Raw genomic sequence first — 144,179 nt, 5'->3', positions numbered from 1 at the left:
CACACTGTGGGCATTTATCCAATTCGTAAATCAGCAATTATTAGCCTGTGTTTTTAATATCTAGGGACATGTTAATAGAAACGAAGGGCTTTCTTTGGTTCTCTAAAAGCTGACTCAAAGTAGCTTTCAATTTTAAGATGCCATTGAAAATAGAATGAATGATTGGACAATAACCTGATTTGTGAGATTTAATATACTATATGCTAGAAGTGCTCCTAGGCAGAGACACTGTTACCTGATTGAAGGAACTGGTTGCTAAGCAAACAACTGGATTGCCTCAATTATATAACTCAAGTTATAGCTGCTTCCATCTTTGGCTACCTATTCCCTTCTTCCAGAGCCATAATTTGCTATTATTGGTTAATAAAGAAACTAAATTCTGCTGTTTATATCTTACAACCAAAATGTTTAGACTCTGTGGATTCTTTTTTTAAAAAAAAAATTGACTTTATGCTGTCAAATAAAAGCATGGGTCTGGGATTTTAGAAATTCTTCATTTTATCTTAAGCACAAAGTAACAAAGAGCCATAAAATTTAAAAGGATTCTACGTGTTCTCTAGATTGTTAGCAACAGAGTGTTACCTAGAGCCAGACTTATTTCACCAGCGTTTTGTTTCCAGAGCATCTCTAAGACCTGACTCACATCTTAGAATGAAGTGTGGGAGAATGAAAGGAATGCTACTGAGGACTGGCCATTGGAGATAAGCTCTGTGGCACTCTTCCTCAACCTGTGAACTGCGGTGGCTTATGTTAACCATTGAGGTAGAGATTAAAGTCATGTCTGGTGTTATAAGTCTGTAATCCCAACACTAGACAAGTTGAGGCAAGAATATTATGAATTTAAACGTAGCCTTGGATATGTAGTGATGCCCCTCTTTTTAAAATAGTAGATTTTAGATCCCCTCCCCAGACTTAATAAATCTAGAACCTTAAGGATGGACACAGAAATGTGTATGGTAAACAGCTTTCTGGGTTGATTTTTACACACATTAAGGTTTATATCTATAGGCCAGTGATATGTTTTACTGGGATATTATTTACCTATCTTAAGATGGCATAAACATCATATAGCCACATTTGAGGAAGATCAAATGCTTTGCAATAGATTCTAAGGCATTCCTGAGGAGTCATGTGGCAAAACAGAACAACATCAGATCTGATTCACATACAGGCGCCACCACTTTTCTAGGTAGACCTAAGCAAGTTACAGAATACACTGGGGCTCCAGATTTTCTTTTGGAAAAGAGTAATAATGCTACTTGTGCAAAGTCGCTGAGAAACAATAGCTATACAATCCCTGGCAAGCATTGGGCCTGCGTTGTTGAAGGACACAGGGCTGTGAGTTACTGTCCTCGCTCACCTCACTGTGATACCCACATCTCCCCCTTCGCCTCCTCAAGTGGGAACATACTGAACTCTACGCTGCTTCAGACCTGGCTGCCCATTGTGACTTCTCTGTGTCCTTTGCTCTCCCTGCTTTCTGCTCTGACTTCCTGGCCATCCCACTGCTCATCAGTCTCCGTAATAGGAGGAGGACGAAAGGAAAAATATGAAATGCATTTCAAAACATCTCTTTTTCTCACATTTTACTTCTCGAAAAAGCTTAGTTTAAAGGAAAGCCTGAGTCACTGGCCAAAATATTTACTGAGTTTTCCAAGAGTTTCATCTACCCTTTAAAAGACAGTTTCTGTCCCAGCTCTGTGTAAGGACCACACAGTGGTAGCTCACTTGAAATAACCTCCTTTATTCATTTTTTTATTTTCTATATTCTTTCTTCACATTCCAAACGATCTCCCCTTTCCTGGTCCCCCCCTCCCCATAACTCCCATAAACCCTCTTCCCTCCCCCTGTTCCCCAATCAACCCCGTCCCACTTCTCTGTCCTGGTAATCCCCTACATTGCTGCATCAAACCTTTCCAGGACCAGGGCCCTCTCCTTCCTTCTTCTTGGGAATGATTTGATATGTGAATTGTATCTTGGGTATTCAGAGCTTCTGGGCTAATATCCACTTATCAGTGACTGCACTCCATGTGTGTTCTTTTGTGACTGGGTTACGTCACTCAGGGTGATATTTTCCAGTTCCAACCATTTGCTTAAGAATTTCATGAATTCATTGTTTTTAATTGCTGAGTAGTATTCCATTGTGTAAATATACCACATTTTCTGTATCCATTCCCCCATTGAGGGGCATCTGGGTTCTTTCCAGCTTCTGGCTATTATAAATAAGGCTGCTATGAACATAGTGGAGCATGTGTCCTTATTGCATGCTGGAATACCCTCACTTTAAAACAGAGCTTTTAATAAAATTGCATATGATTAAAAAGATATTTTAAATCTTGTTTCCTTCCCTGTATTTTAGGGAGACCAAGAAAATCTAGTTTAGAGGAACTCAAGATCTCAGGGAGAGCTGGGTCAGATTCATTCTGACCATGCCCTTCAGCAAGCTGACATGGATTTCTGCCTCGGGAAGAGCAGACTGTATGTGGACAGATTCCTAGAAGTCAGTATTCCTCTGTTTGGCCTCTAACCTAACGAGGAGATATCCACCCCGAGCTTGCACACGCACCCCAGTCTTGATGCTCGTTCGGAATGCCTCCACACTGGGTCTTTCTTTCCTAAAAGCTTTGTATGCGGGAGTTTGATCCTGGGTATCTGATGGTTGGGATTAAAGAGAACCTCACCACAGCTACAAGACAAGAAGCGTCAGGCGGAAACAAACCGCAACATCACACAAAGCTGAGTACAGCACGGGGGAAAGTGTATCCTAAGCACCTGGGTGTGTAGCACACACTGGCACATGCTGGTGGGCATGCAGGTTGGGGACTGGGCAGTCGTCTTTAATGGTTCATTGGTTCATTTCTTTTCCCCACTATGTTTTTCTTTTTCTTCTCTCTCTCTCTCTCTCTCTCTCTCTCTCTCTCTCTCTCTCTCCTTTGCCAGACCTGGCTCCTGTCCCTCAAGTGGCCTGGAGAGCTGGCTGTGGTTCCCGTGAGATCAATGGAATGGGGTGCTGGAATGGCGGCAAAGATTCATATTGAATAGTCATTCAATGCATACAGGTATGAATTAGAGATCAGGATTAAAGTATGTTTGTTGGAAGGAAGAGGAAAAGAGGGGAAAAATGAAGAGAAATCACAGGATAGTGGTTAGCCTGATTAAACAGGTCTGATGGAAAAAGGATGCTCTTTTCAGATCAAAGATGGATGGCCTGCTCTGTGTTGAATTGGGGGACTGAACCCAGAGCTATGTGTATTCTATGCACGTGCCCTAACACTGAGTTGTATCATCGTCCCTTTTCATTTTGAAATCAGGCACACTAAGATTTGTTTCTTTGTTTGTTTGTTTTGTTTTTGTTTTTGTTTTTGAGACAGGGTTTCTCTGTATAGCCTTAGCTGTCCTGGAACTCACTCTGTAGACCAGGCTGGCCTCAAACTCAGAAATCTGCCTGCCTCTGCCTCCCGAGTGCTGGGATTAAAGGAATATACCACCACTGCCTGACTAGATTTTTATTATTATTATTAATTAAAGGCATATAGGATTGCTGCTACTAGATCCTCCTGACCCGGTGTCAGATTTACACTTGACGATACCAGTACTGATAACTGACTGGATTGGGAAAATAATTATACAAATGATTACAAATAATAAGAATAATGAGGCTACCTGCTTATACAGTGCGTGTACCACGTGGGTTAGCTTTTCCAGTTTGTATAAGTTAGTGTGCATAGCATTGTGAAGCTTGGGAGAGCATGAGAAAACATATTGGGGTATTCAGCCACGGCGAGGAGATCTTGGGAAGAGGTCCTAAAGGCAGCAGAGTAGCCTGGTTCCTCTAAACAAGCATTGCCCATGCCCCTACACACACACACACACACACACACATACACACACACACACACACACACACACACTCACGCACGCATGAATCCCACTCAAATCATTTTGTGATGACCTTGTTCTTGGAGTTGGGTCACTGGATATAATTTCTACTTTACTGTCTTATGCAGACCATAGTTTCCTGAGTAGCTGCCAAAAGCACAAATACAAATGACACACATCTCTAGAAATTTCCCTTTGAGCAAGGAGCGTGGCACCACGCCAGCAAAGGTGAAATAGAAGGCATATTTTCCCAAGAAGCCCTGACCACGCCTACATTTTATGCATCTGCTTACTATATGACCTCTACTATATCATGTCTGCTTGTTGTTTTAACATTTGAGTTCTAGCTCTTGGCTTGCCTTCTTTAAGTGCAGGAAAGGCAAACTAGAGTGCATATAACCTGTAGCTTCCCCGTGTGTCCTCCTTGGAAAGTCATGGGCTGTGTGGGTCAGCAGATATGGACGGTTTAGACGCCAGCTCTGTTAGCAACCTTTTGCAGACCTTGGATAACTGTCTGAAAGATCAGTATTCTTCTCCTCCATAAACAAGAGAGAAGACTTCTCAGGATGTACTCAGTGTTGTGAACAGTACTACACATGAAATGTTTAGTGGGATAACATGGCTTATAAATGGTATGCACCCGTGTATCTTCCCCACTGCCTTGTTTTATTCACACTCTTAGCATCCTACACAATACAGCCAGCCGGAACAAACACCTGATCACCTCCAGACTGCAGTCTCAGGTTAGCTCCTTGGATCTCTCTCTTAGACTATAAAAACTATGTAGGCCAGTATGTTTTCTACATTGCAACAAACATGCATAATACACATACATGTGCACACACACACACATACACACACACACACACACACACACACACACACACACACCTTTTATCCTGCTCACTTCTTAGTTTTCTGTAGCCTATGGAATAATGCCTAAAGTCCTGGTTGAAGCATGCCAACCTTGCTCATTCAGTTGTAGGTTATTGATTTATTTTTCTTTAACCTTGCACGTCTTCTCATAGCTTCATGGCCTTGCAAGTATGTGTGTGTGTGTGTGTGTGTGTGTGTGTGTGTGCACGCGCGCGCGCGCCTAAAATACCCTTCCCCTCTTCCCCAAGTAAATATTCCTTATTTCTTCTTTCAAGCTAAATCCAAAATGTTATCTCCTTTGTAAAGCATCCCCGCACTGCCAGGAGCTAAGTGGGTCATCCACTTTTAGATCTTCCCAGCTTCCAGTTCTCTGCAATTCTAGCATAGCAGCAATATGTGCTCACTGAACTCCAAACATGTCCAGTAATGCAACTCTCTCAACTTGTGAGATTGAGTACTTTATGTGTACTAATCTTGTGTTCTTGTTCGGAGGATGAAGATGATATTCATACCTACCAGACACAGTAGTTTTAAATATTGGCTGAGACAATCTTTGTACAGAATATACGGCAGTACTATCGCTTGGTAACTATGGTCACAAGGCAGTAGTAACTCTGCTATCCGTCAGTAGCTACTTTGCAGTCTGTCATTGGTGGACTGTGTCTGTAGTGTCTATCCCCAAACCTAGAGCATAATAATTATTAATTTACATTTGTTGGAAGGAAAGACACATCAACTTCCATCTTTATTATCAAAAACAAGATGTTAAACTATACAATATATTTGGAAGTTTTATGAATTGTCCTTTCTGTTAACTTTTTGTTAGATCTTCAGTTTTGAAACCACAAAGTGCCAGTGTTGCCCAGCCCCACCCAGCTCCTAAGATCCTGAGTCCACTAGTTATAAGATCACAGTGCTGTCTTCTTATACCCAAATTTCAGAGTTCAGATTTTATGAACAGGCATCAGGTCTCACGGTGATGCCTTCCCCAGCTCCTTTCTTAAAAGGACCTTGCTTCCTAAAAGTGAGCTTTGGCAGTGTGTACCAAGATTTGGGATCCCATTCTAGAATAGGTAATAGCAAGTCAGTGTTTGGAGCCACGTTTATAATTCTAATCATTCTGCCGATTGTGTCTCGGGTGCCGTGGAATTCTTTCAGCACTTCACTGTGTCTTCCTGTTTCTAGCTTGAAACAGGTCAGAATTCCTACCATGGAAGGTGAAGGGTAAGTGTGAACCGTGTGGACGGTTACTCCAGCATTGCCTCCTGTGGCATCTGGTGTGTGGTAGATGTCCAACCAATGCCATTTCATTTCTCACCTGAATTTATTTACAACACTGTTTTATTCAGAGTCACCCGTTTACATACAAGTCTACCCTTCCGCAGTGCGCGCACACACAGGGCAGGCCTGAGTCACCTCAGCTTGGCCTCCTAACACTCTATAGCTTGACACAGAATGTAAACGCATTCAATTAGAATGTAAAAGCAGTCAGGCAGGAAAGACGAGAGATCGAAAAGAAAAAACAAATGGGAGGAAAGGAAGGAACCAAGGGCCAGGCAAGATTGCGCACCCAGGACCAAAATGCCTACAGTTCACAAGTCGATCTGGTTTAGTTACTTATGTCTTAGATATACTCTAATAGCTCTGAGAAATTACAGAATTAAACAAATAGATTTAATCCTTCTGAGTCGAGTGAAGAACTTAAATGTCCTTTTAGTTTTAAGTGAACAAGCACCGCTGAATAAAAATTGCTTGTCAAAAATTTGACAAAAGCAAGATAAGGCTGTGAATGTGATGGTCTGTGTCATTTATGTCTACAAAATGCAAGTCATGGCACAGTGTTTGGGACTCTACAGTACTGAAAAAAGTTTACAGTTTTCAATCTGATTATTCTGTGACCTCCTCAGTGATCCATCGCAGGTAAAATGCATGCATTTAATGCTTCTTAGTGATGTGCCTGACACGTAGGCCGAAACGATATGATCTCTGTAATATACAGTAGCAGTACTATGCATACCAATCAGAAGAACTGTGCTTTTGGACTACATAACCTGGAGTTTAAAAAAAATTGCTTTTTTGTATTAAGAAAAGAACAAGGAAGCTGCTGCTGTGGCCGTCTCAGCCTTCTTCAGGAGACCTCAGATAGCCGTTCTCCAGTGTCTGCTGCACGTCCTTTTGTTAAGTGTCTGCTTGAAGTTATTGTTCTTTTCTCTAATTAACAATTGATACATACTGGTTATATGTATTTAATTATTTTAAAAGCTTTCACTAATATTAAAGCAAAAGAATTACAAAATTCTTCTTCCTTCCCTGTGCCCCCAGATCCACCTACTTTTCTCTGTAGGCGTGTGTCTTCCAAGCCCTGGCCCACGTGCTACCTGCACAGGTACACAAGGATGCGAGAACAGATGCTTGCTCGTACGAATGTCTCCAGTGGTGTGCAATAGTAATCAGCATGGGGTTTTGGCACACATTCTTTGACTTAGAAGTCTCTCCAGGTCATTATGCAGAAGCAAAACTCATTCTTTTTTCTAGTTGAGTATCATTCCTTTATTTCTTGCATGACCCAACAGTTCCCCTTCCAGTAAGTTTGGTTTGCTGACAGTGAAGTGTGATGCTTGGTCTTGTGTTTTCATCCCTCCACAAGGTGATGCTCTCGTGGGACACTGAAGGGCAGAGGCATTCTGAGGGTCACCTGGAAGGGTCTGTCCCAACACTGAGTGACAGTCCTTTGTCATTCATCCTGTTTTCTGTAAGGTTGGGATTTACTCTGCCTTAACTGATCTTGGAGACATGGTGAGGTTCCTGTATAAAGAAACCTGAGTGTCTTAAACAGGAGAACACAGGCAACACTCTATCACTTCTGTCAACTCAATCACAAAGTTTGAATATATCCTCATTTGGGTGTTTTCCTCATAAAGAGATCTGCTGTAAAGACATGTTTAAGTTCTAGGTGCATTCATCTCAAATTACATGCCAGGAGAGTTCAGCTGGAGAAATTATTTACTTCAAAAATTATTCCATAGCATATATTTGAAGAGGCAAAATCATATGAAGTGAAGGAGACAGGAGTTATCCCTTTCTAGGGAAGCCTCGATGGGTGGGGCTAAATCTAAGATGCAATTTCTAATTATTTCTCTTTTTAATTTTTTGAGGGGAGGTGTCAGAGAACAAACATTATTTCCTCTGTATTTGAGAAAGGGAGGCATGTAAATTCTACATTTTTAAGTGTTGAAAATGAAAGATTTAGTAAAAGGTAACAGAGGATTTGGAGAATGGGAAAGCATCCCAGCCTCCCAACGAGGGAATTACAGGTAATGCTCACAGGTTTGAGGAAGCAAGGTGGTAGTTTGGGGACTGTTGGCTGATGGACCGTGTCGAGTGGCCTCTTGTGTTTCTCTCTGTCCCCAAGTGCTCCCTGTGCTCCAGTCACAAACAGGAGCTGACCTTCTTTCTAGCATCTATTGCTAAGCCTGTGCTGAAGCTTCAAAACTCAGAGAAGTTTAAAGTCCTTGGAGATCATTGACTCTCCTGTGCCCCAGAGCAATAAACCCATGAATTGCTGTCATGTGTAAACAGAGGCCATCTGTCTTTCCAAATGATTCCCAGTGAGAGTTGTTTTTCCTTTTACCTTTAGAAAAATTAGGGATTGCAGAAATTAGGCTCAGCAGTTAACGAATACTTAGTGTTTTTCCAAAGAACCAGAGTTTTGTAGAGAGAATCTCCTGTGTCCTGTGTAAAAACATTCACCTGTCTATAAAAAACAAAAAAACAAAACAAAAACTATGGCCAATGAGCAATGAAAGGAAATAGGAAGTGGGAGTTTCAGCAGAGAGACAAGGGGTGTGGTGTGTGGGTCAAGGTGTGTGTGTGTGTGTGTGTGTGTGTGTGTGTGTGTGTTTGGGGCAGGGCATGGGGTGGGGCATGGAGAAGGGGAGGTGTTCTAGGAAAGTCAGGTGGAGAGATTTGTCTGAACTCTGAGAAGACATGAAACCACACCTATTTCCTAGAATCAACCTCTCCCTCTCCCTCTCCCTCTCCCTCTCCCTCTCCCTCTCCCTCTCCCTCTCCCTCTCCCTCTCCCTCTCCCTCTCCCTCTCCCTCTCCCTCTCCCTCTCCCTCTCCCTCTCGATCCCTCTCCCTTCCCCTCCTCTTCTCCTCCTCTCCCTCCCTCTTCCTTCCTTTCCTCCTCCCCTTCTCCCCCCCTCCCCTTCTCCCTCCCTCTCCCTCCTTCTTCCTTCCCCTCCCCCTCCTCTTCTCCCCCTCTCCCTCCCTTCCCCTCCCTCTTCCTTCCCCTCCCTCTCCCCTTCCCCCCCTCTCCCTCCCTCTTTCTTCCCCTCCTCCTCCCCTTCTCCCCTTCTCCCTCCCTCTCCCTCCCTCTTCCTTCCCCTCCTCCTCCCCTTCTCCCCCTCTCCCTCCCTCTCCCTCCTTCCCCTCCCCCTTCTCCCCCTCTCCCTCCCTTCCCCTCCTTCTTCCTTCCCTTCCCCCTCCCCTTCCCCCCTCTCCCTCCCTCTTCCTTCCCCTCCCCCTCCCCTACTCCCCCTCTCCCTCCCTCTCCCTCCCTCTTCCTTCCCCTCCTCCTCCCCTTCTCCCCCTCTCCCTCCCTTCCCCTCTCTCTTCCTTCCCCTCCTTCTCCCCCTCTCCCTTTCCCTCCCTTCCCCTCCTTCTTCCTTCCCCTCCCTCTCCCCTTCTTCCCCTCTCCCTCCCTCTTCCTTCTCCTCCTCCTCCCCTTCTCCCCCTCTCCCTCCCTTCCCCTCCTTCTTCCTTCCCTTCCCCCTCCCCTTCCCCCCTCTCCCTCCCTCTTCCTTCCCCTCCTCCTCCCCTTCTCCCCCTCTCCCTCCCTTCCCCTCTCTCTTCCTTCCCCTCCTTCTCCCCCTCTCCCTTTCCCTCCCTTCCCCTCCTTCTTCCTTCCCCTCCCTCTCCCCTTCTTCCCCTCTCCCTCCCTCTTCCTTTCCCTCCCCCTCCCCTTCTCCCCCTCTCCCTCCTTCTTCCTTCTCCTCCCCCTCCCCTTCCCCTCCCTCTTCCCTTCTCCCCCCTCCCTCCCTCTTCCTTCCCCTCCCTCTCCCCCCCCTTCTCCCTGTCTCCCTCCCTCTCCGTCTCCCTTTCCCTCTCCCCTCCCCTCCTGTTCTCTCCTCTTCTTTTTTATCCCACCTTCTATTTCCTGTCTCAGCTCATTGGCCAAAGGCTGGTTTATTGACAGGTGAATGCTTTTACACACCCACACCGCACAAGAGATTCTCTCTACAGAGTTTGGGTTCTGGAACTCATGCTGGGAGGCTCAGGACTGCCTGCAACTCAGAGTCCAGGGTAGTCTGATGTTCCTGATGTACCTACACACATGTACCCACACACAGACACTTCAGACATATAAAAGCATAAGCCTATGAAATTTTTGAAGAAAATTATGGATAGTAAAAATGAAATTTAATCAAGCCAAAACAAATAAAACTTCCCTGTGTAAACATGCTCTGACATGTACCTGTTCTTTAGCCCCAGAGACACTTTTCCACGCCAGCCTTTTCTCCTCCCACCACAGCGCCTTTCCCAGTGGCCTGTGGACTGCTGTAGTAGCACTGCGAGGTGCCATGTTTGTTGCTTGCATTCAACAATGGCTGTCTGTCTGCGTCTATCTTCACATCTGAAATCCAGTTTAATGAATTGGTCACCTTTATTAAATACTGTAGGCATATTTTTATCTAAAGAAGAAAACCTGTTTAGTAGTTGCTACCTACTTTGAGTCTACATTCAAGCGTGGTCATTTACTTAACTGTCCTAAGATGGCTGCTGACACGTCTCACGCAGGCCCATTGTTGAAGGCTGCCAGCTCGTGGCCCTATTGAGAGGTCCTAGCACCTTTAGGGGGCCTTATGGAAGAAAATCCGATTTCAGGGGGCAACCCTTGGAGAAAATCCAGGAGCGGCTCCCTCCCGTCTTCCTCTTTGTACACCCCTGACCATCATGAGGCAGACAGATAGTTCTCTGCCATGTGCCACGGGCAGTGGACCACAAGCTTTGCCACAGTGTATTATTGGACCACCACTGGCCCCTCACCATGAGAGACTGTAACCTTAGTATCTCAGGTATTTTGTTACAGCAACCAAAAGCCTACTTAGAAGGGGAAAACAGTCCTTTTGGAAATGATCATGATATGATTCTGTGGCTATCGGTCACACCATGGAATCATGACAGTAGCTGTCCCTTCTCTCCCAATCAGTTGCTGGATTCTCACTTAGAGGCTAGGAGCAGTTGCAGAGGCTTGTTACCGAGCTCTCTCACCAGTTGGTCTGGGACGAACTGACAGCTACAATTTTAAGTTTTCTAGGGCATATACTAGCATGTGCGTGCTTGTGTGTGTGTGTGTGTGTGTGTGTGTGTGTAAGAGAGTGAGTGATCAAGAGACAGAAACCTAGAGACAGAGGGCTGGAGGGAGGGAGAGAGATTGTGGTTAGGTTTGAGTGCCCTTTCATTGGTTTAGAATGAGCATAATAATATAAGGCCTGTCTCAAGACTAACTGTGCTATGAAAACTATAAAACAGTGGCATTTAGAAAACAGTTAAGTGTGTGCAGTGATTAAACTCAAACAGGATTAGCAGCAATTTAGGGTTCAAGATTAGCATAGAAATTAATTTCTGAGTAAGCAGGTCATCTTGTTTCATTTAATTGTTTCCTATGTGATTATGTAACGTTGGAATTAATTGCTGAGCTTTTCTCTTCTAGCTTTAAGATGTGGTAGTGCTCCTCAGCCCCTGGTGTGTGTGTCTAGGTCCCACTTGGCCCCTCCTCATCAGGCGCTTCTCATCAAGGGCCTATTTATACCCTTCTGAGTTCCTGACGAGTTACTTCTGACCCTAATTATCTCGTGCGGCACTTTGCAGTTTATATCTCAGCCATTTCCTACTTGGCATATTTTTAGGAAGATCCTCCTGCTGACTCTGCCCAGCAGTCCTGGGAAAGCATCCTGAAGAGGCTGCTCAGAAGCCTCGAATCTGCAAGGCTCGATCCGGAGCAGCTCTGCAGAGTCGCTCTCTGCGAATGCATCAATCTCCGCCTGTCGGACGGACTGGGGAGGGGCTGACCCATCACAGGGACCAACAATATGGTTCAGGCCTCATCCTTCATCCAGAGATGACACGGAGGAAAAGGGGGAAAGGCAGGGTGACAGAAAGCTCTGTAGCACACTGCTGCCTGTATGGAACCTTTCTAGGTTTCTCGTGGTTAAAGCTGTTTTTCTGTTTTTGCACTGCCTGTTAAACCCCTGGACCTTCCTCCTGCCTTTCTCCTATGACTTCTTGCCTCTTTGTTCTAGGTGATATATATGTGATAACATCTCACTAGATAGCCAAGGCTAGCCTCTCATCTGATCCTCCTGTCTCAGTCTTCCCAGTGTTTCAGGCCTAGCTACCATGTCTAGCTTCAGCATGGTATTGTGCCTTGTTTTGTTTTTTAAGTCGAGGTGAAAACAAAGCACACACTTCTGTTTTAAAGCTGAGAGTGATCTGCTCTGGACAGCCGCTCTCTGGCTCCAAATGGAAAGCTACTCTTCCTGGCACATTTGTGGTAGTTCTCAAAGCACCAGCTAGCTGATTTAGAGAAGAAACCTTTACTCTTCTAACTTCCTGTTTTAAAACAAAATGTGTTTTTATAATTAAGATTCACCACGATGCTATAGTTAGGAATAAACATGATTCCTATGACCACCTAAAATATCACTGAGCATTCAAAATGATCAAGAAGAGGATATAGAGTCACCATAGTTTCATACATTATAGATAAATATGGCCAGAAAGGTAAAATAAATGCTATAAATAATTCTAGAATTCTATTCCTAAAGAAAACAAACATATCAACTAGGTCAATAGATACTAAGATTAAAATGTAACTTATTTTTTAATTAATAATTAATAAATTTTTGAAAATTTGTTAAAATAGCAGTTATTAGAATTTTGCTAGACCATTTAATATCAATTTTTCTCTGTAAATTCTACTTATATAAACAGTATTAATGTACAATTAATGTCTTAAGGTAACACTTAAAAACATAGACAAATCTGATATTTCAGCATGATTGTCTTAATCATTTATAATCAAGTACCATAAAATAGACAAAGTCTGAGGGTCGATTGCCATCAGTCATTAAGGAAGTGATTATTTAGGAAGAGAAAATCACCTGCAGTTGTTATTTTAATAACCTACCCATTGTTATGATGAGACTATAATAAGTAGATTCTCTTCACATGTTCCTTCGAAATCATTTCTAATGTCACATGGTTCTGAACGCCAATCCTGACTTAATATGTGATTCTTTATACAGACTCCAGTGTTTATGAAGTACTTCACTTATTCACTTATTGAGCCCGTTATTTCAGTCTAAGGACACAAAGACATTGGTTCAGTCAAATATAAAGCATTAGGAGTACACATGCTGGGGGCATGGAGAGAAGTCTCAGCTGGTCAAGTGCCTGCCCTGGGAGCAGGAGGACCTGGGTTTGATCCCCAGCACCCATACAGAATCCAGATGATTTAGTCCACAGCAGCAATCTCAGAACTGTGAAAGCAGAGACAGGAGGATCCCTGCGACTCCCCGGCCAGCCTGTCTAGCTAAGTTAGTGAGTTCTAGGTTCAGCAGTATACACTGTCTCAAAAAATAAAGTGGAGAATGATTGAGGACAACACTGGGTGTTAACCTCAGGTACACACACACACACACACACACACACACACACACACGCTGGAGCACCTCCCTCAACCCCCACACAAGAGTAAGCATGCTAAATATTTATAATGGATTCACTAAATACAAATGTATAGGAATGAAGGTAATTCCTTCTTGTCGTTTTTGTCTTGTTTTGAGGCAAAGTCTTACTCTGTAGATCAAGCTGGCCTTGGTCTACAGACCAAGTAGACAAATTCTTGATAAGAGCACCTTTCCTAATAGGGAAAGCAGATTAATACTGTCACACATTAGACGTTTCGGTTCAGCTGTGTATGGTTGCTAAATAAAGGACTCAACACTTTCAGAGATGCTCTCAGGGCTCGGAGAAAATGTGAGAAGCAGCAAGTCCAGTCCCCGACGTTTTTTGATGACAATATTGCTACAGAAGAATAGAAGTTAGTGCAGAGTCAGGACAATCACCCCCACTTGTTACTTCTAACACAGTTAAAGGGGTCCCAGCCCTTGGAGGACTGATTTTCACTAAGGCCCTGAACGTGCCTACCAATCAGTATCTGGCAGTAAACACAGAGTGTGACACAAGGAAGCTACTTGCACTTCTGAAGTGACTGTGACAATGTAGGGAGCTATGGCACTATTTATGAAAACACTGAATAATTCAAAATACTACGAATATTGGAAAGGGATTTCACCTCTCATGAATTCGCATTACATTATAATTAGTTATGGGAGCATAGACGGGTCATGTTGATGCAGAAAATGACTTGTCTGAAACAAGACATCCAAGAGAACCATGCACATCACTCTGGTGTTATATTTACACTGCACTGGAGTAAGAACACTGGCTCCCATGTAGGCCTACTGGGCAGAAGACAACCGTAGGTTAGAGGCACGTGAAGACACATAGACCACTTATAGGGACTTTTCCCTTGACAGAAATGTCAGAAACACTTAAGCTTTTATCTTGATTCAGTTAGCAATATACCTGACTTCTTAAATTTAGTTAATATATATAAAAATCTACATATCAGTAGAGTATTAGATGATGTTCTGATATAGTTGCCATCAAGAAAATTAATTTATCTCCTCAAATGTTTATCATTTCTTTATGATGAAACCATGGTCAAATGTATTCTTTTAACTTTTGAAGTACATTATTAAAAGTACATTATTGTATCTGCAGTCACTATGTGATAGAATGCCAGATTCCATTTCTCCTCTATGAATAACAACATTTGTTGACCAACATCTCTCTATCATCGTCTCCCCTGTGCTCTCCCAGACTCTGATAACTACTATTCTACCCTCAACTTTCTGTGCTCAACTTTTTTAGATCCAATGAATGATGAAGTTCACAGAGTTTTTGTCTTTCTGTGTCTAATTTCACTTTATATAACAATCTTCATTTCTATTCATGTTACAAAAATGAAACGGACCGCATCCATTTTAGTGGCTGAATAGTATTCTACAGTCTTCATTTTCTTTCCTTCACATTTTTTGCTTCATATTCTTTCTTTCAACTGATGCTTAGGCTGTCTCTATTTTTTGGCTAGTGTGAATAATGCTGCAGTTAACATAAATATAGGGATGTCTCCTCAATAGGTTTATTTAATTTCTTTTGGGTTTATAACTAGTAGTTGTGCTGTGTATTATATGATGGCTGTGTTTTTGAAGAAAAACCCACACTGTTCCCACATGGGTGCACTAATCCACTAATTCTCTAATTCACATCACAACCAGCAGTGTATCAGGACTCCCTTCCTCTGCATCCTTGACAATACTTGTGACTTTGGGGGAAGGCATCTCCCTAACAGGCATAGAGTGATGTCTCTTTGATTCACATGTCCTAGAGATCATGTGGAGGAGCAGCAACAAACCCCAAGCAGCCAGAGATATTCCGATCAAAAGAGCAAAGGGAAGCCAGGGTGCTACCTGGCCCCAGATACCCTGCAGAGCTGTCAGGACCACAGTAGCAGGGGACTAGCATAAAAACAGGCATCACAGATCGAAGGAACACACTAGAGCGCCTGGAGCGAAACCTACAAATGCAAACCGAGCTGGCCCACAATAAAGATCCAGCAACCACACACACACACACACACACAAACACACACACAGAAGAAAGGACAGTTTCCTCAATAAATGGTGCTGGCAAAATAGAGTGTCCATAAGCAGAAGAATGGAGCTAGACACACACACACACACACACACACACACACACACACACACACACACGCGCGCGCGCGCGCGCGCTTACAGACTGTATCAGACTAAAGTATTCTGTGTAAAAGAAAACAGCAGAGTGAGGATGGGAGAAAATAGTGGCAAAGTCCAGAAGGAGGAAGAGCCTCAACTCAATAGCAAAGTATCTATTTGATAAACTTGACCAAACTTTCGAAAGGGGATGCACGTCGTCAACAAGTGTGAAGAAGCTCAGTGTCACCAGTGCCCTGGCGTTTAAACGGCTCCACAGAGGCCATGGGACCCAGGGGATCTGGAGTCAGCACAGCCTTCTCTTCCGCCCTATGGCAGCGGAAGCTCATCCCTGTGGATCCCACACTGTGTCCTTCGAGGGCTTAAATAAACACTTTGCTTTTCCAGCAGAAGCCTTGTTTGTAGTTACCTCAGCTCGGTTTAGGGCACTCTCAGCCATTTCTATTAAATTACGCCCAGTGAGGAGACAGCATTACAAATCAGTCCACCTCAAGGAGTTAAGGATGTGTGCGACAGAGAACAGGTTGAAGAGACTCCCTTCTCCTCAGAAGCCCGAAGAAGGACCTCTGAACACAACCCTCGTCGCTTATCAACAAAGCAACTCACCGCCACAAGGTCTCATTTCCTCTGTAGGTTTGATATTCAACCAGGTTATGTTCCTTATCTCCAATCATAAGAGAGACCTTAGGGCTGGGTGTGGTGGCACAGGCCTTTAATCCCAGCCTGTGGGAGGCGGAGGCTGGTAAAACGAAACTAAAACTGGGTGAGTTACAGGCCAACCAAGACTACAGTGTGTGTATGTGTGTGTGTGTGTGTGTGTGTGTGTGTGTGTGAGAGAGAGAGAGAGAGAGAGAGAGAGAGAGAGAGAGAGCAGCAGACAGTCGGAGGGGAGACAGACAGACCCCCCCCCCCAGTGGAATATTTCTGTTTCACTGGGCCTGGACACTCAAGCATGCAATCCCAGCATTTGCCAAGTCCAGGCAGAAGATCAGAGCTCAGGATAATCCTAAATTCTAGCAAGTTGGAGCACGGCTTGGGCAACAGGAGATGCTGTTTCATGAAAAAAAAGCAAACAAACAAAACAAACAAACACAAACAACAAACAAAAACCTTATAGCGACAACTAAAGCATTTGGGTTCCAACTAAATTTTTGCTTTAAAAGAAAAAAAAAATAAAGATTTTTAGGCTAAAAATTTTGATCATGCACAAAACCTGGTTTCTATTTAAACAGTGTGAGAAGGTACATGTGGCTAAGGGAGTATGAAGCTTATTTGAATTAAGTCATTTGGTACATACATATAAATTCATTTTTTTAAAATCCTGGGATTTTGTGAATTCCTCTAATTGACCTGACATTTTAACTGTTCAAATGTATTTTGATTGTTATTTTTCTTACTGCTATGATTCTGCGGCTAATATTACTAACACACCCAGGAGGATGAACTGGGCAAGAATTCTGTGTTATGCTTATCTTAAGGCTCCTCCCTCCATCACTTTCCCTGGAATGTCTGCTAAAAGTTTAGTTACATTGAAGGAAATTGAAACAGTGTATAAAAGAGCCACTGGCTTTTATGAAATGGAATTTGTGGAATGCCCTTATTCTGGATGAGTTGCAGGCTTCCAAATTCCACAGAAACCCAAATAAAAACAGTTATATGCCAGTTAAAACAAGAGTTCACTCAGACTCAGAGTGGCCTCTATTCCACTTGGTGGCATGGCCCTAACCTGCAGCCTGCCAAAACTCAAAACCACGAGACTACACGTCTGACAATAGGAGAGGGAAACCACAGGGTTCATTCAGAGGGCCTTTAACATTCCTGCTGTGCGTCTTGAAAGCACCCTCAGCACGCAAGTTATTTGAGTAAACCAGCGGTCAGTTTGCTAGAGGAGAAATTATCATCCTTCACATTTTTTGATCTCCAAAAGACCTTACTGTGCCTGTTGTATTTAAAACGAGAAGCCACAAGAGATGAAGCCATTGCAGTGTGACAGAAATTGAAAGATCTATTTGTTCCTCACCAAAAGCCATAATCTATAGCCCCACATCTTAGTAGTTCTAAAACCAGAAAATGAACATGTCTCTGGCAGGATTCGTGCCTTTCCTTTCCTGTGATGGTGGAGTCACAGACCAGCCCACAGTGGGTTTGAATTGATGGCTAGTCAATGAGAAGATGACTCAGAATAGTGCTTCAAAGGAAAGTTGACCCCAAACTCAAAACTCGTGTTGATTATAATGTCCCAGTAAATACATTTTAAAGGATGTTTTAAGTAAGCAGATGTGATTAGCATGTACAGGGTTGCAAACTATCTCCTGTTTTTATCAAGACTAAGGAAGTTTAAGGATACGTAATGTGAATATATAGGACACATAACATGAGCACATAACTTTAGACCCAGACATGGCCACTGTTAATGTTTCTATTTCTTTTAGGTTATTTAATTATTCATATTTTTATAAAAATTAAAGTCAGAATTGAATTTTCAGAATATACAAAACTTTAAATAGAACGTTATTCTAGTAATTAAAGGTAAACTAGAAATTATTACCCTATGACCAGCTTATAAGCAATACACTCACCTTTAAATACTGCGAGCTGCCAACATGCTGGGCCTGTGATGCCCCTTACCGTTCCAACACTCAGGAGCCGGAAGAGAAGGCGCTTATGGTTCGGGTCACCCTCAGCTATGGAGAAATGCTGTCTCACAACAAATAAGCACACAACAAAAATAGAAATGTGAAAGCCCAGAATTCTCAACAAAATTAAGCAAAAACCAAACCCCCAGTGCCGGAGAAATGGCTCAGAGGTTAAAGCAGCTGACTGTCTTACAGAAAACCGTGTTCGACTCCCAACGCACATGTGATGGTTCACAATCATCCTTAACTCCAGTGCCAGGGTCTCTGATCCCCTTTTCTGACCTCCATATACATCAGGTACACACATGGTACACATACATGCAGACAAAAGACTCACATACACAGAACATGAACAACTCCAAACAAAACACTCCCTGCCCTGCCCTGCCCAGACACTTGAACAAAGTAAGATTTGAGGCAGTTTGGTAGAATTAAGGTAGAATTGGGAAGAGTTTCTGAATCGATAAATCAGTGGTTCTCAATCTGTGGCTTATGAATTTTAGGGTTCACATAGCAGATCTCCTGTATATCAAATATTTACATTACAAATCATAGCAATAGCAAAATCACAAGGAAAATAACTTTATCATTGCGAGTCACCACAACATGGGAAACTGTATTAAAGGGTTGTAGCATTAGGAAGGTTAAGAACTACTGGTCTAAAGTGGACCAGTGGAATAGAATTGAAGATCCAGAAATGAATCCACACACCTATGGTCACTTGATCTTCGACAAAGGAGCCAAAAACATCCAGTGGAAAAAAGATAGCCCTTTCAACAAATGGTGCTGCTTCATTTGGAGGTCAGCATGCAGAAGAATGCGCATTGATCCATTCTTATCTCCGTGTACTAAACTTCACTCCAAGTGGATCAAGGACCTCCATGTAAAACCAGACACACTGAAACTAATAGAAAAGAAACTGGGGAAGACCCTTGAGGACATGGGCACAGGGGAAAAGTTCCTGAACAGATCCACTTATGCTCTAAGATCAAGAATTGACAAATGGGACCTCATAAAATTACAAAGTTTCTGTAAGGCAAAGGACACTATTAAAAGGACAAAACGGCAACCATCAAATTGGGAAAGGATATTCACCAACCCCACATCTGATAGAGGGCTAATATCCAATATATACAAAGAACTCAAGAAGTTAGACCCCAGGGAACCAAATAACCCTATTAAAAATGGGGTACAGATCTAAACAAAGAATTTTCACCTGAAGAAATTCAGATGGTCGAGAGGCATCTTAAGAAGTGCTCAACATCATTAGTCATTAGGGAAATGCAAATCAAAACAACCCTGAGATTTCACCTTACACCAGTCAGAATGGCTAAGGTCAAAAACTCAGAAGACAGCAGGTGTTGGCGAGGATGTGGAGAAAGAGGAACACTCCTCCACTGCTGGTGGGGCTGTAAGATGGTACAACCACTTTGGAAATCAGTCTGGAGATTCCTCAGAAAACTGGACATGAGACTTCCAGAGGACCCTGCTATACCTCTCCTGGGCATATACCCAAAGGATTCCCCAGCATGCAATAAAGACACATGCTCCATTATGTTCATAGCAGCCTTATTTATAATAGCCAGAAGCTGGAAAGAACCCAGATGCCCCTCAAAGGAGGAATGGATACAGAAAATGTGGTATATTTACACAGTGGAATACTACTCAGCAATTAGAAACAATGAATTCACAAAATTTTTAGGCAAATGGTTTGATCTGGAAAATATCATCCTAAGTGAGGTAACCCAATCACAAAAGAATACACATGGAATGCAATCTCTGATAAGTGGATATTAATTAGCCCAGAACCTCTGAATACCCAAGTCACAAATTACATAACAAATGACTCCCATGAAGAAGTATGGAGAGGGTCCTGATCCTGGAAAGGATTGATCTAGCATTGGAAGGGAATATAAGGACAGAGAAAAAGGAGGGAGGTGATTGGAGAAGGGATGGAGACGAGAAGGTTTATGGGACATATGGGGAGGGGGGAATCCAGGAAAGGGGAAATCATTTGGAATGTAAACAAAGAATATAGGAAATAAAAATATTTAAAAAAAAAAAAGAACCACTGGTCTAGATCATCAATATTCATGAAGTAGCTGTATGCTGTATATTCTTTACATTTTCAAATAAGGACATTTCCCTTCTGTAAGTTGCAGTGTATTTCCATGGCAGTCTGATATTCTGAGTTAAGGCTTCGCGACCTTCTTTGATTTACAACCCCTTTTGCCAGGGAGAATGTTGCATAGCTAGGGTATATAGGTTTATAAAACATGTCTGTGAATCAAACATTTATTTTTAGTAACTCATTAAAAAATATTATATTGTTAGAGATTCTGTCTTATTCTCAAGCCAAAAATTAAGTTAATAATCTTTTCATGTAACTCAAATGACAATGTTAAAATTAAACATAACACAATATACTCTAAAGGTACACTAATTTGATCCTCACCTGCCGAGTGAGGAATGCTAGTTGGAAAATATTAAAAGTCTTTGGTTTTTGTGTCAATAAAAGCAGAAAACCTCATTGAATACAGTGAAAACACTGCAATTCATGACATGCTATAGTGTGAGTTTGAGTGAAGAGGTTTCAGACATTATATGGCACGAGAACATGCACCATGTGTTGTGTGCAAGTCATGGCTTAGGAGTAAAGCTACAGTGAGATCATGTAGTGGGACATGGGAGGGTTCTACATACAAACAAACTAGACGTTTGATTTTGAATTAATTATTTTGGTCATTGTATATTCAGAAACGTTGACACTATAGCTGCCAAATTTTCACAACTCTAACATTAAATTTTGTTACTTCATTTGGGGTTGGGACCCACAGTTAGGAAGCTGGGTTCTAAGCCACAGGCATCTGGTGAGAAAGCTTTCACAAATCCCTTTTATTGTGATGATTTTACTGAGAATGTTTATCTGAAGGGGGCTTGTGGCAGCATCCAGGGCTGCATCAAGAGCAGACTGAGGAGAAGGTGGGGAGAGAAGAGGGTTTGGGGCTTATGTAAGGTACAAGGATTATCAGCAGCCCATCGCTGTCCCTTCACGAGGCAGATACACAGAACACTGTCAAAACCAGAACCCTTTTATTAGAAACACTATGACACTTGTGATGCGTACCAAAATAACAGGACCCTGCAGGCCACACTGAAGATGCACACACAGTAAATCAGAAGTGAAGGGCCAAACTGCAGTAACCTCTTTTCATTTTCATTTCTAAATCACTGTGGCATGTGATTTCTTTGGAGCCAAGATGCTGCCTAGTCCGGTAAAACAACAACAACATAAACAACACACCAACAACAAAACAAAAAAAAAACAAAACAAAGAACAGCAAAACATATCAAGGTATGGCAATAGCAACTGGAAACCTCACTTTAAACCACTTTAAAGCCAGGCGGTGGTGGTGCACGCCTGTAATCCCAGCACTTGGGAGGCAGAGGCAGGCGGATTTCTGAGTTCGAGGCCAGCCTGGTCTATAAAGTGAGTTCCAGAACAGCCAAAGCTACACAGAGAAACCCTAAGGAGACTGCCTTGTCTTGGACTCACTATGCCTCAAAGTCCTGTTCAAGACTTATGCTATAGAGATGAGGATTCTAAAAGTTAGCACAGCTCACAGATGTTAGTCCTTAACCTAGATTTCCTGACAGGATGATTACACCATTTCTACAAACAGATAAATAAGAAGCCAGACTGACTAATGTGCAGCTCTTTCTATATGAGCAAGAAGAGTGAGGACAGAATGTCTCGCTGCTACCCACGTCCTATGGAAGAACCCTGGCTCGAAGTGTTCACTGGTGTCACGTCTTTTACAAATTTTGAATTTTGGGAAGAATCCAAGATGTGCAAACATATACATGGGAATGAACCATAGGAAGTATTACAGGGAAAGCAGGAACATAGTCACTGCATTAAGAAAAACCTTAAGGATTTGTAATGAAAATTCAGCATAAGAATTTAAGCTCCAAAGAAGTTGGTCTCAATGATAAGATAATCTAGTTTAACATGGGCAAGATGCTGAAGAAATCTGCTAAAGAGATACCAGTGAAAACACATTAAAAGATACTCTGAATCATTTATCACATAGAGACACACAGGTCCAAACAGTGATGAAATACTACTTTATACCAATTAAAATGTCTGCAATAAAAGCCAGACAATGACAAGTGCTGACCAGGCATGGGACAAATATGATGTTCATATGTGTGTTGGTAGAAATATAAAATGTTTGGGATTTTCATGTTGAGCATTAAGGCTTACCATAAAACCTATCAATTCTGCCCATTCAAGAGGAATTACAATATATAGCTGGACAAATATTTGTATTATTATTCATAGTAGCATTGCTCACAGAGGGCAAATGATGGGAATTAATTAAATGTTAGCTGGAAAATGGAGAGAAAACGTGGAGTTTGCTTGTTCAATGGAATGCTACTCAGTAGTGAAAAGGAACTACTGAAGCATGCTAAAAGTAAGAATAAATTTCAAAATGAATCTCAAGCTAAGTAGGAGACAGGTCCTTAAGATCACTTATGGTATCATTCCATTTACACGAAATGTCCAGAATAAGCAAGTATCTGGGGGTGGAGGGTAGGGGTGGGTGGGTGGGGGAGTTTGCTACTGCTTACCTGGAGCTAAGGATAGAAACAAAACTGATCATAAATGAGCAAAAATGGAAAATATGTAGCCTGAATAGGATACTAGCCATGGTTACTGAGACCCAGAATGAGCCTCTCAGCTATACTGTTGGAAGGTAGAGTAGTGAATGAATTTGGGGAGCTTAAAGACTTGTGATCCTACGAAATGCAAGGTAATCATTAGGGAAAGAAGAAACTAATCAGTAGATCTTACAACTTGAATGGGGAAAGTTTGTTCAGAAAGGTCTAGAAATCCAAACCTAAAGAGACGGTGGGATTTAGGAATGGGGGTTGTTTTGGAGATAGGGTTTTACCCATGTAGTCCAGGGTGACCTGGAACTCACTATGTAGGCCAGACTGGTTTTGAATTTGTAGCAATCAGCCCTTCCCTGGGATTTCAGACTCAAATAAACTTACTCGGAATGAAGGTCAGTTTTTTTGGGACGGGACTATCCTTTGTTTGGTTAGGTTTCAATCTTTGTGGAGAGGAATGCAGTAAGAACAAAACTGAAACAGAATCGAAAGCCAGGAGCAGCCGTTTTGTCCTGGGTGTGGCACCGGGTGTGGGTGAGGGCCACATTAATATAAACCGGGAAGCAAGAACGCTGCTCCCAAAGGTCCACTGTGCAAAACGGCCTCACAGGCTAACATCGGAGTGGAGAAAGGACCGTTCTCTGAATAAGCACAAACATAACCAAAGATCTTTGAAAATCTTTGCAGTGAACAGAACCTGAGAGGGAATCCTGGTCCTCTGCTTTCCTGGTTCAGTGGTCTTTCACGACAGACTGACGCATTTACACTCATTGTTTTGCACTGTAGTGAGATCATTGCTTTTTCTTCTTAAATTAGTATTGTGTTCAGGAGTATGCAGTGATACCTAAGAGCTGCAGAATTACCTCCACTTATTGAACCCTCATTGACATGGGATGACAGAATGCAAATAAACGTGTAACAAATCCAAATGGGAGACCATCTAAATGAAATGATTTATTTCATTGTAAATGAATGGTTTATTTTCTATCATAAAACTTTCCTTTAGAAAGTTAGACAGGAACCCATGGAAAGATCTACTTCCTTTATCAGCAATTGTGAAAATGATCTATTAGATGATCTAGTAGATGTTCCATGAGACCATCTTCAATATGGGTAATGCTACTTTTGAAACAGGGTCTCATGTAGCCCAGACTGGCCTTTTAAACTCAAAGTGTAGCTGAGGGTAACCTTGAACTCCTGATCCTCTTGTCTGTGATAATGTAAAAAATGTATGAAGCATTTCATGTACTCCACCTGAAGTCAAATAAGTCAAATAATTACAAGATTAAATTTAAATGGAGCCCATCTTTATTAATATCATTATTATAATTTATCATTTTTGTTCTTCAGTGCTGAGGCTGGAACCCAAGGACACCCAGTGTTGGTGTTGGGATCACAGACATGTAAAGCCATGCCTGGTTTATGTGGGGCTAAGGGTGGAACCTTTTGCACACTACACAAGCACTCTACCAACTGAGCCACATCATCCACCTTGGATAATACTATTGGTTGGTATATTTAAGAATTTTAAAAACAGAGTCATCATGTGTAATAATAGGCATGTTCTTTGGTTGGCATGCTTTGGTCTAAAAGAACTTTAAAAAGCCATCAAAGGTGTGTGACCTAGAATCAACATGTGGCAATAATGTGCTTACAAAGGATGTTTTGTTTTGTCAGAGGTGACCATAAACAGAATCAGACAATGCCCAAAGCGGCCAGCTAGCCTGTGAGAGACAGACAGAAAGACTGAAAAGCAAAAAGCTAAAAGACAGAAAAGTGGAAGGCACGCCTCGAGGATGAGTAAACAGATAAAAAGAAAAAAGGCAAATGGGGAAAAGAAGGAAGTCAGTGTTAGAGTCAGGTCCACAGTCCAGGTTAAATATTAACATACTGGCCAATGATGCTGCCATCTTGTTTGTGAACATTTTCTTTATACACAAACCATTATGACATTATTGCTTTTAGTATTAAAAAAGTATTAGTCAGACTTCACTCTGTATACAATATGGTTATTTTTCTCAGTGAATATATACTTCTAAAATATAATTTTAAATATTTCCTTACTTGGGATCCATCCTTAGCACTGCAGAATATAATAATAATAATAATAATAATAATAATATGAAAATGATGATAAAAATGGGCTCCACTTAATCTTGGAATTATTTGACTTACTTGACTTAAGGTGGTGTGCATGAAATGCTTCATCAACTTTTTACATTATCACTTTTATTTTCTCATGTTGATAAAATTCCAGAATTAATAATATACATACTTTTATGAAAAGGGTAATTATTTAATAGTCATTCCTATAAAATCAAGAGTTAGAAACAAGTCTGTGACATGGGCCTGTTCTGGACTGTTTGGCAGAGGGATGGAAAGTTAAATTACAGAAAGAATTTGATTATTAATCCTTACTATCATATGTCAGTACTCAGGTAGGTGAAATGTTTAGGTGAAATGTTCAGGGCTAACCTAGGATGTTACATAATAAAACTGTCTCAAAAAAAAAAAAAGGATTTAGAAATGCCTAATAGTTGAGCTAGAAGAACTATAATATTTTGGTTTCTTTTTTCCCCCCCTCAGGATAATGCACAAGCATGGACTTACAACACAAATATTTACCATCTACTGTAGCTTATAAAAGGGAAACTGACAGAGTCCTAATTGCGGAGTGATTAGCTGTCTTGTTGTTGATTGCAGGAAGCTCTTGTGCTGCACCAGTTCTTGAGAATGCTCCCTGGTGTCTCAGATCCATAAGTATTTGTTGCTAGCAACTCATATTCACCTACCAGAGAGATGTTATATGGAGAAGAGTGGGCTGTACTTGGGGAAGGACACCCAAATCAACTTTCATAGGCTTTTATCCCCCTTAAAGTAATTATCTCAGCTAGTACTTCAAAACATAATCTAAATTCTTCTGCTAGTAATAAACCCCAGAAAAACAAGACCTAGAGTAGCAAACGTTTGCTAAGCTCTTGACAAATAACTGTCATTGCATGGAGCCAAACTTACATTCATCCTTTCTATCCAGAAGAACTCACAACCTAAATCTGATTTATACTAAGAATGAGAAAATTCATAAAAATTAAAAACGATGTACACGTGATCAAACAGCCAAGAAACTCAGGTGTCTGCTCCTCATGTCAAAGGGTTGGGGTTAACACACTAACAATCTAGGAGAGACTGAATCCTTCATTTAGTCACCCTTTCAACTATTTCTCAGCTTTTTAGGGTTAACCTTATTGGGGCTGATTAAATTCAAGCTGTGGTCCTTCATAAAAACTCAACGGAGGATCCAGATGGCCTAACAATACCCCCTTTTGTGATAGGAAATAACTTGAAGACCTTTTTATTTTCTCTAATTAAAGTATTTGGGCTGGTTGGGACCTGAGTGAATTGTCATTACTCTAAGAGAAGCCTGAATTACAAATAAACTCTATAAAAAACAGTGATTGTTTTATAGTATCATGCTACTTTGACAATTTCAGTTATGTCCTGGGACTAGAGGGTCAGGAACATGACATTTTGAAGGTAGACTCTGATAGCATCTTTGGGATTTCAGTTTAAAAATACAGTTCCAGAGAGTCACCAGAACAAGGCTCAGTGGAACAGAAAGCCAAAGAGGGTCAACACATCCCTTTCCTTCTCTTCCATTCCTATACTCAGGATTACCTTTAACTCATGTCAAAATATTTTCTACGATGACAGCCAAGACATAATTAACACTCGTTCATGTCGGAACTATCATTGATAGTCGTAAAACAGATACAGGGAAAGCCCTAAGCATCTTAGCTCAGCCGAGGGCTTAGGGGCCGCTTGAACACCATCATCTGCCCACCTGCAGGAGGAAAGCCCTATCTCGCCATGTTGTCCCATGGCAGCAGTCTTAACTTCTGAGATGGAGAATTCTAGTGAGGAGATGGGAACAGGCTAGGAGAGCTGGAAACAAGTTGAGAAATGCAGTAGGAAAATAGACAATAATAGTCTCGCTTGTGCTTTTCAGTACAGTCATTTGTATCATTACTTCTCCATCTTCTTTGTGTCTGTAATTAAGACAATAATCTGAGATTGCCTCTTCTCCGAAATCCCTTCTTGTGTCAGTTAGGCAAAAATACTGACTCCATTTGCCAAGAGGATTCCTTATGTTTGACTTTTTGTGTGTTCTCTTGGTTGAGGCTCCCAAAGACAACGCTGTTATGATCAGAGATTTCCAGCAGGGGGTGTAACTACTTCTATAGGGTAAATTTCTGTGAGTATATCATAGTTCGTGCATTTCCAACAGAGGATAGAATTATAACTTTTTTTTTATGACTGTCTTACCTTTTGGTCCAAAATAACCACACAAATTGATACTCTTGTTAGGATATGTTGGAGAACTAGAAATTTGTAGAGACAAATATTTAAATTAAACCCTAAGATGCCTGACTGAAGCACTATTTGTCCTCCCCTCCTCCCCTTTTTTTCAAAGTAAATGAAGAACAAAGCTCTGGGTGATTTTAATTATCCAGTACAGCAGATGAAGCATTTAAATGTTTTATTCCAGGTAAGAAGAGTAATAGATGTGAGGAGGCTGGGTATTCTCACTCCAGCTTCCACATAGTACCATGAGTGAACTTCAAGAACAATTTCCTCATTTTTTTTCTTAAAATATTCTCTTTTGGGTGGGAAAGGTGAGTGTTTCAAAGCTTTTTCCTTGAAAGCACTGCTCCTATTCATGTTTAAAAATGACACCTCTATACTCATTCTTTAGCTTTTTATCTACAAATGTATAGACATTATCAGTCACAGAATGTTGGCTTCTAATCCCCATTTTAAGACTTTCTATGGCTACAGAACACCATGCTTTATTTTTTAAAGGAGAAATAAGTAACAAAGACAACAGCAGTGGTGACTTATATGTACTAGTAAGTAGATTACTGTTAATAACAAGCAAAGTTTTACATTTCCAAATCTTCTAAGTCAAGATGGATGATGCAAAACTTAAAAAAAAAAATGCTGCCTATGAAAATTATTGTCTGAAACCATAATAAAATTGGGAGAGGGTCCTTTATTAAGAGCAATGAGATTTCAAGTCGTTTTTGCACCTGGTGTCAGATCCTGTAGCTGAAAATTACATCTTATGCTCCTATTTCTTTTATGAGCCCTGATTTATTTGACTTCACATATGTTGCTAAATACCTATGATTAAAGATTTTCTGGTTGCTTAGAAAATAATTCCAGAATTATCTTAGTATGAGTACCCTATAGTACTTAACATTTTATTCAATTCAGGTAATGCTTCAGGCATTGTTTAAGGACTTTTAGTACAAAGATAAAAAATACACAAAAGCACATTCTGTTCAAGCCTACGGGGGATTTGTGCTTCCTCTTCCTATTTTCTTCTCTCTGCCTTCTGACTTCTGTGTGGCTTTCATTGCAATGCTCCCCAGCTTTCCCCTTGCCTAGGTGTGAAGTATCCTCAGAGCACAGCCTCGGATGCAGCAATGGATGGAATCAAGGATTTTAGTCATGCCTTTTTAAAATTAAGGAGCGAATAACAGAGAAATTAGAAATGTCTTTTCTGTTTTTAAACAGTTTTAAGTTTACCTTTGAGGACTATGAACAGTGGAGGGGTTGGGGGAGGAACAATCGAACAGATCTTCTGCTGGGAAATTGTGACAGATTTACTGACAAATATTTTCTAACAAATTTGTACCAACAGGCAGTTTTTGTTTTCTTTCCTGACAGAGCGTAAATTTACTTCTGGATGGCAGCAGCTACGCCATTATAACACTAAAAAGCAACCTTGGCTAACTTCCGTACCTTATGTAGCATAAGAATAATATGAATTTTAAAGCATTTTAAAAATATATTTACTGATGATAAACTATTTTCAGTACAGGAAATAAATCTTGCCCCAAGGAGAAATATGCCCCCCCCCCCAAGTTACTTTACACGAACCAATGAATTGGGGCAGATTTATTGTTTTTAACTTCTAACATCTCCGTTTAAAATTAGGGTGACCTTGGGAAAGTCACAAATAGTTTCTTCGGAGCTTAAAGGCCACGATTTCCTTCGTTCAAATTCTCTCTGCCTTTTCGTGTCAATGCACAGATGAATAATACATGGAAAACTCAACATACTCCCAAACTTGCGTAATTCCTAACAGTCTCAAAAAAAAAAAAAAAAAAAAAAGACCGAATGCATTTATGCATTTTCAGGCAGTATCTTGAAAGTCGGGAGGGAAGCAGATAGTTGGAGCCCTTGGGGCCACCCTAAACCATCTAAATCTTGGCGTCTGGCTCAACTTCCCTAAGAATAGCCAGGATCAAGGGCCTGCGTCTGTGTCGTGTCCACAGGGAAAGGACTCCTCTTGCCCCGGACTAGCTCAGGCTTCTGGCTGAGAGTGGCTCCAGGTCCCGGGCGGGTGATGTCTGTGGTCGGTAAGCGATTAACCAGGCAGGACCGGCGGTGCACACACACAGAGGGAGTCTCTGCGACGGAGCTCAGGCACATTCTTTCCTTTGCATTCTTCAGTGCCCAGAGACCTTAGACTCCAAGGCTTAGAGGGATTTATGGAGGAGCGTTCGGTGCCCAAGCCATGCCTTGCGACGGCTAACACAACACTGAGTTCCTTTGCAGGACTCCGAGTTACCGCCAAATACCGAAGGAAGGCAAGGGAGAGGGCAGGGAGGCTGGCGACCACGCACGGCGAGAGGCGCCTAAAGCGTGGAGGATGGGACGGAGGAGGAGCGGAGTACGAGAAAGGGGAGAGCGGAGGAGAAACACTCACGCCAATGGGTAACAGGGAAAAGGTGAGAAGGAAGGGAGTAGGAGCGGGAGCCAATGGGTGGGAGAGGCGGGGATAGGGGGAGGGGCAGAAGCCAATGGGGAGCGGGCCCCGAGCGGGGACGCGGCCCCGCGCGCTCGCGCGCCCCCTCCCTCCAGCGCGGCCGCTCGCGCCTCCTCAGCTCCCGGGAGACGAGAGCAGGGGCGGGGCCGGACCGGGAACGCGGCTCGGGAGGCGTCTGGAGGTGAGCGCCGCAGGGCGGGGGAATTATGGGGCGGGCGGCGCGGGCACGCACGCGCGCCCCCGTGCTGCCCGCGCCGCCCCCGGCCGGGTGTGTGGCTTGGCGCGCGCGCGCGTGCGTGCGTTCCGGCGGTGCGCGCCGGGAGAGATGCTGAGGTAAAGTTCGGGAGAGAGGGAGAGATCCGTCAGCGCGAGGAGCCCGAGTGGCCGCCATTACTGAGCCCAGCGCGACGGCGGGCGCGGGGGACGGGGGGAGGGTCGGGGCTACCGCTGCCGGCAGGCGGGCGGGTTACCGGGCAGCGCGAGCCGCGGGGCTCGGGCTTTCGGGGCGTGTGTGTCGGCGAGGGCGCGGGGAGCGCGCCGGCAGCGAGAGGCGAGCCGAGAGTGGAGGAGGCGGCGGCGGCGGGAGCGCTCCCCAGGAATGTCGCTGCCGCCGCCACCGCCGCGGCCGCTGCCGTTGAGGAGGCGACGGAGGAGACCGGCGTTGTTAGGTAGGACCTCGGAGAGCCGGCTGCGCGGGGCCTGCCTCTCCCCTCCCGCCGGGGACCCTCGGTCGCCGCCGCCGGTTGTAACCAGTTGAAGGGGCTGGGGCCGGGCGGCTGGGTCCTCGCAGGCCGGGCCGCGGGGATCCGGTCGGCTGAAGGGCAGAGAGGCCGGAGAGGGGCCGCTTTCTCCACAGGTGACCGGGCCGGGGGCGGCGGAGGCCTGCTGGCCGCCGAGCTCGTGCCGGCCCCGCCAGGCGTCCTCTCCCCGCGCCACCTTCACTTGTCCGGGGCTTGGAGGGTGCGCGGGGAAGGAAGGTGGCGGGGTCGGCTGGCTGGGCTGCCGCCGCTAACGAGTTCCACCTGGCAGGGGGATCGCGGTGGGCGCAGAGCCGCAGAAACAGGACCTCGGCTGCAAACTTAACCGCCTTTCCGGGGGATCGGCCCTTTCACTTTTTTCTTATCTCCTCGACTCCTCCCTAGGTTCACCACCACATTCCCATCTGCTAAAGCTTGGGGGTAAGGGAGTGAGTGAGAAGTTGCACTGCGCAACCCAAACACGGACTCCTTCCTGGCGTTCAACTGCTTACTGGGCTGGGGCTTTGATCCCGAGTTTTCTGCTGGAATAACCTCTAAAATTTCCCTCGGTTCCCAGCAAAGAAAAGTATCGGGGTGGGGGTGGGGAGCAGCTCGGGAGCGCGCGTGCACTTATCCACACATAAATACGCTCCCTCACACCCTCCCTCTCTAGCTTTATTGGAAATGCAAGTGAGGTACAAACTCTGGAGAAGCTGAGGCTGAAGGATGCTAGAAAGTAAGGACAAACTGTTAGAACGACTGATAAAATTTCGAGAAAGTTACAGGGGAGAAGTTCATACTTTTACCGTATGAGAGGAATTCAGTTTGGGCCAGTGCTTTAGTAAATAACAAGTAAAATGTACTAAATCAAAACCAAGATAGTGAGATGAGTGGATTTCCTCATCCATCTAACTTTCTATATCATCAGCTTACTTTTTCTTTTGGGAAGGTAAAAACCAAGGACATTTTTTAAAATGTCTCTGTTTACTACTGTTAGTGCATGTTGCCTTCAGCAGGTGTGTGAGGTGGGGATTACCCTTTCTACTTAAATTCCAAACCAGTATCCAGTTTGAACAGAATATTAGGAATTGTTTACCAGCTTTGAGAAGACCACTCACTTTATGGAAAAGTTCTTTCAATCTCTATCTAAGACAGTTCTTCTGGCAGCCAATACATCCAGATGTGGCTATTCCCGGAAAATACTTTGGTTTGAATATAGACCTCACCAAAATATGTTTGGAAATATTTTACTGTCAATTCCTGTTTATTTGTATGGTACTCCTTTTCAGTATTTTTACATACTAAAACTAATAGTATAAGGTAACCTGCAGCTTTCAGGAAAATGTAGCTTTAATTTTAAATTTCTCATTTTGTGCCTTTTTAAAAATCCTTTGTAATTGACCTATATTTTTCCTCTCTATAGAATGTAGAGCAGAGGAAGAAAGTTATAACTATGGGTCACAAAAGCCTGATTAGGCATTGGGGAAGTTTGTATAGATTGTGGATTTAAAGGTGAGGGATATGTGCTTATTTAACTTTAAGAACTATAGCTATTGATCTGATTGATTTAAAGCAGAATCCAACACTATAGACAATTAGATAACTATTGATTTGGTTGTCTTCTTTAGCTACATTCTTTAACTCAGATCAGCATGCCTTATTTTACCACTTTTTGTTCGTTATTGAAAGCATTGGGAATAGGCTTGGTTACACGTGGATAGAAAAAACTGTCACAGAATTGTGCTTATTGTTTTTTTATTTTTGTCCATTTAAGTTATATAGGTGATTAGACTTTTTTTCTTATGGTGATGGACATTGAAACAGGATGTTGCATGGTGCTCTACCACCAAGCTACTTCTCCAGTCTCTTTCAAAATCGATTCTCAGTTTCTTAATATCTCAGTATCTTAATACCATCTCTTACATGGTATTTATGTTGCCTATTTTTGTCCCATTTCTCCTCTTTTTTTAGAAAGGCATTTTTAACACACATTTTGGTAATAAAATTTTTCACCTTGAAGGTTAAGGTTTTATATGAAATAAAGTGTTGCCTTTCAGGGGGTATTAGAAGTTACGGCTTAGCTTTTGAATAATAGTTATGTACGCCCCAACTCTACTGTTGTAGAATTGAACCATGCCCTTGAGCATACTCTACCAACATTCTTAGTTGTTGAAGAAAAGCATGTTTCATGAATATATACTAAATTTTCCACTGTTTATTTGGATCCGTAGCTTTTTCTTTGCAAATCAAGAAAGCACTGTGGTTAATTAATTGATGAAGCAATCTATAATGTTATTTCATGTTTGTAATAATCGTTAAGTACAGGAAAGAAATCTGTCTAAAAGAATACTAAAAAAAGTTTAATAAAGTCATATATCTTCCTTTTGGCAGTTTCTGTAATGAGCCATTTAAGTGTAAGGTTTTGTTGATTTTTATCAAACTAGGGGAAAATGTTAGACTGTTTTTGGTTGGTGTGATATACCTATTTAGCATGTGTATAGTACGGGGTCCTTGGTACATTCCATTGTACTGCAAACAAACTAGAATGGAACATTAGAATTAAAACAAAAATCAGACATAAGAATTTAAAATACATTCTTTAATAGAGTTTCAAGCTCTGCTCCTTCGATCCCTGGAGTCTTCCCCTAGATGCCATGAGACTTTCTTTGATAAGTCACCCTCCTAAAACCAAGGCAGTTTCTGTTTTTAATCTATGAAAGTCTGTGTTAAAAAGTATTTAAGTCTCTGATGTATTGTTCATTACCTTGATTATTTTTATTTAGCACTTAATAGCATACTGTGGGGATAAAGAGATGGATTAGAGAGTAGACGGCAGTTGAGACTTTAGTATGAGAGGTAGTGACTGTAGAGGACTAAGTAGATAAAGGTGCTAGGAGGTCCAGGAAAAAGAACAAAGCTAGCCTGTGCATGCTCTCTCTCTCTCCCCCTCTCTCCCTCTCTCTCCCTCTCTCTCCCTCTCTCTCCCTCTCTCTCTTTCTCTCTCTCTCTCTCTCTCCCTCTCTCCCTCCCTCTCTCCCTCCCTCCCTCCCTCCCCCTCCCTCTCCCTCTCTCTCTCCTTCACAGAAGAAAACAGTTGGGTTTTTTTTTTTTCTTTTTATAACCCCAAGTATTCTATAAGCAGTCTCCACAGGGCTGTGCTGTAAAACAGTAACTTTTCATCTTACACTTAGAATTAGAGTTATTACTTGGGAAAAGTTACATGTAACTTTTATTTCATGGTTAAAATATGACTTAAGATTCGCCCTTAGATTTTTCTCAAGCTTTTTATCATGCAGAGTTAATTGCAAACATTGGTTTTAATTTTTTCCTTAACTTCTGATTAATCTTATTATCCTTAGCAGATTTATTTTATTGAATATCTAGGCACTGTGAGCAATATAAAATAGTGTGTATGAACTATAGCCCTGACTGCTGTCAGAGCTTATAGTTGTTTGTTTTAAAATTGAGGCCCCCACCCCCAACATGCTTGTCTGTATATACACTTGTGCATGTGGGTGCCCTTGGAGGCCAGAAGAGGGCATCAGCTCTCCTGGAGCTAGAATGTGTGCACTTTCTCCCAGCCTCTGCAAGAGGCTCTTAACTGTTGAGCCATGTCTCCATCCCCAGAGCTTATAGTTTTGAAAGAGAGAGAATTTGAGATGTGGAACAATGTAAAAATAGTTAAATGTGAGGCTAATACAGAACTGTATTAACTACTGTATTGGCTACAGGATAGTACTTTACTGATTTAAAATTTGTTATAAAGGGCTGGAGATTGGGTTCTGCAGTAAGAGTGCTAACTCCTCTTCTTGAGGATCCAGGTTCTAGTCCAAGCACCCATATGATAGCTAAAGACTTATCAGTAACTCCAGTTCCAAGCGAACCTAATGACCTTTTATGGGCTTCATGGGCATTGATTTCACACAGCACATAGACATAATATACAGGCAAAGTACTTGTACACATTAGATAAGTAAAATAAAATACATATAATGTGGTATAAAGAAATTTCTATAAAAGAGGTACTTTTTGAAAGTAGTTAAGATAGTGAGGAGGAATAAAAAAGATGTTGAAATAGTAATGTCTATGGACCAAAAGTATGTGGGAAAATGTAAGCCAGGTTGGCAAGAGAGAAGAAATGCAAGGTAAAAGTATAAGAGCATCAGTTTGTACCTTATGAGTAAGCTGAAATATTAATATAAATGCAGGGGTAATAAAGAGATCATGGAGAAATAGACTGTCTATTCTCACTGTATTTGACATTAAACAGCCCTGGAGAGATGGACTATAGTTCTTGGCTTCTGGTTTGGTATAGTTTGTCCATTTTCTTGTTGGGTGTGCCCTTTTACTGATGAAAAATTCTGTGCTTATTATTTGTTATAATTTCCATTTCAGAGCCAAGGTAACATTTTTTGGGTTGTTGGCTGTTTAAGGTATATAGGATTCTTCAGGTACTTCTAGGAATACTTAGTGGTCTTAAAATTTTCTGAACTTTATGTTCTTGTTACTCATCTTGACCTTACTTCATTTTATTACTAAGTTTTGTGTCTTTGGAGATAACACTACAGTCTCAGGTGATATCACCATCTGTTGCTAAAACTGATTAGCTTTTCATTGAGAAACACTGACTCATTTATTTCATATTAGACATATGTGCCAGTCACTAAGTTCTCTGTCTAGCATTGTTCTTTTTTCAGTTCTGCTGAGACAGTTCAGGTGCTTAGCATACAGTAGTTATTCATTTTTGTAGGCTTTGTATCCCATCACATTCAGTCTTGTATCCTATCTATTCTAGACTCTTCTGTTTCCTTTTACAAGCTCTACCTCCTGTTTGTTCTTTTATAGGATATATTTTAAATCTAGGCATATTCCTCTACTTTCCAGTGTGGTTGCTGTGCTCAATTCACACTTCATTGATCACACATCTGGAATGACTTCTCTTTGAAAACCAAACCCTATCAAATCTTTTTTGTTCATATAAGTCTACTTCTCAGGACTGGGGAAATGGCACAGTGGAGAAGAGAAGAACATTGGCTACTCTTGTATTCTTGAGAACCTGGGCTTGATTCCTAGCACACACATGGCTGCTTTTACTCGACCTGACACCCCTTTGGGCTTCCACAGACACCAAGTACATGGCCAGTTTACATATAAACACTATACACGCAAGCAAAATACTTAAACACATAGCATACAAAAAAGAATCATCTAAGGTGTATAAACTATGGCTTTTGTCTGATCATTTATTTCTCTATAATACCCTGTCATATTATAGTCATATTATTCTGTCAAAGTTGTCAGAATAATATTTAAAAATATATGAACACAATATGAAATTCAAATACCTGTGTGTCTAAATGAAGTTTTAGTATAATGTATTAAGATCATTTTATTCTCAAGTCAAGTAATATGATACTAGACAGTATACCCAATCCATTATAGAAAAAAGTTTTCCAAACCTTGGTCTAGTATAGCTTATAACTTGTATTTCATTTATTTGAATTCATAACTGTATTTTTAAACTCCATTATACTTATCACATTGCTTTTATCTCTTTAGCTATGGTACTATAAAGATGAGTGGTGGTATGGAGTTTTTGTTTATATTAAAGACAAATCTCATGCATACCACGCTGGCTTCCAAATTGCTGTTTAGCCAGAGGTGACCTTGACTTTCTGATCTTCCAGCCTTTGCCTTCTGTGATTGTGTTGTGATAACAGGCACAAATCACAGTGCTTGTTTATTTTTTAGACTTACTAAGGCAGGCTCTTACTTTTAGTCCAGGCTGATCATCCAGAACTTAATATATAAACAAAGACTGGATATGCCTTCTTCCTTATCTTCCCAGATGATGGAGTTGCAGGGGGTCATCTTGACCAGCAAGGTGTGTGTGTTTGTGTATGTATGTATATATGTGTATATATTTATAGTGTGGAAATGTTTCTTAGCCTCTTGACATCCTTTTTAAAATGTCCAATGTTTTAAAACTCTATACTTTTTCCTGTGATTATTTGACTTGCTACTATTCCCATCTTTAAAAAGAAAATTAAAGATGTTTGCTCTCAAGCCTGATGACTTGAGTTATGGTAGAAGGAGAATTGACTCCTACAAGTTTTCCTCTGATCTATAGACCTGTGGTGGTATATATATGCCTACACACATACAAAATAAATATAAGTTTAAAACATTGGAAAACCTTGCTTACAGTCATTCATATAATAAAAATTACAAGTTCTTTTCTGTGTAGCATAACAAATATAGAAAGTAATTAAAAGTGTTCCCTCTACTTCTTAATTTTTCAAAGAGTGTGAGCATGCATATTCATGTGCTGTCTTCAGTGGACTTCTTTATAGGTTCTTTGGACCTTCCTTATAGTATCTTTAGATTTTCTAAGTCTCTGGCTTAAGGTTAAGCAGGTAGTGGCTAAACATAGGCATATAGGTTGTTCTCTTAAGTTGATAGAAATGAGATGGCCTTTGATGCTTTTATTTCCATTACTGAATAAGGAAATAGATTAGTATAAGTTTGGGAGAGCTTTCACATAAAGGCATAGGGAAAAAAGCATGTTGATCAGTGAAAGATCAGTGAAAGGTAGATTAAGTAATAAGGTCTGCAATTACTCTGGGAATAGTTTAGCTGCCTTTCAATAAAATCCCCACCCAGCAATTTGAAATATCAAAAGATAGAAATGGATAAAAGAATTACTTTTATTGAATAGTGTTAGGAAGCCAAGAGTTCCTGCTTGGATCCCTCACCATCTACCTCCAGGAAGTACTTTACTGTTTATTAGTCTATAGTGGATGTAAGTGATCAAACTATAGGGCTTAGGAAGGTGCTGGACATTTTAGATTAGAAAGCACTATGTGGCTTTCTATTAACTGGGCCAACAAATGTGGCATCAGGATTATATAATGGTTTTAGAGCTCTGTGTTCTGAGCCTGGAGATTGATTCTTTTTTTTTTTTTTTAAACTGTTAAATATTATTTTGTTCCTTGTGTGTGTTAGGTTAATCTGGGAGCTAGGAGATTGGGTAAAAACAGAAAATTCTAGAAATTTTAGGTTAGTCACTACATAATTGTTAAAAAATTTAAAAGATTCTCTTCGTAACTTGATCATAGTCTAATCTAAAGACAAATTCATAAAATTAACTTCTTACAGCTATATAACATCTAAAGATTGTGTGTTTTCTGGCAGAAATCTTGGTTCAAAGGTAAAATTTAAATCAAAATGGCATGATTGCTTTTTATTTTTACATTGTTTAATTACTTAGCTACCTTATATATGCTAAAATGTTACCAGTTTTTGCTTATAACATTGATAAACCTGTCATGACGAATTAGAACATTAACAGGAAAAATATTTCAGGTTTACACTAATTTTTTAGTATGAAGTTTTTTATGCTATTCTGGATAGTTTAGCTTATTGAGTATAGGATGGTCTTTGTGTTAGGGTCTGTCTTTGGAAATGTTTGGTTACATTGGGGTATTTAAGATTGAGCAAGTAATTGTAAAGTTATTTCTGTATAGTCGGGTCTTAGAAATGCAATTTCCTATAATAAATGCTTTGACTTGTAAAAAAAAAGATACTTAAAGTCAGTTATATTTAGGGCTATATTTTTTATTTTTAGATTTTTGAATTCATTTTTCATCTTATGTATATATGTGCTTTGCCTGCATGTTCTTATGCACATCATGTGCATGTATTGCTGTGAAGACCAGGAGACAATGTTGGAACTCCTAGAACTGGAGTGTTAGATAGTTGTAAACTGTCATGTGGGTACTGGGAGTGAAACTTAACTCCAGGCTCAGCTCAGTATTAAGACTTATAAATCTGTTTTGTGAAGTACTGTTAGGCTTGTTATACTGGTGTTATGAATAAAAATTTATGCCTTTTGGGGTCTTAAATCTGGAGTGAAATGGGAGAGGGGTAGAGTTAATGACATACAATACTTAGATTACTTATGAAGTAGTTTTGGAAATACTGGGGAAAGTAGGAAGACAGGAATGTGTTAAGCATATTGTGTGCCTCACTGTGCCTGAAACATAATGATAATTTAGGAAAATAGCTTAGAGATGTATGAGAACATTGTAGTAGGCAGGAATTATAGTACTAGGACATTAAGGACTTGACTTTTCCTTTTAAAAATACTGAAAAGTTTTTAACAGAAGAATGGCAAGCTCTGGTTTATATTTTAACAAGAACCTTGCTGTTCTGATATCAAAAGATCAGAGAAAGGAAACAGGAATTATGCAAGGAAATGAAATTAGAATCATATATCAAATATGATAGTGAATAGAATCCAAGTTATAGTAGTAAAGATGGCAGGAACTGGTAAGTTTTGTTTGTGTGCACATGCATCTCACACACACACACACACACACACACACACACATATTTAAGGGTAGGGCTATTAAGGACAAAGCAAAACTATAAAGGTATAAATATTTAAAATCATACTTTTAATATAAATAGATGCAACAATTTTATGAAAGGGGACAAAAGTTTTATTATTTAAAGATTAATGTTTATAGATTTATGTTTCTTAACTGATGATAGTTCTGTGTATATGGAATACAATGTGGCATTTTAGCAAATTGATAAGTGATGGGATCGGAGAAATTGGCATATCTTTTGATATCAGAACAGCCAGGTTCTTGTTAAAATATAAACCAGAGCTTGCCATTCTTCTGTTAAAAACTTTCTAGTACTTGTAAAAGGAAAAGCCTTTAGTCATTTTTTCATATTGGGAATGGTCAGAATCTTTTCTATTAGTTTGCTTTTTGATACTATAATAAAATATGGAACAAAACCAACTTGAGAAGAAAAGGATTTGGCTATACATCCTAGGGCCAGTCCATCATTGAGGAAGTCAGAGCAGAAATTCAAGAGGAGCAGAGGCAAGAACCATGAAGGAAAACTTACAGGCTTATTTCTATTTCTCCTGGCTTACTCAGCTACCTTTCTTATATAGCTCACGCTCATTGGCTAGTCTAATGGAGGCAGTTACTCAGTTGGGGTTTCTTCTTAGTCATGTCAGGCAAACAACCAAGGTTGGCCATCACAAGTTTACCCCTTGTCAACTTGACACACAAACACATTACTGTGAAAAATCTGTAACCCTTCTTTGCTCCCTGGTCTTGTGCTAATATAATGTCACAATATAAAACATGGTATAAATTTTAAAAGGTCTCAGTCTTTAAAACTTTCAATACTTTAAAAATCCAAGTTCTCTTAAAAAATTCATTCTCTTAACTATCTTTTCCTGTAAAATCTAAAATAAATGATATAGTTTCTTATTTTAAGAGGAAAGAACTTGGGTATAGTTATGGTCAAATAAAAGCAAAACCAAGCCGGGCGGAGGTGGCGCATGCCTGTAATCCCAGCACTTGGGAGGCAGAGGCAGGCGGATTTCTGAGTTCGAGGCCAGCCTGGTCTACAGAGTGAGTTCCAGGACAGCCAGGGCTATACAGAGAAACCCTGTCTCGAAAAATTAAAAAAAAAAAAAAAAAAAAAAAAAAAAAAAAAAAAAAAAAGCAAAACCAAAATCTAACAAAAAGTTCACAGTCTTACCATCTGGGACTCACTCATGATTTTCTGGGCTACAAAGGGCTTGAATAGCTCCACAACTTGAGTTCCACCATTCACAGCCCATGCAGCTTGTCTACTACTCTCAGGCCAAGTCCACTATGCACCTAACACTGCCCTTTTTAGTCATTCTATGGTCCTTGCATTTCCGGTATGCTGAACTGTCCACTTTTAACAGGTGGTACCTTCACCAATGAATGACCTTTCCTGGCCTCAGACAGTGTCAAGCCACAGCTTCTGTATATGATTCTTTCGGTAGTAGGGTTTCTACTGCAGCTGAGTTGAACCTTCACCAATAATCTCTCCTGGTCTCTCTTCAGGGGATCTTTGTTGCCATTCAGTGCCAAGACTCAACTGCTCTCTGTAACCTCTTCATGCCTTCAAAACCAGTACTGTGTAGGAGTCTATGCATTGCCAAGTTCTGTTTCAACTTCAGATACTGGCTTTACCCCTCAGCCTTAGCTGTGTGCTGACTCTGAGGAACTACTTCCCTAATTTCACCTCAGTGATGCTCCTCTCTTACTAATCATAGCTGATTTTTCAGCCTCAGCCTACCAACATTGGTTGTCCCACTTAAAGCAACAATTTTAGTTACATAGATTCTTAATTAAAATGTTGCAGGAATAGAATCTTTGAGAGACTGAAGTCTAAGTATTGAAACTGAATCCTCTGAAACATCACAGACCAGGCCTTCACCTGCATTTCTATCCATGTATCTTCCAAGCTTCAACAACAATTCATTAAACTCTGAGCACTCTGCCTTTTCTAGCCAAAAGCTCCCAAATGAACCACAGTCTTCTGCCAAAACAACACGGTCAGGTTCATTCCAACACCATTCTATACGAGTTTGGTTCTCTGTTACTGTGATTAAACATTGACTAAAACAAACTTGAGTATTTATTTATTTGGTTGTGTAGTTACAGTTCATCATTGAGGGAAGTCAGCACAGGAACCATGAAGGAAAGCACTATAGTAGCTTATTTTCCCTGGCTTGCCCATGGAAAACCTTAAATAGTCCATGCCCACCTGCCCAGGGATGGCACTGCCAATAGTAGGTAAAGTACTCCTCCTTTCCAGGTTTGTCAAGTAGACAACCAAAATTAGCCATTATACCTCTCTACTAGTTATTTTAAAATACTTGTTTTCAATTCTGATTAGTCTGCAGTGATGTAGAACATTAGAAGTTATTTCTACTGTCCAGCTGTACTTCAATACCTATTATCTATCCTCTCTTCATCATTCAATCCCCTCACACTTTACCCAGGCTCTAGTCAATAGCATTCTAGTCTCTAAAAATATTTTAGGTTAAATTGAATTCCTCCTCCTCCCCCCTCACCCCGCCCCCCCCACTCCCCGACACGGTTTCTCTGTGTAGCCCTGACTGTCCTGGAATTCACTCTGTAGATCAGGCTGGCCTTGAACTCAGACATCCGCCTGCCTCTGCCTCCCAAATGCTGGGATTAAAGGCGTGCACCACCACCGCCTGGCTAAATTGAATTCCTACGATTTTATTTGTATTTTTCATTTTTTTTTTTAGATTTCTTGTGTAGCTTTTTAATTTGTAGAAAGCCACTTCATGTTATTAAACTTTATTTAAAAGACAATGAAAAGTATGAATGGCCTAGTAAGTTTTTAGAAACTTAGTTCTAGGAAATGGCTTTATTTTTAAAAAGAGGTCTAGTGAAGTTTCACACAAATCTATATTGTCATTAATTTCTATAAAGTTAATTGACAGTTGACATAACTTTCTTGATTAAAAACCCTAAACTTTTAAGATGAGCTTAAAGGAATTTGAGAACCCTCACTGCAAGCTATTAAAAGCAGCACTATGAGTAGGTAAACTTGAACCAAAACATTTAATTTCATGCAGGCCATTACCACTATTACTACCACCACCATTATTACTTATTATTTCTTGCTTTCATCATAAGTAAAATACGTTGACTAAATGTTGTGAGAATAAGTTACTATGTATGAAAGTACAATTTCATAAGAAAGAAGCTATATGCAAAATTGTCCTAGTAACATTAGTGCCGATCATAATTGAAAGAGAATTTCAAACTGAATTTAAATAACATAACGTAGTAGAAAAGTGGGGTTCCGATCATTAATTTTTTAGAGATTTTTGTTCTTTAGTCTTAAAAAAATACCAAAATTGCTTTAATTAATTAAATCAAGTTGTCTACCACTAAGCTGCATTCCCTAGCCCAAGTCTGAACTCTTAGTAAGTTATAGTGTCCAGAGTTAGATTTATGCCTTACATTGTACTTAGATAAGCATATATGATAGATATTACTAAAGATGTGAGCACTTTGGTGGAGATTAGGGTTTAGTTGAAAGTTTTCAATAGTATTCCTCTCTTCCTTTTCTGTCTTCTGCTCTCTCAATTTTGGGAGGATTGTATCTAATAAATTTCACGTGAGTGTTGAGACTTAACAAAAACAAACAACCAAACAAAAACCTCTAAAATTAAAATCCTGGGGAAATACACTTCAAGGAATTCTGTTATCTAAAGCCAGTTATTTTATACTTTTTATGTCATGAGGCTGGAGATTACAGCTGTTTTAATATACTTGCTTAGAGCATGCTAGCACTAGGGTCCTTGATTCTACCCTTGACACAGTATCAAACAAAATGGAGTAAAAGCTGTAAGTTAGTTGATAAAGTAGTGCATTTTAGTTATTTATTTGCATAGTCTTACAGAAGCCAAGAAAATTAAAGGAGTAGGAAAGATTAGTTATTTTCTCAAATCCGTAGGAAGGAGTAATTAGAAGCAGAGCTCACATTTGGTGCATGTGAGCCATTAGATTTGTATGTCTAACAGTTATTAGATCTACCTTAAAATTTGAGGCCTTGTGCATTTATAAAAGTAAATTATAAGTTGTTTATATTATTTCTTTACATATATGCAACATTATTAGAATTATTAGTTTACATAATATTTTGTTATTGAGATTTTTACTTTGTGTATTTCCACATGCGTAACTCATGTTAAGTTTTTCATTTTTTTTTTCCCCTTTCTAGGAAGATGATCCATATGATCTTGAAGAAGACCTTTCTTTGGCAATGAGGGAACTACAAAGAACCAAATATAATTCTGAAATTCAGGATCTGTATTTTGAGATGGTTTTATTTTCAGAATGAAAAGTATATATGGTTACCTTTATGAATGTAAAGACATGAGAAAAGAGTTATGATGGCAAAGAACAAAGAGCCTCGACCCCCATCCTATACTGTCAGTGTAGTTGGACTCTCTGGAACTGAAAAAGACAAAGGTAACTGTGGAGTTGGAAAATCTTGTTTGTGCAATAGATTTGTACGCTCAAAAGCAGATGAATATTATCCAGAGCATACTTCTGTGCTTAGCACCATTGACTTTGGAGGCCGAGTAGTAAACAATGATCACTTTTTGTATTGGGGTGACATAACACAAAATGGTGAAGATGGAGTAGAATGCAAAATTCACGTCATTGAACAAACAGAGTTTATTGATGACCAGACTTTCTTGCCTCATCGAAGTACAAATTTGCAACCATATATAAAACGTGCAGCTGCCTCTAAATTGCAGTCAGCAGAAAAACTAATGTACATTTGCACTGATCAGCTAGGCTTGGAGCAAGACTTTGAACAGAAGCAGATGCCTGAAGGGAAACTCAATGTAGATGGATTTTTATTGTGTATTGATGTGAGTCAAGGATGTAATAGGAAGTTTGATGATCAACTTAAATTTGTGAATAACCTTTTTGTCCAGCTATCAAAATCCAAAAAGCCTGTGATAATAGCTGCAACTAAATGTGATGAATGTGTGGATCATTACCTTAGAGAAGTTCAAGCCTTTGCTTCAAACAAAAAGAATCTTCTAGTAGTGGAAACATCAGCACGATTTAATGTCAACATTGAGACATGTTTCACTGCTTTGGTACAAATGTTGGATAAAACTCGTGGCAAACCTAAAATTATTCCCTATCTGGATGCTTATAAAACACAGAGACAACTTGTTGTCACAGCAACAGACAAGTTTGAAAAACTTGTACAGACTGTGAGAGATTATCATGCAACTTGGAAAACTGTTAGTAATAAATTAAAAAATCATCCTGATTATGAAGAATATATCAACTTAGAGGGAACAAGAAAGGCCAGAAATACATTCTCAAAGCATATAGAGCAACTCAAACAGGAACATATAAGAAAAAGGAGAGAAGAATATATAAGTACCTTACCAAGGGCTTTTAATACTCTCTTGCCAGATCTAGAAGAGATTGAACATTTGAATTGGATGGAAGCTTTGAAGTTAATGGAAAAGAGAGCAGATTTTCAATTATGTTTCGTGGTGCTAGAAAAAACACCTTGGGATGAAACTGACCATATAGACAAAATTAATGATAGACGGATCCCATTCGACCTTCTGAGCACTTTAGAAGCAGAAAAGGTCTATCAAAACCATGTACAACATCTGATATCAGAGAAAAGAAGAATAGAAATGAAGGAGAAATTCAAGAAGACTTTAGAAAAAATTCAGTTCATTTCACCTGGGCAGCCATGGGAGGAAGTTATGTGTTTTGTCATGGAGGATGAAGCATTCAAATACATCACTGAGGCTGATAGCAAAGAAGTATATGGTAGACATCAGCGAGAGATAGTAGAAAAAGCCAAAGAAGAGTTTCAGGAAATGCTTTTTGAGCATTCTGAACTTTTTTATGATTTAGATCTTAATGCAACTCCAAGTTCTGATAAAATGAGTGAAATTCATACAGTTCTAAGTGAAGAACCTAGATATAAAGCTTTACAGAAACTTGCACCTGATAGAGAATCTCTTCTACTTAAGCATATAGGATTTGTTTATCATCCCACTAAAGAAACATGCCTCAGTGGCCAATATTGTACAGATATTAAAGTGGAACACTTACTAGCCAATAGTCTATTACAGAAGGATCATAGCCGCTCACGCTTGTATCATGATAGTACCAATATAGACAAAGTTAATCTTTTCATTTTAGGGAAAGATGGCCTTGCCCAAGAGCTAGCAAATGAGATAAGGACTCAATCCACTGATGATGAGTATGCCTTAGATGGAAAAATTTATGAACTTGATCTTCGGCCCGTTGATGCCAAATCGCCTTACATTTTGAGTCAGCTATGGACTGCAGCCTTTAAACCACATGGGTGCTTCTGTGTCTTTAATTCCATCGAGTCATTGAGTTTTATTGGAGAATTTATTGGAAAAATAAGAACCGAAGCGTCTCAGATCAGAAAAGATAAATATATGGCTAATCTTCCATTTACATTAATTCTTGCTAATCAGAGGGATTCCATTAGTAAAAATCTACCAATTCTCAGGCACCAAGGTCAGCAGTTGGCCAACAAGTTACAGTGTCCTTTTGTAGATGTACCTACTGGTACGTATCCTCGTAAATTTAATGAATCACAAATAAAGCAAGCCCTAAGAGGAGTATTGGAATCAGTTAAACATAATTTAGATGTGGTGAGCCCAGTTCCTATCAATAAGGATGTGTCAGAAGCTGACTTGAGAATTGTCATGTGTGCCATGTGTGGCGATCCATTTAGTGTGGATCTCATTCTTTCACCTTTCCTTGACTCTCATTCTTGCAGTGCTGCTCAAGCTGGACAGAATAATTCATTAATGCTTGACAAAATTATTGGTGAAAAAAGGAGGCGAATACAGATCACAATATTGTCATACCACTCCTCAATTGGAGTAAGAAAAGATGAACTGGTTCATGGGTATATATTAGTTTATTCTGCAAAAAGGAAAGCATCAATGGGAATGCTTCGTGCATTTCTATCAGAAGTTCAAGATACTATTCCTGTACAACTGGTGGCAGTTACTGACAGTCAAGCTGATTTTTTTGAAAATGAGGCTATCAAGGAGTTAATGACTGAAGGAGAACACATTGCAACTGAGATAACTGCTAAATTTACAGCATTATATTCTTTATCTCAGTATCATAGGCAGACTGAGGTTTTTACTTTGTTTTTCAGTGATGTTCTAGAGAAAAAAAATATGATAGAAAATTCCTATTTGTCTGATAATACAAGGGAATCCACTCATCAAAGTGAAGATGTTTTTCTACCATCTCCAAGAGACTGTTTTCCCTACAACAACTACCCTGATTCAGATGATGACACAGAAGCACCACCTCCTTATAGTCCAATTGGAGATGATGTACAGTTGCTTCCTACACCTAGTGACCGGTCCAGATACAGGTTAGATTTGGAAGGAAATGAATATCCTGTTCATAGCACTCCAAATTGTCATGATCATGAACGTAACCATAAAGTGCCTCCACCTATTAAACCTAAACCAGTTGTACCTAAAACAAATGTAAAAAAACTGGATCCAAACCTTTTAAAAACAATTGAAGCTGGTATTGGTAAAAACCCAAGAAAACAGACTTCCAGGGGGCCTTTGGCACATCCTGAAGATATGGATTCTTCAGATAACTATGCGGAACCCCTTGACACAATTTTCAAACAGAAAGGTTATTCTGATGAGATTTATGTTGTCCCAGATGATAGTCAGAATCGAATTATTAAAATTCGAAACTCGTTTGTAAATAACACTCAAGGAGATGAAGAAAATGGGTTTTCTGATAGAATCTCAAAAGGTCATGGGGAGCGTAGGCCTTCAAAATACAAATATAAATCTAAAACTTTGTTTAGTAAAGCCAAGTCATACTACAGAAGAACACACTCAGATGCAAGTGATGATGAGGCTTTCACTACTTCTAAAACAAAAAGAAAAGGAAGACATCGTGGAAGTGAAGAAGATCCACTACTTTCTCCTGTTGAAACTTGGAAAGGTGGTATTGATAATCCTGCAATCACATCTGACCAGGAGGTAGATGATAAGAAGATAAAGAAGAAAACCCACAAAGTAAAGGAAGATAAGAAGGTAAGTTTATATTTATAAAAGTGCTCACTTTTGCCTTAAAAATATATATATTTAGAATAGTTATTTTTAACATTAATAACTTAAAATATCACTAAGTATATTTGGTATCTCTTTAATTTTTAAAATTCTAAAATATTTGGTAGGGACAGATTTGATTTTGTTTTAGTGCATTTTATTTCTTGATGCTTTACTTGCAATAGAAAGCTAAGTTTATATTCTTCAGCATGCAAATTATGAGTGGAGGGTTTGTCCTTTACATTTTCAATAACTTAATTTATCTAGTGGTATCAGATTTGTATTAAAGTTGTATTTAATGCTTTCTACATCTTTTTTCACAGTATTTTAGGAACTTTGATTTCACATAAGCCTTCATCAAGGATTTTGTGTTTATTAATATTCAGTATATTTTTATTCCAGTGTATTGAATGTTACATCAGTTAAATTTTATGGTTTTAATAAATTATTGTGAAATTTCTACAGTTGATTGGTATTTATCAGAACCAATTAAAGATAACGATATTTTGAGTAATTGTACTCTAGTTAGATTTTCAGTGTATAGTAAACTGCCCATTATTACTTGGATAGACATTTTCAAAGTTTAAGGTATGGTATTTATTTTCCTAATTCTATAGCCAAAACATTTAAACTATTTTTTTCATCTAGCCCAGACATGTAAAATATACTCTTATGACCTTATGACATATGATACTAACAGTAAATATCTCTGACATTTTACACATAAAACCTTTTTAACATTAGTCCTGTCTACAGATCTAAGGTGGGCTTTTTGTTTGTTTGTTTGGATTTTGTTTTTGAAATAAGGTCTTGTGTCCCTCAGGTTAGTCTTGAACTGTGTACTCAAGGCTGGCTTTGAACTTGTGCTGCTGTCTCAGCTTCCTCTAATTACAGGGGTATACCCCAACACCCAGACATGTGTTCATACCTTTTATCACTGCCGAAGCTTCTTTTCTGCTAATTAACGTAGACCAATTGAGCATCCTTAATTTGAAAATCAAAATCTAAAATGCTCTAAAACCTGAAACCTTTGGGTCTCATCATCATATTACCCGTGGAATAATTTTATATCTAACCATACCTAATAAGGTATCAATGAAAACTAGAAATTCAAGATTACCTTTAGACTATTTATAAGATAATATGTGAAACATAAATGATTTTGATGTTTCGTCTTGAATCTCATTCTCAAGATAAACTCATTTTATATATGCAGACATCACATATAGAATAGAGATATGAAAAACTCCCAGATCCAAGCATTTTAAATAATTAAATACTCAAACTTATTTGTTTAAACTTTCATAAATGTCAAGCATCTATAACAGTAGTTCTCAACTTTCCTAATGCTACAACTCTTTAATATAGTTCCTCATGTTTTGGTAACTTCCCCCAACCATAAAATTGTTTGGTTGCTACTTCATAACTGTAATTTCGCTGTTATAAATTGTAATGAAAATGTCTGATATGCAGGATATCTGCTATGAGACCCCTGTGAAAGGATCACTGGACCCCTAAAGGAGATTGAGAACTACTCATCTATAGTCTTTCTACCTCAGTATTGCCTTTACTTATGTGTTTATTTTTCTATTTGGTTTACAAGTCTTAATTGTTTTGCTATCTTGAGAGGGAGAAAGGGAGGGAGGGGGAGAGAGAAATGGCTCACTCACTTTTTTTTGAGACAGGATTTCTCAGCTGAACATATATCTCACTAATTGACTAGGCTGGTTAGCCAGTGAGCTTCAGGGATAGTAGATACTCATTATATTGGCCAGCTTTTATGTGGGTATTGATCAGAATTCAAGTCTCTGGGCTTGTGCAATAAACATTTTACCAACTGGTCCAGCTCTCCATCCTCTATAATTTCTACTAAATAAGTAGTTGCAGGAATAGTAAAAAGTTCCTGTACTCCAGGAATAGTCAGATTTTCTGGTTGTTTATATCCCATCTTGCTTGAACATGAAGTATGGCTATGTTTGTTTGCATATTTGGAGGTTTAACTGAAGGTAATAGAATTTTTGCAGTTAAGTGCTTCATCATATATTCTCTATGTAAAATTATCTCTAATAACAGTGGTGTTTTAGTGTTTCTGTTTTCCATCTGGCAAATTAATTAAAACTGGCTGGCTACTTTTCCTTGGTTTTCATTTTGCTACCTTTTGTTAGCATAATGAATGAGTTGTTTTCTTATGAAAGTTTGTTCTAGGCATAGTCTTAAGGATATGTTTGTAATCACCAGATTCAAAAGGCCTGTAGTTTAGTGATTAAATGTTATTTCTTCAGTTTTTTTAGTAACACTCTCATTTCTGAGCACAGAGTAAAAATATACTAAATATAAAAATATACTAATATTATAATAATAAAAATATACTAATATATATTCTGGAATTTTTTAACATGGTCTTTTATGCCAACTGAATATACAACTACTTGGATAGAATGCTACCTCCTAAGTTTCATTCACCTGTGTGGTGATTTAACTCTCCAGTTATTTCTTTGATTGTAAGCCCTTATTTTCCTTTCAGATCTCAAATCTGAATGTGTTCAAGAGTTGAAAGCATGTCATAATTGAAATGCTATGGAATTTTCATTCTTTTGTTTTAATTAAGTGTATAAGTTAATAGTTGTTTATAATCACTATCATCTAAGATGCATAGAATAAGTACTTAGCCTTTAATTTTTGTCATTTGCTAATTACCTCTATTTGAATTTGATGTCAGCATTTTTTTACTTAACTCTAGCGTTGATAAGTTTTACTCCTATGTGACTCCTTCTTAAAGTCACATTCTCAGCCATCTTCAGAGTTCTTTTCAGAAATGTGTTAGACTTTCATGTAACATCTCTTTGATTATTAGGGCCATGGTTTGTGTATTTGGAGTCTTAAAAACTTTTAAGAAATTATTTTAATGAAGATTTTATGTTTATAAAGTTTGAAGTTATATAAGTGGTTCTAGGTTATGGTTTTCCAAAGATAAATATAGGTTATGCAACTTCAGGCAAGAATAGGTACTATCAGTGTGGTATTCTATAGACCTTGGTTTCTCTGGTTTGAATCCAAGCAAAAAAGCTTTCGATTCAACCTCTGCATGTTCATCTAGGAAAACAGAACCATCATATGTAGCAGAGCTATGAGAGAAAAAGAAACATTCATTTAGAACAGTATCTAGAATATATTCTTTGTTAGAGAGGAATAACTTAGTCCAAATAAACGTTTGTTTTTTTTTTGTTTGTTTTTTTTTTAAGTGAGCATAGTGGGAAACCATAGAGTACCATTCACAAAACTTAAAGAAAAGTAAATCAGTGGTTTTGTTTTAGGTGCGTTTTAAGGAAAAAATTTAGATGGAGAAAAATTTTCAATTATTCAAAAGCATCAAACTGACTCATAATATAAAAGATGATAATAGAAATTGTTCTAATTTTTAGGTACTGAAATATTAACATTACATTTATAAGGGCTTTTGCTGAACTGTAGAGCTAGTTTGGAGATAAGCAGAGCCAGTATACCATAGGATTACAAAATTATCTTCAGACTGTTTACAAGATGTATGTGAAACATAAATGATTTTGATATTTAGCTTTGAGTCTCTCCTTCAAGATAACTTTTACCTATGCAGATTCTACAAAATGAGAAAGAGAATAGAGATATTAAACACACTTGGTTTTAAGCGTTTTAAATATTCAAGATATTTGGAGTGTGTTATAATTCATGTTGTAGTTAGGGAATAGATTTGGAGCATATAGATTAGGTAAGAGAAATATATAAACATATGGTTATAAAGTGACCCAGTTTCAGAGGCCATAGGGAAATCAACAGCCAAAAGTTGATTCTTCAGAAAGACTAGAAAACAAATAAAATTGCCAAGATTGGGAAAATGCAGAAGCCATAAATAACAATTAGGAATAAAAACAATGAGATGGGTGAATATAAGCAAAACAGGTACAAATTGTTCGATGAACTAATAAAAATATATTAAAAATTAAAAATAAAAACCATGTAAAATGGATATATAATTACAGCTACATGAAAATAGAAGATACCAATAAATACTACCAGTGGTTTTGTATATGCTATTTTGAAAATTTAAACAAAATAGACATCTAAAATAAATGATTTGATAATTTGCTTAAATTAAAATTAAAAGAGCATTTAACTAATTGCAAGGTAGCAGTTAAATTTTCCCACCAAAGAAATGCCTGCCCTATGTAATTTTAAGAGATAGGTCATTCTGGTGTTATACAAATTATTTCAGAGAGTATTGAAAACATAGAAATATATTCTGTAATTCATTCTCTAGGAAAACAGAGCCATCATACATAGGAGAGCTATGAGAGAAAAAGAAACATTCATTAGTACTTAATTTTATAATCTGACAAGGAAGATATAAGAAAGGGATAATACATACTTGCTTTATTTGTGAGCATTTATTTAAAATTCTAAAATATTTGGTTCACAGACCCTTTACTGTAAACTTGACTTTTGTTTTGAAGGTCTTAATAGCTAAGGCTAGTCCTGAACTTTTGGTCCTCTAACCTATACTTCCCAAGTATTGAGATTAAAGGCATGCTCACTCCGCCTGGCTAACTTTCACGTGAGAGATTTGAGATCTGTTCGTGAGCAAAAACATTCAAAATGAAAATCTTAGCCTATTTGGGTTTATACTGCATATATAGAAGATTGCTTAATATTAAAAAGTTGATATCTATAGTTAACTCCATAGATGAAGTTAAAGAAGAAAAATTATTATTATGGTAGTGGTAGAGGGAGAAAATGCTTAATAAAATTTCACTCATAAAGAGGCTGTCGAGTTATAGTTTGTCCTTTCACTCTATAATAAGGTTTGATCAACAAAAATAGTTTTTATATAGTTTAATATAGTTTTATTTGTTGTGTTGGTGTTTTGTGTGTGTGTGTGTGTTTGTGTTTGCTTGCATGTGTGTATGTGTACCACCTGTGTTTCTGATACCTGATAAGACCAGAAGAGGGCACTAGATCACCAGAAACTGGAGTTAATAGGTGGTTGGGAACTATCATGTGAGTGTTGTGAACTGAACATGTGTTCTCTGAAAAAGCATCAATTGCTCTTAACCATTGACCCATTTCCCTAAGCCTGTAAATTTAATTCTGTCTTTTTATGACTTTAAAATCATAAAAATATTCTAAGCTCTTTAGTATCTTTGTCCTTTTTCATGAAGGCTTCTATTGTGGCATTCACCTAAATCTAATATAGATCCAACATAACTCAGATGCCAAATGTCATGACATTGAAAAAAATTTATTTTAATCAAGCATCTACTAATAGATCATGGATGCAGAACAGACCTAGAAGCTGAACTATGACCCTGAAGGAATGTTGTACAGCATATTTAAAGGATAAAGCCATAAAGCAATGGAAAACAGGATGGGTTTTAGTATTGTCCAATCATATTTTGGCATAAGGGAGTTGATTAAGGGAGTTGACCCACGGATCTGGGAACATGAACTTATTTGACCCTGCAAATAAGATGTAGGAATTGTTCTTGAGATGTCTGGACTCAAGACAACTGTTTCCCTACATCAGAAACTATTCAACTGTTGGGAAGTCTCCAGTTCCCCTAGAGCCGGAGACCTTGAATTCTGTTTCATCCTATGATTAAATAGAGTCTGAAAATAAATAGTAGTAGTGCCATTCATTTCCCCCTTCTATTCTTTACTCACTCAGGAGAATAATAGTCTGTATGGAAATGACTGGAGAGAGTGTTACCTACACATGGTTTAATCCATTAATGTGTCTCTGTTTTTGCTGGTTGGTTTTATGTCAATTTGACATATGGTAGAGTCATTTCAAAGTGGAGATCTTCAAATGAGAAAAAAAAATACTCCATAAAATTGGCCCATGGCAACTCCATAGGACATTTTTCTTGATTGGTGATTGATGTAAGAAGGTCCAGCTGTGACAACTGAGCAGGAGATCCTGGGTATAAAAGAAAGCAGGAAACTGGGCAGTGGTGGTGCACTTCTCTAATCCCAGCACTCTGGGAGGCAGAGGCAGGCAGATTTCTGAGTTTGAGGCCAGCCTGGTCTACAGAGTTCCAGAACAGCCAGGGCTACAGAGAAACCCTGTGGGGGGGGGGGGGGATCCAAAAAAAAAGAAAGAAAGCAGAAATAGATGAGAAATTTAACTTGGAAAAGTACATGCTTTAGAATATACCTAGGTCTTGGGTGTAAAAATGTCTTTAGAACCTCAAAAATCTTAATTAAAAAGCCTTCTTAAAATAAATACAGGTTCAAGCCAGATGGTGTCCCAACACTGAGAGGGTGAAGTAGACAGGATTTCACTTCTAACCAAGAAACTATTTGCAATTGATACCTGTGACACTAGATATGTCAATCACACTCAAGGGCAGGCCCGGTGCCCAGAAGTAATTAGCTAACACAAAACAGACTCTGTAATTCTTGTTTGTTTGCTTGAGCTTTCTGTCTGTCTTGTTGGTTTTTTCATTGTGATTATCGGTAAAGAGAAGGCAAGGAAATTGGGTAAGGAGTTGGAGAGGATGTGGGAAGAGATAAGAGGGGGAAACATTACAAAATATTGTCTGAAAAAATTTAATAAAAAATTTCTATTGATATTGGTATGAATCTTAGTCTCAAGGGCAGAAGCTAGAATTCCCAGATTGTGATAAATGGATAATTAAAGAAAATCATATAGTTCTCAGGGAAGATACAAAGAAGCAGAGAAGTATGACATATTCCACCTGATCTGGCACCCAGAGGACAAAAAGGAACAAAAGGCCAAAGTGATTTGTTATGGGTCATGAACATAGTACTTGCCCCTCCCATGTTCCTATAATGTGGGCTTTTCAGAGCATGCTCCATGATTGGTTGAACATTAGGTAGGCTAAGAGCTACCAGCCTTTCTACTGTTCTGCCACTTGATTTTCATGCTAATTTCTGGAATCTCCACCTTATTTTAGCAGCCTCCATTGTCATTTAATTCATAAATTTTCTTTTTTAGGTACTTTTTAGGGTATATCAGTTAACCTCTTAACAGCTGAAGAAATTAGGGTCTTGAAGGATGTATCTCTTGTTTTTTGTTTTGATTTTTGATGGGACTGTGTATGGAATTTACTGCAGGACTTCATTTAACAAATCATTTAAATTGTTTGAGAGTTTTCTTTTAAAAATTTGTTAGCCTATTTTGGGGGAATATTTATTGCTTAAAATTAGCAGTTGATAAAAAGGTGTCAATTATTTAACCATTATTTGAAGTTCTACTCTTAAGAGAATCTAAGGGTCACCTTTGTGTGGAAAATATGCTTAGGAAAATGAAGAAGTTTTTGTTTTGGGATTTTTCCATCAATCGTTCAATGAACATCATTTTTAGTCTCTTTGTTTTGAATTGAGTTCTATTTCTCTTAGCCAATTAACAGTCTAGTCAGAGGAATAGCAATATTACTGAACTTGTATCTGAGCTTTTATACCAAGAGCACTGAATAATTTCTAAAGGATGGGAACTACAGTGTCTACTATGGGGAAGACTGATGCCTTATTTATGATTCATATCCTTGGCTTAACAGTATATTGTACTATGATCAGTTGAACTCGGTATAAATGAATGGCCTTGTCTTTGTCATAGTGAAAAAAGTTATATAGAAACAGAAGAATCCGTTTAGTAATTATAGTTTATTTTGAAAGAGGATACTTTTTTTATTCAATTAGGTTTCAGTTATTTAGTTAGAAGCTAATACAGATGTAACTAATCCCTTGGCAGTTTCTCAAGGAATCAAGTCTAGTAAAATTGAATTTTTTGAATTTTCCTTATCTTTATCTTACCCAGAAAACACTGGCTTTATTTATTATTTCTATTACTTTCTTAATGATATGCTAAAATGACCTTTTAAATCATTAGCCAGGTGTGTGGGATTTATAATTCTGTATAAAATTAAGTTTGGTTTATTGTTATTCATGATGGCCTGCATGTGCCTATAGCCCTAGCCATGTGGGAGGTTGCTGTAGGGTATCCTGAACCTAGTAGTTTGAGAACATCATAGGCAACATAAGTGACCTGCAGTCTTATATTTTTTTTATTTTTATTTTTTTTTTAGTAGAATTTCAGTGCTGGTCACACTGATTTATGGTACTATATACGTTCAGATTATAGTATAGTTATTTCCCCTTGTATGTTGCCATTTGTCATTTCTTGGGCTTGTTCTTTTCTATATTATACATTTGATGTATTTCTTTTTAGACATAGATTGAAATATATCATTTTAAAAGTGTATTTTTAATTCATGTTTTACTAAGACCTAAAAAGTTGCTTATTTGTGCATCATATTAATTATAGTTGTTAGGAATATAATATGTATCAAGAAAGTTCTTCTGTAATGCAGAATACTTTTTTCTAATAAATAGATGGACAGTTCCTATTGGAAGACAGGTAAATTTATAGCATTTCTGGTTTATGTACTGTTAACTTTAGTGCATTGTAAATGATCCTGCATGATCTTGGAAAAGCAGTAGATACATTTTTATGATTTCTATCTCTATAATGTTTTCTTAATGGCTCAGCTGATATGATAAAGGGATTCTCAAGTAAACAAAAATTAATTTATGCCTTTGAAAAATAGAGCTGGGTGTAGTGGCATATGCCTATGAGATCTCCATACTCCAGAGACTGACGCAGGAGGGTTTTTTTTTTTTAATTTATTGATATATTTATTTACATTTCAAATGATTTCCCCTTTTCTGGACCCCCATTCCTCGAAAGTCCCATCACTCCCCTTCCCTCCCCCTGTTTTCCCACCCAACCCTTCCCACTTCCCTGTTCTGATTTTGCTCTATACTGCTTCAATGAGTCTTTTCAGAACAAGGGGCCACTCCTCCGTTCTTCTTGTACCTCATTTGATGTGTGGATTATGTTTTGGGTATTCCAGTTTTCTAGGTTAATATCCACTTATTAGTGAGTGCATACCATGATTCATCTTTTGAGTCTGGGTTACCTCACTTAGTATGATATTCTCCAGCTCCATCCATTTGCCTAAGAATTTCATGAATTCATTGTTTCTAATGGCTGAATAGCACTCCATTGTGTAGATATACCACATTTTTTGCATCCACTCTTCTGTTGAGGGATACCTGGGTTCTTTCCAGCATCTGGCAATTATAAATAGGGCTGCTATGAACATAGTGGAACATGTATCCTTATTACATGCTGGGGAATCTTTTGGGTATATGCCCAGGAGTGGTATAGCAGGATCTTCTGGAAGTGAGGTGCCCAGTTTTCGGAGGAACCGCCAGACTGATTTCCAGAGTGGTTGTACCAATTTGCAACCCCACCAGCAGTGGAGGAGTGTTCCTCTTTCTCCACATCCTCTCCAACACCTGCTGTCTCCTGAATTTTTAATCTTAGCCATTCTGACTGGTGTAAGGTGAAATCTCAGTGTTGTTTTGATTTGCATTTCCCTAATGACTAATGAAGTTGAGCATTTTTTAAGATGCTTCTCCGCCATCCGAAGTTCTTCAGGTGAGAATTCTTTAACTCTGTACCCCATTTTTTAATAGGGTTGTTTGGTTTTCTGGAGTCTAACTTCTTGAGTTCTTTATATATATTGGATATTAGCCCTCTATCTGAAGTAGGATTGGTGAAGATCTTTTCCCAATTTGTTGGTTGCCGATTTGTCCTTTTGATGGTGTCCTTTGCCGTACAGAAACTTTGTAATTTTATGAGGTCCCATTTGTCAATTCTTGATCTTAGAGCATATGCTATTGGTGTTCTGTTCAGAAACTTTCTCCCTATACGGATGTCCTCAAGGGTCTTTCTCAGTTTCTTTTCTATTAGCTTCAGAGTGTCTGGCTTTATGTGGAGGTCCTTGATCCATTTGGATTTGAGCTTAGTACAAGGAGACAAGGATGGATCAATTCGCATTCTTCTGCATGCTGACCTCCAGTTGAACCAGCACCATTTGTTGAAAAGGCTATCTTTTTTCCATTGGATGTTTTCAGCCCCTTTGTCAAGGATCAAGTGGCCATAGGTGTGTGGGTTCATTTCTGGATCTTCAATCCTGTTCCATTGTTCTGCCTGCCGGTCACTGTACCAATACCATGCAGTTTTTAACACTATTGCTCTGTAGTATTGCTTGAGGTCAGGGATACTGATTCCCCCAGATTTTCTTTTGTTGCTGAGAATAGTTTTAGCTATCCTGGGTTTTTTGTTATTCCAGATGAATTTGAGAATTGCTCTTTCTAGCTCTATGAAGAATTAAGTTGGGATTTTGATGGGTATTGCATTGAATCTGTATATTGCTTTTGGCAAAATGGCCATTTTTAACTCTATTGATACTGCCAATCCATGAGCATGGGAGGTTTTCCCATTTTTTGAGGTCTTCTTCCATTTCCTTCTTCAGGGTCTTGAAGTTCTTGTCATACAGATCTTTCACATGTTTGGTAAGAGTCACCCCAAGGTACTTTATACTGTTTGTGGCTATTGTGAAGGGGGTCATTTCCCTAATTTCTTTCTCAGCCTGCTTATCCTTTGAGTATAGGAAGGCCACTGATTTGCTTGAGTTGATTTTATAACCTGCTACTTTGCTGAAGTTGTTTATCAGCTGTAGGAGTTCTCTAGTGGAGTTTTTTGGGTCACTTAGGTAGACTATCATGTCATCTGCAAATAATGATAGTTTGACTTCTTCCTTTCCAATTTGTATCCCTTTGACCTCCTTATGTTGTCTAATTGCCCGAGCTAGTACCTCAAGTACAATATTGAAAAGATAAGGAGAAAGGGGGCAGCCCTGTCTAGTCCCTGATTTTAGTGGGATTGCTTCAAGTTTCTCTCCATTTAGTTTGATGCTGGCTACCGGTTTGCTGTATATTGCTTTAACGATGTTTAGGTATGGGCCTTGAATTCCTGTTCTTTCCAAGACTTTAAGCATGAAAGGATGCTGAATTTTGTCAAATGCTTTTTCAGCATCCAATGAAATGACCATGTGGTTTTTTTCTTTGAGTTTGTTTATGTAGTTGATTGCATTGATGGATTTCCATATATTGAACCAACCCAGAAGCAGGAGGTTCTTGAGTCAGCTTTGTCTACATAGCATGGCCTTGTTTCAAAACAGAACAAAACAGACTTTAGTAGAAAGTCTTTTTTTAACTAAAAGTAATTTTTCATGTCTCTAATCCTTAGCATAAAATACATGGGCATAAAAAAAAAGTGATCTTGTGATTCTATTTAGTGTTATCCAACTATAAATATGGAACACTTTTCATACTTTGTATAAAATAATTGTTTTGAACTTTTAGAAATTATTTTTTAGCCTTTAAAAGTCTGCAGAAAGATTTAGATGTTTCTCCTGGAAAAGTGCATACAGAAAATTTAACTGGAGTTTAATAGTTTCACTTTCTAAAGACCTGTGGTCCCCAGCTTAAGAATTCTTATTATAAAATGTGAGAGAAGAAACAGACACTCAAAGTTTTCTTTATTTCTTTTTTCAATTTTTTCGTCTTCACCAACACATTGACTGAAAAACATTGGAGTTGAAGTATTTGATAGGTAATGAGAAAAAGAATGTCAGTGGTTTTAAGAATGAAATTCTGTGTATTATTAAATAAAACTTAATTTCTTTTGAATGTAGTTATTCGGAAAACAGTGATAAAAATCTACAGATACCCTTATAGAACAAGATTTTGTGGCAGTACCCTGTCCAGATCACTCTTAGTTTATATTTTATTATTTAAGTTGTTAATGGCATTAACAAAATAATATATCAGATGGATTGTAGATGTTGATGTCCTTTTTTAGAAAAATACTATTTTATAGAAGGAAGTGTTCTGAATTAAGGCCAGAAACTATCTAAAAGACCTTATTCTTTAAGTTAAAATTCTCAGACTTCTCAAGAATGTTTTCTGTGTCCATTTACCAGACTTGATGCCTTACTTTTTATTTCACCAACCAATACCAGTGGTTCTCAGTGTAATACTACGTTTTAGAGACCATGTAACAATGGTTGACTGTCACTACTGGGTTGGAGTGTTGTTGCCCTAGCATATAATAAATATAAGTCAAAGATGTTACTGATATACCAGAATTCATTTCTCACAACTCTGGATTATGCAGCCCAAAACAACACCAGTGCTGGAGTTTGAGAAACATTGGTACAACTGAACATAGTCTTTAAGGAGGTTCCAGTGAAGTTCTAAGACTGCAAGTATATGTGGCATGTTTGTACCTGTTCAGTAAGAAAGGCAGGTTTTTCCTCATAGGTCATAGCATTTGCTTCTCTGTCCTCATGATTGAGCAAGATTGTGTTTTTAGGAAAGTGCTACTACAAGTGTTGCTACAGACCAGAGCTGCATACTATTGCTATTCATCGTATTCAGCTGCTCTTTAGTCTGCTATCAAATATGTTGCTTCTACTCCATTGTTGCAGTCTTAGTTGGGGTTTTTATTACTTCTTACTTGTATTATTGCCATGTATTTTATCTTGTGATAATGGTAGATTTTTATGTCATTGTAAGACATGATAGAGATCTTAGGTTTGCTACAATAGCATAACACCTTGTCAGACTATAGTACAATATCATAGCCACTGCGTTAGTATTAGCTAGATGTCTGCTTTTTAATTGTCTAATTTCTGGGTTTTTTATGTGTATATTTAATTGTGAACATTTTCATATGCATAGGTCTGTACAGTAAAGATGCAAAAACAGTTTTATAACCAGACAGCCTTTCTGTTCTTCTTTTATAATCACACTCTCCTCACCTTTTCCTCATTCCTAACCTGCCTACACCTTCTAACCTGTTTTCTGTTTGTATACTTCTGTCACTTCAAGAATATATGAATGAGAATATATGAACTTTCTAGAACTGACTTTTTTTCATCCAGCATAATTCCCTTCAGGCTTATTTCAATCGTTGCATTTTTCAATCATTCTCTCTTATTGCTGAGTAGGATTCTACAGTATGAGTATATTCAGTTTTAAAATTGTTGAAGGGCATTGGGTTGGTTATGTTTTAGATATGCATAGTTTCTGTGAACAATTGGGTTTGGGGTTTTTTTTCGTAAATAAACAATGAATCTATGTTTCTAGAATAGGTCTATAATAGCTAGATCATAAGATAATTTCATATTTAGTCTTGTAAGGAAACTACCTTACTGTCTTCCTGAGTACCATATTAAATTTCCACTGGCGATGATGGTCTAGCCAGTTTCTCCACATCATTACCAGTATTCACAGTGTAATTATTCTTTAACTGAGTTTCTCTGTTCCATTCAGCATTAGTTCAGACTGCTCTATTACTCTTGGGAATTATGCTAAAATAGAAACACCTGTTCTCTTTTCCTACAACATATTTGTGGTATGTGTATAGAATTCAAACTCCTCAGTTAGGTTTCTAAAGTTGTTTATAGGGGAACTCTGCTTTTCTACCCTTGTCATTCACTAGTATACAGTTTTAAATTCTAAGAGTATCAAAGTAGGTGCAGCATATAGTAATTGTGTTAGTGCTGTTGTGAAGATTAAGATTGTGCATATCATTTTAACAAATGTCTGATATACAGTAAGCAGTAAATGGCAATTTCTAAGTTCTTGTCCTTAACCTTACAAATAGGTAGTCAGGTATTTAGGGGCAAGAAGACTTATAGACTAACTAGATCCTTAGATTTCTGAACTGTTTCTGACCTGCTATCTGATATATAAAGTTTTGCCTTTTGCCATTTTCATATTAGTGAACTACTTTGTACTGTTAAATAACTGGTAATGAAGTATGGGTTTTCCTTTTTTTTTTTTTTTTTTTTTTTAGTTTCTCCATGACAGATTGGATATTTCTTGAGGACATTGAATTCCTCAAATTTTCTGTTCTTCACAGTAATTTGGAACTCTACACACAGGAAAATTCGTCATTTTTTAAATATGCTGTTGTGTCCACATATATTCATAAGTCCTTGTAACTGTATAAGTAACAGTTTTTTGATATGATTCAGATGAGATCCTTAAAATTAGGAACAACCATTCAATAACACTCAAAAGAATGTGTAATTAAGTAAATAGAATTGTTGGTGAAGGATGGTATGGGAGAGATGGCTCAGCAGTTAAAAGCACTTGGTGCTGTTGGAGAAGACCTGAGTTTGGTTCTCAGCAAGGCAGGTAACAACAGACTGTGTAACTAGTTGCAGGGAATCTACACCCTCTTTTGGTCTCCACATACAGTGGACTTAATGTATGGATATAACATTCAGGGAAAACACTTAAATGCACATAAAATAAAAATCTTAAAAAGAAAATTTCAAATATCTGGTCAATAAGCCAACAATACTTTATAGATTTATTAATAGAAAACTTGTGTAGTAAAATTCTTATGGATCACTGCTTATAGTTTTGGGTTTTGTTTTGTTTTGTTTTTTTTTTTTTTGGTTAGTGTTTCCTAATATTCATTAAGTGTTAGATTATGTATGTTATGTCCAATACACATACTAAAAAAGAGAGCAGTTACTAGATTCTAAATAGTATTCTGAAAAAGGTACTAACATGCTTCTGATTTCTTCACTAAGAAGAATTAAAAGGGAAAGGGAAAATTCAAGATTGAATCTTGGGATTGTGATTTGAGCAACCAGATGGTTTTATTCAGTAGATACTTATTAATTACCTTTTATCTTGCATTTGAAATATTTGTTAACATTCAAGTGGACATAATCAGTATCAAGATTAGATTTATGAACTGTGGTACTAAGAAAGTTTTAAACAGGGATTAGATTATTCACTTAAGGGTATGAAACAGCTAGAGGAGGAAAGAGCTCAGGTAGAGTTATGTAGAACAGTAGTTGTAAGCAGTGGAATGGAAAAAGAGTTGTGACTTTTATGGAAGCCAAGATGGAAATTAAAGAATGTTGATGAGAGCTTAAAAAGATTCAGGTAGGTGTGTGTGTGTGTGTGTGTGTGTGTGTGTACTATCATTTTAGTAGAATGGTAAGGGAAGCCATATATAAGTGAATTGAGAGAATAGAATGTATTTTAGAAGATTGGTGACAATCTTTAGGGGGGGGCATATGAACACAGTTTAAAAGGTATGTGTTGAATTAATAAAATATATGTAGATAATAGTTTTATTTCTTATTTAATACCATAAACTGTAACCTCTATGAAAAACTAAAATTTACAAACACAATGTACACAAGCAGATTATGGCACCATTGACAATCAAAGATATAGGCAAATACAAAGACTATTGAATCATTGCTGCATAAATTATAGTTCATACAGTAGTCTAATAATTGCTTAGCTACTTCCTGTTGCTTTTTGTTACTTTCTCCACTTGAGTAAGCACTTCCTTCTCTAGTCCATTTTAAATCAAAATAAAACGTGCATAGTTCTCACTTATTCTTTACCATGTATAATATATGCAACATATCATCATCAACATCAATAGCAAGCTGTTAAATTGTAGAGGAGTTGAGATTTGTAGAGTTAATCAGGAGCAGAGATCTAACTCCACACAGTCCTGAGAGCTCTTTGCTTCCCAGGTTATGATCATACCCTGAAAGAAATACAGCTTGTCTAATGGTATCATCTCTTTCCATTGCTTCCAAGACCAAGCCCAACACCAGAGTTATCAGTAGTCATATGGGAGGGATAAGAAATAACACAGCTACAACAGCAAAGACATTAAGGTTTGGCAAATAATAGAGTGGTTCATTGTAAGAAATTGATATGGTCTTATACCAGAATGATACCAAGAGCTGTGACATCTGACTTGCTAGGGAACACATCTTTAGTGTAAGAAATGGAGAAACTGGAATTGGGTGTTAAAAGAGGAAGACATGGTATAGAGCCTGGAGAAATACTGCTGTAGGACTTTAAGTTTATATTAAAAGTGTAACCATTGTAAATGCTATTCATGCTCTACGAATCCTCCATATAATTGCCAGCAGAATTATTTGAATGGAGAGTGGAGGTACAAATGCTCTAGAAGTCCAGACCTAGCAAACAGCAGTCTTAATGCAGGGACAGGTTCTACATGTAGAGATACTATGAGTAAGACAAAAATATCTCAGTTCTGTTCAGGGAGGAATGATGGTGAATTCTGACAGTGCAAAATCGGAAGGTAGCCACAGAACAACAACAACAACAACAAAATGTATTGAAGTCATAGTCACAGTTCTTTGGTCCTTGCCAACAACTGCTTGAAGAAAGTAATTAAAAAAATCAAGATTAAAAACTCAAGGTTAGCAAATAACTCGTTGTTAGTTCTCAACAACTTGGTAACTGACATAATTTCCCAGAAAACTATTAACCACAAATGGCAAAGAAATAAAAACAACTAATCTATGAACTTTCAACCTCGGAATTCATCTTTGCCAAAAGCTTAGTCAATTGTCACTTTACTGTCTCTCAATAGTTGTCATCCAATGAAATAAAAGATTGAACACACTGTTGTTGCTCCTTTTTTGTCCATTGACTAAAATTCTTGTACATTGTCTTTGCATGATTTCTTCCCAGTATGCCTTTAATGATTTTCAGATTGCTTCATATGTGGTTATGACTAACATTTTTCTTAATTTCATTTGTAAAACATATTGCCCCCTCCCCCCCCAAAAAAAACGAAAATGAAAACTAACCAATGAAAACAAAGATATTAAACCAGCAGCTGGCAAGATGGCTCAGCAGGTAATGGTGCTTTCTACCAACCCTAGATTACTTTGTTTGATATTTGAAACCTCTATGGTGAAGAAAAGCACTCATGCAAATTGTCTTTAGACACCCACACATGTGCTTTAGGATGAATGCACCCATCCAACATACACATATGTGGTTGCTCATACATAGGTGCTTTTAAAGAGCAAGTCTACACATGCCTGTTAATAAAAGGCTTCCAACTTTTTTTTTAAAGTTAGACCATTAAATAATTTATTTTGTGGATATGGGCATATGCGTGGAGGTCAGAAGAATCGGGTACCAGGGATAAAACTCAAATTGTTAGTGCAAGCATTATATGCTTATACTATCATGCTCAGCTTTTTATTTTGGTACTAGAGATCAGTATTCCCTCATGCTGTGTGCCAGGCACTCTACCTACACTCCCCAGCTGTATGAGATGGTATTTTACTAGTTTTGATGTGTATGTCCTTGATATTCAATGATACTAATATTAACATTTTTTCTTACATTTTTGGGCTTTGTATGACTTCTTTTGAGAGATAACCTGTCCAGATCAATTGTCTATTTTAGTTAGATTGTCTTTTTTTTTTTAAAAAACTTAAGTTTGAGTTCCTTATACAAACTGGATATTAACCCTCTATGAGATATATTTTGCCATTGTAAAGGATATCTCTTCTTATTGCTTCCTTTTCTATGTAAAGGCTTAAAAAATTCATGTAATCTTGTTTGTCATCTTTCACTTTTTTGTTTTGTGCTTTTATGGTCCTTCCTAGGAAAACCATTGCCTATACTGATGTCTCAGTGTTTCCCATATACTTTTTTATACTGCTTGTGGTTTTGAGAATTATTACATTTATGTCTTTAATCTCTCTTAAATTGTTTTTTTGTACAGGTCAAGAGATGGGGGTTGTTTCAGTTTTCTGAAAATATTAGAAGAGCTTGTCCCTTCTCCATTTTGTATTTGTTACACTTTGATTGAAAATAGTAGTTGGCCATAGGGATGTGTGTTTATTTCTGGGATCTGTTCTGCTCCATTGACCTATCTGTTTTATACTATGGCTTTGCATATATTTTTGTGGTATGTGTGTGGTTCTGTACTATCTCTTCAGATATTATCTTTATGCTTCCAGCTTTGTTCTTTTGGATCAGTATTTCTCAAACTATTTGAGATGTTTTATGCTTCCATATGAATTTTATGATATTTTTCTAGTTCTGTGAAGGTCATTGGTATTTTCAATGGAGGCTGCACTGAACATATAGACCCCCCCTTTTTAAGATAATTTTGTAATCATATTTATATACAGAAAACTTAGTGTACATTTAACCCAATTTAGTGGTGAGTTCTTTAGCCTTTGCCTTTTCCAGCTTGGCAATGCAAGCCGCAGACATAGGACCCAGGATGTTGCCTCCCCAGCAGATCTCCTCATATCTGTTATTATCATTGTTCCTAATAGCTTCCACCGAGCTTAGCCAGAGCACCCGTGTCTTCAGAGTTAACCTGTGTGAAGGCAACAATGGGGCATGTCTTCCTGTGGACCAGACGTCCCAGCCTGGCCTTTCCCTTGTTGATGCAGTAGAGCACACACACACCCGACACGCCTTCCACCCCCCATCCCCCCCCCCCCCACTCCCGTCTGACGACACAGGGCAGGCAGGAAAACCACCAGCTCAATGGGGTGTACATCATGGGCAGTCACCACCAACTGAGCCTTCTCGGTCTCCACCAAGGTGGTGACTGTTGACTCCTGCTCAGAGGACAGGTGGTCTCTTAGTTGGAATGTGTCCCCTTTGCCAGCGGCCTTCTTCTCAGCACGGGCTAGTAGCCTTTGCGTCTTCTCTTGCTTTGTTTCTGGCCTGGACTTGTGGGCAAGCTTAAGCAGCTGAGTAGCTTTTTGCCTGCCCAGGGCCCAGGTGAACTGGTTAATGGCAGGAGGTGCTTTGATCTGCTTATAGAGAAGATGGCTCTTTGCCGCTGCATCCTGACGTTGGACGAAGCATGTTAGGTTTCTTTTGGGCTGGATGTCCCGCCCAGTGCCGAAGTTCTTGAGCCTTTTCTCAAATAAAGGATTGACCACCTTGGCCTCCTGTTTCTGACAACGGCAGTGACCTTGACCATCTTCTCCTTGGCCTTCTTTCCTTTGGGCATCTTGCTCCGCTGGTGGAGAGAGCATAGATCCCTTTTTATATCGTGGACATTTTAATAATTTTTCCAGCCCATAAACCTGTAAACTTTTTACTTCTTTTTGTATCTTCAATTTCTTTTTTCTTCTGAGTTTCATAGTTTTTATTTTAGTTGGTTTTCATTTTCTTGTTCAAATTTAATCTTAGGTATTTTGTTTTATTATAGTTTTGTGATGGAATTGTTTTCATTATTTATCTTCAGAAATTTTATTAGTGTTAGAGAAACCATTGATTTTTTTTTAATGCTGCAATTTTAATCAGTTCACCAGTTATAATAGCCTTTTGATGACATCTTAGTTTTTCTGAGTATCATATAATCTGCAAATAAGGATAGTTTAATTGCCTTTCTTACTTGTGTGTCTTTTATTTCTTTCTCTTGCCTGTTTGGCTCTACCTTGTTTCTTTGTGTGTTGAATAAGGAGTAAGAATGGAAACCTTTATTTTCTTCTAATCTTAGGAGGAAATCTCTGTTAAATGTGATATATACTGAGGGTTTGTCAAGTCTAGCCTTTGTTATGTTGAAACCCTTTTATTCCTTATTAAGTTCTCCATTGATTTAAGTCTAAATTCTCTTTATTTAAATGTTTAGTTGATTTTATTTTTATGCTTAGTCTGTGTGACTTAAAAAAAATAGCTGTTCCTTACCTATGTTTTAGTTTGCTTTTTTTGTTGTTGTTGTTGTTTTCTATTTTGTATGAGTCTTTAGCCAAAAAGAAAAAGAAAAAGAATTAGCTACATGCTTCTTATTTTTATCTTGTCCCATTCAGGTTTTTTTAACTCAACCACCAGTATATCTTAATACTCTATCATATGTGTGTGTGTATATGTGTATGTGTGTATATACCATACATGTTTATATGCATGTATACAACATGGATTATCTCCTTTTTTAAAAAGGTTTTCATAACATTTTGGTTTTTTTGTATGTATGAATGTAGGCATGTACAAAGAATGCATATGTATAGAAATCAGAAGACAGCCTGTGGCCCTCGTTCTCCGCTTCCACCTTATGGGCCCCAAAAGAGAACTAGGATCAAACTGTGGCAAGAACCACACCCCGCTGAGACATCTCTTGTTTCCTAGCATAGTCCTCCTTTTAGAATAGGTTAAGTCTTTTTTGTTTAGTCTTTTTTTTTTAACAAAAATGTTAATAGTTTTACCTGAAAATTAGGAATTATATTTTATTTGTCTTTAATGTTTTATATGTGATTGTAAATGCCATAGCATATAAGTGTGAAGATCAAAGGACAGTTTTGCAGAGTTGGTTCCTGCCTTTTATCTTTTTGAGGCAGGGTCTCTTGTTTCTGGTACTCTGGCTAACTGGCCTTTGAGCTTCTTGCTGAGTCCTTCTGTCTCTTCCACACATCTCACAATGTAAGTGCTCAGATTACAGATACATGCTACTGGATACACTTTTACCTGGCTTCCGGGAGCCCACTCAGGTACCCATTGAGACCTCTTCCCAGGCCTGTTTTTTATTTAATAACATAACTTTGGTTGCTTAAAAAAAATGTTTAACTGTACAGTGTTTGTTCTTAGGTTTTAATACAAAAAATCCTATAAGTTTTTTTATTGATATTTAAATATGTTTATAATTTTTAAGGAGATTGATTTATTGAGTCAAGTTCTTTAGTTCAAACTGTCCTTGAACTTGGATCATTTTTCTCAACCTAGTTGCCAAATGCAATCTTATAAGTATGAGTCACCATGCTAAGCTGGCTGTAGAATTATTTTATATGCATGTTTCCCATGTACACTCTTGTCAGTGAATCTTCTGAAGACTTAGGTTAGTGATACAAAGGGAATAGCCCATGCAAGAGCATTGTTGACATGTTGAAATATCAAAGATGTCATGTAACTGGAAGGAATAAATAATGAAAATAGTGGAGAGTGAGGTCAAAAGAAAATGTATGTATGTATGTATGTATGTATGTATGTATGTATGTATGTATGTATGTATGTATGGAGATGGAATACATGGCATTTCAAGGCTTGCAGGCAATTAGTTAGAGATCCAGCATTGTTCTGGGTGCTCTCTTGAGAATGACTTAGCAGTATAGGGAATTGCAGTAGAAGCAGTCATTATAGTAATCCAAATACATGATATGATGGTAGCTTTGTAAACACAAAAACGTAACTGTAAAGATGGTTAAAAAAATCACATGCATTTCTATACATTTGCTTATCAACTAGAACGTGTGGGAGGAAAAGAAAGAGATCAAGGATTATGTTGAAATTTTTCCTTGGGAGACATGAACAAACTCCAGATATGGCAACAGGGAGTAGCCCGAAGAAATGCTTCCACCCAGTTGTAGGATTTGTGAGCTAATGAGCGTAATTGGGTTTGCTTATAGGAGCACAGATGGGGTGGAGGGTTACTTGTGGAAGCACAGGCAGCTACAGCACCCTAAATCCCAGAAATGTTAACTACTTATATATCCTCAAGGTGGGATGAGCTGTTTTGGTTGATAAGGTCCTTTGTGGCCCACTTCATAAACCTACTCCTATAAGAGAATGTTATGTTACTAGGCTTAGTGTTACAGAAGTCTTCTGTGGGTAATCAAAAATAGATACCATGCACAGAGGACAGAATTCCATAACAGATGACTTCAGTATTTTTAACTCAAGCAACTTGAAATGATGGAATTGCCAACTAATGATATGTATAGATACAGTTTATTTTATGGAAAACATCAGGAATTTTGGACATGTTAACAAGTCTCTTAGACATTGGAATAAAGTTATTTTATATTACTTTAAAAATCAGGAGAAAGGTGAATATAAGTATATGGATGGTATTACCAAGAGGGTGAGTTTAGATGGAGAAGATAATAAAGGATGAGTAAGGCATTCATATTACAGAGCACACTGGAAAGAATGCCATGAGGCAAGATTGGAGTGGTCTAGAAGTCCACTAAAAAGACTGTTGAGAAGTCAAGGAAAATGAGAAAACTAGGCATTGTAAAGCAGTAGTTGGTACTTAGTATAAGATATTTCGAAGCATGCCAAGGGTAATGGGGACAAATTTGAATGCATGTGAGTGGAAGGGAAGTTGGAACCAGCTTGTATGGATGATGTCTGTGTAAAAAAAAATCTACCCAGTATTTTAGAGCAGCAACTAATAACAAGAGAGAATTAAAAAAGAAAAAGAAAAAGAAAAAGCATGATAGTAAACTCTACTTATATAAAAGGAGCTACAGAGCTACAGGCAGTTAATGACTGAGAGGGAAAATTAGTCTTCTCCAGTAAAGAACCTCCTAATTGGTTATCTAATACCAAATAGCCCTAAAAATACATACATACGAACAAAACTAAAAAGACTCAGAAGGTTGTAGTTATATATTAGTTTGTGTGTGTATATATGTATATATATATATATATATATATATGCATGTGTGTATAACAGTAATAAAAATGCCATGAATTTGAGAGTAGAGGCGTGTTTCTAGAGAGGAAACTGGAGGGAGAAGATGAAGAGGGGTAATGTAAATGTAGTACACATACATGAATATGTTTTAAAGTAATTGCTACTAAACCACATGTATTTGGCTATATGTAATAGGAGTGATCGTTCTTAATATTTTATTCTAATGTTTTTGTCATAGTGAGGTCTTCCTTCCTCCCTCCATCTATCCCTCCCTCCATCTATCCCTCCCTCCATCCATCCCTCCCTTGCTGCTGCCAAAAAATTAAGTCTCTTTACATTTCTTCATTACCTCCTTCCTTATTTGATCTTTATCTAAAAGACAATGTCTAAGAGTTACAGATTTTCTTGCTTAAGGTTCTTTGAAAGCCTAGTTAATTGTCTTTTGCTGGGCTTAAGTTTTGTTCAGTTTGTTGTTTGTATGGTTTTAATAGTATTTGTTATATGTTACTAATATTATTGTAGTAAGTGGGAGAAGAAAATTAATTCTCTTCCTGGTCCTGTTTATCCATACTGAGGCTTTGAACTATCTGCTGTACACTTAATTGATAACAAAGTTCACATTATTCACAAATAGAATATTTGTTTTATTGTGAGTATGTTTTTGCAAACATAAAATTTTATTTTAAAATGGCAGCAGGATGGTAATGTTACACACCTTTAACCCCTGTACTCAGGAGGCAGAGGCAGACAGACCTCTGAGTTTGAGGCCAGCCTGGTCTGCAGAGTGAGTCCCAGGACAGCCAAGGCTCCACAGAGAAACCCTGTCTCAAAAATACAGGTAGATAGGTAGGTAGGCAGGTAGGCAGGGTAGTTTAAATCTTTCAGCAATGGTAATAACAATTAAAATTGGACTATTGTAAGTTAGATCTTGATTTTCATTGGCATAGTTGTTTCTAATTGGAGATTCCATTTCTTACTAAATGTTTGTTTTTTTAAAATACTATATAAAATATATCTTGCTTTTTAAAAATAATGTTGAATTAGTATGAATTAATGGCTATATAGATCAGTAACTCTAGCTGAGAGATGGATCTTAATAGTATGTGGAGAGCTTAAAATCCTGCATTTGTCAGGCATATAAATCCTGGGAGGGAGAGGGAAACAGATATTTTAATTTGAGATCAGCTCTGGGCTACAAAGTGAAATCCTAGAAATTCTTAAATTTGTGAAGAACTCCCTGGATTGATTCTGTTGGCTAAGAATTATAAATTATAGAACAACAACAAAGAACAGTTGTATGCATTTTAACTCATTTGAAAGATATATCTGATCTAAAGCTTATCTTTTCTTTTTCTTTTTTAAAGTTTCTTTACATACCCTAGGTTGAATTCTTGTTGTGGCCCAGACTGACTTTGAACTAGCAGCAGTCCTGCCTCAGCCTCACAAGTCACACCCATATGTCTTGCCCCGAAGGACTTTTCAGCATGTAAACTTGTTTTAAGCCATCATTAGAAAAGTTATTGGTCACATAGGTTAACCTCCTCCCCCTATAATGATTATTAATTAGAGCAGACCTGTATTAAAGTGTCCCTTCCTATAAGATTGCCTGTTAGTTTATTAGCACCAAATCTGTTTAAATTTCAAAATTAGCTTTTGGTCCTGAAATATATACTTTTGAGTTAGGTAATCTACCTTATTTTACTTCCATTTATTTGTTTGTTTATTTATTTGCTTGTTTGTTTATTAAGGTTTTTCAAGACAGGGTCTCTGGGTAACAGAGCCCTGAATGTCCTGGATTCACTTTGTAGACAAGGCTGGCCTTGAACTCACAGAGACCCACCTATGCCTCCCTAGTGCTGGTATTAAAGGTGTACACTATCATACCTGGCCTGCTTCCTTTTATTAACCACCAAATTTAGTGAAATATTTAGGCATTCTAAGACAAAGTGAAGTCTTTATTTTTTCCCCCTCTCTCCATCCTCAGTTGGAGTTACAAGTATTTCAGTCACTTCAGAGTTTAAATTGATTTTGCAAGACCAATAATAAAAATAGTATTTCTTAAGAGTGAATTGCAGAAATTAAGGCTTAACTAGTTAGTTGACTTTAAAAAAATATTAATTATATGTATGTGTGTGTCCCATGTCTATTCATGCATATAGGTATGTGCATATGAGTACAGGTATCTATTAATGTCAGAAACATAAGGTCCTTGTGGAGCCACCAAGCATAGGTGCTGGGAGCCAAATGCAAATCCTCTGTAGGTGCAATATACACTCCTAAAACCACTGAGCCATCTGTCCAGTTCTAGGTATCTTACTCTTAAAAAATAATTTTTTAATGTTGCAGACTTACATGCTACTAGATTCTAGGCATTGATGTTGACTGAGTTTACAGAGTTTTTGATTTGATTTGGTTTGGTTTTTTTTGGGGGGGGGGTGTTTTTTTTTGGCAATTTGCATTATTTCTATAAACAGACAAAATCAGTTTTGCTTTAGAGTTTATTTTCCTTTCAAATTCTAATAAAGTTATTAGTTTGTAATTTGAAAAACATCTCACTTCTTCCAAGAGAAAAAAGAACGTAGCCACTTTTACCTCTATCTACCTTTTAAGTTATGGTCTCTTCTACTTCCTTGCATATAGCTGTTTTGGTGATGGTCATTTGGAGAATAAAATTATAGGCAAGTTAGATTTTGCACCAGAATGCTCTAATGTAATGACCTGTTGTAAATAGCCTGTACTTAACAAGAGGTGTATATTCTTCCTTACCAGAAAGTGTTAGTGATTGATTCAGGATTTGAAAGTTAGATTTCTATGAGCCCTGGCAGTGAAAGAATCTGAAATTGGAAGGACTAAAATAAGATACCCAGTCTAGAGACTAAAGCAAGTTTCTTGTAGAAAGAATGGGGGAAATGAGAGCTATTTGGGGCATAAGGTATGATGATGGTATCTGTACTTCCTTTCCTGCTACTCCTTCCACTTTTCTCCTATTTGTAAGTTAGCAACAGTATTAATGGAGTAAATGAATAGGTTTGAGAGTGGAGAGGAGGGTATGGTTATTAGTTTTTGTCTGGTTATTTGCTTTGCTTTTTCAGGGAGAATAAAAAATTGTAGCTGATGCTGGATCGCAAGAATCTGGGGTGTCAAGTGCTCTAACTTTTTATGTTTGAAAACTTCATCCTTCTATTCTTCAGAGATCCCTAGCTGGGTGTTTGCAACAGAATCATCTACAGAGATAACATTTAATCCAGAAAGGTTGAGTTAGAATCCCCTTAATAGTTGGATTTCAGACAGTATTCAGTATGTTTTTGATATGTTCACTTCCTAGTGAAGAATCCATTTTCTTTTGGATACTAGATTTTGAAATTCTTGTTTAATTATTTTCCTTTTCTGAATATGTTTTATATGTTTCTTTAGACAATTAAATGTCTAAATGTTAAAATGTAAAGGGAATAGATAGTAAAAAATGGGAAAGAAGGTGACAGTTAAAAGTTTATGGAGTCAGCCTCATTTTTAATCAAGAATAATTTGTTCTTACAAATAAAAGTCAGACAAAACCACAATAAAGGCTAAATAAAGTTGATAGACCACATATAAAATGAGGAAGGACATTTGATATCTGTTAGTCCTTTGTGTTAACATGGAGATATTACTTTTTTCCCAATCTCTTGCTATTTAATTTTTCTAACCTTTAGACTTTCTTTCCAAAGAGACTTTATTGGGGCTGATATTACTAGGCATTTGGGTTGGATGTAGCTTTTAAATATTTCTTTTGATCCAAAGTACTTATTTACATTGTTTGGTAATAATTTGGAGAAGATAAACATTTAACTTGAATATGTTTTCTTGTAGCAGAAAAAGAAAACTAAGACCTTCAACCCACCAACACGTAGAAATTGGGAAAGTAATTACTTTGGGATGCCCCTCCAAGATCTGGTTACAGCTGAGAAGCCTATACCACTATTTGTTGAAAAATGTGTGGAATTTATTGAAGACACAGGTAGGCTAGAAGAATCAATACATGAGATTTGATTTATATTTTCATTTTTGCTACAATAATAGTTTGTTAAATGTGATATGTTAAAACTGTATTTGGGCCTTAGGGTTCCCATTAGTGTCATCTTAGTCACTCTGAAGCTCACTATCTCATACTTGAACTTTTCAATGTTACTCAGTAATGACTTTAGCTTCATCATATTAAGAGATTGGTACTACAATTGGAGTCAGTAATTAAAATATCTTTAATATTTTAAACCTGATACTATTTATGTTACTTACTCCTCACATGGGTAATTTTCTTTAAAAGTTCAAGCCATAATTATACATTTTATAAATGGCAGTTCATTCTGTGTGGCGTTACTAATTTTTATTCAGCAGCTAATCACTTGATGTCATTTTTTATGGTTCATATGTTTATAAGGAATATATAGATACTTCACAGTTTTAAAAATAAGTACGCATTTGTGTTTGTTTTGTTGCAATATAATAAACATTAAAACTGAAAAACTGAGAGTTGAGCTAGTAAGAGTTGGAATAGATTGGAAAAGTTACACTTGAGTGTATTTTATTTTATTTATTGTTTTGAGACAGCATCTCACTTTGTAGTTATGGAACTCTCTGTATAAACCAGTCTATCCTTAAACTCACAGAGTTCTTCCTGTCTCTGCCTATTGCCTGAGTTCTGGGATTAAAGGCTTTTGCCAACATGCCTGGCTATTGAGCATATTTTAAATGAACTCAAGTTAACCATGAGCCTGAGTGATTGGATGAACTACAATTATGAAAAGTTTAAAAACATAAATGACATCAGTTTTAGCCTTACTTATAACACTTTTGGATATGTATAAGCATTGGGTTTTGTGGCTGTTGTTTTGTTTTGTTTTGTTTTGTTTGAAAAACTACTATAGCCATGTCCTATCTAAATAATCATGCTCAGTTTTGCTCACGGATGCCTTACCCTTTAGACCAGTTATCAGTTTACTTCTGTACATACTGGTTTGTCTATTTGATGAGGAATGGTGACTTAGTAAGATTTAGTAAGGGGCACAATATGGCAAAATGCTGTTATTTGCCAGAATCATAATGTTCTCTATATATATATATCCTTATAGTTGATATGGAGTTTATATTTGATCTGCATTCAATCTTTCCATTACCAAGCACTTAAGTGAGTTTTAGACAAATTTCTTATTTGACTTTAAGGCAGGAAAAACAAATACAGAGATTTTTTTTCTAATATTAGCTTTCTGCTTTGGAGTTAATGATTTCTTGTTTTCTGTAGTAGCACATTTAGGCCTTGTGAATATGACATTTGTTGTTTTGTTTAAGGAAGGAATTCCATGTATCCCAGTCTGACCTGGAACTGTTAATATGGATATTTCTAGTTACTTTGGGTCAGTTCACTAGCAAGTAGGAGAAACTATAACTAGATTCTTCATATCCTACATCCACATGTGACTCCACGTTTTCATATGCTGTTTATTTTTTTAAAGATGAATGAAGAGACTTACATCAGGGCCATGTAAAATGAATATGTTCTATATGAAGGAGATCACATATTTCTGCAGAGTTCAGTTTTGATGAAAAGCTTTCAGTTTAGCTGGATGTTAATTTTATGACAAAGTTTTTCTGCATCTTTAGAGATCATAACTTTTTTTTTTTAAACTCACTTTCAAGTAGTAAATTATATTGGTTGGTTTTCAAGTAAGCTAACTTTGACTTCTTGAAGTAGATACCATCGTTTCTTGATATTGCTGGTTTAAATTTGCTAAAATATTAAAGATCCAGATTACTGTTTAGTCTAATACATAGTAGAAATTATTTATTGTAGCAAGGAGATTTCCACTCAACTCACTATGTATTAAAAGATATTTTCAGAACAACTTTCAGTTTCTGGCTACAAGAACTTGTCATACATGTGAAATATTCTACTAGTTTGTAGAGAATTTTCCATACATATATGAGGCTCTTGACTGTGCATTTTCATTTCTGGTGCTGTGCCCCACAGATTAGACATTAGTCTTTCTGTATCTGCTAGATGGTTTTTTTTGAGACAGGGTTTCTCTGTGTAGCCATGGCTGTCCTGGAACTCACTCTGTAGACCAGGCCAGACTCAAACTCAGAAATCTGCCTGCCTCTGCCTCCCAAGTGCTGGGATTAAAGGCGTGCTCCACCACCGCCCAGCCAGATTGTCACAATCTCTTAGGTTTATACCTCCTTTCAATGTTGTCTGAAGACTATCCAGGTATTAAATTGGGGCATTCAGATAGTTTATCTCACTTGCTTTTCCCTAGGGATAAACAGTTTTGAGCTGGGAATTTAGTGCTTCTTTTAAAATGTTGAGGGTTCCTCCCCCCACACACTTTTTAATTGTTTGCTATGGGATGTCAAATTTCATGCAGTTAATCCTTCATGGTAATATTCATATTAATGTCAATAGAATCACAGTAAAACATATTCAACAGTTTCAAAATGGTTTGTTTGCTGCATTTATGTGCCTGCGAAATATCCAAGTAAAACACCAAGATTCTGTTGGATGTGTAGCTACAGAGCTTAGGAAAGTGTTTTGTTTCTTAGATGCTATTTTGGTATTTGTCAGTATATAAATATTAATGTCAGCTTTATGTTAGTAAGATTCAGGATCAGCATTTAGAGTGAGAAGAAAATTTCAAAATGTTGACAGACTGCAAAAGAAGGGCTGTAAAACCATAGAAGAAAATAAGGAAGCGTAATTATCAACATCAAAACTTAATTTTTTTTTTTTACAATATGTTAAGGTAAAATCCATGAGCTTAAAACTAACCAAATTAAAATACAACCCAGTAATGCGTATTGCATTTAGTATTGTAGGCCACTCCTCATCTTGTTCCAGAACACTTTTATAGCGCTAAAGAAAACCTAACCTCACTCTTATAAGAGTTCCCCACTTTCTCTGGCTTACCAATCTGCTTTCTGTCCCAATGGATTTATTTATTTATTCTGGATATGTTATTTAAGTTTAGGCATATAATATATAAAGATTTTTGTCTAATTTCTTTTTTTGTTTTTTGTTTTTTGTTTTTTGTTTTTTTTTTTTTTCAAGACAGGATTTCTCTGTATAGCCCTGGCTGTCCTGGAACTCACTCTGTAGACTAGGCTGGCCTCGAACTCAGAAATCTGCCTGCCTCTGCCTCCTAAGTGCGAGGATTAAAGGCGTGTGCCATCAATGCCGGGGGTTTTTTGTCTTAATTTCTTTGACTTAACTTTTTTTTTTTTTCTCGTAGCATGTATGAATGAGATCACCAGATTTTGTCCCCTTTATTATTTGATAGACACGTTCAGGTTGCTTCTGCCTCTTGGCTATAGTGAATAGTTGTACTATAAAACATTCATATAGAAGGATTTGTTCAAGTGTTTTCTATTATTTCAGTACATTCCTAGAAGAATGGAATTGCTGTGTCATATAGTAACTAATTTTTTTATGGTACTGTCAGACTATTTTCCATAGTGGATACTGTTCTGCTTCTTACCAACAATGTATTAAAGGTCAACACTGTTTACATCATTGCTAACTAACACTTGTGTTCTGTATGCTTTTGTGTCTTAATTATCACTATTTTTCTTTTTATATGGATTATATTTCACCTAGATTATTTTGATAGTATTCCCATAAACTGTATTGTTTTCAATTCACGAATGCTTGGTTTTGTTTTTTTGGCTTTTTTTGATCCTGGGGCTGAAAAGATGGCTCAGTGGTTAAGAGCACTGACTGCTCTTCTGAAGGTCCTGAGTTCAAATCCTAGTAACCACATGGGGGCTCACAACCATCCGTAATGAGATCTGACACCCTCTTCTGGAGTGTCTGAAGACAGCTATGGTGTATTCACATGTAATAAATAAATAAATCTTTAAAAAAAAACTTTTTGATCCTGTAATTTGGCTGAATTATTAGCTATTAGCTTTTTGTATGTATTCTAGTAGGTATAGTTTTACTTCTTTATATTTTATATGGCTTTGTTTCTTTTTATTGAATTGCTAATGCATTGGTGAATCCCAGTGTGAAAACAGTACCATTGTTGTATTATCTGTGGGATAGTTTTTGTCTTCTTTGGGCTATCACTGTTGTTTTCTCATAAATACTACATATGCTATTGACGAAATTTTTCTTCTATATTAATTTCCTGACATAAGACTTTTAGAAACTGCCTAGAAAAAAATTACAATTATTTTGTCAAATCTGAAGGCTAGGATTCTGAAATTACAGCATCAGCAGAATTAATGCTCTGTTGGGAAATCTAGGTAGAATTTTCCTTTGTTCTTGACTTTGTGATGATTCCTCATTTTACAGGTGTGTCACTTTAGTCTTGGTCTTTGGCATTCTCACTGGGTATTTGTTTTCTCTTTTTACTTATTTTAAAAATAGTTGTTTTTATTTATTTTGTGTGTGTATGTGTGTCATCATATGCTCAAGAAAGTCAGAAGATGAGTTGGGGGAGTTGTCAGTCCTCTCTCTCCACTATGTGCTGGAGATAGAACTCAGACTTGAGCAGCTTTAGCCACTGAACCTTCTCACTGGTCCATTTTCTGTTTTTCTGTTGGTATCAGTCACGTTGAGTTAGTAAAGAGTCACCCAACTTCAACCAATATGGCCTTATCCTGATTAATTATATGCAATAATCAGGGTCATCTTTTGAAGTTTATGGGGTAGTCTTATGTTACTTTAATATTATGGTAATTTCCCTCCCTCTACCCCCATCACTTGAATTTAACAGTGCAGGTGCTGGGGCTCAAAGGATGTCTCAGCAGTTATGAGCACTGGCTACTCTTCCAGAAGATCAAGTTCAATTCCCAGTACCTACATGGCAGCTCATGTCTGTAATTCTAGTCCCTGGAGATCCAGTGCTATCTTCTGGTCTCTGAGGGTACCAGGCATGCATATGATACACAGAAATACATGCAAGCAGAATACCCATATGCATAAAAATAAATTAATTGAATTAAAAAAGGAGTAAACCACTAGAAACAATGTGGGTATTTCTTTTCTAGCACAAAAGAATTGTAAATTAGCCCTCGAAATGTTTTGGGTTTTCTTTTTTCCAAATTATTTCTATACTTTTGTCCAGCAACAAATTCCTTTAGGCCTCCTGGCATATTTTACCTTTTATGGCTTTCTAGCTTTGGACCATCTTATTTTTTTATGTTACTAACAACAGTCTTACTGAAATATCTCATCATTTAACTAGTTAAAAAAAAGCTAAACCTTTTGGGTTTTGTTTTACCCACCATCTACTAGAATGTACTTGCCACAAAAGCAGGTCCTTAGTTCCTAAAACTACATAATTAACTTTTAATGTTTTATAACCAAATCTTTACCCTTGTGATATTGCACACAGATTTTTTTTCTATGTTTGGGGAGCTGGAGAGATGTCTCATTAAGAGCATGTGATGCTCATGCAGAGGATCCATGTTCAGTTCCTAAGACTCATGTTAGCTCCAAGGGATCCAGTGCTGCTTCTTGCCTCTGTAGGCGCCTTTACATATGTGCACATACCATTCACTATACAGTCATACATACACACTATATAATTAAAATTAAAAATCTTTTTTAAAAGTGTATTTTCTAAACTAGAATTGGAATTACTGGTTTTTCTCCCCTACAAAATAAAGAGGGACAGGCATGGTAGCCAAACCTTTAATCCCAGCAGCCGGGAAGCAGAGGCTGTGGACCTCTTTTAAGTTTGAGGCTAGCCTGCTCTTCATAGTGAGTTCCAGGCCAGCCAAGGGCTATGCTGTAAGATACATATAAAAAAAAAATGTTACTTAAAAAAAAATACAAAGAGACAATCTTAATTATTTCTTGAGGCAGGATTTCACTGTGTATCCCTGGCTGTCCTAGAACTCAACTCTGTAGCCCAGACAAGCCTCAAACTCAAAAGAACTCCATCTCCCAAGTGCAGGGATGTAAGTGTGTACCACTGAATCTGGCAGTAATTTTGTTTTTAGTGACAAATGTCTACAGGAAAAAGAATATTGCCCAAGCTTGATGAAACACTTTATCCTTTTTAACCTCCCCTGAAATTATTAATAGAGTCAGTTTTGCTTAATGTGTAGTTTGCATAAACCTTTATTGTGATATGAAATAAATCAAAATATGTGTACAATTACATTGATTTTATAGTGGAAGAAATCCAAGAGCTACTTATCTTAAGATTCTAGTCTAGATTTATAACTGTTGACTGTTTACAAGTGGTTTTGATAACTAGAAGTTTCTAGGAAAACTAACAGTAGAAAATACCAATCAATCCATGAAGAATAGGCTAAGAATCACCCGTGATTTCATAACAGATAAATCTTCTGTACATTATCGACTATATAATGTACATGTAAACATATATAACTTTTCCAAAAAGGAAAAGTAACCTTACTTTCTGTAGTATTTGTCATACATGAACAGTTTTTAATGTGACATGACACTGATCTTTGTAGTTGCTTTTTATGGTTTATCCTATCACACTCTAATATATCAGTAATTTTAGTTTATTTTAGTAACCTAATTCTGATTGTAATTCTTTAAATGTAGTTGTTCTTTTATGTCAAATGTATATAAAATTGCTATCTGGGCCTCAATAATAGAAACCTCACAGAGAGAAGAAACCATTCATCTGCATCATTTAAAGGCATTTCAAGAGGATAGCTGTTATCCATTGAATAGGACAAACTAATGATTTTAGCTTGGTCATGTAACTAAGAAATTTATTTTACTATGTTATGTCTTATTTTAAAAAATATTTAAATTCTTTAAAATGTTCACTTTATTTTTAAATGTTATTTTGTACAGTGTATTTTGATCATATCCATCCACCGTTACCTCCCTTCCAACTCTCATTAGTGACCCCTGCCCTGTCTTCCAACTTTTTGTGATTATTTTTATTGTTATTAAATAATTACCTAAGTCCAGTTAGTGCTTCCCATATTGATATGGGTTTTGGAGCCAAATGCTGGTACATGGGTAGCCAACCAGAGCAAATCCCCAAATCAGAGAGACTTTCCTCTCACTTGCCAGTAGCTATGCAACTGGATATGGGACTTTAGACACACACACACACACCCCTTCATGCTGAGATTTTGATTGTCTTGCTTATATGCAGTAACTACAGCTACAGTGAGTTCATGTATTCAGCAACCATGTCCAGCTTTTCACAGCTCCCTCTCTCCCTCTCTCCCCATCTATTGGCTCTTAAATACTTTCTTCCTCCTCTACCTTGGGTAAGGTTGGTATAGACAAGCACTCAGTTACTTATATACTCAGCATTTGACCATCTATGTGTGTGTATTTTAACAAGTATGGGATGCATAAAGAAGCTTCTCTTCTTTGGGCCACCACCATAAGTTGTGGAACTTCTGGCCACAGGTTGTTTTGTTTTTAAGATGAAATGAAAACAATGTATATAATATGCTTTGTGAATTTTTTAATTATTATATGTAATGGAAATAAGTGTTTGGAAAGCCATTGTTACTTAATGGGCATCAGTTAAAATGGTTTTCAAAATATTTTCAAAAAGTAGGGACACATTTTAGTTCAGTAAAGTTAAAAAGAAAAATGCATGCACTCCTGGTCTTGTGGCATTAAAAGATGAAACTTGTATTTGATAAGCTGCAAAAGGACTGCCTTTTTGTCTTACTCATGTAACAGTTTTTTCCCCCAGAAATGTCACATACTACTGCTAAGAATTCTTCCATTAATATTAACTTCTTCACTATCAACTTTTAGTATATGAGAAATCTCAGAGTGAAGTTTCCTTACTAATACCATTAAAAATAGGGCAAATCTGACACATAGAATAGCTAGCCGTGAATTATATACTATGTAATATCCAGGAAAATATATTTCATATCTTATATCACATGACTTTTTTACATGACACATTAATAGGCATTTAATTAAGAAACATTAAATTCTGTCTTAAGTAAAAACATTTCTACACATTATTTCTTATGCCTTTACTAAAAATTACATTCTCAGAACTTCAGTAGTTTATAGTCATTACCTTTATGATACCATTTATGTATTTCTCTGATTGATACTTGAGTTTCAGCCAGGGCCATCCCATTTTTGGAATTCCCTTCATGATCTTTCTTTTTGTACTTTAATATGTTAATATATTCTGAAATGCCTATTGAACATTTCTAGTTAAAATGAGATGCTTGTACTTAACAAAATTAAAATGTAATTCATCCATCTTCCCCCAAAACACCTTCTGATTCTGCTTGTTTATAACAATAGCAGTTGTACTTTCCCAGTTGTCCAAGTTGAGGTGTCTTTTTAATCTGACTTAAAAAGAAAATGCTAGGTTATATAAGGCCATTTTCATACATGGACAACAATACTTGAGCAATTTTACCTCATCTCCTACCCTCCCCCTTTCCTTTCTTGCCCCTCTCTTGATCTGACTATCTCCTTTGTGCCCATACTGTTAATAGGAAATCCTGTTTTTGGCAACTTTTGTCTTATATCAGTTTTTTGCATATCATATTAAAATTTATTATGTCGAATTTGTATTGTTCCTTATCTAGTTGTTTCTTTATTCTGACTCTTAAGATATTGTGTATGAGGCCCAAGTGTGATTTCAGCACTTTAGATGGCAGAACAGGTGAGTTTGAGGCCAGTCTGGTTTACATAATGAGTTCAGGCCAACCAAGGCTACATAGTGAGACCGTGTCTCAAAAAAACAAAAACCAAAAAAAAAAAAAAAAAAAAAAAAAAAAATGTGTGAACCTAGTACTGAAATTCTACAGCCTAGTACTTGGTGCTTTCCTTTTTCTGTGTGTATATGTATATGTGCATTATATACATAATTTTCAGTCTTTATGTTGAACAGACAAGAGAAAATGTTTTCTGAGTCAGAATATGTCATTCCAAATCCCTACAAATGATTTCATTTTCTTTGTGACTAAATACCCTTGTATATATGTATGTACCAGTTTCTGTATTTGTTTATGTAATGATAGATGTCTAAGCTTGTTCCATTTCCTTGCTCTTATAACTAGTACAGCAATAATCAGGGATGTGTGATATTTCTGTGGAGTGTTAGTAACCTTTCTAGTGTATAACCAAGAATAATATAGATTTTCCATACTTAGTTTTCTGAGAAACCTTCATACTGGTTTCCATAGTGGCTTTTTTAAATTTTGTGTCTCTTTGTGGTTTTATGAATCTATGAGTTCAAGTATCCATGGAACCCAGAGGAAAGTGTTTGATTCCCTGAAACTAGAGTTTCAGGTGGTTATAGGCTGCCTCATAAGGGTGCTGGGAACTGAACTTGAGTGTTCTACAAGAGTAGTACATGCTCTTAACCACTGGGCTACTTCTAGACCAACAAACCATCCACCTTCCTTCCTTCCTTCCTTTCTCCTTCCTTCCTTCCTTCCTTCCTTCCTTGCTTCCTTCCTTCCTTTCTCCTTCCTCCTTCCTTCATTCCTTCATTCCTTCATTCGTTTGTTTACATTAACATGACTTCTGGCAACGATATTTTTGGTTTGTACGAGGTATCTGTTTTCCCTCTCCTGCATATTTTTTCCTGAGAACTTTATGAAAAATTAGGTCTTCATAACTTTGAGTTTATTTTTTTGTGCCAGTTCTGTGTTGTTTTTAATACTGTGAGTCTGTAGCATAATTTGAAATCAAATACTGTCATGCTTTGATCTATGTGATTTCTTTGGCATCTGCTGGCTCTGAATTTGAATCTGAATCTGTGTTTGGGGGGTTTTGTTTTCTTTTGTTTTTTAAGATCTTGGTTTTCATTATTAAGTTATCTAATTAAAATTGGTATTAGGTTGCTGTTGCTGTGATAAAACCGTCTTAGAATTTCCATTATTGTGTTAAAATATCACTACCAAAAAGCAATTTTTGGGAGAAAAAGGTTTATTTTATCTTCCAGCTTTTGGATCACATACTGAGGGAACTCAAGACAGGAATTCAAAGCAGGAACCTGGGGGGCAGGAACTGAGAGGCTATGAAGGAATGCCCCTTATTGATTTGCTCCCAAATCAATATATACCATGCTTATATACCGCAGGGGTAGTACTGTGAACGGTGACCTTGGAACCTCCAACATCAATCACTAAGAAAATGCACCACAGGCCAGTCTGGTGGGGGAATTTTCTCAGTTGGAGTTCCCTCTTCTCAAACAACTCTAGCTTTTATCAAATTGAAATAAAACTATCCAACACAAACATGTGACCTAAAATGATTTATAGAAGAGTTTATTTTGACTTAATGTTTCAGAGGTTCCATCTTATTGGGGAGGCATAGCAGCAAGCAGCAGGAAGTCTGCTCACATAGGAAGCCAAGAGCTTAAATCTTCAGACACAAGCACAAAGCGGTTGGTGGGAGAGTGAACTGGAAGTGGTGATGCAAAGCTTTAGATCTAAAAGCTGTCTTCCTGCTAGGCTGTACTACCAAAATACACCGATGCCACCAATCAAGGGAACATTTTTCATTCAAATCACCATAAGATGTGTCTGGGTGTTTAAGTACCCTTAGCTTTAAGCATACTTCTCAGAATTTCCTTAGCTATATCCCCAATGTTCTGCTTAAGTTATGCTTACATTTTAATTTGTTTAGGACATTTTTTAGTCCACCCCCCTTGCCAGCTACCCACTGGTCTTTCAGGTGTTATTGTTCAGTCTCTTTATTTATGTAGTTTCTGAAGTTTTTCTTGCTCTTGATTACTCTCTTGCCTTATGTTTGGATAAGATAGAAAATTTTAGATCGTTTTGTATTTAGTAAGACTTGATCTGTGCTCTAGAATGTGGTCTAATTTAAAGAAGGTTCCATGGCCTACTAAAAAGACAGTGTATTCTGCACCTGCTAAATGAAATTTTGTATGTGTATATGGTTTTATCACTGAGTTTCTTTGACTTTAAATTTGAATGGCCTATTTAGGGATAAGATGGAGTTATTGAAACTACCCATATTATTGTATAGGGATTTACCTGATCTTTTGTGTCTATCATTAGTGGTTTTTTGAATTATAAAATTGGGAACTCCATTTATTGCATGTATACTTATATTTCCTTGATTAATTTTTCTCTTTTCTGAATAATTTCAGTTTAAAGTCTACATTATCAGACACAGAATAAATACACCAGCTCCTTTTCGGTTCTCATTTGTTTGATAGTTTTCCATCCTTTCCTAGTGCCTTTCCTAGTGAATCATATTTCATGAAGACAGTGGTTAGAGTTAGTTTTTTTATCTCATCAGACTGTCTGTGGCTGTGTTTTTATTGGTAATTGAGGCTATTTACATATAAGGCTACTATTTTGAGAGATATTTACTCATTTCTTTGGTTTTGAAGGGTGGAATTAATTTTCTATATGGTTGAATTATTAATTGGTTATTGATTTCTCCCGATGAGTATTAAAGGTTTTCTTGCTCGGTGTTGAATATAATGAATTCCTTTTGCAAAATTTATTTTTCTTACATGCTTATGATCAAGACTTCTTTCTGCGTCTATAATATTTAAGTAAGTATCTGTGCAGTGCTGGCGTGGTGTTCTTGATATGCCTTAGTTTATACTTTTTTTTTCTCAAATGTCCTTATTTATCAACTTTAAAGGATAGCTTTGCTGATATAGTTATCTTTGTTAGCTGTTACTTTCAGGGCTAGAAAGAAATTATTTCAGCATTTCTTGACTTTTATGGCTACAAATTTCTGATGTGTTTGAATTGATGTTTTTGCTTTATCATTTCTTTGCTTAGTATTTATGATTGACTAGAGTTAGAGCAAGGTTCTCTGATTATTTAGGATTCCAAGTGCCTCTTCTTTTTGGATATTAATTTCTTTCTCCAAATTTGGGGAACTTGTTATAATTTCACAAAGTAGACAGTTTATGTCTGTAGTATTTAAGCTTCATGCTACAGAAGTTGGCCTTGGTCTGCTGATTTTATTCTAAAATTCTTAGATGTTAGTCATATTTTCCTTTTATTGATACTTTATCATAGAAGGTGCTGAATTCTGTCAGATGCTTTTTCTATATAGGGTAGATTTCTCCTGCAGTCTATTATTACATTAATTGATTTTTGTGGGTTGAATTTGTTATCCTTGGATAAGTCCTGATTGGTCGTGATGTATAATTATAATACCCTAGGTTCAACTGTTCTTCCTTCCTCAGCCTTCTAAGTAGCTGATACTATAGCACTAATGTCTTGATGAGCCTTCCATCTCTTTACATTCAAATATTTGTGCCATTGATCCTGTGATGGTATCTTAGAGGCTGCATCTTTTTTTTATTTTTTAAATCAATCTATTAAGAGAGAAAAGGAGAGTTTAACTTAGCTTTTTAGTTGTTACTAGGAGGTTATAACTATCATCCTAACTTTCTTGGTGTTTTTAGAGATAAGAGTCTCACCATCTAGTTCTGGCCTAGAACTCATTATGCAGGTCACCTGCCTCTGCCTCCTAAGTGTTGGGATTAAAAGTATACACCACTACCACTATACCCAGCAGCATATTTTAAACTTTTTAATGATCGTGTTTTAACTCAGTTTAACTGTTTCAAAAGTAAATACAACTCCCTTACTGTTTTTGCCACAAATTACATCTTTGCAAATTGTATGTCAGTTAATATAAATCTGATAAATTGGTGTGTTTGTGGTATAATTACCATAACAAAAAGAGAAGTTATAAATCAAAGCTGAAATGCTTATGGCTTATGCTCTTAACTATATATTGTTTGTTGTTTTATGTTTTGTTATTGTAATAACTTCAGTAGGTTCCCCTGATAGTTAACATTGTCAACTTGATTTAATATATACTTACTTAGGAGATGAGCATATTTGAGGAAATTTCTGCATTATGTTAATAGAGGTAAGAAGACCCACCCTAAATTAGATGGAAAGCCATTCTGTAGGCTCGAGAGTATTCCAGACTGAGTAAAAAGAAGATAAGCTTTGCATTGGTTTCTGTTCCCTCCCACCACCACCTTCCACTTCCCGACATTAGACGTAATGCAGTCAGCTGCCTTCTGTCCCTGCTCATGTGACTTACTTATCTTGATGGACCTTACCCTCAGTGAACCACAAATAAAAATCATTTTTTCTTAAGTTGTTTCTAGTGGGTATTTTTTCATAGCAATGATAAAATAGCTAATATACTTCTTTCTCTAGTTATCACACCTAAAAGTATTTCTAGGCATTGCCAAGTAGTCCCTGAAATGCAGTGTCTCCCCAGGAGTTGAAAAAAATCTACTGGCACTTGCTTTCAAAGAATTAGCTATTAAATCCTTAACATTAAGTAGCAATATGTTCCTTAAGGATATTATTGTTTATAGTATTAACATGCTTCAATCTAAAAGGGAAGAGATTAGGCCTGTTTTTTTTTTCTTCTTTTCTAATTTACCTGTTTCATATTTCAGTTAATATAAGAGTTTTTGTTTTGGCTTTTTTTATAAGGCATTAGTTTAACTGCTATATGAGACTGATTTTTGTGGGGTAGAAAATGGTGGCAAGCACTAATACTACATCTACATGTGATATTTCATTAGGGAAACTAGTTCTCTTATTTCAATTAGTCTCTCCCCTAATGATTGATGCTAATCTCATCTGGTTGTGGATGAGTTTGGTGTGTGTGTGTGTGTTGTGTTCGTTCATTCATTAATTCATTCATTTATTCATTCATATGTTCTATAGCTCACCTGTGTGTTGTATGGATGTAGGGTCCCAAAGTTAATATCTAGTGTCATCCTTAATCACTCTCTTCTGATTGAAATAGGGTCTTTCACTGAACCTAGACCTTGCTAATTCTATCTAATCTAGCTAGCCAGCGTGCCCTAGAAATTCCAGTCTACCTCCAGAATGGTAACTTATGGGTGGCTGCCACACCCACCTGGTTTTGGGGATTGGAACTCTGGTCCTCAGAATTGCATGGCAAGCACTTTATCCATTGAGCCATCTCACCAGCCCCTGATTGTAGAGTGTTAAGTATTTGCTTATAGTTATTTTTCTTTTTAAGGACATGAGTTACATAGAAAAAGGTACACTGATTTTACAAGTTTTACATTTTACATATACCTGTGAAGATATAAAACCATCTTCATCACTTTTTTTTTTCTTTCCTGATTTTCTAGCCACCAGAAACAATTGCTTTTGACAAATGTTTACCTATATTTTAGCTAAGAATTCCTTGCTTTAGGATGTCATAAGTTAAGTATATTCTTTTGTTTCTGGTTTCCTTCCTTCATTTTTTTATTTTTACTTGTTTAATTTTTTTTAAGTACACTGTAGCTGTCTTCAGACACACCAGAAGAGGACATCAGATCCCATTACAGATGGTTGTGAGCCACCATATGGTTGCTGAGATTTGAACTCAGGACCTCCAGAAGAGCAGTCAGTGCTCTCAACCCCTGAACGATCTTTCCAGTCTGAGTACTTGTTTATTTTTTGAGACAGATTTTTGCTATTGAACCAGGATTGGCTCTAATCTTGTGATCTTTATGCCTCCATTTCCCAAGGACTATGATTATAGACATGTATCATCACATAAGATATAATCTGGTTTCTACTATATAACCTGAGTATTTATAAGACTAACTCATGTTGGTTGTGTCAATAATAACTAATAATTTTTATAACTATGACCTTGTCATCATAATTTTTCTGACAGTAAATTTTTATTTTATCTTCACGGATTTCTGAGAGTTTTTTCCTAGTATAATACTTTGTAAAGCATGAAGTACTTTTAACCAGACCAATAGAAAAATAGTATGTTGTTCTGTGCAAAGACCCTGCTAGACATCAGTTTTCTAATATTTCGATAATCAGTAGTCACATTTTGACTGGTTGCTAAAGATATTCTTCAGTACAGATATATGTGTTTAAAATATGTTTTAATTTCTTAGGATTATGTACTGAAGGACTATACCGTGTTAGTGGAAATAAAACTGATCAAGACAACATTCAAAAGCAGTTTGATCAAGGTAATATAATTGCAAAATAAAATTGTCTTACTGTCTGTTTTCCATGTTAGAATTTTACAGTGGGAAAGTTGCTGTTTTTATTTGAAACTTATTGAAATGGATATAGAGAGTAAAGCATTTTAAAATGTAATTAGAAATATTAAATGTATAGTAATTGCCACAGTAAAAAATATAGAAGAAAGGGGAAAGGTCTGTCTTAGCACTAACAAGAAAATACTGAGCCTGACATGGTTGGTGCATAACTTTATTCCTAGCACTGAGGAGGCAGAGGCAGGAGGATCTCTGAGTTCCATGACACCTAAGGCTGCAGAGTGAAATATTATATTTAAAAAAGGGAGGGAGAGAGGCAAAAATAAAATATTGATTATTTTAGTCTTCTAAGGAATGTTGATATTAGGCAATTATAGGAGAAAGTGGGAAATATCCAACTTAAAAATACATTTAGAATAAAAGATTTGAGACAGTGGGTAAAGAAAGTATAGTATATTTATATTTTAATGTGTGAAGACTAGAAGACAAGAAAGAACATATTGAAAAGAGAATACTCAGAATTGAAATAGTCTATTGTAAGCAATAAAATGGTCTTGTTTAGAAATAAGAATCTTTCATTATGCTAAGACTACAGGGATTCAGGTAAAGCAAATTTTTTGAGGTAAGCTATGATATAATATGGTCTGTGTACTGTTTCTTACCCTACTTTATATTTTTAATCCAATAAGCTATCTTAAAACAATAACAGAATTTATAAAGCCAGTGCTGGAATTAAAAAGGCAGTAAATTTACATATGATGTACTAGTAACTATTTTATCAAAAACAGTACTATATAACAGTGCTTTTTTAATGTAACAGACAACTAATCTTTAGGAGCAAATTCATAAATTCCTGACTAGTAAGGAACTCCATGTGTGATCAAAGATAAAACTAAAAAATGAAAATTACTAGGGGGAAGTAAGTGAATATTTTTATAGTCTTTGACTGGAAATGGCCTAAGTTTGATAAGGAACCTAGGAAGCATAAGTGAATATCAATTATGACAGCCTAAAAATGTAAAAATTCTCCATGAGAATAGAAAAACAAAATTTTCAAGAAAGTATGGACTTACTATCGTATAGATTAAACTATTAGTATATATTTGAAAATATACTTAACCCCTAACATTGACAAATTTTTATTTTAAGATTGTATTTATTATCAGTGAAAAAGTGTTGGTAACGTAGGCAAACACACTTTGTATACCTGTTGTGGGTACATTTTGAAAGGTAGTTTGTGAATGTTAAAGTTCAAATTCCTTTGTTTTAGAAATTCTACTTCAAGGAATTTGCATTTACATTCTAAAAGCTTTTGCATGAACTTGCTTAAGGCATTTGTTGCAGTATTTATAATTTTAAAGAGAGGAGGGGAACCACCCATGTGTCTATGAATGTTGAATATTGTCATGAGGTAGAATAATTATGTTTGTTAAAATGGCAAAATATCACTGAGTGGTGTATACATGTGTAAAAAAAAAGTATGCTATGTTTCCAAAAATACTCTCTATTTTTAAGAAATATTAGAGAAACTATATTTTATCATGTCCAGTTGGTACAATTTCACTTTCAGTGAAGAGGGCAGAGTAATAGTTGGGGCTCTTGAATTTAATTTAGGGTTTTTATTTTTTAATCTTGCCACTTACTGTCTGCCTTAGGCAAGTTAATCTTTCTAAATCTCATTTTTTTTCATCACACAGTAGAAATGAAAGAATAAATATGAGGCTAATGAGATGTATAAAATGGTCATGTTTTCTTTAAGTGATCATAAAAAACTCAAATGAAACATGATAAAAATTAATGATTGTCTGTAAAGTCATGGGATAATTTTTTCTGATCTATATTTTTATACTTAAAGTGACTTGTTAATGTCAAATAAACCTTATGATAGACCTTTAGCATGTTCCTTTCTTGTTCTTTAAATCAGCCCTTTACTGATAAATTATTCAACCTATTTATTTACAACATTACAAAGTAGAGTTTAAAGGTCCAAATTAGAATCAAGATACGTAATCTGTATTGTCTGGATTTTTTATGGTCTTTTAAATAGTCTGTGTATAAACGGAAATTAGAAAAGCAGCATTATTAAAATTCTTTAATGCACTATATGCTGGTATGTAAGATACAGAGTTTGTTGATAAAATGCTTTCTGCATGGGGTTGTCTGTTGCTGGCCTGTGAAGAAAGGTAATTAATGAGAAATGTCTTTTGGTAGAAAAGTACCCATTGAGTTTACCATTAACCAGTAATAAGTAAAAATTTCATTCTCTCAATTAAATTTTGATTTTTGTCTTATAGATCATAATATCAATCTAGCATCAATGGAAGTGACAGTAAATGCTGTAGCTGGAGCTCTCAAAGCTTTCTTTGCTGATCTACCAGATCCTTTGATTCCATATTCACTCCACCCAGAGCTATTGGAAGCATCAAGTAAGCAGAAACTTTTTTTTAAACCAAGAGTGAGGGGTGCTGGGGTGAGGAAGAGTGATGATGGTGTTTTTGAATATTGTTTTGCCAGAATCATCTATGCACTAGAATTTATAGTTAAAAATTCACTTTATAAGAAACTATGTCTTAAAGGTATACACCAAATTTAATAGAATCAGGGTCCCCATAAAATGACCTTAGGGGTTTTGTTTTTAGCTACTCTCACAGATAATGAGGGGCAGAGAGAGTGTGCACTGAGACCAGAAGAGGATGTTGGATGTCCTGTTTTATTACTGTCCACCTTATTCCAAGTCAGGTCTGATCTCCCTCTCGCCCTCCCACTGCCGCCATAGAGTTTGGCAGCCAGTAAGTGCTAGGATCCTGCTGTCTCTTCCTCTTTCCCTTGCAGTCCTAGGCTTACAAGAAGCTATCCATGATCCAGCTTTTTACATTAGGGTGGTGGAATCTGAACTTAGGTCTTCATACTTGCTTGCTAGATAATTTAAATGTGCCTAAAAGATCAGAAAAATTAAAATTACTAAGTAATTTAGGGTGGGCAAGTATGGCAGAAAGACATAGTACTTGATTCAAAGTATATTCCTAATTTGACATCAATTTGACACTCAATATTTCTGGCATGCACATATTTATCTGGAAAATAGAATCTAAGTCCATTTGGATATCAAGTAACCTAGTGCCTAATTTGCATTGTGGCTAAAATTAATGTAATTTCTAGGTTTTTCCATTTAATATGTCTTAATTCTTTTAAATGAGATTACTTTTATTTTAAAAGTTGGTAGTTGTTTGTTTTTTAGTTAAAATACAGTTCTGAGCCAGCAAGGTGTCTCCGTAGGTAAAGGTGCTTGCCACCAAGCCTGGCACTCTTGAGTTCAAGCCCCAAATACACATGGTGAGAGGAGAGAAACCGTTTCAATAGGTCATCCCGTGACCTGTTACATGCATTGTGGCACATGACTTTCCCCTCTCCTACCTCTACACACATGAACTGGAGAAGTGTAGAAAGGAAAAATATATTTTAAAGGGGGTCTAGAGAGATGGCTCAACAGTTAAGAGCACTTCCTGCTCTTGTGGAAGACCTGAGTTCAGTTTCTAGCCCTGTGCCAGGTAGCTCACAACCAACTGGTTCCAGATGGTCTAACCCTGTTGTCTTTACTTCTAGGGGACCCGCACTTGTGTAACATAACCCTCCCTACAAAGACATACATTAAGATTATAAAAATAGGGGTTGGGGATTTAGCTTAGTGGTAGAGTGCTTGCCTAGCAAGCACAAGGCCCTGGGTTCAGTCCTCAGCTCTGGAAAAAAAGAAAAAAAAATTATAAAAATAAAAAATAAAAATCTTTAAAATAAAATCTCTCTTTAAAAAGCAACAATTGTTTAAAACTTGCAATATATTGTCACAATCTACATATTCCCAGATGTTACTTCTTGGTCATAAACACTAGCCTTGGAAAGGCCTAGCTTACAAGGAAAATGTGACAAATGAGAATTTTTACTACTTGATAATTCTACCATGACACGAAGGCGAAAGAACAAAAAATAAATCTCTTATCTCCCATTTGTTGCAATACTGTAGTCTAGTTGTCCTGTTTTATAATTGCATAAACTTGGAAAATAACTATATTGAATATATGTGCTACCTGTAAAGGAAATATTTTGGTAGAGGAGATTACAAGTAAGTAAACTATGGATAACTGTGGCATCGGGGCTATATTATGCCTATCACTGGTTTTGGAAGTCTCTTAACTTTTATTAGAAGAAAAAATTTTTTTAAAGATTTATTTATTTGTATGACTACACTTTTGCTCTCTTCAGACACACCAGAAGAGGGCATCAGATCCTATTACAGTTGATTGTGAGCCACCATGTGGTTGCTGGGAATTGACTCAGGACCTCTGGAAGAACAGCCAGTGCTCAACCTCTGAGCCATCTCTCCAGCCCCCTAGAAGAAAGATTTCATGACACATTAAAATAAAAAAAAGAAAAAGTGTGTTTCAGAATTTCTTGGAAGATACCCATTATTCATTTATTACATGTTGTCTATAACTGACTGCTTTTGTTGTTTAACTGTAGGACTGAGTAGTTGTGCCCATAAAGCCTGAAATTCTATATGTAGCAGGAATATTAAAGAGACTAACATCCTTTTAAGTAATTAGGTAATTTTAAATAAATTTCTAGTTGTGTGTGTGTGTGTGTATGTGTGTATGTGTGTACTTCAAACAGTCTTAATAGTATAGTACATATTAACTGGTTATTTTTATCAGATATTTGTAAGTTTAATAATTTTACCCAAAAATTTCTCTTACAGAAATCCCAGATAAAACAGAACGCCTTCATGCCTTGAAAGAAATTGTTAAGAAATTTCATCCTGTAAACTATGATGTATTCAGATATGTGATAACACATCTAAACAGGTACTTGCAAATAAAATGCACTTTGTGTTTCAGACCTGTAACCTTTATAAGGGAATACAGACTAGGCACAAGGTTCCATTTGAGTTCTTTGTAATGGCTGTCTACATGTTCTAATTCATATCTATATGGCTACTATTTTGCAGATATGATCAGTGTTTGTTTCTGTGTTTGTCTAGTTATTGTACTAGGAATTAAACCCAGGCTTTCCATATACTAGGCAAGCACTTTCACTGTCCTATATACTCACCCCAACAATGTAATTTTTTTTCACAAGTTTTCTTTAGTACTCTTGTGTAGAGTCTTAAGACTAGCTCAGACAATCTAGTCATATAAGTGTCAGTTTGCAATGTTGTTATAATCATAACCTTAGACAAATTACCCATTGTTAAGTTATAAAAATGAGAAAAATAGTACTTCATGAAGTTGTTCTGAAGACTAAATAGGTGTTTTTGGTTTTGATTTGGGTAGGTTTTTTTTTTAATTATTACTTGTTTATATTTTTATTTGCACAAATATAAGTAAAAATAAACTTTGACACAATGTTTATTCAAAAAAATCTATAATGTCAACTTAAAGAATTCTGCAGAGTTACGTGGCTCAGTGGTGGAACATTTGCCTAAATTCTGGGAACCCTGAGTATGATCCCTACCATAAGAAAATAGACTGCAATAATCATAAAACCCAAATGAAGTACATTTTAATCTGTTCTTTTAAAGTTTTATTATTGCTGTCAGTGTGATATATAAAATTATACTATCTTTAGAACCCTTCTTCCAAGTCCCCTATTTTAAAAAATGTCAACTTAATATAGTAATGGTTGGTGTTTTGTAAACAAGGTATATAGAAGATTTAGACCTTAATATAGAGATTGGTGATACTTTGTGAACATATCAGACTGAATTAAAAATTGGACTTTATTTAAAGGATTATGAAAAGATGACAGGGCAGAGTATTTTCAGAGAATCATAATAACGTCCCACCTTCAAAGTTATCTTAAATACTGTATTCTGGATCTATCTTTGGCTATGTAAAAAATAAGCAGAACAGGCAAAAGCATGTTTGATGCATGAAGAACACAAAGAGGAGGTTTATTTGGATTGACCAAAATAAGAATGGGAGCTGGGCAGTGGTGGCACACGCATTTAATCCCAGCACTTGGGAGGCAGAGGCAGGTAGATTTCTGAGATCGAGGCCAGCCTGGTCTACAGAGTGAGTTCCAGGACAGCCAGAGCTACGCAGAGAAACCCTATCAGGAAATAAATAAATAAATAAATAAATAAATAAATAAATAAATAAATAAATAAATAAATAAATAAATAAATAAATAAATAAATAAAATAGGAACAGTAAAAAAAGATGGAGGAACAATGACAATGCCAGGTTATACCAAGACAGTACTGTTCACACTATGACTCATTGACTAGCTTTAGTCTGTATAATCATTAAAAAAGTTTTTCTTTCAGAATATATAAATCTTTTTTCATTATACATACTATTTTTTATTAGGAGACTACACTCTTTAATGGAAAAGGCATTATATGATTTGTATCCTTTATTGGAAAATAGACCATAAGCTATTTAGACTTCAGTTTTAAAAGAAATAATCTACTGTACAGTTATAGTTTTCTTTTGAATTAGTGTGATAAATACCATAGCTAAAAGCAACTTAGAGAAAAAAAAGGGGGGTTTTGGCTTATGTTTCCCACATCATTAAAGGTAAATGTAAGACAAGAACTGAAGCAGAATCTGTAGAGAAATGCTGTTACTGGTTTGCTCTCTAACTCCTGCTCAGCTAACTTTTTTTATACAGCCCAGCACTCTTTGCCTAGCACATTCACAGTGGGCTAGGCCCTACTACATGAATCTTTGGGCAAGAAAATAGCCCACAGACATACCCACAGGCATCTCTGTTTGATAAAGTATCCTGAAGTCACTTTGGCAGCTGAAGGTAGCTAGGAGCTAGACTGTAACTTGGTAAAGCCTTATTATTATTTTTTTTTTAATGCTGTATATTCTCTGAGGACATATAACAGTGAACAAAATAGTCAAAGCCTTTATGGGACTAGATTTCTAGGAGAAAGAGAAATACATAGTTTTACAGATTGACAAGATTGTAGTTAAAATGTGGAGTGATTCTCTACTTTTCATATACAGTGAGTATCAAGTCCATTTTTTCCTAATTATTTTCCCATTTTCTTTCCCTTATCACAACTTTATTTACTGTTTCTCATTCAGAAACTACTAGTCTTAACAGTTGTTCTTTGCCAACTTTTATTTTTACCCTCCCTTGATTTTTGTGCCAAGATGATCTTTCTAAAACATTTTTACATAAAGATTTTTAGATGTTTTTTATTTTGAATGTTTTGTGTGTGTGTGTGTGTGTTTGTGTGTGTGTGTGTGTGTGTGTGTGTGTGTGTGTGTGTGTATGTGTATGTGTGTGTGTATGCCCCACCTGTGTTTCTGATAGCTGTGGTGGTCATTAGTGGGCATCAGTTGCCCTGAATCTAGAGTTCTAGATAGTTATGGATCACAATGTGGGTGATGGGCTCTGAACTTGGGTTCTCTTCAAGAGTAACAAGTATTCTTAACTGCTAAGCCATCTCTCTAAGCCCAAAGAGTCCTTTATTTCTATAGGATAGACTCAAAAACGATTAACGCTAGTTGTACTAAGTGGTTATTCTTCCCTTCCCTTTTCTCATAAACAGCAGTTAACTAAGAACTATTAATAATAGGAGGTATCTAGGAATGTCAATTTGTGGCAAATCTTAACATGCTGCCAGTAATTTGAGAGTATAGTACCCAACAGCAGCTATCTGAGAATTTATGAGGAATCTGTGTTTGTTATTCGGCCTCACCACAGACATAATAAATCACAAACATCAGATTGTCACTCGCAGTTTATATTTAACAAGCCCACCAGAAGGTTCTAATAAATGCTACAGCCACTGTTATAACTCACTTTCCCTTCCTTATTACCATTCTTCCTACATCCACATTTTTCCTTTATCCATGAAGCTTTCCCTGGTTAACCAAATTTCTGATACAGTATCTTCAGTTAGACTTCATACTGTATCCTTTGTAGGTAATCTCAGAGCCTAGCACTTGACTGCTACATAGAAATACCACACTGAACATACTGCCTACTACTTAATTAAGAAATGGTTGACTTTATTGTGACTGTTTCAGTTCAGTCTCTTTTAATTAGAACACAATGTTTGGCTACATATTTTACTTTAGATAAGCGATTTCTGTGTCTGGGAGTTTCCTATCACTTGGTGGTTTTTGTTTGTTTTCTTTTTTAGTTGTAAAGATTTTCCTGCTGTGCTATCTGAACATTTTTTTCTGCCTATCTCTCTTAATGTAATAAGTCTTAGTTTACGTCTTTAAGGTTAGCTTCTCATGTGTCTTGCTTACTCGAGACAATGATAGTGCTTGCTCACATATTTAAAGGACTGGATAAAAATCATTTAATACTCAATGGCCATTTATTAATTGATGTTGAATCATGAGTCATTTTAAAGTAGAATTTATTGAGTGTTGTCTTACAGATAAAAATTCATTTTAATATTGTGCAAAATGCTTACTTTTTTAAAAGATCGCTCATAGTCTGCTAGGAGCTAACTTTCTTGAAAGTTAAAAATATTCTTGGCTGGATAGGTTAGCCTAGGTTTTCCAAAGATGGTTTAAAAGAGATGACATACCCTGATTTATTTCTTAGTTTCCCAGAGTAGTCTAAAAACGTAGATGCAAATAATGTTTGTTTCTTGGCCTTCTTAACATAGAAGAAAAGGATTTTTTTTTTTTCAAATTGAAAAGACCTCTATTTGTAAAGCTTTTAAGACTTGGGGTACAAGCAACATCTTATAGACTGTCTAACGAAAATATGTATTGATTGCTTTCTTGTTTTAAGATATAATTGAAAATAGAATGCTAAGAAAAAATTTAATTGGAAGATAAAATTGGCATGAATGAAAAACTAGCTTTGAGAATCTGTAATTGCAATGATTTCTGATTTCTTTTTATTTTTCTCCTGTTTTATAATTTCAGGGTTAGTCAGCAAAATAAAATCAACCTAATGACAGCAGACAACTTATCCATCTGTTTTTGGCCAACTTTGATGAGACCTGATTTTGAAAATCGGGAGTTTCTGTCTACCACTAAAATCCATCAATCTGTCGTTGAAACATTTATTCAGCAGTGCCAGTTTTTCTTTTACAATGGAGAAATTGTAGAAACTGTGAACACTGTGGCTCCTCCACCAACTTCAAATCCAGGACAACTGGTGGAATCAATGGTACCACTTCAGTTGCCACCACCATTGCAACCTCAGCTAATTCAACCACAATTACAGACAGATCCTCTTGGTATTATATAAATAGAATGTGATTGCAGATGGCCTGAAATTGGACAAAAACAAATCTAGACATGCATGTTTCAGGGGTTAGTAGTGTATTTCATGTTTCATACAGATAATCCACATCAAAATGATGAGACATTTTCTCTTTGAACTATATGGTATTCCCTATCAGTTACATTATGAATCTAAAAACATGTGGTAAGCATGACTGGAGAGGTTTAATTTTTATAAACAAACAAAAAATAGTTATAAAAATGCAAAGCTGCTGCTGCATGCAACCTTATTGCAATCAGTATATCATTCCTGTGGCAATTTCTGTCACGTTATATTGTGAATACAATTTTTCTATAGAAATTAAATGATTTAAAAACTCATATATGAAATGTTTAATGCTTTCAGCCTGCTTTATGGCTGGTTTTGTTATTTGATTGCTAATTTGGGGACCTAATTCCAGCAGTCTGTATAGATAACTAAAGCCCAGTTAAGTATTTTTTAATTTCAGGTTACTATGCCATGCTTGGGATGTTTGGAAGAAAGAAAAAAAATACATGTAACATATTTCACATTTCTGCACCTTCATCTTCTAAGTAAATCTGTGGGTGATTTGATAAGGAGTGAATGAACCTGTTTCTCTTACTCACATACCAAGGACACTCTTGTGGTTAAAGTGAGGTGATAATGTGATGTAAAGAATGGTTGTCACCAACTCATTTCTTTATGATCTGTAATGAAAGATACATTTTGTATACATGGCTAATTCTGTAAACAGATGCATGTTCAAAAGATCTATGATGGTCTTATAATCTTAATCTAATATATTTTAGATATTTTAATTTTTCCCTCTTGGGGAATACATTTAGTATAGTGTAGAAAAATACTCCATGACATTTTCATATAAGGTTATATAACTTTTCATACATAAACATGAAGTTTGTTGTAGAAAGTTCTTTAAACCAAACATTTAATCTAGGATTTCAATTTAATCTGTTCCTTGAATCTATTTTTATGTGGCCCTTGAGAATATATCCCAAAAAATTCCATTGCTAATACAGCAATAAAAATACTTTGGGTACTGACAGACTCCTTGGAGTATGTATATATAAAATCACAAACTTGTATTCATATTCTTTCTGTGATGTGTTGTTCTACAATCCAGAATGGCTTTTGCACCATTTTTTAAACCAGTTTTCTCCCTTTTGCTGTTGGTACCAGAGTTGCTATAAATGACTGCTGCTTTAGGGGTTAAATATTTTGTTAGTGAAAATACAACCAGAACACTAAATTATGATAAAACTTTCTGACTGAGTGATAGTTAAATTTAGTTGGGCTATATTCAAAATTATTTTATTATCAAACCCATATCATTTGTTTTACTGGAAAAGGAAAAGTGGTTTGCTTTTTACTGCTGGGTCATATTTTGTGTAGTAAAGAAATTCTTTGGTCAATGTTGTAATCTTTATATCTCAATTTTAAGGTTTCCTTATTTGTATTATAGTAAATTCATGATTTTGCGATTCAAGGCTCCTAAGAGTTTGATTTGCTCCATTTTGTCTTAAAATATTCTTTCTCAATTGTTATATGTTAGGTATTGTACTTCCAATTTCAACCAAGATGTCAACATGAACCGGCTACTATTGAAGTACATGTATATTATAAATTATCTTGTGTTATTATCTTTTCTAAGAGAACAAAGACCCTATTATTCCTATTGCAAAGCACACAGGAATTTAAGAAAGTACAGTAATTTTAAAAAAAAAAAATATCCGGTAAATGTAGTATTCTTAACTTGTTCTATATTACTTATACCTATTGTCTATATAGCTTTAATTTATAGCTGTCAGTTTAACATTGGCATGTCTGGCAAAGAAAATTAAACTTTAAGAGTTTTATAAACTGTTTCTAGGTTGCTAAAGAATTTATTTTTCTACTATAAATGGTATAGACAAAGCATCAACTATGTACAGGATAAAAGCCTGACTATTTCTATTGGAAGTAGGCTTACAAGAGAATTTTCAGAAATGTTCATATCTTTGGTTCATTCTGTCCTAACTTTACTATTGTAATATGTGAGTCCCAGTTTATTTAAGCTATTATCTTTTATAATGTGTTAATTTAACATTCATTTACATTTAAAACTATTTTTGTTATTAAAATTAGCATTTATAAGTTTCCACATTAACCACCTTAAACCTCTTCCAAAACTGATCTTACTTTTCTATGCATTCTATAATTGATTTGACACACTACATAGTGAATCACTTAAATATTCTACATCTGGTTCATTTTACTACTAGATTACAGATATTGAAAATTAAAGTATGGTTTAAAGCTCAGTCTGTTACACTGACTTGTGTTTGTTTTTGGCCAAGGGTATAGGTATGTTTTTAAATATTAGAATAGTAATTCTAAGAGAATAACATAATTAAATAATTTGTTGCTTGTAACATTGCACTGGTTAGGGACACACATATACATGTGTATATGAGACTTAATGGGTTTAAAGAATAGTAGATAGTCTTAAAATAATGGGTCAACATTTGACATTCACAATATTAAAAATAGTCCATCTATACACATTGCCATTGTTTAATTTAAAGTTCAGTGCTTATTCCAGAATATGCCTAACAGATAATATAAGTATAGAGGGATCTCTGTTTCAGGCTTTTAGTAGATATTTTTCAGAAGTCAAATTCTATTTGTTAATCACTTGTCAAGGTATGCAGATATCCTAAGAACAAAATTCCAGGTACAATGTATACAGATATCCTAAAAACAAAATTTTAGGTACAATATATATGTTTAAAGTGATATTTTCAGTAGTACTTCTCCCCTGCCCATTAACATTCACACTAAATACTATAGGTAACAGCAATCTAATTTACCTAAAAAAATGCAGACCTTTTTTTTTTCTATACACTATATAAATATTAAAGACTTTTTGGTCGTTTGGTTGGTTGATTTGGTTTAGTTTGGTGTTTTTTTGGTTTTGGTTTTTTGTTTGTTTGTTTGTTTGTTTTTGGTTTTGAGGTACTGAAATCTACTTTCTAATATCTCTTAGATATAAACAAAGGGAACATATAAAATGAAATCTTAGGTTTTAGCTTCCATGATTATTTTTAGTTTATTACTGAGTAACAATTATGATGCTATTTGTCAGTGATTTGAAAATGTCAAAAGTGGTTTGTTTCTTTTTATAGTTAATATAGTTTTATGTTTTATCCAGATGATGCTGCCATTAAGTATCAGTACAGCTAATATACTGAATGCTTTGCATAAAACATTAAGCAGTGCAATTTTAAATTAAAGTTGCCTGTATTTACCATTTTGTTGCTAATTTTAGGTAAAATAGGAATATTTAAATTTTTATATTATAATTAAGGTTTTACTGGATGGTTTTATTATTGAACTTTGCTTATGCAATTAAATGAAAAGCTCATTATGAATATATGTGAATATAAGCTTTGAAAAATAGGAGGGACTGAGGGTATATAGCTCAGTTGGTAGATTGTTTGCCTAACTTTCATGAAGCCCTGGATTCAGCCCTCACCCAGCACTACATAAACCAAGACTCGTGGCATCTATCCGTAATCCTAGCACATAGGAGATAGAGGCAGAAAAGTCAAAAGTTCAGAATCATCCTTGACTACATAGTGAGTTTGAGCACGACCTGCAACACATTAGAACCTGCCTTTAAAAAGGTTTAAAAAATAGGAAAACAAAATGTACAAATTAAACAAGTGTGTGTGAATTTGGATTTTGAGAGAGGTTCTTTCAAACCACTGGAAATATTTTTAAAACATTACAGCAGAGCTATTAATACTGGAAAATAATATTTCTGCTTTTTCTTCATGGCTTGAAAATTAGATAAGCTCAACATTATGACTATATGCTATCAACTGTGGATCTGGTGAGTTCTCTTTGAGTTAAATATGTATGCATATCTTGGATTTGAATTCTTAGGCTTTTCTAGTTACCAAAAACCTGAAAATAATAATATTTAATTAAAGAAGAAACCATTCTTCAAAATACACCAAACCAATTTTTATTATAGCTTCTGTCTAGTTTTAACATATATTGCTGTGATACAGGTACCCTAGTTTTTATAAAACAGTTAAATTTAATGAACTTTGGAAAAATCTTGACTACTTAGTTGATCATCATCTCCTGTATACATGATTATATCATAGACACAGTTATTACATTTTCCTAGAGGATGGAGAAAAGGGGAACCACAAGACTTCATATTCCCATCTTAGTTGAATGGTGTGAAGTTAGTTTTTATGAAAATTTTAGAAGTAGCCAAATTGATTTTGGAAAGCCAGTGAATAACAGTAAAAGTTAACATTTTTTTATGTTCAGTATTAAAGTGTTGACAGTTCTTGCTTACCAAGTTGTTAGAAGTGCTAAGATTTGCAAATATGTATTTGTGTGTGTATACACATATATGTATATATACATACATATATATAACATATATATATATATACATACACATAGCTGTCAAAGAATTTATGGTTGAAAACCCAAACTTGTTAATCACCATAGTGTAGATTTTATGTTCAGTTTTCTTGGAATAGTAAAGTTGCTGTGAATAATTTAGTACTGGCCTCTCCTATCATAACATGTTTTCAAGTTTATATTGTTTAATTTCAACATAAGCAATACAGACTTAACAACTGATTCACCAAGTCTTTTTAATTATCTGTATTTCCTAACTAGATCATTTTCTTGTGTACTTGAATTGTGAATGCTTTGGTCAGTATTGTCTAAATCTAAAATATTTTGCCAGTTTTATGTTTGAAGCTCTTTTTCTCCTGGTTCTTTATTTCATTTTGTCCAGGTAAATTTAGGTGTTCAAGAAATGATGACAAGGATCAGAAACATTATGTATTACTATCATTATTTGTGTAAGAGTCCAAATTAAGTTTGTAGATGAAATTATTAAAAACAGCACAATATTAAAAAAAAAAAAACAACAGAAAAACAGAAAGTTAGCTGTATCTTCCCATGTTACTTCTTGAGAATTCTCTTCTAGATTTGCTATTTGTTGGTAGTCATACATGCCTGCGGAATATTTTTTTAGTTAGAACATTGTGAGACTTTCTAGCACTATACTTTTAAAATGCAGATTGGTTTATCTAGTACTTCAGTTAAAAAATAACTGTTGGGTTACTTTAAAAATACTATATTCATGGTATAGATCAGGTATTAACAATTTTTCTCCTTTAGGAAGTCAGATAATAAATATATTAAGGTTTCTAGGCCAATTGATCACTATAGCACTACTTATTTTTTAGACCATAAGTAGGCATTAACAAAATAGAAATGAATATGAGTGTTCTAAGTTATTAGGCCAGTAGGATTTAGTTGGCTGATCACTGGCATAGATTGTTAGTAAAATTAAAGCCTTCAATCTATTTCTGTATCTGTATGTAATAATTGATTATTAATTCATAATACAGATTGAAGTAAATCTTAAAAGTGACAGTTATACTTATTCTACCATTTTTTCCCAAAGGAAATTGTCTTTTTCAGTTATAGGAAATAAATAAGAAGAGTTATATATGAAGGTTCTTATTTATATTCTGAAGGGTGACTTAAAGATTTTTGAAGAAGTCATTATATAGTTTTTGCTAATCATTAAAACAGTAAATATTATACTTTAGCAAATTTTTTGAGAATCATCAGATTGCAAAGTTATATAGCAATTAATGAGTTGTCTCCAGCATGTGTGCCTCACTCACCAGACAGTACTTAGATTCTTGAGAGAAATCACATGGAAGAGACAATTCAGCAGAACATTCAGAAGATGCTTTTTCACTGGACATTGGAGAGTTCAAAATGGAGAAGACTATAAGTATACTCATAGAACACAAGTTGTGCTTTGGTATTTCTAATAGAGAAATTATATTGCATATAGAGGGAAAAGTCATCAGATCATATATCTTCTTCACAACTATATCCTCTGGTCATAACAAAATAAACTTGATGGCATACCAGAGAATTCACTATTGCAAAATGAATGAACTATGAAAAAGCATTTACCTAGAACTCCATGTTGAAAAAACTGTTAGATAATGAATGAAAAGTATATTAACTATAAATTGAACCTCTTAAAACCAGCCTCCAAAGTAATCTTCAGTGATCATGGTTCTTAGAGTTCACATTGTATATGGCTCTACTTTTTTGTTCTATGTGTTTCCAAGCATCTTTTATGAACCTAAAGCACCAGTTGTCTGGAAGTTAAGCTAGAACTAGATAAACATGTTTGCTTGCTCAATCAAAGTCCAAGAGCCAAAACATAACAGCAGAATTTAATGTCCAGCAAAAGTAGTGCTTCAAATACGCCGTTTTTGATCATTGAGTAGGCTCTGCTAATAAAGTAACTTGTTGCCAAGTCTAATAACAAGTTGGACCCTAGAACTCATTTTGTACAAGGAGAAAACTGCCACAAATGTCATCTGGCCTCCACCCACATGCCTTCATGGACACAACCACATACATGACAATTCATATCCTTTGTGGATTAAATAGGTTTTCTGTATCAGAATGTATCTTTAAGAGGTTCAGACTGCTGCTTTACATGATCTGAAGTAAATAAAAGAACTTTTAGAAGTTACATTGGGGGGGAAAGGAGCCATATTAAATTGTACTTGTAATTCCAAATTTACATGCATCCATAACAACTTTGCAGGCGAGTTTTACTAAATCTTTAAAGAATAAAGCCTTTATTAAATTGGTCAGGCCCTCATAAACTTGCCAACAAAATTCAGTAAGAATATAGTTGTAGGCAATCTTGTTTACCAATTTAAATGCAAATAATCATTTATATGTAATGAAATTTATAAGAGATAATTTTGAAAAAAATACAATGCAGAATAAAGGAAAAGTATGTGATTATGTCAGTAGATGTAGGAAGTATTTTTTAAAATTTTATATAGGTATGCAAATATGATCAGCTGGTATTGCCATACTGTTTTCAAGCAAATGAAAAAAGAAAGACAGGAAGAGGAAGAAAAAACAAAAAGACATCACTGGATTTGGAAGACATTCAATTCTTCAAGGTTCAATTCAGCAGAATAATGCAGTAATAAGTTACCATTACCTAAGGAATAAGGGAAAACAGGTCTTTTGAAATGTGCAACATCTTTTTCCCCTACTACAGATAAGCATCTGCTGGACTTATATAGCCTTTGAGGGCAAAGCCTCTCAGCTTTGGCATTTGGACAAAATGAGTATTTGTATGGAGAGCTATCTTATGTATTGTAAGATCTCTAACAACATCCCTGGCCTTCACCAGTTAATGCCTTTAACACTCTTATCTACTCCATGAGCAGAGTTCCAAATGGGTTCAGACATCTAGTGTTTTTTTGCAGAACACTAGAAATTAACCATGGGTCTGAAGCTAGTCTACATCTACTTTGAATTCTGACATAACCTATTCTCACAAAGAGGCGGCTGCCAGACCCAAAACAGTCAAGGAAAACTTCAGAAAACACCTCATGTTCAGACACCTCTTCTTGAGCTGTAGTATATAGGTGACCATAGTAGAGAGGTAAGTAGCAGGAAAATGTAATGAATTTATGAAGTGCCCCTTAGGAACATGTAATAAGATTCGAAAAAGGCCACATGTTTCTAGACTCAGGAATGCCTTAGAACATACATGTCAAAGTGCCAGTATGATGAGTTTTGCAGACTTCAATGCAAACAGCCAGGCCTATTTATACTCCATTGTAAAATAAGGACAATCTTATCTGGGTCTGTACCTAAGCAGATTTCAGCAGCACACATATCACTTGTGTTGTTTACCTCCCCCGGTCATACATTTTCATCCCTCAACTTATACCTATGGTTGTGTGAAAGACCCTGTATAATCAAATGGGAAATTTAAAAAAATGATTTATAAACTAGAAGCATGACTGGCATACAAACTACTCTGGAGGCATATTGCCTCTTTGACTATATAAGTGTAGTAGACAGAATATCTATGCCATGATCACTCCAGGGCCCAGTTGCCAGAAAAGTAGCTTAGAGGCCTCCAAAGTTGCACAAAGTAGCTAATCCTAAACTGTACTTTGTCTTGTGTTTCCTTAAACACCAATAAAAGCATTGGCCTAATGCTTTCCCCTTGCTCCTGTTTTTTGCCTCCTGGCCATCCTGATGTTTTTCCCTGTGCAGCATGTGTCCTGTACATAAGATCTGTCAGTACTGTGAACTTTGTCTTCCTGAGTGTCTCACATTCTTCTTGTAGTTGCGCCTGAGTGATCATATAAAGAACAGAAAAATAACAAGAAGATGGTCTTTAAAAACAGTGATAAACTTCTCAACTTGCCAGATTCTAGCTCTGGCCCCACACCCAAAGTGTCCCTGCTTAGACTGGCTAGTCTTAGATCCCAAGCCAGCCTCTGGGTTTCTGCAAAGGATCTGCCCTTCTTACCACCTCACATGTCCCTTCTGCACTGTATCCAACCTCTCACACAGCCAAATCTACCTCCTCTAGAGTCTAGGAAGAAGAATCCTAAGTTGGTGGCAAAGACCAGACCTTTAACAAAATAATAGAAAACTTCCTCCAGATTAAGGAAAGACACCCAAAACAAATACAAGACACACACGAAACACCTAGACAATTCAAGAAGAAGAAAAAATCTCCACAGCACAGGAGAGTTAAAACATTAAATGTAGACAACAAAGAAAGTGTATTGAAAGCTGCAAGAAAAAGTCACATACAAAGGACAACTCATCAGAATGACATTTCTTGATAGAAACATTGAAAGCTTGGAGCAATGTATTCTAAGTCCTAAAATGCTGTGATGGCTAGCTTAGAGTAATATACCCAATAAAAACTTACCTCCCATAATTGAAGGAGAAAGAGAAACCATATAAGTAACCTAAACATATCCAACAAACTAAAGGAAAATACAGTAAGAAATATTTCAAGCCGAAGAGAGGAATGAGCATAGCAGAAACATTGGAAAGAAAGAAACCATAATTATTAAAGTATCACTGAACAACACCAGAAATCAACAATATCCATCTCTCAACATATATTTTAACAATAGATGTCAATGGCCTCATCACTAACCAAAACTCAGGTTGCCTGAATGGATCAAGAAACACTGCTGTCTACATGAAAAACATCATAGATTTAAAGATAGTTACTATCTTAAAATAGACAAAATTACACCAGTAAATGGGATGAGAGCAAGCAGGCATTATCTCAACATAGGACAAACTAAAGGAGGGACATTTAATCAAGGCAACAGTTACCCAAGCAAATTTTATTATCCTCATCAAATGTGCACAAAACTGGGGTGCTCAATTTTATTTTTAAAAATCTAGATTTAAAGACATTAATAGTGCTTTCAGTACTCTGTTTTCCCCAATAGACAGGTCATCTGAATAGAAACATCAGAATTAACATTTTATGTCAAATCAAATAAACATATCTCCTGAATATTTCATCCAAACACCAAAGAATACAAATTCTACTCAGCAACACATGGAACACTTTTCTAAAATACACCACATACTGTGATTTTTTTTTTTTTTTTTACAGATTCAAAAAGGTAGAAATCATTCCATCCTATCTAACCATGATGCAGTAAAACTGGGAGCAAGTAAATGTCTAGTAAATACACAAACTCATGGAGATTAAACCACTCTTTACTGAATAATGTATGTTTCAAAGAAATCAAGAAATAAAAATGTCTTGGAAATGATGAAAATACAATAAAAACACTGGGACACATGGAAAGCAGTCATAAGGAAAATTTAGCTCTGAGATCCTACATTTAAAAAAACTAAAAGGAGGGGCTGGAGAGATGGCTCAGCGATTAGGAACACTGACTGCTCTTCTGAAGGTCCTGAGTTCAAATCCCAGCAACCACATGGTGGCTCACAACCATCCATAATGAGATCTGATGCCTCTTCTGGTGTGTCTAAAGGCAGCTACAGTGTACTCACATACATTAAATAAATTAATTATTAAAAAAAAAATAAAGGAGCCAGGCAGTGGTGGCCCACACCTTTAATCCCAGTACTTGGGAGGCAGAGGCAGGTGGATCTCTGAGTTCGAGGCCAGCCTTGTCTACAGAGTGAGTTCCAGGACAGCCAGGGCTACACAGAGTAACCCTGTCTTGGGGGGGGGGGGAGGGGAGAAGCCTTAAAAAGAGCACAAATAAACAGCTTAATGATGCAACTCAAAATTTTGGAAAAACAAGAACAATCCAAATCCAAACTTCATCAGAGGCAAGATATAATCAGAGCAGAAATCAATGAAATAGAAGCAATACAAAGAATCAGCACATCTAAGAATTGGTTCTTTAAAAAGATAAGTTCAAAGAGATCTTGTCTCAACTAACCAGAAGAAGAAGGGTACCCAAAATACACAGAATCATAATGAGCAGGGAAACATTACCACACACACCAAAGAACTTCAGAATATCATAAGGAAATTACTTTTATTTAACTGAAATAAGTAGATGAATTTCTAAATTCCACTTAACCAAAGTTAAGCTGAGGAGAAGTAAAAATTCTAAACAGATCCATGACACATAAAGTTGCAATAATAATGATAATTAAAACTTTCATGCTAAAAATAAGATCCAAGACTAGATGGACTCACGATGGAATTCTACCAGACTTCCAAGGGAGATACACAGACAATCCTCAAGAAGAAAGAGAAAAGAGAAAGAAAAGTATAACCTCCCAAACTTCTTCTAGCCAGAATATCTTTAATACAAAAACTAGGTAAAGATGTAACAACAAAACTCCACAGCCAGTCCCACAACACACAGAGGAAGCTCCACTCCCAGGCACTCTTAACATGCCCAGGATCATAGGATCAGAGGTGAGAAGGACACAACATCTGTCCCAACACCGGGAGTAACAGACACAGTGGGACCCAGGCACACAGGAACTCCACCAGACCTGTGATGGGTTCCTTCTGATCTGTCTGGGCCGGTGCCCTGAGCAGACCTTGGGCACAAACTCTGCAGCCAGTCCCACAACGCCCAGAGGAAGCTCCACTCCCAGGTGCTTTTACCCGCTCCACTCCCAGGTGCTTTTACACACCCAGGATCACAAGATCCAAGAAGCTTAGTCATATCAGGATCTCAGGGTCACAGAATCACAGGATCACAGAGACAGCTTGACTCTGAGAAGTTCTGACACAACCTGGATCACAGGAAAGACATCCTCCAGTCAGATATAGTGAGGGGAGGTAGCACTAGAGATAACCAGATGGCGGTTAAGAACAGAAGCAACAGAAACCAAGGTTACTTGGCATCGGAACCCAGTTCTTCCACCATAGCAAGTCCTGGATACACCATCACAAAAGAAAAGCAAGATTCAGAGCTAAAATCACATCTCATGATGATAGAGGACTTTAAGAAGGACAAATCTCCCTTAAAGAAATACAGGAAAACACAGGTAAACAGCTAGAAGCCCTTAAAGAGGAACAAAAAAATCCCTTAAAGAATTACAGGAAAACACAAACAGGTGAAGGAATTGAACAAAACCATCCAGGATCTAAAAATGGAACTAGAAACAATAAAGAAATCACAAAATGAGACAACCCTGGAGCTACAAAACCTAGGAAAGAGATCAGGAGTCATAGATGCAAGCATCACCAACAGAACACAAGAGATAGAAGAGAGAGTCTCAGGTGCAGAAGATTCCATAGATAACATTATCACAACAGTCAAAGAAAAAGCAAAAAGTTTCTAACCCAAAACATCGAGGAAATTCAAGACACAATGAGAAGACCAGACCTAAGGATAATAGGTATAGAAGAGAGTGAATATCCCCAACTTAAGAGGCCAGTAAATATCTTCAACAAAATTATAGAAGAAAACTTTTCTAACCTAAAGGAAAAAATGCCCATGAACATACAAAGAAGTCTACAGAACTCCAAATAGACTGGACCAGAACAGAAATTCCTCCTGTTATATAATAATCAAAACACCAAATGCACTAAACAAAGAAAGAATATTAAAAGCAGTAAAGGAAAAAGGCTGAGTAACATAAAGACAGGCCTATCAGAATTACACCAGACTTCTCAGCAGAGACTATGAAAGCTAGAAGATCCTGGGCAGATGTCATACAGACCCTAGGAGAACACAAATGCCAGCCCAGACTACTATTCCTTTCCTGGGGAAGAAAGGGTTTATTGAGCTTACACTTCCACACTGTTGTTTATCACTAAAGGAAGTCAGGACTGGAACTCAAGCAGGTCAGGAAACAGGAACTGATGCAGAGACCATGGAGGGATATTCCTTACTGGCTTGCTCAGCCTGCTCTCTTGTAGAACCCAAGACTACCAGCTTAGAGATGGTACCACCCACAAGGGGCCCTACCTCCTTGATCACTAATTGAGAAAATGCCCCACAGCTGGACCTCATGGAGGCACGTCCCCAACCGAAGCTCCTTTCTGTGATAACTTCAGTCTGTGTCAAGTTGACACACAAAACCAGCCAGTACACATGGCAAAACCAAATTTACACAATATTTCTCCACAAATCCAGTCCTACAAAGAATAACAGGTAGAAAACACCAACACAAGGAGGGAAACTACACCCTAGAAAAAGCAAGAAAGTAATCTTTCAACAAACCCACACAAACATAATTTCACATCTAAAAACAAAAATAACAGAAAGTAACAATCACTTTTCCTTAATATCTCTTAATATGAAAATTAATATTACCAACATATCCTAATCAATTGATATTAAGAAATATGAGGAATTAGAAATTTGTTGGCTGTCACCCAGTGGTCTCTCTAATTTGGTAATTGGAGAAATATGTCCAATATTGTACAATCCATATACACTTTCTGCTTGTTTGTACGTGACAGTGTATTGCCGTGTACTACATAATAGTCTTGAAATCATGCTTCTCCTTTCTCAGCCTTTCCACAAATCCAGTCCTACAAAGAATAACAGGTAGAAAACACCAACACAAGGAGGGAAACTACACCCTAGAAAAAGCAAGAAAGTAATCTTTCAAACAAAAGGTAGGATTGTTTATTTGATATTTTAACACTATAGTATGGTTTTTAGTGGTTTAAACAGCTTACATAATTTAAAATATTTATACAGCCAAAAGAAATGTAGACAATTAATTTGGGAAGTGGCTTGTAAGAGAACAACAAAGAGTGAGACTGAATGTTTTGCTTGATATTTATAATTATTGTACCAATTTTGAAGATGACCTTCTAAGTTACTCCTTTTCTGAGATGAATGCTTTTCAAAATCATCACAGCCAATGAACCAGAATCTTACCCCCACCAAATGTCTCTGCCACCCTCCAAGCAGAACTATTGTCCATTGAAACAGTTGATGAATGACTTCATGGATAAACCATTTTAATACACATACCATTTCTTAAATGAATGTAACCTGTTCCCTGTGGGCTGAGAATGATCACAATCAATCAAATCAAACAGCATTGACCATAGCAGGAAATCTGTATCCACATAATTGTGCCTACAATTCATTCCTTGGTGCAGCAGAACTGTCAACTCTTAGCTTAGTTACTATGGAGGTAAAATCCTTTGGTGATGTGAGGGACATTGAAGTACAGCCTTATTACAATGAACTCCAATGTCTAAAAATTGTTCTTATTTTGGGTTTGTACCACAGTAAGAGCCAAGATTTTAAGCTCTATTAAAAACAAAACAAACAAGCAAACAAAAAGACTTGATCTTTTTATGTTCATTTAATAACATGTGCATCATTTTTATGATTGGTATAAAAATATATTGAATACAATAAAAAATAAAAATAAAAATCACTAAAAAAAGATGTAACAACAAAACCCTACCAGCCAATATCCCTGATGAACATAGACTCAAGAATACTCAATAAATATTTTCAAATCACATAAAGATGTATATTAAAAAGATTATCCACCATAACCAAGTTGACTTCATCCTTGGATTTCAGGGATGGTTCAACATATACAAGTTAATATATGTAATTAAACCACATAAATGGACTTAAAGGCAAAAATCACATTATCTCAATAGATGTCCAAAACACCTTTAACAAAATCCAACACATCTTCATGATAAAGGTCCTAGAAAGATGTAGGAGAAGAAGGAACATATAATAAATATGTATTTATTTCAATATAATAAAAGGTATGTATGAGAAACTCAAATTTATAATCTGAAACAGTGAAAAGCTTGAAGCAATCTCACTGAAGTCAGAAACAGGACAGGAATGTTCTCTCTGGCCACTCTGTTTCAATATTGTGCTTGAAGTACTAGCTAGAGCAATAAGGCATGAGAAGCAAATGAAGGGATACAAATAGGAAAAGAAGTCAAATATCCCTATATATAGATGACATGGTACTACTATACATTAGAACCCCCTAAATTCTACCATAAAACTAGACACAATAAAGTTCTGTAATGTGGCAGGATACAGAATGAACTTGTAGAAGTCAATAGTTTATCTATAAAGCAACAACAAACATACAAAGGAGAGCATGGACACATTCCCATTCATAATAGCCTCAAAGAAAATAAAATATCTACAGGAATAAGCCTAACCAAGGATGTGAAGGACCTCTACAATGAAACCTTTAAACCTCTGAAAAAAGTAATATACAAAGATATTAGAATATGGAAAGATATCTCATGCTCATGGATTGATATTTTGGTAATATTGTGAAAATTACCATTTAACCAAAAGCTAATCAAAATTCCCATCTTATTCTTCACAGAAATAGGGGGGAAATGCTATACTAAAAGTCATAAGAAATCACAAAAGACCCCAGAATTCCAAATAGTCCTGATCAAAAGGTACACTGCAAGAGGGATTTCTAAGATAGTTCTAAGATGAAGTTCTTAAGATATTTTGCAAATCCATAGTAATAAAAACAATATGATACTGGCACAAAAACAAACAGGTAGACCAATGGAACAAATCAAAGACTAAATGATGAGTACATGTAACTTCAGCCATTTAGTATTTGACAAGGATACCAAAAAACATAAAGTGGAATTGAACCCATGTCTATCACCTTGCACAAATACTAACTTCAAATTGATTACAGACTTAAATGTGAAGCCTGAAACTGTCAAAAAAAAAAAGATAGTAGTACCCTACATGATAGAGGTGTACAAAAGAACACCAGAAAAAGGATCCATTTACTCAGGAATTAAGGACAATAGACAAGTGGGGCTTCATAAAACTAAAAAGCTAAAGAAACAATGGAGTGAAGAGGAAGCCCACAGAATGAGAGAGAATCTTTGCCAGCTATACATCTGATAGAGGATTGATTTCCAAAATATATAAAGAACTCAAAAAGCGAAGCTTAAAAAAAAAGTGATCCTTTTGAAAAATGGGCTTAGAACCTGAACAGAGAGAGTTCTCAAGAGAAGAAAAAAAATGGCTAAGAGATATCTCAAAAGAATGTTCGTTGTTCATACCAATTAGGGAAATATAAACCAAAACAACTCTGAAGTTTCATCTTTCCCAAGTCAGAATGGCAAAGATCAACAGGACAACTGAAAACAAATTCTGTAAGGGATATGGGAGAAAGGGAATCCTTTGCTGTTGTAGGAAAGCAAACTAGTACAGCCACTATGGTAGTAAGTGTGTGTACTTTTTTAAAAAGCTAAAGATAAAGCTACCATATGACCCAACTATATCACTCCTTGGCACATGCCCAAGGAACTCAGCATCCTTACAGCTGTGTTCATTTCTGCTCTATTCACAATAGCTAGGGAATGGAAAAGGCCTAAATGTACTTCAGTTGACAAATGGATAATGAAAATGCTGTACATGTACACTATGGAACACTATTCATCTGCAAAGACAAATGAAATCAGAATTTAGCAGTTAAGTATATGGAACTAGAGTGAAATTAACCAGACCCAGAATGACAAACGTCCCATGGTTTCTCTCATTAGCAGATCCTAGCTCCAAATCTTCAGGTGTGAGTACATTTCTTGAAGTAATGGCAGAAACCAGGAGAGTAGAAAGGGGCCTTTGCCAGAATAGGGGGTGGAAAACAATAGGGAAGGGAATAGTGGGGTACAAATTATCTGATTGGGGAATAAGAAAAGGGGGGAGATCTAAGGAGCAGTAGAGATGAGTAGGGAAGAGAGTAATATAACAGTAAAGATGTCTGAAAAAAGTCATAAGGAATCATACTGTTAACTATTTACATTTTTCCCCAGAAGAGGAAGGTACTGAAGACACTATACACTTCAGGCATTGGGCCCAAAGGCCCCTGAGTTCTAACTGACCTCCTACCTGAGGATTCACTACACCTACAGATGGATCCTCATCCCTCATCAAGAAAACTGCTTTTTGTAACACACGGAGGCCATTACATGAGATCACAACCAGCTAAAATGCAGAGTTGTGGAGCTCAGTCCCAATGGATACATTTACGAAGCACCTCCCACACTGAAGACTCCAGGAATATTGCAGAAGAGGGAGTAGAAAGATTGTAAGAGCCAAAGGATCATGGAGTTTGCTGTGATCATGGAGTTTGTGTCTCCTAGTAATGTCAGAAACTACATCCATAAAGTCTCACCAACATGACACCCTAAACATGAGCTGAACAAGGACAACATCAATAGATATGCCAAAGTGAGTGGGGGAAAATCCATGAATTCTCAACCTTATTAAACAAACAAACAAACAAACAAACAAACAACTACAGGCATCTAAGGAATGCTGAGAGCAGGAGGAAAGAGCACACCAATTGGCTATTCAATACCATATAGTCAACCCTGAAAACATACAAGTAATCGTATATAGATTGAACAGGTAATATTTAGGAATATTAAATATTATATATACATATATATATACATACATACACACATACATATATGTATGTGTGTAACAATGATCAAAGAAAAGCAGGCCAGAACATTGAAAGAGCAAGAAGAGGAATATGGAAGGGTTTGGGGAGGAAAGGGAAAGGAGATTTGATTATAATTGTATCATAATCTCAAAAAAATACAGTAACAAATAGTTCAATAATAATATGAATATATGGTAGTAACCAACCACTTTCTGATTGGATCAAAGGCCTGCTCCATGAGATGAAACCCTTGTGGGGCAATGTTAAAAGGACCAATAACCTATAGCTAGATAGGTCATATGACCTAGGGATGGACGAACCTACTATTATTATTCTGCCAAATATCTATTTAAAACTTTTTATATTCAATTATTGCTCTACCCAGAGAACAATGCACCTTTTAACGTTCATTACAAAATCTTGCAGTAGATGGTAGTTAGCAGAGACCATCAACTGGACAACATGTACAGAGTAAGTAAATTCTGGAGTGCTTAGCCCTAAACGGAACACACCTATTATATCCTTCCACAAGGATATAATAGATTTTTAAGGATGCATGAGGAGGGGGTTTTAAGAGACAGAGGCAGTGAATAATTTCAAGAAAACCTTGTTTTCTAGACACACAAACTCAGTGACTGTGATAACATCCACAAGACCTGAATAAGTTCAAGACAGAAGAATACTAGTATGGAGGTGGGATGTGGGTATGGAATACCACTTGCTGAGGAACTATTGACATTTGATATCTGCTAGGAGAGGAGGAATCCATTTTCTTTAATGATATATCCGCTGGTAGGTTGTCTACACGACAAGATATACCCACCTCCAAAGACTAGCTGGGCAATGAAAACTGGGCTTCGTAGGCAATGGGGAAGAAGAAAAAGAGTTGGGTGGGTAGGGAGGTGAGGATGAAAATGGTGGTTTGGGGAGGGAAATGTAATGGGATAAAAAACATTGTATGAAATTCTTAAAGAATTATTAAAATTTTAAGTGGTAAGGTAGAATGCTCATAGAAATGGACTTCTTGTGCAGCTGGAGGTGACACTATTAAGTTGGTGAACTTAAGTGCAGTAGTAAATAGCCTGGCTAGGTAGTCAGGGACCTCAAGAAAACTGACTAGAACATCAGAAGGTCTAGTTGGAAGTAAAGAGATGACTATATGGGAATGAATATAAGGTATTTTTTTTGTTATTCAGTAATATCCATAGAAAGCATCAACATAAGGCAAATAGAGTGTATGATTTAGTTGTCACTGTTCAACCTATCAATCATCCAAGTGGCATAATCACAGTGGTTACTGAGGCAGAGATGAAAGCTATATACAGGTTAATAGTGTGACTTTCACTTAAAAAGTTTAATCTATGGGGTCAGGTTTAGTCACTTATTCTGAATTTCCAATCTTCCATTAAGACCAAATTTTGTATATCTGAGCATGAAGGTTTTTCCCCCAGAAACTATAATTTCCTATACACATATTTAGGTAATAAAGTAGGTCATTAATATTTTCTATTGCCTTTTACATCAGAATAAGGCATAAGAAGTAGTTCTGAAATGATAGTACAAATTCAAGTGGAAGCCTAAAGGAAAATACACCAACCTTTTCTTGATTTGTTCTGGGCTTCTGATTTTAGCATTGAAAGTTTTGCAATCCAAGAAGCTCTTCAGTCTGTGGAAAATTAGAACAGTGGGTCATTCTCGTGGGCAAACATCCAACCTAGAGGAGAGAAAGATAGTCCTCAGCTTTGGAACCTGAGATGAGCTGGGCAAGCACTAATGCCCACAGTAAGCATAGATAAAGCCCTTGTGATACGTACTTGGAGAGTGTTGTGACTTGGGTGCTGACCGAGCAGAATGTAAACCTCAACAAAGGACAGCTGTGGGGCTGAGATTTATGAGGACGGCCACATACCCTTAGAGTATTATTAAGGCTAGGGTAGGCCCCAGGAATGAAATAATAGAGCAAGAAATAAAGAAAATGAAACACCAGTTTTGCTCCTGGACCTATTCACAATAGCTACACACAGGTCTATTAGAAACTGTAGAAATTTGGGGTCAGAACAACTTTTTAAACTGTCTCAATTCAGAATCACTGTGTTCATTAAGTGATTATTTCACCCGTCCTTCAGCTGCAGGCAAATCAACACGCAGGAGAAGCCTAATGACCTGGCTTTAGGTTTAGATAATATTAGCAAGTGTTAACTCAGTTTCTCAGTATTCCCAGAGCTGAGTGTACCTGTTCTGTGGTGAAGCTGAAACCCTATCTTAGGTAATAAATTCTGAATTCTAACACTCAGATGTATAAGAACAGTTCAAAAGCCCATTCTATCAATCATGATGATTTGTTGCAAATCTGAATGAATTCTCTATCTTGTAAGAAACCATAAAGCATGCTATCTTTTTAAACCATATGCTTTCTAATAAGAGCCACACTGAAGGCTTGGCAGGTTTTCATTTTTGTTTGTATCATTTTCTAACCTTCATAATCCCTTGCAAAAAAGATATTCCAAATCTTTACACCTGACACTTTTATTTTCATTTTGTCAGTCTAGAATAATTCTAATCAAACAAGTATATTTATAAGTATCATCATGCAGTGGTGTTTTATGGTATGTATAAATCAATACTCTCCTGTATTAGGCAGTAATCTTTTGACTCAGAACTTATTTTACCCTTGTCATAAGAAAATTATGAGTTTCTTTGAAATAGCAATGAGCAATGAGCTAATGACAGCAAATCTTGGAAATATCTGTTCTTCTAGTTAGTGCTTCAATTGCTTTCAATAGACACCAGGACTAAGGCAACTCTTATAAAGGCAAACATTTAACTGGAGCTGGTTTATAGTGTCAGAGTTTCAGTTCATTATCATGGCAGGAAGTGTGGCAGTGTCTAGGCAGGCATAGAGCTGGAGGAGCTGAGAGTTCCTCCATCTTGATCCGAAGGCCAATGGGAGAAGACTGTCTTGCAAGCAGCAATGAGCTCTCAAAGCCCACCCCTGCAGTGACACACTTCCTCTAACAAGGCCACACCTCCCAACAGTGCATTATGGGGTCCATTATAAGTCTACTCCTTATGAGCCCACTCCTTATGGGGCAAGCATATTCAAAATACCACATTGCTCTTCCCACCACCAATCCCTGTTGTCCCGTTGTGAGGACCAAGGGTGCACAGAAAAGAGAGGTGTGGGGTCATATTATGGAGGGAGAAGAAATAGTATAAATCCTCTTTGTTTCACCGATGGGGCGTCTAATTCCAGAGGTTTGACTGTTTAACCAACGACATCACCAGATTAGTGAGTCTCTCACCTCATATATAGAAAATGATTGCATTGCCCCCATGAAGCATCATTACTCAAGATTTATAGAATGTTGGGAAGTGCATCAGAGGATCGGTGTCACTTTGGTAAATATTTTTTCTTACGTAGCATATTCTGAATCCTTCAAAAGCAGCTTACAAACTGGACCACAGATAAGCCTTTACTATATGGGGTGATGTATGTGAAGAAGGTGTATAGTATAGACATCCAAGTTATAGAACAACTGAAGGGACTTTCACACAAGTCACATAAAGCAGCAGCTCTCATCTTTATATGATCAAGACCCAGACTAAGAAGTACTCTTATTCTTGTGACCCAGTCCTCACATGCCACACCCACAGTAACACAGACATAGGTAGTTGCTTAAACTACATTTCCCACTAAGTAGGTATAAAACCAGTCAGTTCCTAAGAGTGTGTATGTATGTGTATACATGAATAAGACATGCATATACAGGAATAAGATGTGTGTCTACAGGAATTTGACCCTGTTAGTAGGATAGCTACTTGGGACCTGGCCAGTCAGTCATTCTGCTGATGCCCACAATGTCTTCCATTTTCATCTTTCACACCCAGTTAAAAAGCAGGATGTTCTCTTTTATACTAACACTAATGACTGTTCTTAAAGCTCCTCGGATAAGATAGCCACCACAAAGTGTCTTAAAATGGACAATTTGGGTTTAAAAAAATTATTAAGCATATGATGCTGTGAACTTTCTAAATCAGATCCTAGGAGAATCACTTTTATCATGTGTGAGTTGAATCCACATGACTGCATGTCTCCACCATCAAGGGAAAGGGACAGAGACAGGAACTAGTTTCCATTACATAGGACAATGGCTTTTTGAGCTGAGCTTACTACATTTATGAGCAATCTTATCTTATCCACCCACATGATGGGATCTTTGTTTCTCTGACTTCAAGTCCCATGTCTCTTTCACTTCTGTTATTTGACATGGTAATTGTGGAAAGGTAGCCAGAACTGTGAGTCCTGAGAAAAGATTCATAATATAATGAATTCCTACTGCACTGGGCTAGCAGCAGGTGAGCCTGCAAGCTGATACTGCCCCTGTTCTGATCAAGCTGGAACATGTCCAACTCCAGTTTCTGGGGTTGCACAAATAAAATGAGCAGTGGAGGTGCTTTCCTAAGACTCCAATATAATTCCATGAATTGTACAGCCTTCCAGCAGGCAGGGGCCAATAGTCCTTTCTCTCACACCTATCCTCAGCTGGTATTTCATGTTTTACCATACCTTTACAGACTCAGTGTGAAACCTGGGACTGATCAGGAAGTAATTCAAACAAAGTTCTGAGGTAGAAAAGGAGATACCATCTTTGGTGTGGCTGAAAATTAATGAATTTCCAGTTTACCCTATACTAGCGACGTTAATTTGCACAATTCCTAATATTTTCCTATGAGAATGTGCCTATTATTTTTAAGTTTTTATGTTTATTGACAAAGCTTTTCAATGCTTTTATTATCCTTTTAATTATGTCTCTGTGATTCCTTTCTTTACATTCTAAATATTGATTTTTTTCCTTTTTGTTTTGTCGGGTGTTGTCCAATTTTGTTGATTTTTTTTCTTCTCTCCCTTTGAGATGAAGTTTTCCTATGTAGATAGAGCCTGAACCCTTCTGTGTCATAGTGCTGGGATTTCAGGATATTATTGCCACACCTACCTGTCTCTCATTTACAGTGGTGAATTTTCTGCTGGGTCAGGAGGCAGATTTAGTTTCATCTTCTCTGAAGACAGAGGCAGAAACATTGTTTTTGAACCCTGTTCAAAGCTAGGCTGGACAACAGTGAGAAACTGTCTAAAACAAAACAAAAACAAAACAAAACAAAAAACTGAAAAAAGGAAAAGGGAAAAAAAACCCCACCAAGTGATGACTCTCTGTAACATGTTACAGTATTCCATAAAATTTGATAATACTTTAGATAATTTTGAAGCATTAGTTTTTATGTCTTGTAAGAAATGTTCTAATATATTTTTGGCACAGAAAAGTTCTGTACATTTAAAAAAGTTTTGTACATTTAAAAAGTTCTTACTTTTGTACATTTTCTAATTTAGTTAAAGTTTTAGAGATCCTATTCTCTGGCATCACTCTTCTAAAATGTGCTGTAATATAGTTTGTAGAGAATTCATATATTGCCAGGTATACTGCCATCGGAATTGGGAAGGAATGTAAGGTTTCTGAGTCCTAGGTTCTGTGTTTGGTAATACTCTATGCTACTATTATTAGTATGTCTTTGAGGCTTAAATTCTTTAATACTTTTATTTATTTAAGATTTAAATTGACTTAATATACCATTACATTGTCTTTTACTTCAGTGGGCAAAGTTGGCTGTAAGTCTAGTACTGGTTCTTTTGTAGAGAATCTGTCCCTTTATCTGACCTTAATCTTATTTTCTATCTTTGATATACTGTTATTGCAGTGCCATGAGTCTAAGCTTGTATTTCTTTTCATTTATATTGCCTTGGATTTTAAAGTTAACTAAAAGTTTGTTCTTTTTCACTATGTCCTTAAATATTCTGTTGCCAGGAGCCATTCTCACATAGATCTCAAAACCCCCTCCTCTCAGCAGTTTCTAGCCTGCTTTCTCTAGGCTGCTTTTAGAAGGAAATGTACTAGTTTGAAGATTAGCTAAGTAAGCTAGATGGTCAGTACATACAGAGCTCACCCGAGTGGGCTCAAACAAATGAAGCTCCCCTGTGGTTAGGTTACCATAGCAACTCCTTTCCACCTCACCTCCTCATGGTCAATTTTTAGTGCCAAATTCCTACAGCAATTGCCAATTCTTCCCTGAGATTCTGAGAGACAATTCTGAGAAACTGTTCCTGAGAAATGATGCTAGCCCCCTGAGATTGTTCCCCGAATAAAATGACTTTCCCTTTCCCCCTCCCTACATTTTGCTTGCTTCCCTTTAAATTGCTTGTGTAAAAAATAAAAATTTAAAGCTTGATCAGAATACTGTCTTGCTGTCCATCTCTCATGTCTCTTGTCTCTTGCCTTCTCCTAGGTGGTCTGGGGACCCTGTTGACTGTCCTGCGGGTTGGGACATTGTGTCTTATTTTGTTAGTCTTGCCTATTGTTATGAACAGAATTGTGTCCCACCAACACATTCATGTGTTAAAGCCCTAATTCCAGTGTAACTGTATTTGGTGATGCAAACCTTTGGTAGTTAATTAAGGTCAAATGAGTACATATGGAAGGCGTCATTCAGTACAATTGGTGTCCTCACAAGAGACCAGAGTCCTGTCTCTGCACCTACCACCCTATACATGTACAGAGGAAAGGCTGTTAGAATACACAGACAGAAGAGAAGACAGCTGTCTACAACAGGAGGAGGAGTTTCATCTGGAACTAGTCTTAGGCAGAACCTTAATCTTGGCCATATAATATGCAGAACAAAGAAAAATAAATTTCTGCCAAAAGACACAAATGCCTTGTTGTTTTGTTGTGACAGTCTTAGCAGAGTAACATATCTATATTTGGGAAAAGTACATTGTAGACTTCCCTTGATTTGTCTTGTCATCCCCACCTCTGTTTTAGTAACTCTGTGCTGTAATAAGTGTTTTCTATTATTTTATTTTTATTTTCCCTTTTAGCAAGTCTTTTTTCATGACTAATCTGATGCTTAGTTTGATCCTTGAATTTTTAATCTTAGTTATACTTTTTGTTTCTATATTAGCTCTAATTCTATTTTATGATCATTAGTGTCTCCTTCATTCCTGAGTATATTCTTGTTTTTTGTTTGTTTGTTTGTTTTTTAAACAGTCATGTTGAGTTCTTGCTCAGCTCCAAGGATTGTATCTGGCTAGGGCAGCCAGGGGATGAAGAAAAGACAGAAGAGTTGAGGTCAGGTGGACAAGGAGGCTCTCTGAGGAAGAAACTTCAGTAGCACCCTGGAAGCTCTATGTACTTATTATATACAGTTGAACAGAAAGTTGTGCTTACATACAGCTGAATTATACAGTTTATATTATACAAGCTGGATCGTGGAGGCAGGCTTAGCTAAACTTGATAGAGGCAATCTCTGTATGAGAGAAGTCTTCAGGTTGTAAATAACCAGAGGGGAGAATGCTATGGTGGACATTTTCTGTACACACCATCTGTGAGAAAAATTTCCCAACTGTATTCTAAATAAGACTGAGATCAGCATGCTAGTATGTGTGTGGTAGAAGTTTTCCCTAAGTGCATTGTTCCATTAGAATCCTGACTTAATACTAACATATTGTATCACTTGGATTTCCCATCTTACACAAGTCCAGGTTTTCCCTCCTAACTCTTATATGCGGTCAGTTAAAGCTGACAGGTCTATATTTCCAAAGGCTATCACATGATGCCAGATACCCTAATGCCCAGTGCGCATTATCTTTACAGAGGTGATTTTTTTCTGCCATCTTCCAGCTATTTACAGAGATTTTAGAACAGTGTTCTCTCTTTCTCTCTCTCCCTCTCCCCACCCCCTCACTCTCAGTTCTTTGCACTGATAGAATTTCTTGGGGCATCTTATTCTCATATTATTATAAACAAAATTGAGTCTTATTCTTCCGAGATGCCCAATTTAATTGCACAGTTAGATTTTCACCACAAATTTAGATTTGTGTATTCATAGTTCATCTCCAGGCACAGAGCCTTGTTTAATTAGGGATATGATGGGCTGAGACTATAATTAATTCCTTTATTTAAATACATAATTTTATTTCAGTGTTAACTTTATTCTAGGTAATATGTTAGAATTTTTTTCTTTAAAAAAAATAAAGACTAGGTTCTCAAGGTCCTCATGATTTAAGAGGTAGCATATTGAAGAGATGGTTTCAGCTCAGTCTTATGGAGCTATGAAAGGGTTTGCCTGGAGTTATATGGAAGGTCAGAGAAGAGCCTCTGATCCAGATTCTTGTGGAGGAGGAGCACTCTGAAGGCTGCTGTTCACAAAACGCTGTCATCAGTAAAATGCTTAACAAAACCAATTTGGTCAGTTGGCTAACATTGTTAGTTTTAAGAGCAAACCCATGTGTTCTGTCTGCAGAAGCTTATCTTATCCATGGCATATGGTCACCAAAGCTATTCTTCCTGTTCTGAGTCCCTGCAAATCCAAGCTAGCAGATGATAGCCACAGGTCTCTGCAAGAGAGAGACAGGTGAGCCCAATGCCCTTCTACACTTACTGAACAAAGAGCTTAGAGTAGATGTCCCCAGGAGCTGGGTGGACAGAAACATGTTTGAACATGATTGAAACATGATTGGAGGCGGGCGGATACCTAATCCAAGGAGCAGACACTGTGTTCCCTCGGTAGGGCAGCTAGCTGCCAATGTTGTATGTTGATAATTAAAATATTTCCTTGCTGCTTCCTTTGGCTTCTTTACACAGATAAACCATACCCATATTAAAAATAGTTTTTTAATATTTATCTCAATAAATCTTCACATTATCATTAACACATGACAAAGAGAGTAGGGTTGGTAGGAAAAGGTGAGTCAGAAGTAAATGTTTGATAATACATCTGCTTAAAATTTCTTATAAAGCTTTTTAATATACTCTATATTTTTTCATTTCAATGTAGTATTTATTAAGTGCCTACGGTATGTGAAGGTTTTCAAGGAACTAAAGGACAAATAATACTCAGTTTCTAACCTCAGACTTTCAACCAGGAAAACGAGTAGAGAGGCTACTGAAAATGTGAAGGAAGTACAGAGTCAAATATGAAATGTTTATGTGGATGGAAAAGGTTCCAAGATGAGATGTGTTTATTACAAAAGGGATTGCTGTTATTTTTTTTAGAATGAATGATTTTCTGAAGCACAGTATGTATGAAAGTACACAGATGAGATGTATCTACTGAAAAGTGACTGTGCCCATGTAAAGAGTGCCCAGGCATCAGAACCAAATGTGCCTATAGTCTCTCTGTCCTGAAAATGTCCACCTTTCTTCTTCAAAGATAATGGTCATCCTGAGTAAAACTTTTCCCTTTTTTTGAGAATTCACAAAAGTAGAACAGACCATTCAACAAAATAAATATATTCATTTGGCCTCTTTTGATTAGCATTTTGTTTTCATGATTCTGATGTATTGCAGTATTTCACTGTGAAGACAGCTATCTAGACTAGACAGAGTGTGTTTGTTACACTCTGACAGATTCTGACAGTTTTTGTGATTGTACAAACCTACACATTCAACTGGAATTAAAAGAAAGACAGATTCGTATACACCTGTCCAACAAAACAAGGATTTTTTAGAAGAAATACAATAGTGACTTTGTGGCTGTACAAACATTGTAGTGTGTGCTTACTAATATAAACCAGGATGGTGCAGAATACTAAACACCTGAGCTATAGTGTATAGCCTATTGCACCTGTGCTACAAATCTACACTGCATGATCTTTTTCTGAACACCATAGGTGAACAGTAATACATAATGCTAAGTACCTAGACATGTGTATATCTAGACACAGAAAAGGTACAGTCAAAGGGTAATGTAAAAGATAAAACATGGCTTACTTGTGGAGGATGCTTACCGTAAATGGAGCTTGTAGGATTCAGCATGTGTCTAGCTGAGTCACTGAACACCTGAGAGTGAATGTGAAGCTTGAAGACATTACTGTGTACTAATGTCACCTTTATTTATCATTTAGTCTACACCACATTTAATTACATTTTTTCCTCAACAGTAAAGTAATTTCTGCTTTTTTAATTTTAAAAACATTTTGAAAAATTTTAAATTATTTGTTTGTGTGCATGGGTATGTGTATATGAGTGCAGGCGCCCAAGGTGGCCAGGAGGGGCCACTGGATCCCCCGAGGCTGGAGTCCAGGAGGGGCCGCTGGATCCCCCCGAGGCTGGAGTCCAGGAGGGGCCGCTGGATCCCCTGAGGCTGGAGTCCAGGAGGGGCCGCTGGATCCCCTGCGGCTGGAGTCCAGGAGGGGCCGCTGGATCCCCTGCGGCTGGAGTCCAGGAGGGGCCGCTGGATCCCCTGAGGCTGGAGTCACAGGTGCGTTTGGGTGCTGGGAACCAAACTCAGATCCTCTGCCAGGACAGTGCACTCTTAGCTGCTCAGCCATCTCTCTAGCTAGGCTCCTTTTATAACCTTTATTTTTACTTTATAGACTTTTGTATTTTTAAAAACTTTGGATGCTTTTGGAAGGTGCTTAGCTTAGAATATATGCATTGCTAGGACTGTCCTCTGAGGGCACAGGGGCACACAGGTTTGTACTGTGTGCATATAAACACACGAGCTGCATGTTAATACACATAAATAAATAATAAATCTTAAAACATATATTGCCAGGCAGTGGTGGGGCATGTCTTTAATCCCAGCACTTGGGAGGCAGAGGCAGGCAGATTTCTGAGTTCAAGGCCAGCCTGGTCTACAGAGTGAGTTCCAGGACAGCCAGGGGTACACAGAGAAGCCCTGTCTTGAAAAAACAAAAACAAAACATATATACATTTTGTATTGGGTACAGAATATTTTTCTTTGATTATATCATGACTCTTTAGCCTTTTTTCTATTATAATTTTTAAAAACTTTTTTTTTAAGGAAAAAGCCCACAAATTCACCAAGGCTTTTATAAGATTGGGATAATCATTATCACTGGCTTCCACCCTCATATCTTGTCCTATTGGAAGGTTCAGGCAGTAACACAAATGGAGCTGCCATTTCCTGGAGAACGAGATCTTTCTGTAACACTCCCTGAAGGATGGGCCTGGGGCGCTCTGTGAGCAGGTGCCACTTCAGACATCTGTCTTTTGTGGGGTTTCTAGGTTTTCCTTTTTTTTTTATTCTAGGTTTGCTTCTAAGTAGGTAGTGTAGTGTGAATGTTCCATTATAAAGATAATGTTTCAGGGTTGGTTCCATATTTTCTACATTTTTACAAAATTAAATTTTCATTTGCATGTGTCTTTGTGTGTGTGTTGTTCATGGGTAAACATGTGGGGGTCAGATGGCCACTTGTTGGAGTTATCCCTTCCCTTCCCCCAGTGTGGTGGTCAGGATTGGCAGCGTTGGGATTGGTGGCAAGCTTCTTTACCCAGCGTGCAGTCCGTGCCAGCCCCACTGTCACTTTTGAAAGGGTTCACTGAGGTCTGCTAAAACTTCTAACCCTATCAACAGTGAATCATCTTAGGGTTACTTTTAATTTTCCTGCTATTTCCCATTTTTCTGGGCTTCTCTTCAGCTATGTGTTTCTGGTCTGGGTACCTTATAATCTTATGGGACCCTTGCTGTATGTTGGAAATGTTATGTGGCATGTGACTGGATAGCATATGTAGACAGCCATGCTGGGGATCGGCCACTGTAGATCATGGATGGTCTGGTGATGAAAGGAAGAAAGGACCAGTGCTTAGGATAGGGCAAACATGCACAACACGAGCTAATCAGGACCAAAATAAGCCTCAGACGAAACGGGAACAGCCCAGTCAGTCCTCAGAAGATTGCCTGTCTGAAGTAGAAAGGCTACTGATTTAATCAAATGGTCTAGAAAGACAGCTTAAAAAAATAAAAGTGTCCACTCCATCAGGAGGGAGATCACTGGGAATTTGGGGATAGTTTTGTTTATTAAAATGCTGAGTGCTGGCCAGGCGGTGGTGACACATACCTGTAATCCCAGCACTCTGGGAGGCAGAGGCAGGCGGATTTCTGAGTTTGAGGCCAGCCTGGTCTCCAGAGTGAATTCCAGGACAGCCAGGGCTACACAGAGAAACCCTGTCTCGAAAAATACCAAAAAACCACACACACACACACACACAAAATGCTGAGTGCTTGCTGGGTAATAAATAGTAATATTCAGTGTATAATTTTTCAAGATCCTTCTCTGGGTAAGGACCTCATTCAGGGGAACAGGCGTGAGTAAGCTGCCACCTCCATCCTTACAGAGGTCAAAGTCTAACGAAGGGGGGTCAGGGGGGAAGATAAGACACACCCAGGTAACGAGTTACACAAAGCATTATGTGATTAAGAACCTTACAGAAAGAAGAGAGAATATGAAACAATAGGTTTTTGGAGTATCTTTTGTGAGCCAGCCACACTGAGTGCACAGTCTTACTTTTTAATCTTTTGATTACAGAAGATGGTTTATTCTTAAGGCATTGTGAATAAGTACAACGGACTCTAGATAGTGCCATTTAAAGACAGAGGTAAGACCTAAATTCTGATATGTCCCCACTGTGTTTCTAACAACTCTACAGATTAAGATCATGTAATTTACAGAAAAGAAGTTTTTGTTTGTTTGCCTTTGAAGTGTTGAGGATTGAAAACAAGGCCTGCCACATGCTAGGCAGAGGCACTGGCCCCTGATCTCCAGCCCAGGGGTTATTTACTAATCCTGTATTTTAGAATATGGAAGAGAAAGAGAGTCCTCCTCTTCCTCCTTTTCTTCTGCCTGTGTAGCTTACCCCTGTCTACTTTTTTTTAAAAATAACTATAATTTATATAACAATTTTTGAGCCCCAGGTTTTGCTCAGTTCAAAAATCAAGAATGCATGGTTTTCTGCCTCAAGTTCATTCCTTGCCTTCATTTACGTTCCTGCTTCTTGATTTCTCAAGAGTTACCATCACCACTGTCTCCATTCCCTAAGGCAGATGAACAGAAGTACAGCTTTTCACCTAGGAGGGGTCAGCTGACCATCAGCATGGGCCTCTCCCACGGGGATTGCTGGGTGGAGAGGAGATGCTGGATCATGAGCCCAGGAAGGACAACTCGGGCTTTCTGATGAAATTCCATTCTTACAGTAATGAGTAAGCCAGTTGGCAGATCATGTTTGTCCTCTGCAGGTCTCTGATTCCAAACAGGCAATGAGCTGTCCTTCCTGAGCATCTAAAGAGTCCTCTAAGGGAAGCAGTGGTATTTTTCAGGCTAGTGCCAAGTTCATAGTAGAAACTAGAAGTACAGGAATAATTTCACCTGTTTAAGTTTGTATAGTAGTTGGCTTTGACTAAAAACAAAACTGGGTTGGAACAAGATTTGTGATCTTAACTGAGATTATTACTATTTTTGGCTTTTCACTGGTGTCAAAGAAAGCTAGAATTCTAAGGAGCTGAATCCTCTGTCTCTTTATTGATAAGAACCAAAATAAGCAAAGAGATTAAAAGCAGCAATACTATCATAACAGAATGTAATAGATGCCCAACAATTTGTGATCATGGGGATCAACTGGATGACAGAAACCATTCTGGTGTCCTAAGAGCTCACCAGAATTTTAAAGCATGAACATTTACAACCTGTGCTATGCTTGATGTGACAAATGGGGTTGTATAAGTTGTATTTGTATAGGGCCCTTGGAGCTTAGAGATATAGAAATTCCCGAGTTCTTGACTAGGTAGTGCCTTAGATGGTCAAGCCATGAGAAGAACTGGGATCTCCAGTGAAGTGGAAGCGGCTCTGCACCATGCCATGTGCTTCTCTTTAAATGCACACTCCTGTACTCTTAATTGTCGTCTAATGAGCAGATGAACTGTCCATCTGTCCATCTGTCCTCTCCAAGAGACTGTGTGAGGAAATAATGAGCACAAGTGGAGCGTGACTTCATGTTTTCATGTTTCAAAGCAGATTGTCACTGTACCATGAGACTAAAAGAGATTGACTTTGTGATCACGAGGGAGCTGAATGGAGGAGAAGGACATGCAAGCTCATGTGACTCACATACTTGGTCTCTGCAGTGAGTAAAATATGGTCTCGTATTTCACTCTCTAAATATTTTATCTTCACTGTATTAATGGTCAGCTGAATTCCCTACTCTTTCATTTGCATACCTTCTCATTGTTTATCTCTTCTACACAGGAGAACTCTGTGAAGCAAAAAGTTGAGGGACTAAATCATTGCTCTACACTGGTGCCAAGAACATTGAGAACTTTGTAAATAAAATACTATCACTTGGAAAGTACGCAATTAACAACGTCACAAAGTTACATAGATAGTTTTCAACTCAATTTGACTGAAACTTCTCCAGTTAGGATGTCTACCAACTGTGAGGAATCAATACATATGGAGCAAGAGGATACAGATAAAGTTCTAGAAGCCAGGGTTTTACTGTTTAAAGCAGTGAACCCCTTGGTCGTAGACATCAGCAATCCAAAGTTTTCTTTATTTAAGCATAGTGTTGCTGCAGTGTAACTGACAATTTTTAGTAAGATTTAGATGCAAGTAGGCATTTGAAATGTTCTGAAAGATGAGTATACAACATGCTGACTGACACGAAGAACTTTACATCATTCCAGAAAGTTCCCTTCCCTGGAACACCTAGTAGTCTAGACACCATTTCTGTCTTTAACCATTAGTATTTCCATTACAATTAGTCTAGCTTTGCTTATGCATAGACTTTAGCATAGCTAACTTAGACATTTTTTATTATTATTTATTTACATCTCAAATGTTGCCTCTTCATCCTCCCTGGCAGAGTTCTTCCCTCTCCTACTCCCCATTCCCTTTGTCTATGAGAGGGTGCCCCCACTGTATCTCTTTTCCCTGGGGCATTAAGTCTGTGTCTGATTAGGCACATCCTCTCCCACTGAGGCCGGACAAGGCAGTCCTCTGCTACATGTATGCCAGGGGCCTCAGACCAGCCAGTGTATGCTCTTTGGTTGGTGGTTCAGTCTCTGGGAGCTCCCATGGGTCCAGGTTAGTTGACACTGTTGATCTTCCTATGGGGTTGGCATCCCCTTCAGTTCTTTAGTACATCCCCTAATTCTTCCATAGGGGTCTCTGACCTCTGTCCAATGCTTGGCTGTGAGTATCTGCCTCTGTCTCAGACAGCTGCTGGTAGAGCCTCTCAGAGGACAGCCATGCTAGGCTCCTCTCTGCAAGCGTAACATAAGTATCAGTAATAGTGTCAGGGTTTGGTGCCTGCCCATGGGATGGGTCCTAAGTTGGGCCAGTCACTGGTCCGCCTTTTGTTAGTCTCTGCTCCAGTTTTGTCCCTGCATTCCTTTTAGACAGGAACAATTCTGTGTTGGAAATCTTGAAGGTGTGTTAGTGCCCCCCATGCTTCCACTGGGGTCTACTGGATGTAGTCTCTTCAGGTTCCATCACCCCACTGTTGGGCATTTTGGCTAAGGTCACCCACATGGAGTCCTGGGAGCCTTAAACATTTCTTAATTGCATTTATCTATGTATGTGGGATTTGGGGAATGCCTGTGCCTTGTGAGAAATTCAGAAATTGGTTCTCTTCTCCCACCTTGTAGGTCCCAGAGAGCTCAGGTTGTCAGGCGCAGCAGCAAGTAAGCACCTTCACTTGCTGAGTCATCTCGCTGGCACATGCACGTAGACTTTCGTGAATAGAATCATGATGCGAACCTCTCCCAACTGCCTTCTTTTGTGCACCACACCTGTGAAACACATTCATTCTGTGCACATCGGCAACACACTTCTTCTTATGACTGAATATCATTCCATTGTAACCATATGTCACAATCCAGCCTTCCCCATGTCATTCAACAAGTCTGTGGACTTAAGTCTTAATTAAGTCCTTAATTTCTCCTGTCTAAATATTTAGAAACTGGTGGGCTCCAATATGTTTCCCTCTCTAAGACTTCCCAGTTTTTTATTGCTGTGATAAAATACTCTGGGCAAAAGTAATTTTAAGAGTCATTTACATACACTCACAGTTCAAGGTACACAGATCAGGGAAGGAAGTCTGGGCAGCAGGAACTTGAAGTAGCTGGTCACATGATATCCACAATGAGGGGAGAGGATGAGTGCTGCCCTGCTAGCTCTGTTCACGTCTCTATCCTATACAGTCCCCAATCTCCTGCCCAGAGAGTGCTTGCACCAACAGTTAAAATGGGCCTCATATCAATCTATATCACAACTAATATCAAGCTAATCACCCCCAGGAATGTCAGATGCCCACCTTCCTGTGATTCCTGATTATGCCAAGGTGATAATTAGCATGAATCATTGCATAGGAAAAACTAAACAGTTGTTCAAAAATGTACCACTTCCCTTGTCTCCCTCCCTAGGAGCTCAAGCTGCTCTGCAGTTTTTTTTTTTTTTTTTGTTTTGTTTTTTTGTTTTGTTTTTTTGTTTTTTGGATTTGGTTTTTTCGAGACAGGCTTTCTCTGTATACCCCTGGCTGTCCTGGAACTCACTCTGTAGACCAGGCTGGCCTCGAACTCAGAAATCCACCTGCCTCTGCCTCCCAGAGTGCTAGAATTACAGGCGTGCGCCACCACCGCCCAGCCTGAGTTGTATTCTTAGCTTTTGCCATTTTTGTACTGTGAAATGGTAATCAGTGGACATTAGCATTTTTCTGATGATTAATGGTGATGAATTTGTTTCCATTTGCATGTGAGGCATTTATATATCTTTTTTTCATTGTCGCTTTTTGTTTCACTTTGATTTTCATTTGTTTTATTTTTGCGAAGTATTTGTCTAAATCTTTTGCCAGTTCTTTGATATATTTTTAATGCTGAATTTAAAAGCATACTTCAATTTATTACTTAACATATTTTAGGTTTATTTTATCTCATGCTTATGAATGTTTTGCCTGCATGTATGTCTGTCTATGTTCCACAATGTACCTGGTGCCTTCAGAAATCAGAAGAGGTGGTCAGTCCCCAGAACAGGGGTTTAAGATATTGATCTGAGAGGCATCATGTGATTGCTATGAATGAGCCTGGGTCCTCTGGAAGAGCATCCAGTGCTCTTTACTACCTAGCCTTTTTTCTAGCCTATCTTGATTTATTCCTGATACATTTCTGAAGATGGATCGTGATTATTTTCTTCAGTTTTTGTCTTGTAGTGCAGTTTGACTCTGTGTTGAACAGGGTTTACGTTTTGATAAAGACCAGTTTGACAGGTTTTTCGGCGTTTCTACTTTCTGTACTCTATCTTAGAACTCTTTGTTCACCCCAAGGTTGCAAAAATACTTTCCTATGCTTTCTTCTATAATCTCTATCTCAAGTTAATTTTCCACTTGAAAGAAAAGAAAACTAAATCTTACCCACATACTTTGGAGTTCTCAGAAGTACTGAAAACCAGTGAGATGGATAGAGGCACTTGCTCTCCAGCCCGATGGTTAGAGCTTTATCCCTAGAAGCTAAAATCTAACTCCTAACAAGTTGTCCTCTGACCACAGCATACATGCATAGGAAATAAATAAAAATAATGCAATGAAAATATTAAAAGAAGTACTAAAATTCATATAATCTCATGGGGACATTGCAATAAAAATACATTAAACTAATGCAAATTTTCTGACCTAAACCTGAAGTTGGCTTGATTAGCAAACATTCAAACTGAAATGTTAGTTTATCCAAACAAAAGGAGGAGGTCAGGGGAGGGGAGGGAGGAGAAGCTGCAATCTGGATGTAAAGTAAGTAAATTAATAAAAATTATCATAAAAGACAGGCTAATAGCAAAGCTTTTATACCAAAGCTAATTTAAAAGTTTCTAACTGTATAATTCAATAGACATGCCATTTTTCACTTCTTTTTTTCTTGGAGGAAAGAAGTGTTTTTATTCCTTTTCAAAAGTTGTTAAAGAAAACAATCAACTTTAGCACAGAGAAGGAAAGCACCAGAAATGCATGTGGACCTCCTGCTCTCCTCTGCTTTTGTCCCAGCGGTGCGGAATATGACTTCACAGTGGGTCCTTCTTTTGTACATCAGAAAAGTGGTGCCAATTAAACAAGTTTTAAAATGATTTCACGTGCCAGATTGGAGGAAAGACGGGAGGACAAGAAAAAAAAAACCTCTAGTTGAATTAAGTAACATGCCTTGTCCGTCAGTAGTTCGTTTGTTTATTAAATTTATTGAGACAGAGTGTGTTTAGGTGTTGTACAGGACTATCTTCTGAACCAAACAAAATTCATCTTGCCACATTCCGTAGTGTCTACTGGCAAAAGCTCTCAGTGGGACTTGCTAACTTACACCTGCTCAGAAAGGGGCAGGGAGGTCAGGAGACCCTTACCTGAGTCCACCCTACCTATTGTAGTACGTAATTTTATCCATAGCTACAAGTGGCCTCGCTGAGGTGAGGTGGTAGTGTAAACTGGGGACACGAAGGGGGTGGGGTGGATGGAAGGGTGGAGAAGTCTTCTGGGTAAAGGCTTTCTAGGTGTAACCTGGGGATGAACACCCTGGTTCTGTGAGCAACTCCTTGTTTACATCATAGAAGGCAGCTCAACTCCTTGATTCACACACACACACACACACCCGCCCCCGCCCCCCAGAGCGTCCTTTGGAGGCTCATCTTCTGTTTGCTGTGGGAACAAGGATAGGCCTTGCTTGTCTGCCCAAGAGAAGGCATTTAACTGACTAGCCCAGGCTGGGCTTGTATTCACTATGTAGGGAAGTCTGCCTATGAACTTCTGGATCTTCTGTGTTTTCCTCTCAAGTACTGGGATTACAGGCAGGTGCCACACCACAACCGACTAATGGTGCTAATTAAAAGCACACAGGAAAACCTTTGCCTAGACTTCATTCTGAGAAATACTGAAACCACACCAAACAAACCGAGTTTCTGACCTTTGTCCTTCATTTTACAGCCCACAAAGCTATGACTTGAACAGTCAAGGCTTTGCACTTATTTAAAATTACAAATATTTCCTCCAAGTAGGCGTGTTTTACACATTTGTATTGTAACAGGGCCAACGTCATTTAATATAAAGGAAAAGAAAAGGAAGTACAAGAAGTGACTCTGCTGTCTCCTCCAAAGTGAGCAGTGTAAATCTTCAAGTTCCCCTCTCACGCCAAGTAGGTGGGCTTCCGCCCTTCCATCTGTGTTCCGGATGTTTGGTTACCAGGCAACGTGCGAGCGCCTGCCAGACACCTGTGAGGGGTGCGGCCCCCCTGGTCGCCGAGCTTCAGTCCTGGACCCAGCCGGCGCCTGCGCAAACTGTGCACGGGATGGAGCTACCTGCGACTAGCCGCCGGGAGCGAGTGAAGGGCGTGGCCGCCCAGGCAGCGCCTGGCCTGCCGGGAGTAGATTGTACCCACACTCTCGAGGTGCTCACCGAGCTTTTGCTACGCACCTAGAGTATGGAGCCGATAGTTCTGGAACCGAGTAGGTCTATGTAGAAGGGATCACCTGGCGGGTTGGGCAGGCACTGGGTTCCTACGTCGCAGTGGAATATAGGTAACAATTTTCATATTTTAGTGTGGGAGGGGAGAGTAGGTGATCGATTCAGGGCCCTATGACTTAGCTGCGACACATTTCCCAAGCTCCAACACAGAAGTCGCAGGACGGCGAGAGGACGCTTTGAGAACTCACTCCCCTCCCCAGGCCTCTAGAGGAAGGCTCTTACCCGACATGCACCGGGTACATTTACATATCCCCAGAGGTAAACCACACCGACCCACACTGCCAGCGCGACCCCCGCTCAGCAGCGGGGTTCACGAGCTTTGCTACACAATTCCAGTAGAAAAAAGCTTCCTTTGTTTCCTGGTGTGCGGGGATACTCGGAAAACACGAAAAGAAAGTCACCCTAAGTTAAAGATTAAAGAGTTCTTAGCCCTTATATAGCCCGCAGCTAGACCCTAGGTTCGTGCTCGCTTCGGCAGCACATATACTAAAATTGGAACGATACAGAGAAGATTAGCATGGCCCCTGCGCAAGGATGACACGCAAATTCGTGAAGCGTTCCATATTTTGGTTCAGTTCTTCTTACTTAATTACACAATTTTGTCAACAAAATCCACAACAGCGACACTTCGCTTCTCCCTCATAACCAGCAGCATCGTCAAGTCAACACAGAACATCACTATTAAATGCCTACACTAACTTATTGTATTAAAATTAACCTCTAGTGCTTGTTTTCTTCAACTGAAATCTGCTGATTATCAAATTTATGTGCTGCAGCATTGGCCAGTGTATTTTCGAGGCTACATGCAGAGAGGCGCCTTTTAAGATAGGTCCTAATGGCAGGCTGGTTTTAGGTATCACACACACTCGGATGAGGGTTCATCAATTCATCAATGTAAATTAAAAAACTATCATCAAGCAGTTCATAATCCAAGTCTTCCAAGTGAAAAATGTCATAATTCCCGAGGTGCTTAGGGTTTAGTATTACCAGTTATGGCCAAACTAACTCTTATAAAAAAAGTGTAAAATGTGATAAACTACAATGCCAGCATTTTAATATTAAAAAGTCCTGATTGCAAAATATGGAACGCTTCACGAATTTGCGTGTCATCCTTGCGCAGGGGCCATGCTAATCTTCTCTGTATCGTTCCAATTTTAGTATATGTGCTGCCGAAGCGAGCACGAATGTACAGTCTAGCTGCGGGCTATATAAGGTCTAAGAACTCCTAAATTTTTCAGTTAGGGTGACTTGTTCTTGTATCTTTCGAGTTTCACCTGCGCAGCCGGGAACAAAGAAAACCTTTTTTTACTAGAATTGTGTAGCAAGTCTCGTGATTCCCGCTACTGAACGGGGGCCGCCTTGGCAGCATGGGCCGGTGAGGTTTACCTCTGTGGATATGCAAATATGCCCGATGCATGTCGGGTAAGAGCCGTCCTCTAGAGGCCTGGGGAAGAGAGTGAGTTCTTGGCTCTCTCTGCGCGTGGCATGCCGGGACTGCGAGCTAGGAGCCTCCCTACAGCGGGTGGCCTCCATGCTACTCAGTTCTAGGTGGTAGAGCTACCACTTCAAAGTTCCAGGGATAAGCACAATGGAATCAGAAACTAGGGAAAAAACAAAAGCTCCTAATTACCCTACAATTAGGTTAATATTACTGTAAGTTCTTTTTATATCGCCTAACACTCAGCTCGCGCTCAAATTTACTTGATTTCAAAGATGCCATCTCAGAAATTGTCATAAGCAGCTAAACTTAATCTCACATCTTATTTAATAGTGGTATGCTTTGGTTTCTATTCTCTATTGATCATTATTCGTTTCTCTTCAGGCTGTTGATTTTCTGAGGAAATAAGATACCTTGTTATGGGTATGTCTTAGATATGGTGCATTTATGTTGTTATGGATTTGGTTCTTTATGTTACTTAATTTGTTTATTCGCCCTGTTTCTTGAAAATATGTACTTATGCAGAGGCTGAGATTTTGACTTACAAAAAAAAATTATATGCAATAATGACGGTAGGGCAGGTACTTGATATTGCCCCTCATCAGGAGCATGCGATGTTGACCTGTGAATAATGACGTCTGATGACACCCAATGGTTTTAGACAATACTAAGGAACATTGTTCTAGTGTGCTTGTATTTAACTCTTGGTTCCTGAGTTAGGAAGGGTAGTCTGGTGGCCAGCTTCTGTGCTTCATGCTGGAGAATTAAGAGAAAGAGGTGCATGAGTCTTGTCTGGATATTTTCTATGTGTTTCCAGTCAATGTCTTAGGGTTTTATTGCTATGAGGAGACACCATGACCACGGCAACTGTTATAAAGGAAAACATTTACTTGACAGTTTCAGAGGTTTAATCCATGGTAGGAATCATGGCAGCGTGCAGGCAGACTTGGTGCTGGAGAGGAGCTGAGAGTTTTATATCTTGATTCACAGGAATCAGGAAGAGCCAGTGAGCTACTAGGCCTGGCTTGAGCTTCTGAGACCTCGAAGCCTATACCCCCAGTGACATATATGCTCCAACAAGCCACATGTCATAATAGTGCCGCTCTCTATGGACCTCTGGGGGCATCTTTATTCAAACCACCAGTCAGTCTATACAATTATTAAAAAACCTCACCTGTTAAGTGGATCTGCCAGGGTTATTCAAACTTAACATCTTTACTCTTCTATTTCTGTCACACAGCTAGCTGCCTTTGCTGCTTTGTTTTCCCACACACTCTTGTCTTTCCTTGTAGTGTTTTCTTGTGCCTTTTTTCCCCATCCTGTACCCCTCCAGTCCACACTGCATACATTACTGAGCATGCTAACTCAGTCTTATTCTTTTATTATAAATTATGATCGTGTCTTACACTACACATTTGCAATATTAAAATGCTTTTGGCTTCTGCTGAACTTGTGATATATTTAAGATCCCATATTAACAGTTTAATTTTTAAAATCCTGTTCTTTTACCCCGAAGTATATGTGATCATCCTGTCTTTTCATGGAAAATAGTTTTTTTATTACATCTTCTAAGAGGCATTTAGCAAAGTTTGCAGGTAGATAGGTGTCTTTTAAAGTAGTTATGCCTTATATTAAGATTTGCTTTTGTGAGAATGATAAGTTTACTAGGAATGGTTAACAATTTAGCTTTAGGAGACATTTAGTTGAAGGATTTCTCAGATTAGATTTTTTTCTTAATAAGAAAAAATTTATTTTTGTGTTCTGGAACATTTGGACTTTATTGTTAGTAAATACTGTCATAATAATCCTACTTGTTCACATTAATAGTAATTCTGTTGTTTTATTCAAAAATAGCTACTAAAAACTACTTATTGGGTAATTTTGTCAAACTGTGGCACGTCTTATAATCAGCAACTTTTTAGATATAATGAGATGTATTTTTTCAGAGAAAGAATCCTGAGGCTAAGCTCCCCTGAATAGTATCTGCACTGACCCTATCAGTGTTTGAGGCCAGATCCATTTCTTCCTTACTACTGAGTATCATTAAGTCAATACTTTTCTCATTAGGTTACGAAGGAAAAAGACTTAAAGTCTGTCATTTTACAATCATACTTCTGAGTTGTCATTCCGCCATGTCAGGATAGCACACAGTGATCAGTAAAGTCAACTTCGCTGTTATTCTGTTTTAGTCACAGGAAAGGAACATCCTGTGCTCTGACCCTCTTTAAAAGCAGTAAGGAGAGCCGGGCGGTGGTGGTGCACACCTGTAATCCCAGCACTTGGGAGGCAGAGGCAGGAGGATTTCTGAGTTCGAGGCCAGTCTGGTCTCCAGAGTGAGTTCCAGGACAGCCAGGACTACACAGAGAAACCCTGTCTCGAGAACCCCCCCCCCCCAAAAAAAAAGAAAAAAAAAGGTAGTAAGGACAAAATCTAATATCCACTGCAAGTTATTTCCTGTTCAGGACTTTTGCTCTCATTTAGAAGAGAGATTCAACCCCAATCCTTTCATCCTTCTTAGCGGGAAGAGCTGAGTCATCACCACACCTATGCCATGTTTCATCCCCTCTGACATGGACGAGCTCAAACTTCCTAGATTGAGGTGAGCAACCTGGATTCCAGGGGGCGACCGTTATGAGAACCTACAAAACACCAGAGCGGGAGCTCTCCTATGCAGGTCCTGATCGAGTCGTCCTGAGTGGGGCGTAGGTTTCCGGGAGATCTTTTTGAGTACCTGGAGTTCTCCCCTTGAACTCTCAGCCTTTGTCTTATCTGCTTCGCACTTGTCGTTATCTTTGTGTCTCTCTGCTCTTCTGTTTCCCCATCAGTTAACTGTGCAGCAGGTGAGGCTTCTCTTGAATTCTCTACCTCTCCTCTGCCTTTCCCCCTCCCCCCTCTCTCTATGGCTGCATTCAGGGTGAATCCAGTGATACTGCAGAACTTTTGGGGAAAAAAAAAACCTATGGACTTTTAAGAGATGTACCAGTTTATTTCATTTCTGGTATCAAATTCACAAACTAAAGCATGTTAGATTACCACTTCCCAAACTTGCCTGTTGATAGATCCCCAACTCAGTTTCTGACAGCCTCTAGAGGTTTGATCCATGCTAGTCATTCAAAGAGCGATACAGAACATCTCCCTGATGACCTGTGTTTTTTAAAAGATACATGTAGGATCCAGAGGGATAGCTGAGCAGTTAAGAGCACGTGCTGTCCTTGCAGAAGACCTGAGCCAGCTCTTAGTACCCAGATGGTGGCTACACATATCGTGAATATATACGAACATAATTCAAAAAAGGTTTTTTAAATGCTTTGACCTGTGGCTTTCTTTTAACTCTGTTAGTGTTAAAACTCCATACAACTATGACCATTTTGGAACATGAGAATTGAGGTGTCCTGAATCTGTGTTTCTGGGTCATGACCACTCATATTTGGTTCTGAATGTCTCTTATTATCCTTGAGGTGAGAGCTGTGTTCTTGCTTTGACACTGGTGTTAACCCATGGATAAACTCATTGCCCACCTTCTGTCTTGTTTCAAAGGATAGGTGACCCTTGTGTATGAAAAATGTGTGGGTGGGAAGCTTCATTGTCTGGAATCTAATAGCTAAGTCTGAGTCAATGAAGCCGTTTCACAACTATGTGAGTGGTAGATAAATGCCAGCCATGCAAGCCGGGTGGTGGTGGCACACACTGTAATCCCAGCACTTGGGAGGCAGAGCCAGGTGGATTTCTGAGTTCGAGGCCAGCCTGGTCTACAGAGTGAGTTCCAGGACAGCCAGGACTACACAGAGAAACCCTGTCTTGAAAAAAAACAAAAAATGATAGTGCAAAGGAGTCTGTTTTAGACTACAGATGCTGGCCTGGCCTTCAGGCGACCTCTCTATAAGAAGCCAGTTTTTCTTTCTTTTGCACTTTCATCTCAACATCCCTTTATTCTACGTAATTTTAAAAGTTCTCCTGTGAATTGGCAGATTCATACATCTTTTTTGTTTAATACATTACCTAAAATCTCTGATACATGTTTCTCTTTTTAATCCACAGAAGAGGCATGGTTTTAATTAAAAGATAGTTTCATATACGTTTGGAGTTCTTCCACTGAGTTTCCCAGTGGACTCAACTAACAAAGCTGAGTATCTTTATAATTCAAGAAAGTACAGTTTTATGGTCTAATTAAAGCTCAGATACATTTTTTCATTTCTAAATGACAGTAGAAATATGATGACTTTTTCTGTCTTAAATACTTTCTTTATAGTGTCTTTGTTTTTCCATGGATGATTCAGTGCTAACCTTTCATAGCAATAGTTGGGAAGTTGGTGTTAAGATTTATTGAGTATACTCTATGACTATTTTTAGAGATATATTCTCTGTTGAGTGAAATCCTCCAGAAAAACTTATCTTTTTATGACTTTATAGTCTTTAGACTCAGTCAGATAGGAATGTTGTGCTCACTAGCAAGGGGCTTTAACACCAGATATGAGATGCCAGAGTTGGTAAGTTTGGGGACTTTATAAATTACTCTCCATCTTTATAAATCTGGGACTTTGTATCTGCATTTTAGAAAGGTATTTATTTATGTAATACTTTCCTAAGTCCAAGCAATGCTACTAACTTAGACTGAAATATCCTAAATTAAAGGACCCCCATATACATTGATTTAAGATGATTCTAATTATTTAGGTTCTACATTTCCTAATTTAAGATTTCTTCTCAGTTTGTAAGACAGGTAAATAAAATACTCCTATAATCCCTTTGTCTTAGTTAGGGTTACTATTTCTGATGAAACATCATGATGAAAAGCACCTTAAACAGGAAATGTCTATGTCATTCACAGTTCCATTTAAAAATCATCAAAAGCAATGAGGGCAGAAACTCAAGCAGGGCAGGGATGTGGAGGGAGGAGCTAATGGTGGAGGCCATGGCGGGGTGCTGCTTACTGGCTTACACTCCATGGCTTGCTCAACCTCTTTTGTTATAGAACCCAGGACCACTAGCCCAGGGGTGGCATCACCCACAAAGAACAGACAGAGCCCTTCCCCATCAATCAATATGGGAAAAAGCCCCAAAGGTTTGCCTAGAGCCCGGTCTTATAGAGACATTATTTTTTTTCAATGAAGCTCCCTTCTCTCTGATAACTCTAGCTTATGTCAAACTGTCATAAAACTACACAGCACATGCTTAAAAATAAGAATGTAGAAAATTTCGAAAGTTGTTCTAGTTCTGAAAGTATTCTTTATCCCTATTTTATTGAAAATAGATCTTTTTGCCTCATATAATATATCCTGATTATGGTATCCCCTCCCCCTACTCCTCCCAGGCCCTTCCCACCTCCTCTCCCTTCTAGATCAAGTTCATTCCTGTATGTTATTTGTGATGGTTTGTGTATTCTTGGCCAAGGGAATGGCATTATCTGGAAGTATGGCCTTGTTGGAGTAGGTGTACCACTGTGCTTGGCCTTTAATACCCTCATCCTAGCACCTGGAAGTCAGTCTTCTCCTAGCAGCCTTAAGATAAAGATATAGAACTCTCAGCTCCTCCTGCACCATGCCTGCCTGGATGCTGCCAAGTTCCCACCATGAAGATGATGGACTGAACCTCTGAACCTGTAAACCAGCCCCAATTAAATGTCATCCTTATAAGATTTGCCTTTGTCTTGGTATCTGTTCACAGCAGTAAAATCCTAACTAAGAGAAGTTGACACCAGGGACTAGAGTATTGCTGTGCTAGGTCTGACTTTGCTTTTGTCCAGAAGAAACTGGATTTGGGGAATTTGAATTTGAAAAGCAGTGGAATGCTTTAAGTAGGGCTTAATGGGCTATCCTAGTAAGAATATGAAAGGCTTTGTTGCTGAGATTGATTTGAACTGTGCAGACCTGGCTCAAGAGGATTCAGTGGAGAAGAATTTCAGCATGTGGCCTAGAGACCGAGATATTTTTGTGATATTTTGCTGAAGAATGTAGCTGCTTTCTGCCCGTCTCTGAAGAGTCTACTGAAGCTAAGATAGAGATTTATATTAACTGCATTGAAAAAAGAAATCTCAAAAAAAGAAAAGAAAAAAAGCCCAGCAGAAACTTTGTTCTCTGGTTAAGTCTCATGAAGACAGTTTTGAACAAGTTTAGAAAGCTTACAAAGGAAAAATATAAAATATGTGAGGGCAACCAGGAAGTGAAATGAAGCTGAATCCTGTGCTCAAGGATATTAAACTGAATTAAGGGAGTGTTGATATAAGACCCCCAAAAACCGAGGGTGCCCCAGCACCCCGTGCCTCGGAAGGCAACACCCATATCACTCGCAAGAAACGGTCTTGATGCAATAACATGAGGATTTCTTTTATTCCAGAGCTCTGGGGTCCACAGCCGTACACCCCACAGGGGTAGAGGACTGTGGGACTCCTAGTGCAGAACTGCGACAGCTTTTATAAGTTTACAACAAAGCCCGCGAATCATAAACCAGTCATTCCTTAGCATCGAGAGCCACGTAGTGCCAACCAATCGATTTGTACCACTCTATAGTTTTTAGGCCAATCAGTTTAAATTGAGCCCGTGCTCTGTGGACCAATTAGTTTCCTATTTTCTTGGAGGTCTATAGCTGCTTGAATTCCTGGATGTGGGTAACTGGCTTAAGCAGTTTACAGAAGCAAGATAAGCAAATAATTAGCTCATTTCCAGTTACCTTACAGGGGCCAGAATCACCTATTCAAGGCCTTTTTGCCTAGCTCTTAAAGGGCGGGCTCTGGACTGCGACCTTTTACCTAGTTTCTAACAAATAGCACAAAGAGCGGGCTCTGGAACGTGAAGTGTTTGGGGCTCCTTAGAGGGCTGGAGTTAGGCTGTATTTTCTATTCTTTCAGTGACCTTGAGGCAAGATCCCAGCTAAGTGGCTGTACATGCCTTTAATTCCAGGAGACTGAGGCAAGCAGATCTCTGAGTTCAAAGTCAGCATGGGACAAAGCAAGTTTTAGATCCAGATGTGGTAGTGAAAGACTCCCGAATCCTGGGAAATCCTCACTCAAGTCTTGGGATAGAATGATGCCCCAAAAAATTCACAAGAGACAGTTCTTGATGCAAATACATGAGGTTTAATTCTCCAGTGCACTGGGCTCCAGTGCACTGTCCTGAGCGGGAACAGAGGAGTTTGACCCCGTGCCACTGCCATTGGGGTTTTTTAAAGAAACAGACCATAAAGAAAAAAGGGGAGGGGATGCTTAGGCTGTGATCTATGTCATAAGGAATGGGGAGATCAGCGGCAATTCATGGCTCAGCGGAAGGTTAATGGTTATCTTGGGCAAACACAGTTACTTTGAGCGGGGGATGGGGCAGTGGTCCTTGAAGCAAGGGGAGTGCTCCTTCTTTGAAGCCAGGAGGGAGTGCTCGCCCTTGCAGCTGGAGGGAGTGCGGAGGGAGTGCTTTGAAACCTGCAGGAGTGCTATCTTAAGGTTGACAGTTTTCTAAGTTGCATTGTGTCTAGGCTAATTGTTAGTGGTCTCTCAGTAGTACACACCTTTAATCCTAGCACTTAGGAGAGAGGTATGAGTTCTATAGATAGAGCAAGTTCCAGGACAGCTAAGCTTAGGCAGTGAAAGAGTTAGAAAACAGAAAGCTAGTTCTAATGTAGAACAAGGGGCCATATTCCAGCCCCAGGAAGCAGCTGTCATTTGGCTCTGGCTTTATAGTCAAGAGGAGGAGACTCCTGGGACAATTGATGCTGGTTAGCTGGAGCTAAGAAATTAGTGGTGAATAAGAAGAGACTAGCATCACTAAGGTGAAATCTTCGGAGAAATATTTTCTGAGAGCACCAAGAAGCTGTGTTTCAGAGATAGCCAAGGTTGTACCTTGTGCTACAGCTGTACTTGGTAATGTGTAGGAGTCACCCAGGTGCTCTGGGTCATGAAGAGCAGCTGAGGCTCACCACAGTGAGAGGTCATAGAAGGCCATTGGTGAAAGTGCAGCCTCTGTTGCAGTGGAAGGCCCAGGACTGAAGGGGTCATGTAAAGGACTCGGTGCTTGGCACCATGAAGAGAGCCTATGAGAGCCTGTTGGTGAAGCCTAGTTGCAGCAGAAGACCCCAGTGTATTGGAGATGCCAGTACCAAGGGATGATCACCAAGAACAGCAGCAGCAGTGGAGTGGGACAACCTGAGTGTTTGAGTGCTACAGAGGGCAGAGCTGCTCGGAGAAGCCCAGAAGACCAGGTGTGGAGCCCAGACACTGGAACAAGAAGCTCTAACATTGAAGTTGCCCTGGAGTCCCCAAGATGGTCAAGATGCCAGAGCTGTGGGAAACCTGCTAACAGGGAGCCCAGGACAAAGAGGTTTGTTGTAGTCAACAAATACGAAAAAGGAGGTAGAGAGCTGAAGATCATTTTGAAATCAGACTTGGAGATGCAGAGTTTGGAGTTTGCCCAGCTGGCTTCCTGTCTTGCTTTGGGATTACAGTTAAGTGACTGGATGAATCTCAGAAGAGACCTTGATCTTTGGACCTTTAACGTTGTTGAGCTGCTATAGACTACAGGGACTTTTGAAGTTGGACAAACGGAGATCTGTCTGCCTTTGCAGCCCAGATGTTGGAATTAAAGGTGCATCACTAAGCTCAGCTTTGGCTTATTATTATTATTATTATTATTATTATTTGGTTTTTCGAGACAGGGTTTCTCTGTGTAGCCCTGGATGTCCTGGAACTCACTCTGTAGACCAGGCTGGCCTCGAACTCAGAAATCCTCCTGCCTCTGCCTCCCAAGTGCTGGGGCTAAAGGTGTGGGCCACCACTGCCTGGCATTCTGGCTTTATTTTTAAAGAAAGAAAAATGATATGTTTTAAATCTGCCATGCACTTTGTGTGCCTTAGAGAGACATTAGGGCCCCGTGGCAGAGTTCGAACCCCAGCTTTAGAGCTTACGCTGCTCATGCCTCCAGCTGCTGTCTGAGTGGTGACCTTTGCTTTTTATTATTTCATACGAGGGACCTAAAACTTACCCCAATCGGTTGCAAGTAAACACAGGGTTATCTCCTTTGTCATCATGCCTAGGTCAAAATTTTATGATGTGTGTGTTGTCTTCCACGTATTCCTCTCCCACTGGGAAGAGGAGACTCCCACTTCCCCGCCTCTCATTACCCAGTCATTCACTCCGTCCGTTTGGCTTCTCTCTTTATTCACATGGTATATCATTCTAATGGGTCTCTATGGCTC

At 37.7% G+C, this 144,179-nt stretch overlaps 1 protein-coding gene and 2 non-coding genes across 6 annotated transcripts; 2 read left to right on the top strand and 1 right to left on the bottom strand.

Moving 5' to 3' along the window:
• Positions 1-29,873: 29,873 nt before the first annotated feature.
• On the top strand, positions 29,874-99,736 carry Arhgap5 (Rho GTPase activating protein 5). 4 transcript variants are annotated; one of them, XM_052185867.1, is made up of 7 exons: positions 29,874-29,970; positions 43,136-47,024; positions 73,060-73,207; positions 88,083-88,160; positions 90,485-90,616; positions 92,941-93,046; positions 97,094-99,736. In XM_052185867.1, exons 2-7 carry the CDS (start codon positions 43,305-43,307, stop codon positions 97,419-97,421), a joined length of 4,512 nt encoding a protein of 1,503 aa, XP_052041827.1. In that variant the 5' UTR covers positions 29,874-29,970; positions 43,136-43,304; the 3' UTR covers positions 97,422-99,736. The 4 variants fall into 4 exon arrangements, with proteins under 4 accessions (XP_052041827.1, XP_052041826.1, XP_052041828.1 ...); XM_052185866.1 differs by lacking the exon at positions 29,874-29,970 and adding an exon at positions 30,044-30,122; XM_052185868.1 differs by lacking the exon at positions 29,874-29,970 and adding an exon at positions 30,258-30,457 and having other exon boundaries at positions 73,063-73,207.
• Positions 99,737-134,026: 34,290 nt separating this feature from the next.
• On the top strand, positions 134,027-134,133 carry LOC127688285 (U6 spliceosomal RNA). Its single transcript, XR_007978669.1, has one exon. It is a non-coding gene; the product is annotated as a U6 spliceosomal RNA (small nuclear RNA).
• A 506-nt stretch (positions 134,134-134,639) lies between these two features.
• Positions 134,640-134,746, bottom strand: LOC127688286 (U6 spliceosomal RNA). The gene has a single exon (XR_007978670.1). It is a non-coding gene; the product is annotated as a U6 spliceosomal RNA (small nuclear RNA).
• Between the last annotated feature and the right edge of the window lie 9,433 nt (positions 134,747-144,179).

This window comes from Apodemus sylvaticus, chromosome 6 (genome assembly GCF_947179515.1).
Source record: "Apodemus sylvaticus chromosome 6, mApoSyl1.1, whole genome shotgun sequence".
Classification (NCBI taxonomy): Eukaryota; Metazoa; Chordata; class Mammalia; order Rodentia; family Muridae; genus Apodemus; species Apodemus sylvaticus.
The sequence above is the reverse complement of the archived record's forward strand: the minus strand, read 5'-3'. Positions and strand labels throughout refer to the sequence as shown.

Coding starts and splice junctions, on each gene's coding strand:
- Arhgap5 (XM_052185867.1), top strand. CDS start 43,305: ATGATGGCAAAGAACAAAGAGCCTCGACCCCCATCCTATACTGTCAGT. Junction 73,208..88,082: donor GGAATTTATTGAAGACACAG/GTAGGCTAGAAG, acceptor TTAATTTCTTAG/GATTATGTACTGAAGGACTA. Junction 93,047..97,093: donor GTGATAACACATCTAAACAG/GTACTTGCAAAT, acceptor TTATAATTTCAG/GGTTAGTCAGCAAAATAAAA.